This window comes from Solea senegalensis, linkage group LG19 (assembly GCF_019176455.1).
Source record: "Solea senegalensis isolate Sse05_10M linkage group LG19, IFAPA_SoseM_1, whole genome shotgun sequence".
In the NCBI taxonomy this organism is placed as follows: domain Eukaryota; kingdom Metazoa; phylum Chordata; class Actinopteri; order Pleuronectiformes; family Soleidae; genus Solea; species Solea senegalensis.
The window spans coordinates 5,833,064-5,977,242 of NC_058038.1; the positions used below are offsets into that span (position 1 = coordinate 5,833,064).

The window sequence follows — 144,179 nt, forward strand, 5'->3', positions numbered from 1 at the left end:
GATTGTGTTGTGCAACTTTTAAAGGCTCACCATGACCATGGCACCATAATCCAAGTTTTCCACTTTTCAACAGTTTTACTAGTTACTCCCTGCTTGACAGCACTAACTTTAAAGGCTTTCGGACATAAGTTTTAATGACTCTTGTACCCCCCTGACTTTGTTCAATGTTAGATGTACTCTTTCAGAATACAAGGCTGTATAGGGGAAACTGCCTCTCCTTCCAACAGTTTTCCCTAATTTAAACTGTTCACTATCTTCCCGAGCTCAAATTATTCACCAGTGTTCCCTCCAGGGATCCACCTTTTGGCCAATTAATTCCCAAACACACATCAGCGTCTAGTCATAAAATCTAGCAACTCCAAAATAATGTACCTCTTTAAAGACCATATAAAACAAATTGGAGACAATCCCTTTCATCCGCATACAGACACCACTGGATGTCTCTGAGAAATGAAGCGAGTTTGGATCATGATTAAAGCATCAAAGCTGCAATCATTTTAATGTCCATAATATACTGAAATGGCCCTATCGCAGGATGGTTTCGGCTTCTGCTTCATTCGAACGGAAATTAATTTTTTCAATCACACTGCCTTTACTGTAGGTTTGTGGGTAACGGTTACAAAATATGTGTAAATCCATTCTTCCCTTAGCAAGGGAGGAAAAAGCAGTTTCTTTTTTGTTTGAAAAGTACTTCTCTGACCTCTGATTCCCTGTTGTGTTCAGCCTTGGCCAACATCACTGACCTTGCATCGGCGTCGGCACCACAGGGAACGCACTATCGTGGTCCAAGGTCAAGGACAAAAACTATTATCGGCCTTTGCCATCGTGACACAGAGGGTTTCAAATAATCTGCCTGGCAAACACAGACTGTCACAAGCTTTAATTTCACTGTTGGGTTGTTACTGAGTCCTTTTACTCTTATCGTGGTCAAAAGACAGACACTTTATTGCCTCTTTCACTCTGCTGATTATGAGTGAAAACAAGTTTTTCTCCTGTTTCAGGAAGAAAATAATCCTGTCTGTCGTGTGTTTACCGCTGCAGTTACGTTAAAAGATAGTTTAGGTTATTTATATGTATGATTAGGCATCACAGAGATTATTATCTGCCTTTGTAACTGTGTTTATGATCTCATATTGATTTTTTACATGTCTATATAAGATGATTTATACTGTATGTTGATCTGCATGAGAAAAAAGCCTGAACGTCCAGGGTGGACTTGGCCTCTTGTGCAGCTGAGCATGGGATAATGCAGATGAATGGATCTATGGATCTATGGATGGACCTATCCTTGACATTTATATAACTCAGAAAGGGGAATTTTTTTTTATGAGATTTAAATGAACTGGAACAACTTACACACTGACAAAACTTGATAATTATATTGGGAAATGGAATTTGCAAAAGGAATGGTTTGGCGTTTTCTCAAGTTTCTTGTGTTAGAAACACACAAAATGGTTATGGGGTTGTTTGGTCTGAATGTGTCACGGTGCAGTAAGGACGGAAAAATAAGAACACAGAAAGAAGAAAAAAGAAAAGAAGCTGGGTCAAAAGTGAGATAAATATGAAAGCGGCATGGATGATGGAACATAAGTGAAACACATCAGGGTGGGGCAGATGATCGCGGTCACACACACACAGGAAACAGACCAAAGAGAAATCATTAAAATCCAGACTCCACAAAAACACAAGAGAAAGTCCAAATGTCAAAAGTCTGCAGAAAAATAAGATAGGGGCAAAACTCAAGCTAATGAGGCTAAGTTCATGGTGGTTTTTCCATGTTGTAAAATAATCAGCACATTTACTGCATTCTGGTTTTCCCTCACAATGAAGACGACGTTGCAACATGTTTGTTTCTCCAACATGGTTCCCCGTGGATGTGGTTACAGCACATTTAATATCACCACAAAGCAGGAAGCAAATACGCTGTTTGTTTTTCATTTTAGATGGGAAAAGAAAAACTATATTAAATTTTAAAGAGAATTTTAGACTGCCTGCTGCATCGGTGACGTTCACAGTGGATGCGGGATTTGTGTGTCTAATCCGCTTCCTGTCATTAAATATTAATCAGTACAAGCCTCATCCCGGCTCAGACTCTTCCTTTGGTTGCTTCATGAGCAGATTATTTTCTGCCAAGTCCATTTGCGACAAAAAATGGTCAATTACGTGACTCGCTTCGGTCAGAAAATCAGTTTGTATATCTTTGATCTGTTAATATACTTTTTTCAATTTCTTACTCTTCTGTAACTGTCACTTTTTGGTACTTTCTGTGACATTTTAAACTCATTATTATTCTGATTGACTTTCCCTTTTATTTACTTTATTAAAACTCTGGCTCCACTGCAGAAGGAGCACATTTAAAATTAGACTCTTCTGTGTTTCCTTCATACATTGTTCTCATAATATCAGTGGGCACAGCTCTACCTGTCTGTCCGTAGGGAGCCTCCTGGCACTCCCTCATCAATAACTCGGCTTCCTGGCAGAGGCTGCTCGCTGACTACAAAACACAATGGCAACAAATTAAATTTTTAATGAGCACAACCTATCACTAATGACCGCTCAAAGTCAGTGCGGTGTTGCGCATCACTCATATCAGCACATTTAAACCACCAGGCAATCAAAATTCCATAATCTATTTAAGTTAGGGCATTCTGGTCCTTAACTCACCGCCGATGTGTGGTGCACGCCGTCGTAAGTGCCTCGTCTTTGGTTCACCTGTTTTGTCATCATCACCGCGATCACTCTCCATAATGGCATCTGTTTAACGTCTGAAATAACAGCACACACAGAAATCATCATTTAGAAATGGTCGCTTTAGAGACATCCCAGTACAGATTGTAACTTTTGGCCTTTGCTAAGTAAGTTGTTGATTGTTTGTCCCTTAAATCCATATGATTAACCCTCTTATGACCATCATGGTAATGAGACCGCCTGGATTTATTTTATGGCTGTAAAATTGTCACAAAATTAGTGAGTTCTTCTTTCCAAGATAAATGTATTAAACTGAGAAACTGATGTGTGACGGGTTGGTTAATCTCGTCTGTGATTAATTGGACGGTCGTTCCACGGAAGTCCTGAGGGGCTACCGTAATGACATGTACAGTATGTGCGCATAAAGCTCTATTTCTCTACTTTCCTGGTATCCATCCATTACGGAGTAACGTAAATAAGAAGCACGCATGCCAAATCGATCCGTCACATAAGGGTTAATTATGATTTAGTTTAGTCTGTAACTGTACGTGTGCACAGATGGCAAAAAAAAGTCATGAATCTAACGTGTTGCCTACCGCAGCTTTAATAGTCTCAACGTGTTGTCAGAAATGTCTTTAAACTACTACACCAACATTCTACAGGTTCATTATGAGCAGCCTCACATTTTCTGAGCAGGAAAATAACAGCAAAGCAACAATTGTGTCGGCGTACACACCAAATAAACAAACAAGCATATATTGTTTTAATAAAGAACGCCGTTAATAATAAATGCGATGACGCTATGATTTCATGTCGCGTGCTGAACACAACAACAGCGTCTCATTGTGAATTTGACGAGGGTTCAGTTGCCTGGAACTCACTGCTGCTGCTGCTGCTCTCGCTCGTCGTACTCCGACCTGCATAAATAATAAATGATCCACTGACCAAAATAATACTAAAACAAAATACAATGATGTTATTTTTGTCGTAGTTTATTTATTTCTAGTTCAACAGCCATACTGAACCAATTAAGGGCCTGCAAAAGTGCCACAGTGTGTTTCACACATAAAACAGTAGCAGTAATACATTGTATTTACAGAAGCACAGCACAAGCCTTGGAATGGTGTAGAGAGAGAGAGAGAGACGACGACGACGGCGGTGAACAGTGAGGCTGACCGATGACCGATGAGATAAAACTGCACTGGAACGGATTATTTTTTCTGTAAATCCCTCATGCTTTCAAATCTGGATCCAGTGTACGAATACGAGAGAATCTGTGACTAACAATGACGACTCCCACCTAAATAGAGACAACTGAACATACGGAGTGGCTATTACGTTAATGTACCAACCATGAATAGTATGAAAATGTATTTTGAATTGAGGATTACTGGTTGTTCTCTGACACAATCACATGTTCCAACACAGTCTGAAAAACAAAGATACTGAGCTGTAGAGGTGTCAACATTGAGTACGGATGGGTTTCCTTAAGATTTGATCGCTACTGGTTCTATAATCAGTGCCATCATCATCATCATCAGAGGCCAGTTTAAACCAATGGACTCTACTGTTATGAACGACTTTAATAAAGGAAAGAAAGAATCTTTTTGCAGAGAGTTTTGTAACGTCATCTGTTTTACAGTAGCTACATAATGTATTAAGGAAGAGTGGATTCACACATACCCATCACAAAATTTGACAGTAGGCGGTCCTGAGGCTTGATTAGTGTAATAGAAAGTCACTCATATGTATGAATAGATCATAAGACAGTCTTCATGTACCTTTCTAACACGTGCAGCAACATGTGTCTTACGCGTGTCAGTTGACATCTCCATGTGTGAGCCGTAATCATGAAGACTTGCCTGTTGTTGGCAGGTTTGTCATCATTAGGCGACGGCTGGGAAGTGGTAAATGTTTTGACCGCCAACTGCTCTAAAGCAGAATTTGAATAAATGTAAAATAAATATCAATAGCGCGATCATTTGACCAGATTTCGTAGACAAAAAATGTTCACAGATGAATATGTGATATTACGTCACTAGAAAAAAGTTACAATGACAAAATAGATGAGAATGTTAGGGAGGGACGAACTGGGAAGAAGAGCCAATCAGAAGAGAAGAAGAAGAAGAGGTCCGGATGACGATGTCTTTCTGCTGTCCGGCTCGCTCATCCATTTTGGAGCGATATAATAAGACCACATTTGCTGTCTGCTGGACCAGATGCTCATTGATATATTAGTATTGGCCAATGAGGGACTGGTATCAATTCAATTATCATTAGTGAGTAGCAGTGGAATGCACGTTAGTGATTACACTGGGAGATGTTCAATTAAAAACACACTGCTTTTCATCAGAGTGTCCACCTCTCTAACAGATTACATCATGGGCAAAGTGGACATGTGCCCAAGGGCCCGAAGCTAAAAGGAAGGTCCTTGGCCTCAAGATTAATTATTGGTTAATTTCCCTACATACTAATTACATTAAGGCCGACACTTCCTGTCACTAACTGTGAGGGAGAGTGCTCCTTCTCGTAAATGGCCTTGATTAAAAATGAGCTCAGGACCGCGATGATGCAGCAATGACTTTCACTCGTGGCCAGTGAATCAGAGTGTCATCCAAAAGTTGGACTTTGGTGACTCCATCAATTATGTTCAAGTTATTTAGTTGTGTGGGCTTGTATGAGTGTTACAATCAAATTTGATCTGTATCATGGTGGGAATGCACATACTTTGCAGTATATTAAGGATGGCACCATACCAATTTTCCATGTCCTATACCGGTGATACAAGCTCATACTTTTCTGGTGCCGATTACTGTCATTTTAGACTTTTTAGCTGTTTTTGCTAAATATGTTTTTACAGTTGTAAAGCTGCTAACAACACATTTGCGCTGGAGCCACTTTAAGCTATTTCAAGAAAGACACAATTATCCAACTTTGTAACATAAAGAGGAAATAAACAGCTCACAACTTGGACTCGGCTAAAATACTGTTGCTGATTTTTACAATCTGTGCATCGGGAAGCATGCAATGTCGGATTTCATTCAATTTGTATCTGTCCAATATCCACTCCAGTGATTTTCACCAATATCGGACCAATACCCAGTATCGTATTGGCTCGTCCCTACTGTATATGCCAAATTCTGTATCGTTTTTATTTTTGTTGCATTAGGTTGCAAAAAAGTTGTATTTAATTGCCTATGCATACATGCACACATACACTTCAGTAAGATTAAGAAAATCTACTAATCGTTGGCCACATTATAAATTGAGTGATCTTAAAGGGAACCAGACGTCTGCAACTTTAGCCAATCAGGACAGAGGACACCTCCCATTGGCTGATCTCCTCAGCAGCTGTGTGTTGTTTGTGGATTTTAAATGCCTCGTTGTTTTGAGGCTCAGCTTTTAATTTCAGGTCCTGCTCATCTTTTAATGAAGGTTCTTTAACTTGTGTGTCTTTAGGGCAGGCACAATGTTTTTTTTCATATGTGAATTAAATGTCCTTTATAGGCTGTTTGTTGTCGTCTCTGTCATGTATATGGTTTGCAGCTGCTGTAGCGTTATTGCCCGCTGTCCTGTGGGAACAATAAAGTTATTTGATTTGATTTGAACTACACTGCGAAGCCGTTTGATAAAGGAACGAGTATCATATATTCCACAATAAAGCACAATAAAGTGTGTCAGTATGGACAAAAGTGTCTGTCTCGTATGAAGTGTGTGCATATATCCATGCTGATCTGGTGGGAGGGGCTTAGGTCAGACAGACGCCGTCCCAAAAAGTGAGTATTGAATGAGCTGGAGATGAAAATCAATAGTAAACTATTTATGGCGTGATCCTATATACGCCAGCTTTGAGTTATAAGTCAGGGTTACTCATGCATTTGGATGTGGAGCTGCAGTTTTCTGATGAGTGTGGCTCCTACAGATGTCCCTTTCTCTCATAATGTTTTCTTTTGCAACTACAAATTAAGGATGTGTCCCCTGTGTGAGGGCAAACAGACTTCAGGAAAATGATGTGCACTCTACAGAAACGCTGCCAGCCTTGAGATGAGGCATAATCACAGTTGTTGATGCGAGTGCAGCGCTTGCAATTCTTCTGTTCATTAGGACAAAAAAAAAAAAGAAAAAAAAAACCTGAATATACATCAACTTGACACAAACAGAAGTTTTAACAGTCTGGCATAATTAATCACTCCCTGACACGCGCTACATCTAATGAGCTATCCAAATTGTAAACAGTTTATCATAAAAAGCTTTTGAGATCTAAATTCTGCACATGTACACCACATGTCTCTGAGATCATATCAAAGGCCAACAATGTCATAAATAAATAAAAACTCAAGGCATCATCCCTCAGAATTCTGCTCAGAATTAGCATGAAGTTCTCTGGTCATTTTTAGAGAGCGTGCAAGTTGCATTGATGCACTTCAAAAGGCCGTCATATTTAATGTATTAATCAACATTATGTGGAAAAATAAACAGAAAGTCCTTTTCATGAAATCCTTCAAATACATTTGGATATAAGATAAAAAAAAAAAAACTGCTTAACAAAATAAAACAAGAATAACATGCTCTTTGAGTTGCTATTATCTAAAACGAGTGGGAATGATGATTCAAACCTGTGTTCTTTTATTTTAAATGTCTGCCTCCGTTTGGCACAAGTGTTTCTACAGAGTTGTTGTTGTTGTTAATCTGTCGGACTGATGAGAGCGCGTGATGGATGTGTTCGTGTGCCGCGTGATGACACTGTACCAGTGTTTACGGCGGGCTGGTGTCCTGGCATGTCGCATTCTTCAGGGGACACAAATCAAGCTTCCATTGTGGGCTCGTCAGTCATCGCTGTGTTTTGGCACCCTGCGCCGCTCTCACAGTCAGATGCTGGCAACACTACCTCTGCTGTGTCAAAATAATGATGGGACACGGTGGCATTTTATTCTCACTACAAACTTCTGTCGCCCTCTTTCAGAGACACAAAATGGGAGAAAAGGGAAACTACTTAAGACGAGAAGTCTCTTAGCTTTTCGTACAGCGATTACAGTGACATGTTTCTAATTAAGAAATCCATTGTCTAAATGTTTTTGCTCCATGTGTGCCAATATTTCCTCAAAAGAACAACAACAGTATAAAAACATCGTAATGCCTGAGAGTTCATTAAATATTAACAAACCTTGTGACCCAACAGGGAATTCCAGGAGTGTCCAGGTGAACTTGGAGGTGACTATCATGGAGAAAATGAAGCACAGAATCCAAAGTAAAAATCATTTATCACAATGACTAAAGTAACTATTTATAAAGTAGCAAACTTGGGAAAAAAAGAGTCCATAAATCTAGCAGAGTAGACATAAAATTGACATAGGAGCACACTCATTAAAAACTATTTGTCCTTGTCGGTACAAAAGACCAGTCCACATGGAACTTTTAATTTTAAGTTGTAAATGCAGTTGCTTTGCAGTAAAGGAGACGATACAGCCAGTATAGGCATAAAAGACAAAATAATGTGGTAATATGGCTTATCAATGAAATTGTGGGGGTGGGAGATGAAAAACAAACTTTTTCAAACCAGGAGTTCACAGACGTCACCTGACTCAATACCAGCTGTGCTCACTCAACTTTCCAATTGGAACATCATTTACAAAACAAAAATCATTTGCTATTGGGGAAAGACTTGAAACTAGCAATTAATGTTTACTGACATTCTAATTCGAGCAAGAAGCACATTTCCCAAAAGACATATTTGGTTTTGCAGCGACTCACCCTGCAAACTGGAAGATTATGTTAAGTTTGTATATATGGTCTGCACAGTATGGTTTTGAGAGATGACCAAATGGCAGCTGTAGAAGCCTGAAAACCTCGTCCTGGACCAGTTAGTTCACGTATGCAATGAAAATGGTCAGACTCCAAAAAATGAGACACTGCTGAATGTTTAATAAGAATTGAATAAGAAATTGTGCTAATCATCCACATAAAAACATTAAAACCACACTATCCCACTGTCTTTTTTTCCCCCCCCTTGACAATCAAAGCGATGCATTCAGAGCCATCACTGTTCGCTCTGCTAAACCTCAATTACGACTAAGTGACAGTTGTCACCAAGTCGCACAATGAAACTCTGCATCTGATCAGCGCTAATCACAGAGTCCGTGTCTGTGCGGCAGAGAACAAGCAGTCTTTTGTTTCATCACTTGTTTCCTTTGACTAAAATTGTCCAGCGCCTCTTAGAAAGCAAGTAACTGAGAACCTTCTCTGGTGGATTGTTGGTTAAATATTTATTTGTCCCCAATTTGGCAAAACAAGCTCTCTCTTACGCTGTTTATGAGTGGCCAGTGTGTTCTTTAAAGCCCAGTGGATTAGAATAACAAACAGAAGCTAATTAGGGCGCAGTAGTTGCACAGTCCAGTCCTGATGATTGTTTCTCAGCAGGACCCAAACACACTGTTGATATGCAGCATTTATTGAAAAACCATATCGGCAGAGGCCCATGGGCAATGATTCAATTTAGTTGCTTGCAAATGGCGATGTGTGAAGTCCGAGTGCCCCGTTTGTTAAAGCTTGGAGAGCCTCTGCACCTATAAATCACCGGATGGACATACCCCTCTTGGGATACTGAACATTTGACTTTTCAGAGCTTTGACCACTGCTGTTATCTGTCTTCTATCTGTGCTGCTAACAGGGGAAACCTATCTATGGCCACAGGAAAAGGAAATCCTTCTCAGTAGCTACAGAGGATGAGTCCAAACTTCCACTGTCTCCTAACAACAGTGAGAGGGAGCCGTCTACTCAAGTGACGCACGAGCTTCCACTGCCAAAAGATTGTCTTCCCACCACTTCTACTCCCAAGAGAGAAAGTTCACTAACAATGGGTGAAAGTGACGTTGTGTTTTTTTGTTTGTTTTTTTCAATCTATCTGTGTCGGTCCGTGAAGCCTAAATAAAAGCAAGAGGAAGTGCTGAATTCCCACACGCGTGCTTTTTGGAAACACATCCCTCATTGTGTCTTCTAATAACTCTTTCAAATCAAAGAGACTGTGAGTGGGAATAAGTGTTTCTTGGATGGGTCTCACACACGCCGATAAAGAAGAAGAGAGATAAAGGCGCAGATTATGTGCTAACACTGTGACGAGCCAAAAGAAGCATCAGTGAGGCTTGGAGAAGGAAATGGTGATACTTAGCGGCGGGGAAATAAGCATGTTGGATGTGAAGGTACTACCTAGAGCAGGGGTAGGGAACCTATGGCTCGCGAGCCAGGTGTGGCTCTTTTGATGATTGCATCTGGCTCGCAGATTTCGGCTTTTCAGATAAAACATAAAATATTATCACTTGTTTTAATCCATCCATCGATTTTGGAAGTGGAGGAAACGCAAGTGAATGACATAAATGCAGCACCGTTCTATTCCCTGGCTTTGGATGAGTCAACAGACGTAAGTCATTTGTCGCAGTTCAGTGTGATTGCAAGATATGCTGCTGGTGACACACTGCGCGAAGAAAGTCTTGCTGTTCTGCCAATAAAAGGGTCCACAAGAACCAGAAGTCGCATTAATGGTGAGTATTATAACAACATTATTTAAAAGAATAAATTCAGAGGCTTATTATACTCACATTTAGTTAAATTCAGTCTTAAAATATATTATATGGCTCTCACTGAAATAAATTTGCAAATATTTTGCTTTCATGGCTCTCTGAGTCAAAAAGGTTCCCGACCCCTGACCTAGAGGAATGTTTTTATGTTCTCTGTTGAGGATTTTTTTTTGTTTTTGGCATGTCTAAAAACCAACCTGTCCTCCAACTGAAACGTACATATAGGTCGTTTTTTCAACCCCTGAAAATGTACATGTAGGTCGTTTTCTGAAAACGTGCCTGTGGGTCGTTTTTTTCAAACCCCTGGATGCGACGTAAAGGTAGTATTTTCCAACTCGAATATGCACAGATGTTACTGAGGGTAGAGTTAGGGCAAAAAAGACAGGGTAGATAGTAAAAATTTTAAAAAAATATTAAAAAGGTGGTATAGTAAGGGACCGAACCATAGTCGACCGCGCTCTGGCGCAGCGCTCTCGCTACTGAGCCGACTGCCGGTGCCGACGGCGGCGAGGCCACGAGATACAGCGTCTAAGGCGGAAGTGGTTGCTGTTATATATATAACCGCTAGGGGCGCATGTTTTGAAAACGTAAATATAGTGTCCTAAAAACATGGCTCGACGAAGGTTTGAAGCGTAATTTCACGTAATTTTCGCGTAAAACAACTTTTCCATCATTCAGTGTTGTCACGGTGCCTTAGTAACACATTTTCCTGCGGGGTGGCAAAGTCAAAAATGCTTTACACGCAGTTAGGTTTCAGTTAGGCCGTACACATGAATCGAAGTCAATGTCCAGAGTTCTTAGAAGGACAGCTGCGTCTGTGTGTCTTCGGGGACCGCTATTACCCGTTGCCCTGGCGTTTATCACAGTTATCGTTACCATGCATCAATCCGGAGTATCTTATTAAGCCGAGAATCAAAGTTATTGACGAGGTCATGTGTTGTGTTTACTGCCGCAGACGACAAGTAAATCTCACACTCTCCCTAACGCTACCTGCAGTGGCTTCATGCTTTACAGCACAAACCGAGGCTGTAATGTGAACTATTTACACTTTTGTGGAGGGTCAACATATGAAAGAGACCTCAGAGTTCATGTAAACCAGTGCAGTCTTTAGGGAATGCACTTTATTTGAAGTTAATTTGTGTTTTTACAGCAGAGGAAATAATAATTTACAGCAGTGGAGATTCGATTGTCATGCACAAAATAGATCACGCGCTAATGCGTTTGGTATAGCGGTGAAATTTAATTAAATTGTTCTACTAATCATCCTGAGCGATTATCAGGAGGAAGAAACATTATTTTAGAACGTACTTCCTAGGAGGAAACGTACTTTTCAACATAGTGTCAATTTAAAAATGACAATTTGAGATGTACGCCAGTTAACACACACAGATATGTCACACGTGGCAAACGTAGTATTAGAGGACACAGACCCCTCTGCTGCATTAGCTCCTCACTTAAAGATGGTTATCTTCTGTAAATCAATAGGCCCTCCCCGCTATAGGCGTCACCGGGAGCGCTGACTCAGCCTAATTACCCTCTGGTCCGACCTTTAAATCACGCGAATGAGAACAAATAAATAATGACCAGTTAAAGTACCGCTGTCCCACGGCTTCCGTCAAAATCTGCGCACACAAATTAATGGTAAATTTATGGAAATGCGACCAGCGCGAGAGCAGCGCCTTGCGTTTTGGGTGACAAATTGAAAGTGGGGGAACACCCGACAACTGTCTTCCTGTGTGCCAAGTTAGACAGTTAATCTCTACACTGTCCCCGGCCACTTAATTCCTACAGAAATGTAGGAACAGTTTCCTCTTTCCTTCCTGTTCTGCGTTGCGCCTTTTCCCTTATCACTGTAATTTCCTGTGCACTGACAATGGGAAATTTGACAGGAGCTATTCCACAGTGGGCTAATAACTTCCAGATTTCAGACAATGAGAGGAATATTAACAAGGACTATACTGCAGCCGGGAGAGAAAATACAGTCGGACTAATGCTATAGCTTATATTATACCAAATCACCCCAAGAGCTTTCCTTTAATATACATATGACGTATTCATTTATTATTTTATAAACCAATATTAACCCAAGCGTGGAGACCTGTCCTGTAACAAAACTAGCACAAAGGTCGTCTGTGCATGAAGCTTATTACAACCCAGTTAGGTTTTTATTTTTAGGCGACCTCTAACAGCCATACTAATTATGACTGGAGTGAAGGAGGCGGTCAGGTGACCTAATATAAACAGAAACAAAGTCGACATGAGAGGAGGCTGCGTTACAGATGGACCCGCACAGCTTATCCATCAGAATCTATTATGAACTAAATCACCACCTTTTCTAAAATGATCAACTCGGAATGTTCCATGAATTAAACGGTGTCCCAGTTGTGTCCCGACACCTCAACTACATAGAAAGGCTTCTTCAAATGCGTCCACCCATTCTTGAGAAATGAAGGATCCAGAAAAGAGGGAAAGGAGGGGGTGAAGCGGGCGGGGGTTGAAATGAGAAATGGGACTGGGGCCTTGTGGGTCTTTGTTGAAAAGCCTAAAAAAAACCGACATGTCCTTAGGTGATGGGGATCGTGTTTAAATGGGGCTAAAAATTGTGCTGCTAACGTGTAATCTGCATTAGATGCAAAGGTAAAGGTGGCACCAGCTGTGTGACAAAAACAGGAATTCCTGCAAAGAGCAAACTGTCTCCATGTGTTCTTTCTTTGTTTGTGTTTATTCTTGTAACCACACCAGAACAGATGCAGCATAATGTGCCGAGGCGTGTTCTTTGGGCTTTGTTGGAGCGTTTAGGAGTGATGTGCATCATGTTGGGTTGTCATGTTGATAAGTTGGAGACAACAAATAAAGGCTGAAGGCTTTTATATATATATATAGAGAGAGAGAGAGAGAGAGAGAGAGGACTGATAACAAAATGCTGTAAAACAGTCAGTCTCTTTTTAGCGTAAAAGGAAAAGTTTAACACTGTTATTTGAATCTTTGCTGTTTGTTAATTTTTAGCAAATGGGTAGAAAGCTTTTATGAGATGCTTCTATTCTTTATATGCTCATTACAACAGCTCATTACTTGTGAAGGAAACTTCTCAGACAAACCGGGAGCTTTTCCTTGACAACATATATCTGAATATACACATCATAGCTTTTGAGGCTTGTCATGCTTCTTGTTCTTGGAAGATTTAAAGTGCACTCTGCCTGCATGTCCTTTGATGCCTGTGAAGGCCAATCCTGGATTTACATGTTACATGTTACTTCCGGGCTGGTGATAAGGGTCTTTTTCAGGTTGTCCTTGTAACGCTTCTTCTGGGCGTTGGTCTACCCACTCGCCTACCCAATTCCCCACTCTTTGACCACTCTTTGGTGGAGCAACTATTCAGTAAAACATGTCATCATATTTAACAATAATATGACATTATGAGAGGTTTTACACACTGTTGCACTGACTGAACAACTTCAGCTTGGAGGGAGACCGTCGGAATAATTTCCAGACCAAGTGATCTTTCAAAGCAGCGCTGTAACAAATCTGAAATATGACAGCTTTATATAATAATTATAGGATTTTCTTTTTCTCTCTCGTGCTTGTTTTGACATGGCATGTCATGCTTTAAAGCTTCTGCTGTAATAAACATTGATCTGTGAAATGTGAACACTAACAAAGGCCAATCAAAGGCTCTTGTTGTCTGGATGAATTCTGGCTTCTTTGACTCTTGGGGGACAAACAAGGTTTTGGACTGGATAAAAAAAAAAAAAACTTCTGCAAAGAAGTTTCTATTTATTTGTCTTTACGTTCAAAAAACAACTCCTCAAATGTAATATTTGTCATTTATATCATCAACGTAGTTTACACAAAACAAAGGTCCGTGTTTAGCTTTCGTGGGAATAAATTCTAAAGGTGTTAAGACCAGAGAGCAGCAGGAGGAGGAGCTGTGAACTTAGTGCGGTGAGATTACATGTCATTAACACTGCCCGTCTTTCCACATTGTACAACATGATTACAGGTTTCCGTTCTTGTGTTTCTCTGCTACCATTAAAATGTTCCCAGGACAAGCTGATGCTTTAATTCAACTTCATTCATATACTTAGGAAGCAGACGCTCTCGGTTTTGTTAATTCTTTTGTACATTTATTTGACATACTTTCGGAGTTGATATTTCGCTAAAGGTAATTTCTCTAGGTTGTGTCAATGAATGAATGAGTGTTTGGTTCAGTGTCTCAGTCAGTACATTTACATGAAGATAGTGACGCCGAATGCAAGGGCAAGAGAGAGAAGTGGGAGCAGTGTATTTGCATGAGGTTTTGAGATTTCCCCACTCTGGGACCAGGTTTCCAAAAATAGCATTTCAGTGCTCCCAAAAATGTTGGTTCCATATGGATAAAAAGCCAATCCAAAAAACAGAAATACAGACCTTTGAAACAGATGGTGTTGCTCCTCTCATTTCTTCACTGTTGGTTCCAATTGGTTGCAAATCGACTACCATAAGTAAATGAAATTTTCACTGTTTCTGCGTCTTGCTCACTGTCATATGGTCATGTCATGTGAATTTTCTGGTGAGTTATTTCAGCGTTCAGAAACAGAGCTCCAATGCTTTGGAGAACATGTTTTTAAGTGCAAACACAAGCGAATATCAAGCCAGCGAACACAAGCCATGGAGCCATGTCCATGCCATGTCAGCATCCGCTTTGCACGCTTCTGTGTTTTTGAATTCTCGCCATTCGAAAAAAGCCAGTCTTTCTTGTGTGTGGCTCCTCGCTCGGTCAAACCGTCGTTTCCTCTTCCTCCGACGGCGGTTTTCTCTGCTTCTTTTTTCTGCCATAATGGATGTCCAAAATAATGCTATCGCTGCCTTGATCTTATAGCCATTGCCTAGGTTGTGTGTATAGTGCCAATTTGTGTTTCTTCTTTCTTGTGGGAAACTCGGTCGGTGGTCCTGATCTTGCAAGGCTACTGTTCCACAAGATATTTAACCATCACAATGACTCCTAAGATGATAAATTAGAGTAAAAATACTCTATTTTATATAATAGAAAGGAGTCTCAGCTGCTCTCTTTACAAAATAACCATTATATCTACTATTCCTTAAACATGGTTTCTGGTTTGATGAGAAACTCAACACATTATTTACACACTGTGGCGCTCCAAGCCCAGAGTTAGTGTTCATCATTCCCACAGCTAAGGTGTTTGCCGAACGTCACGCTGTGGTGACAAAACGACACGGGCTTGAGCTCTCATCCGTCTGCCCCGTGGATCATTAATAGCTCCCCGGGAAATGTTTCTGTCTTGTTTTCATTTATCCAGTAATCCTCTCTAATTAAATCTCTCCCATTTAGTCTGGTTGGACAAAATCAATAGCGCAGGTTTCACTGAAACTGACAAACATGCTCTTGTTTTACCGTCTTGATTATATGTGTGTGCGTGTATACGGACAGAGATCAGTTTAAAATGATTACATCGAGTCATAAAGACCAGGTGAGAAGGGAGTGACACTGAACTCTAAATAAATCGAAAGATGGAGGATTGTAATGTTAGTAATCTGTAATCTAACACCAGTTTTCCAAACACTCAAGTATCAAAAATGGAATGATGTTTATTATTGAGAGATGAGGCTGCACTTTCACCCCTGACTCACCCACGCCCTAAAACATATTGTGTTTTTTCCAGGGGGGGGGGGCTCTGATCTTAACATTTATATGTTTTTTGAAGGGTTTTTTTTTCCTGAAACTCAAAACTCAGTCCCAGCGGTTTAAATTAGAAAAGCGTGGTGCATCTGAGTGTATTCACTGTAATGGTAGAGAGTGATCTCCTGAGTGTTGAAGGAGGCTACTGCTGGAAGTGTTGCTCTGTCTCTAACTCGGGTTAATTGGGTTTCTTTCGGCTTCAGCCAACGATATTATATTGGGAAGAGAAACAGGAAGAATTGTGCTATTGTGAGCAACACATCTTAACCAAAGTGCAGCCTACATTTTGTGTTCTGTATTTCTGCTCTACCAGTTTACCTCACATTGGTATATTTGAGGCAACCACATGCATTACATATATAAATAGATAAATGTCTTTTTTTTTATTATTTCACAAAACTAATGCATGCTTATTTGAAAAATCACTGGTACTCTTTCAACCAATTATGCTTTCATTTGAGCTTTTAAATAATGCACGTTTCATTCAAAAGCAGAAAAAACATATGGTCACTTTTTAGTCATTCTTTTACTTCTTCTTTTATTTCCTGAGATCCATGAAGCCCCCACCTCAATTATTTACAATATGTGCATTTAACATGTCCAGGTTAGAAGAGGTTAAAGTGCATTCAGGGACACTAACAGCATCTAACTCCATAATTCAGAAAGTATTGTGGGGAAAAGTATATTGAATAATTTAGGTTAGTTAAATTACAGTTCAGATGCAGACGGAACATTTTGACAGTTTTGACACCAGTTTCAAGATAAAAGTACTATCACATCACATAGGCCCAGCGTGATATCTTAAGTTTGAATGAAGTAGAATATATCGGTTTCTATTAGTATTATAGACATTTCCTACAAAGTTATATACTTTCTTTACATATTTGTTAGAATTTAATTAAATTACATAACAAAAAGAAAATGTGTCTTCATTAGTGCAGGGAGATAATGACAAAGATGAATCCATATAAGTGTGTATAAAACTGTGACATCGCCCGTGTTCATTATCAGGCCATGCCGTCCTGCTGATGGAAAATGAATAAGCCATTGGTTCAGTTATGGTCGGGCACCTTCATCAATAGTGGCGAATAAACTGTCCCTTAATGGCTTCTATTTTCCGCGGCCTCCTCCCCTCCTCCATGACGTCCCATATTTCTTGTTGAGGAAGTAGTGAGGGAGGAGAGGAGAAAAATAATATCTGCCTTAATTGCAGTCTCAGGGACAAGAGTAAAGACGTTGTGGTACAGGTGTTAGCTTTTGTGCTGAAGATTGAGTATGGAAACGGGAACAACCCTTTTTTCTAAATTAAAAAAAAAATACAGAACTTATAAGTATAACAGTAATTGTAGTCTATTTTGGTTTATGCTTTGACTATGTGTTGTCCTTCAACAGCTCATTTGTGGAGAGCATATTATTTTACCCTCAATTTGAAGTGAATTTGAACCGATGGAGGAAGTGTAATTAAGAGTATATATATATATATATATATATATATATATATATATATATACAGTATATATATGTAACAGAGGGAGTGCTGTGCTCACAGTAAATGTCCTCCATTTGATCCTTAGGTTAACCCCTGTCTTCACTAAAGGTTATTGCTCCCCAGACACAGATGTGAGCTGCCCACTGCTCCTGCACATGTTCTGTGTGTTCACCACTGTGAAACAACGACGGGTTGAATGCGGGAGTTAAATCTCTATACCATTGATTTATATACATTCTAAATTTGAAATACAGACACAATTTGTACAACACCATTAATTGTTTGCTTCTGTGTTTGGTTGTGCTTCTACTGTGTGGAGGACTCCATGTATGCAGATTGCTGTGTGTCATCCCTCCTTCCCTATTGGTGCTCCTGCCTTCCCGCCTCTCGTCTTGACCCGCCTTTCTGCCACCGTGATTGGTTTGCCCCAGTTCCACCTCACCTGCCCAGTCCTCCTCGTCAGCCACACCTGTGTATATATACCAGCAGTTGAGACTCCACCAGTGGGAAGTGGGGTTTCATGTGAAGTGTGAGTCACTGTGTTGCTCTGATCATGGTTATTGTTGTGGTGTGCATTTTGACTGCCTTAGATGAAGACTTTAGTATTGGGGGATCAGTGCAGTGTTTTGTATTTTAGTTTGGTTTCCTGTACCCCTTTTATTTTGAAAAACATCCTCCTCCTCTTAGTTTCTCCTGTTCTGTAGCGTTGTGTTAAATCCAGATTAACCTACCTGCATTAAAATAATCATTAAAAAAACTTTTACATCCGGTTATTTATGTTGCTTCCCCCTCCCTAACGAGCCGGGGTCGTAACACTTTGTTTGTGTGTTTTATTAGATGAACCAAATAGTTTACTGTAATCAGAAATGTATAGCACGGTGTCATCTGCATATACTGAAACATGACTATTTGGTAGCATGCGGTATGGAGTTAAAAGCAGGACATTTAAAAAACAAACAAAAAAAACACGGGACTAAGAAGTTAATGTTTCCGTGTCTGGCAGACATCTCACCCACTGTCATGTTTGTTTGATTGCGTTCCCCACCCTGATGACTTGCACCTGTGTCTCATTATCTCATCCCTTCTCTGTGTGTATATATAGACGTGCCATCCTAACCTTTAGTGCCAGATCGTCCAGCTATTCTTTGTGTTTTTCCCCCTTGTGTGTTTTTAATCCTTGTCTGTTTTTGACCTGCGAGTTCTGCCTTGTATTTTTTTTTTCTGCCTGTGTCAGATTGATCTCCCTTGCACTGAACCAGTTTTTGTATTAACAACGCTGAACTTCTCCTCTGTGTCCGGGTCTGTTTTTGAAAGTCATTCTGTCTGTGTTGCCTCATAAAGAACAGACCGCATATTGTTATGTTCTCGCAATTCGTCGATGCAGCCAATGACCCAGTGGCTTCCCCCGAAAGGTGGGGAGAAGGAAACGAGCATGACTAAACAAATATCCTGAAACATTCATTTCAAGGTCACTCTCAGAACTGGGCCTGAAGGCTTGTTTTATATCTTATACCATTTTACTGATGGAGTTTCTGCTCTGTGTTGAGCTCTCAAATGATTGAATGAAATTTGAAATCTTCTAAAATTGCTTACCTGGGGAAAATCCATGTTTGTGTCTCAGTAATTGCTAAATAAAGACTTTGTGGTGAACAGTGCAAGTGCAAACATCCTTCACTGGAGGTAAAACAGGACATGTGATCATGTAAATGTAATTTTTCATGTGAGTGTGAGTGACAAAAGCACTAAATAAAGGCAGAGCTTTTGCCATGTACCCGTTTAAGAGTGGTAAACAATGCCTCAGCATTTACAGAATATGGTAATTGTGGGGGTTAAGCCTGGTCATATAAGGTTTTAACACTGTGGCCACCTTTCTAATCACTTCTCCATCCACCAGAGTGAGAATGCAAAGTATATTGAAAGTGTTTGAACCTTACACAACCCTGACTGGTTAATATTCATTCAAAGTGCTTAGTTTCCAAAACCTTACACGATCTTGTGTGATTAATATTCATTCTCATTGTTGTTATCTCTGAAGCAGGCAGGACATTTTCTTCACTTAGTCTTTGAGACAGAAACCATAACTTATAACGGGACTAATTTAAAAAAAAAAAACATTAAAGCATTAAAGTTTTGTTGAGTCTCGGATAAAAACATAAAACCAAGGTGGCGCAGCACAGTTTGGTTGATGACCGGGAAGGTTTTGTTTTTGACGGGAATCTGCGGTTTCAGTGGTTTATTCTGCTGCGCACAACGTTTTAATGGAATAATCCTGTTATTTGACATAAATGGTCTAAGCAGTATGACATTTTTATTTTAAGCTTTGCTACAGGAAATAGTGACTCTGACTGAAATGTCTATCAGTGTGGGAGTTGGGGTGTGTTGTAGTCAAATAGTACAGTAAAAAAAACAGAATAAGGAGTGTGCAGATAGGAATATAAATGGCAAAACGGAGACTGTGGGGGAAGCTCTCATGGGAAATGGTGTGTGGAGGATGTGACGTCAAAGAGGCAGATGTTCAACACTTCTTTAAAAAGGTACATCAATATTTAAAATGGTAAAGGACAAGAAGTTTGATTGAAACTGCAGAAACTAAAAGGCAATAGTACATTTTGTCCAGTTGATAGTCCAGTATCGTCCCGGGGACTCGTTTGATTGGGCGTCAAGCAGCTGCTTGTTTGGGGTGTTGTACTGTAGCCCCAAATGAGCACTGATCTGTAAGAAAACGAAAGAAAAAACAATGGAGCAACACCAAATGTATGCAGTCTTGGGGTTTCTGTTTTTACCTTGGTGTTCAAACCTAATTAATTTAGTACAAGAAGCTGCCCAGTACGAGCAGCAGGCGAGGCAGCGAGCTATCCTCGCTTCCTCTCTTTGGGTCATTTCCTCTCTTTGGTTGGACGGATAGTCCATTTGCATTTCCCCACTGTAAGCGAACCACGCCAGGGTTCGCGCGCAAGCGAACCGAGACCCACGTTTTCAGGCCGACCAAACGAAGCGGGCTATCCGAGGAAATGAACTCTGGTCTGTTTTAAAGTGGACCAAACAGCTCTTCGCCAGTGTGCAGACATTTCTTTTATTCTGGTTTTTCTGTCTCTTCTACACAGCATGTAGTATTGTTCTTGCCTTTCTATTCCACTGGTGCAGTATCCGTTCAATTCAATACTTTGTCTGTCAAGCAACCCATTGGGGAGTTATTTGATTTACAGACAGAGAGACATTCCTTGCATTTATAGGTATAGATATATATAGACAGAGCTTTGTTAGATAGCGTCACACAAGCGTCACTCCATGCAGCATTCAGAAACAAACAATGGCATTTTTACAGGAAGCTGCATTGTTCAAATCCATTAACCAGGCCACAAATATAGCAGGCAATATGTCGGGCAGCTCCTCTCTTCGCTGACTGTATTCATAAAAAAGCCTGGCTGTGAAAAGTACAGAAGCACGGGAGAAGTGTAAGAGTCAGTCTGTTGAATTCTGTGATATATTGTTCGATTTCCATGGATTTGAAGAGTGCAGTGAACTCTGATGGCATGAAACCGACGCCGGAGCCGTTCATTTCTGCAGCAGCTTTTTTCTTGCCAACATAGCAGTGTGACTAACGGAGTCACGTGACATCCAGAGCTCTATAACCAATACAATGGAACCTTGGCCTGGTTTTGGATCATCAAGTGATGTCGGGGTGACCAATAGCAACACGGCTGTGTTAGTCACTGCCTTGAATAGTTGTAAACTATGCAAAAAGACAAGAGGGATGTGGAGTTTTTGTGCTGGAACTGATTCGTGGTGGTAACGACTGTGGAAAAGTGGGTAAAAAAAGAATATATGGTAAAGAATCAGACATTCTTAAGTTCAGGAACGCTGTATATCACCATCATTAAATCACTTTTTACTGATTTTCTTGTTTCAAGTCGTCCTATCAGCTGAGATTGGCACAGCACCCCCCGTGACCGTCCGGTGGAGACTAAAGTAGTAGATAATGGATGGATGGACTTTCAAGCTCTGGTAGCATGTGCGGAGTGTGTGGCATGCTTTACCAAACGAGGCTGTGTTTGCTGTGAACTACATCCCTGCAGTAAGACAGTAGTTACAGTGCTGGAATCGACAGCTTCCCACACAGAACAGGAGTTGAGGAACAATAGACGGCTGAGCAGTGCCAGAGACCTCCCATGGTGCAATAAAAACCACATGAGCAGAACTGAACACTGACAATAAAAATTAGAATCGATGGGAGTGCTTCATGTTTCCTATCCCATTGACAGATTATTTCATGGATCACAGCAAACAAAACTGGGGCTCACTCAACAGAGGGAGTGTCTCAGCTCCTATTCTCCAATATGGTCTTTTGATTACTTTTTAAAGCTGGGGCTGTTTAAGCTTTTTTCGTCAGGAGGAGAATTAGAGAGACAGCGAGGGCATGGGAATGTTCCACTTTGACATATTGCAGATGCCAAAAAAGAGACAGGCAGACGGGGAGATTCACATAATCTAAGTCATTATCAGACGTAAATGAACAGAAAGTGCAACCATCTCAAACGAACAAAGTGATTTCACAGACCACTGATGCCCTTTTCTGGAGATGGCAAATTAATGGCTGCACTATATATTTTTTTTCTCCCCATGCTGTGCAAGTCCTCCCGAGTGCAATAACACTGAGTGTAAGGGCTTTGCCATCAAAGAGGTGAGATCGTTTTCTGCCCTGGACATAGAGTAAAGTGAATGAGGGGGGAATTGATAATGGGATTCACTTAATTGTAAATTAAAAGAACCTTGTTAATAGGATTCTGTTAATTTAAGATTTATTTCATTATCGATTCATTTGCACCCGCCCTTTTTTTTTTTGCAACGTGTGTAAAATGGTGTTAGGGGATAATTACAAGCAACCTTAAATTACCAAGAATTGAATTTGTAGCCTGCCATTAATCAAACTGATGATCATGAATAAGGATGCAGATTTACTATCACAGCAAGTTGCTTGCAGCAGTCTGAAAAATCTAGTTATGCCAAATTGGTATCGACGCGGCAATGTTAATGTAAGGTGCGTGGTGTAAATTCTCCCCCGGCGTGCTTTATGTGCATTTCACATATTGTATAATGGGCCTTACAAAGTGACAAAGGATGTGTAGGAGGCCCTTTAATTAGAAATCGGTTGGATTTGTTTGAATCCAGTTTTGTTGAGTCAATACAACAACGCGTTTTGAAAACATGTTATCGAACAAGCGATTTAAATCCGCAGAAGGCAGCTCTGTGAATCTGTGTCGGTGCAGCCGTCGCTTTACAGTTTACATTCTGTAAAAAGTGTCTTTGTACCAGCCCACCCTCCAGACTCTTTTCTTTTCTATGCTGCCAGACTGCCACTGTGAATCATGCCTTTGTTTTTATTTGCCTGTTCTGGCACATAATCTCGAGGTGTTAGTTCTGGAGGTTTGGGTAACAGGTACCAGAAAGTTAGACTAGAGGAGAAAATATTTGTGCTGTGGCACGGAATCAGAAAATATTGGCACGGCACCTTTTGAGCAGGACGTCTTTCCCCTAAAAATAGGAGCAGCAGGAACCAACTTTATATCATAATAACAATACTAATAATAATATTAACAACCTGGATTCATATGTGACCCTTCTTGAGACCATATGGGTGTCCAAGCACTGTAGGCTCCAGGAGGGGGGAATAGAAGTTGGGCAGATAACAGGCAGCTACGAGAGGTTAGCGCAGGTGAGGAGGACGATGATTTGGAAAAAGGATGTAGCATTTGACTGGAAGCCAGGGAAGCCGGATTAGAGTGATGTGCTGCCATGCAGGGCTTGTGTGGGTGAGAGCCCTGGCAGCTGCACGTGTGTACTGTATGTGGAGGAGGGTGTCAAAGTGTGAACATACGTGTAGACGTGTAGACAGGGCCCACTACTGGAAGGCAACCATTTACTAGCCGTTTTATTAGGTACACCGAACATAACAGGAGTGTCTTCTTCTGCTGCTGTAGCCCAACTGCTTCAGGGTTTTATGTGTTATGAGATGGTCCTCTTCTCGTTATTTGAGCCAGTCTCAATCCTCCCCACAGACTGGATATTTTCTTTATTTGAACTACAGTATTCTCTGTACACCCTACAGATGTGTGTGTGTGTGACAGTCCCAGTAAATCATCAACCATGTCATGTTTAAAGTGAGTAAATCCCCAGTTTGAAATTCACAAAGTCATCCTATTCAACCGGATAACAGTTGAACAGGCGTACCTAATAAAGTGGTCAGTGAAAGTACTCTGCAGTAACTACGTTGGGCAATGTGTTTTTGACTTTACTGTTCAGTTCAAACAAAGAAAACCTTAGAGCATAATTTAAAGCATTATTTTTGGGTTGGGGTTCAAGTCCTGGTTAAATCTGGCCCACAACAAGAGACTGACCAATCACAGGGTAATTCCAAGGGGGAGACAGTGTGCCTATTGATGCTTTTCCAGCAGTGATAACAACAACAACAACAGCATAAAAAGGGGAAAGAATGGAGAGGTTGCCTTAGATCATCTGTCACGTATAAGACATGTGCATGTGGCAGGGGGCTCACGTCAGAGATCCTCCATCCAAAAACATTTTTCAGTATTTAACAACCTGAATGACCAAATACACTTCCATAAAGTTTCAAAGTGACCTAGATATTCTTTTTTTTCTTTTATGCTTCAGAGCCAACACAAAATGGGAGGGGAAATAAAAAAAACTATAAATCTCACATTTTCAATAATGATATCAGACACTTTCATATGTGATCCTGAATCTAATATCTGATATATGGCAAAGTGACCTCAGGCTGAACAGTCATATCATATTTCATGCTTCTTTTCCCGCTAACAGTGGCTGTTAGTCGTCTTTGACACCCTTAAATTCTGCCAGCTTTTCTCCCTCTGTGAAACCATCCATGTAACTGCTCCACCACTCTGCAAATAAAAAAATCCTCACCGTGTTTTTTTGTCTTCCCAACGTTTTTATTGGGTCTGTTCACATTTACAGCTCACACATTATTCAAAGCTGTTTTGACTTCTTTGTGCGGGCTCTCACAGCCACCGTGCTGCCAGCAGGTGGCCCTGTGCCCTTGACTCAGTTGTCATGCTCTGATGTTTCTTACCTCACGTAATGTGCAAAGTTACAGGCCACATCCTGTTTAGTGACGAAATGGCGGCTAAATTTCAAAATGTTCTTTGTGGTCGAGTTCATGTCCGTTGACGTTTTCAGGGTCCGATCTGTCAATTTATGGCAACGTTAAAGGGCACTTCCTGTTGCAGTGACCACACACTTTTGGATCTGCGAGACCTTTTGATAACTTTTCATCTTTGATGTGTCGAGTACAAATTGACGCATTTCTTATGCTGGTATGATTAACGTGCTCTGGCGAGTTTGTTAATTTTAAGAAATGTGCAAATATTTCGTCTTGGGCTGTGACATGTTTCCACCAAGTTTCGTCAAATTTGGTGCAACTTAGTTTTGGCTATGTCCTACTGGGTTTCATCTTTAGGGGCACTAATGAGCTATTTTGCACCACTTTCCCACATTTTTTTTACAAAATTATTCCACAGTTCTGATTTGCGTGCTGATTTTTCTCCATTTTCACCAAAAAATGCAATCTTGAGAGTACTCAGGCCTTAATCATTGTGTGTACAAATAGTAATAAAGCAGTAAAAGCTGTCAAAGTTATCAGTAGACCAGTGTTGTGCCATCACGTCATGTCCACCATAGAGTCAATCCAAAACCAAATCTCACCTTTAATTGGTGAAGTTGCATGTCGCAGCTGATTATCCCTCACCTCATCCTTCCCTTCCATGTGTGTTGAGTTGAATTGAATTGAATTGAATTGAATGACTTTATTCCTCCCCCAGGGGGGAAACACACATTCAACAGCTCAGTTAAGAGATGAAAATAAAATGCAGGTGCAGTGGGTGGAGTGTGTTCTCCATGACGGAGGACAGTCTGGATAACGTCCTCCCCTGTCCTACCTCCTCCACCGATTCCAGCGAGCGGCCCAGGACAGAGCCGGCCCTCCTGACCAGCCTGTTCAGTTTCTTTCTGTCAGTCAGTCTCCTCAGGAGGTGGAGGCGACTTTGACCCTTTTTGTACAGGGCGTCGATGTGAGTGGTCCTGTTCAGTTTATTATTAGTTTGTCCATTGAGAGCTATTTTAAAACACAAGTGGCCTCTGTAGAACTGAACCATCTCATGATTTATATAAAAAGGACTCAAAAATTCACATGTACACTTTCAATTTCAGTTTTACACACTGGACCTTTAAAAGAGCATATTCTGTAAACAAGACTTGCAAAAAGAATATCACAGACATTTAATTGATCACTCACTGCCCATGCATATTATCTATACGACGACATCTGTACAAACATAATTGATATGAATCCAAGCTGCCAATAAGCTTTAAATAGAGGATTTCATTTTAATAGTTGATCAATGTGCGAAAAGTAATGCAGATGTCATTACAGTCGGCGATTGATCTGATCTGACTGAAGAGACAAAAAAAAAACAACCCACTCGTCCTCTGGTCTATTTAAAGGGTAGAGCTGAACCGAATGGTGTCAGATGTGGTGTGTGTGTCAGTTAATGGGTGTGAATGACAAATCTCTAAAGTGCTTTTAAGGAAGACGGCGGAGGAGAAAGTCCCATTTAAACCAGCACAATGCTCGCCGTCTCACACATGCGAGGATATCATTAAGCCTGCGTAATTGATAGATGAGATACTTTTGATCACTACAGCTGAATGTCATCGACGACAGCTTGAAGAACACGACGAGGGTCGAGGAGAACACACACACACACACACACACACACTCTGCTGTGGAAACAGCCGAGAGTTAGACCAGTTTGAAATATCTCTCAATACAGATATATAGGCATGTATTGTTAGTGGAGTCAGCGAGCTGGTCGACTGTACGTTTGAGAAAACTTTTAATCCACTGGGATTTACAGAGCCATGTCTCTTCTTTACTAAGAATGGTCCAAAAAGGAGAAAATATCCACATAGCAGCTTGATATGTAAGCGGCTATGGGTGTAAATAATAGACATACTGCAAAGTGAAGCCAGGTGCCCGAAACCTGGATACCATCCAATGACTATCAGGAGGCAGTCTATAAGGAAATAACTCTGACTTCTCATCAATAAACATTTGACAATGGTATCGTCGCCCTTCCTCGTGCAATATGAGAATCGAACAGTGGAAATTACTTGGCCGAAGAAGAGAGTTTTTCAATGCATGGACTTTATGCACTTTGTTCTCTATGTTGTGCATAAATAGAGAAATCCTGCTCTTTTGACTTTTTACAGACGCTTTGTTTTCTTCAGCTCGACAGATATCGTGAGGTATCCCCATATGATTGTCTTGCAGTATTATCACAGAATTCCTTCCTCTCTTCTCCTCATCTGTGCAGATTATCATAGTTCCCTAAATATCATTGAATCCTTTGAAGATTATTTTCTTGGATTGGAAATAACATCCTTAAGAAATCTACCAATTCAGTTGCTACTGTTTCTGAGTCCTGCTGCTGCTGCTGCTGCTGCTGGCCTCACTGCACACTCAGGACTCATTCACAGTCAACACCTGCTGTATATATAGCCAGCACTTTCAGCCAGTTCATCAGCTTATATTTTTATGGTACTCTAACTATAGTCGGATCAGTACTTTTACTCTTTTTCTTGTTCAATCTTGTATGCTTCACTGACCACACTTTCCTTGTCTTCTGGGTTTTTGCCGCTTCAGCCTCTTCAGCCCCTTCAGCTGCCTACTCCCCTTTGGACTCATGCTTCAAGATACATTATTCCTCCTTACTTTTGAGTTAAAACCAGATATTCTGAGTTCTGTGGTTTGTATTCTGTATCCGGGCTGAATTAAAACATCATATTTTCCAAAGTTGTTGCTGTCTTTTAGCAAAAAAAAAAAAAAATAATTATCTGAACCTTGCTTGAGAGATTTTTGCTCCCAATGACGTTGAAATGACTTTAATTCTCTTTCCTTTAGTCAGTTTGAAAGCCAGAACAAAGGGACTGATTTGCAGCCTTTGAGATGTGATTCTCCCAATCAGCGACAGAGTCCAATAAATATCCTGTTTTTGATGGTGTTCATTAGTGGCAGCAGACGCTGCAGAGAAAAAAAAACAAGAAAGTGCTCCAGTTGTTAGATGAAAATAATTGCTCCAAACACACGCACACACCCACAATTATTCAGGTCAAGGTTAACATCATAGTAACAGGAAGAGCATGGAAACGTCTGTGAGCGGCCTCCATTCAAACGCTCGGCACTCTCCGCACTCCCCGTTTTGTTTTAGTAGTCGTCAAAAAGAACCGTCATTTCCACACTCCGCTGGAAATGATCGGATTAGACGCACACACTTTATCTTTGTTCTGCCCAAATTTCAAAGTAATGAGTTCAGACGGGGGAGACAATCTAGGAAATAAAGCCGACATGTCGCCGCCATCGAAGGAATCCACATCGAATCCATATCGTCCTCATTCAACGCGGCTCGAGCTGCTGAACCAGGACCTTTTGTGAGTGTCGCCCTCAATGAAATGATTTTTTTTTTTTTTTGCCGTCCTCACAATTAGAAGGAGACACTGAGCCTGGGTTTGGCTTGATTGCCTGAAGTTATTAGCTCATGGTAATTGAGTTTGCATTATTCTACCCCAGCACTTAAATAATCCTTTGCAGCTTCCCCGTCATCATGGCAGGACGTCGGGTGATCTGACCTGCGGTGATGCCGACCCTGTGAGGGTATCGTCCAATAGCGGGCTTTCCTTCTTTAAAGGTGACATCGAATGCTCGTATCGCACATATATGTTAGTTATGGAGGTCTAATTACATATATTAACTTGTTTTCATGGTGAAAAACCTCACCGATCGAAATATCTCCTCACTGACGCTCTCACCAGACCAAAACCACACCCCCAGAACGCGGACTGTGTTGTGATTGGCCAGCCAACGAGAGCTTTCCCACAGTCCTGTGACTGGCCAGGTACCTGGAAGTGACTTAATTAGCACGTCAGCTCTCAGATACACAGCTCCCCCCTCTGGCACGGTGGATGCTCTGCATCTCAGCAGCTACAATGAGAGTAGTTCTTCTTCTTCTGCGGTTGAATGTACAGAACTGGATGTGCCCGGACTAGTGCCCGCACCAGGAGGAGCTATGGTGGTGAGAGGAGTGGTGAGGTTTACTGATGACATCATCAACAAACGGAAGTGCCTTTCCGCTTCGCAGAGCCCAGGAAAACAACAAATTTTCTATTTTCTCAGCATTGGCTGAACTTTTTGTTCTGAAACTTCAGGGTTTCATAAACGAGGTTATGACGCAGATACACACACACAAGCAGCGTTAATTGGAGCTTCCAGTGTATGTCGCCTTTAAATAAAAACAGGTGGTGATATAATGGTGCAGAAAGAGACACAAGGCTTGTATAGACCAAAGAGAACTTTATTGTTGCTAGCCAGACCCTGCAGGTGCCTGACAGTGAAAATCCAAATCCTCGTATCCCATGTACATGTTATTTGTCGCTCCTGGTCTTCACATACTCGGCTGATGTTCTCATGCTCTTTTTACCCTTTGAACATACATTTCCAATGCATGACAACAAATGTGCCAATAGCAACATGTCTGTCGTCTCTAGCATACTCCAGACAACGGGGTTCTCTCCCATCAGATCGACGCCTCCCCTTGTTAACTCCCTTTTGGGTTTTATTTGGATTCTAGTTCATTTCATATATGTGTATGTGATGGCCTCCAAACTCAGCTCCTTTGGTCCTAACGTGTTCATCCAAGTCAGATACTTCAGTATGAAGACACAGGTTTTCAGGATTTTAAGACTTTTTAACTCATTGACAGTTCGGCATTGTTAGCTTTGTTTCCTGTTTCGGATGCCGCGCTCATGACTCTTCCAGTGACGACAGTCTGTTGACGTCACATTTTAGTTTTGACTCAGCTCGCTTCGAACCTCGTCAGAGCCGGTACCAGATACCATGTCCAAAAATCCCAATAGAGTTGGGTCGAGTCGAGCCGAGTCGAAGTAGAAAAGCATCATTGAAATGTTTACATTTATAGCTTTTATAGCCACTACCATCTCACATAAGCATGACACAATTCTGCTCTGATCTGTGTAGATGTTAATTGTTTTATAAATTGCTGCCAAATCAATAATCCATCAAATTCAGAGTGTCTGATCCTGCATCCACATAACCTCCTTGGCTACGGTAACAAGGTATTGTTGATAATAAGTTGTTCTTTAAACTAGATAAACACTCTATTATTCATAGGGAATATTGATGTCCTGGGGCTAAAACCATCATAAAATGAAAATATCTATATATCGCAAACCCTCTATAATTCAGTGCTCCACTCAAAAAAAATTTTCGGACAGCGACAAAAGTAAGAAATGCATATGTCTCACGAAAACAAACAAGCGCAGCACGGGAACATATGTACTGTAAAATGCAGCGGGGAGCCGCCGTGGGACTGTGCAGGCTCTACTTGTTCTGTCAGAGCGGCAGTGAGTCGGCTGAGAAGACAGCTAAAATAAACACAACCTTCTCCCCTCACAGCTCTGGTAAAAGCTCACAGCCTTTTATTAATTCAGAGGCCGTAACAGTGTTTTTTTTTTCTTTCGGATGACTCTGGCTTTGCGCTGTCAGTGCATCTCGCAGAATAAATAAATTAAATGCAGTTGCAACCAGACCTGCAGATGCCGACGACTATAGCAACACGGCCACAAAATTCTGTTTCATCCCTTTGACAAAAGCTCTTAGTTAGAAATGAATATTTATGGTGAAAAAACAGCCGATGGACATGTGTGTGTGTTTGCAGGTGTGTTTTACGCCTCAGATGTTTGTCTTTACCACTAATGTAGAGGTGACCTAAGTTCGACGTGCTTTAAATCTCCAGGGAGCCTCCAAACTGTTTCAGGAGGAGGCCAGCTTTGAGAGAGATCAGAGATTCCCCTCTTTCCCAAATTTAGAAAGTGGAAAAACTACCTCAGGACTTTCAAAAAAACCCCTGCTGTAATGGATTGAAGCTTGAGTCAGAGTGTATGCAGTCGGGCTTTTTTATATTAATGCAGGTGGAACCAAATGGAACTGTCTACCATATATATCACTTTGAGCCTGTCAGCATCACAAACAAGCCTTCAACTTGCCCGGTGCCCATTATGTGCCACTCTCACTTCCTGTTGTGCTAAAAGCCACAGTGGAAGGAGCTGGAACGAGATGTCAGATTTGTGACTGAGGTTAAGTTTTCATTTGAAAACGACATTTTCAGACTAAAAGATCTGCCTTCAGATGAGTGTTTGAGCTCCGTACAAGAACATGCCTGGAACTTCAATTTAATTAAGAGGACATTGTAATTTCAGAGGGTTCGTTTTTATTTGAAAGTTGGGTAACACTATATAATACAGTGTACACTGTAGTGCATCGCTCACCAAAACTAAACGGTTGTTTTTCCCCTTATGAGCTGCTGTACAGCTGGACGACAGGAAGACCCTTTTCTCACACAACAATAAACATGGATGTATGTATGTTCACAATGTTTAACCCTTTAAAGAGGACATAGCATGGTCCTATCTCACTTATATGTGAGATATGGAGGTGTACTTACAAACATGAAGTCGTTTTTATGGTCAAAAACGTCCTACTCGCTACAAACGAGCCGGTGTGAACGTCTCATCACTGACGCTCTCGTCAGCCGCGCTGTTTCAGACCAAAGCCACACCCGCAGAACACGGAGTGTCTTGTGATTGGCCAGTTACCTGGAAGTGACGTAATTGGCACGTCAGCTCTCAGACCCGCAGCCCCCCCCCTCTGGAAAGGCGGATGCACCGCTAGAAATGATCAAAACATTGAGTAATGCCGTAATCCCTAACGCGTTTGATCCGGAGTCTGACCCAGAGTCAGGACGCCTGTAGCTTGGATAACGTTGTGGTCACCGAGATGATAAACACACATGCAAATGAAACACGAGTGTAGCGTGTAGCTTAGCCTGTAGCCGGCTATCGCTAATGCTAAACGACAAAACAAGCACACAAAGACAGTTTTACAGTTTCTAAAAATTGTAATATACGTATTGTTGGCACTGCTCCTTCCTTTAGGTGAAGTTTGGTGCCGTGTCCTGCTTTATATTGCTACTTTCAAGAAGAAGAAGAAGAACTACTCTCGGCAACAACAAGAGTAGTTCTTCTTCTTCTCCTACGGTTGAAAGTACGTCACCGGATGTGCCTGGACTAGGAGGCGCTGCTGTTTAGAGGAGTGGTGAAATTCGCCAGTGACGTAACTAGTCAACGGAAGTGTCGTACTGCTTCGTAGAGCTCAGGAAAACATTCAAACCCTGCGCTCTCAGCAGTGGCTCAATTGATTGTTATGGACTATAAGGGTAACAAGGTAATGACGCAGATACACAAAAAAACACAGCGTTAATTGGTACTTCCGGGCTATGTCCTCTTTAACTCCAATGCCTCAAAATGTCTCTTTATTTTAGCTTATTTTAACCATAAAAGGGCCAGAAAATGTCCTGTGAGTGAGTGCTTTTGCTTGCACAAACGTGTCGTCTGCGATACATTCGGTGTTAAGGGGTTTGGGGATAACAAACATTTTTCCACATGTACAAAATTCCATGACATATAAGATGATGATACATAAAATAGTAAATACTTGTAAAATTACAAACACTTTACCTCATCCAGAGATTTTGCAGAGATTTCACCGTGTTGTTCCCGAGGTAAAACCGCAGATATCAATCTGCTAATGTGCGACTGTGTTCTTGTATTCTTGTGTTCTTAGTTTAGTTTTGCAACAGCAACTGATAAGAGAGAGGCGACAGATAACGACAACAAGGATCAACTCTTAATCTGTTCAAATTCTTCGAGCAGACTTACAAAGGAAAGTCTGTGGCTCTTTAACGTCACCATTCATTTGATATTATTCGCCTCCAGCGCTCAAAGCTGACAACGTGAACTTTTAACACCACAATCATTTCGCAGTCAGAGTACGAGGAGGACGAGGCCAAAAAAGCAGAGTGTGCATGACTTTGCACATGTTTCCCTGAATCCTTGCAGTTTTTCTTTCATTTTTCCACCAAGGATATAAAAGGAGCCTGTGTCAGTAACGGCCATTGTTCCTCCTCTCAAGGACAAAATAAATGTATTTATTAGTGGTCTCCGTCGTGCCACCCTCTGAAGACTATTGTTTAGTTTTAAGCTGTGCTGCAGGTTGGAGAGAATTCTTGTGTTTTATTGTAAAAGCTCCAGGTGGCAGCATGAAATGTGAAGTGAAGCTCAAAAGATTGACCTTCCTGTTTGCACTCCATTCACTCCTGAATGTATAGTTGTGTCTTTGAGGGCTTATTGACATAATGTGTGTATATTACGATGTATGTTATGGGAAAAATAATTAGATTTTTCTTTGATCAAACAAGGAGAATACTTTTAGGTGCAATTTAATGTGTGAATGAAACACAATTTTTCAGAATGTGTTAATGTTTAATGATATATTTTGACCACAAATTCATTTAAAATCTATTTAGATTTTTTACTTATGTAAAAGTAACAGTTCTACGTTGTAACAGTACTGTTATGTATGCATTCACTTTTACCAAGATAATAATTAATGCATAATATTCATTATTATGGATGTCATTGAGTTTTAATAAATAATTGTGATATTGTTATGAATAAATACTGTGTATTTTCATTAAATATGACAGGCAAGGCAAGGCAGCTTTATATTTATAGCACATTCTATACGCAAGGGCAACTGCACAAAACAACAACTTTATTTATAGGACTTACTTATACATACATGGGAATAAATTATCAGAAAAAAATTAAATGGATGAACAATGTCATTATACAGTATACCGTATGTATATGTATGTAAATTCAAAGGAACAAACATCTTGTGTCAAATGACAAAAACATTATCATACATTCATTCACTATACTTTGCTCAAGTAGTAAAATCTCAAGGCTTATTTTTGCTTCTCACTCTACAATCCATTCAATATTACAGAACATCAGCTCTAAATTGTTGGCTGTTTTTGATCCAACAAGGTTTTGATGTGTATATGTAAGTAAAGTGCCCAGTTGTTGATTTATGAAATATTTACCTCTCAGTGCACAGTTCATCTACTCATCCAGTTTAGTGCATAATTCATGTGCTACGAGGATTAGTATGTTTATATGTATGTATATGTATATATCTATAGATATAGATATATAGATATATATATATATATATATATATATACAGTATATACATATGCTCTTTTTAAAATCACTCAGTCTCAGAAAGCAAAGGGGGGGATTGATCAGGCCTTTAAAGGCAACATGTATCACTGTACTTCATTCCCAATGTCACATAGGATGTGTTGCATGTCTGCGACACCAACCCCGCCCGGGAGACTCTAACAAACGATGCAGCTCCAGATCCCTGAGCTCCTGCTCCCATGTATACCTGCCATCCTCCTGGTGGCCCACCTCCCCACGGAGAGGTGCCCCCGCACCCTCGCTCATTTAATCCGGACCTGCCAGGAGACCGCAGCGTTTTTCTATGAAGAGACATCTGCTTGACCTTCCTTGATGAGTGCATGTTCTGTGTACATCACTCCTAGCTGTGCCGTCAAGAACCCTGATACTCTGTCATCTTCTCATCATTGGGTTCTCCTCTGGCCGCGTCTCCCGGGACGAACTCTGCTCACTGCTGCAACCTGTACCTCGGCTGATAGTTTCGACAGCCGCCGCCGCAGCAGCCACCTTGTTTTGGACTGTATGCATTATCACAGAGAGGTGGATTTCAGCTGAAAACACTGCCACATTTTGACACATCTGCCTTAAAGTGCTCGGTTGGCCCTCACGGCTGCGACTCCTCTCCCGCTTTGATGAAAGTGGAGCCATGTTGGTTGGAGTATCTCGCCTTCAGCACCTGACTGACACTCCAGCCACGACTCTCTCCTCCCAGCACTTATGGAGCTTAAGATGTGTTACAGTGTTTCTCTCTCTGCGGACATAAGGCATAATAGTCACCCAGCATAAGACTTTAGAGAGGCAGAGGAAGGGAAGGCAAAGTGACAGAGGGCCTATCAGTGCAGAGAACAAGTACCCCACCCCTGCTCCTATCCTGTCCATGCACCTCCCTGCTTTGTAATTGCTGTGTGACTCCTGCACGGCTGCCTCCGCTCGGACCAGTTGTCACTTGTTGTTTTCTGGTTCAGCAAATTTAACTAAATGTGTTCAGATTCCTCCTGCCTGGCTGGACTCATCTCTGTGCACTGTAGAGGCCTCCTCCTCCACCACACTGACACAGAATGCAGCTTTGTCTTGTTCTTGTCATCATGTTCAATCTTCCCCCTGAGAGCCCTCGAGAGAGAAGACTGCCGGTCTTCTTCTTTTTTTCTTCCCTTTTTTGCGAACAAATCCAGCTCTTGAAGTTTGCTCAAAGGCCTGGATTTTGCTTCACTGCCAAACAAATGCGGTTTCAAGAGCAAAATAATTGTACCGATGGATGTGGCGTCCATCAAAATGGACGGGAATTTTCATTTCCCTGCAGGAGTTAATGGTCTCAATCACTATAGTTTCAGGTCCTCCATGATGTCACTTTTTGTAAACAAAGAAAAATGTAATGATGATGCCTTCAAAAACATTCAAAGTGGGAGTTTGCGTTGCTACTGGAAGACTGTGTCCATTTGTTCTGGAGTCTATGGCATGAAAACACTTCAACAGAAGAGGTGAGGTTCATCGTTAACACGAGAGTGTGAATCTCGAGGTGCTAAAACCTCCATTATGTGTTCTTTACTCCTCATACACACATGTATAATGTCGCATTCTGAGGTGATATTTCCAAAGCCATCGCCATTATCGTCAATTACATTTGCACAGTGCTGTAGTGTTTACACATAAAGTCATCTCTCTTCATTGAAAGAAAGAGAGAGAGAGAAGGGGGGGTAAAATAAAATAAAAAAATACACGCACATAAATAATGCACTGTTTTTGAGTAGTTGCAGAGCACTCAGCGAGACCAGAGAAGAGCAAATGCGACATGTGAGAAACATTCCTGTTTGTTCTTGTTCTTGCTTCGCCTTGCTCACGACATAGAGACTATTCTCACACATCTGCTGCCACACAGGAGGCTTATTGTGTCAGAGTTATGACACCGGCGGACTCCAGGAAGAAGCCTCTGTGAGATACAGCGGGATAAATTATGTCCAAATGTGAGAGTCAGTGCTCCCAAACAGAGATCCCTCTCTTCCATGCCTCATCTCCATGCACATTCTTGATCTCAACCAATACACAGTACACCAGGCAGCCAGGGACAGTGTGCAGAAGGTACATTTAAGAGAAAAATGACACTTCGGTATCATAGTTAGAGCCTGCTACTTTTTGGATTTGACTTTAGTCAGTTTAAATCCGGGGCGACGTGCAGCAGGAATTCAAAGAGAGGGGAATCTTTTAGGAAATTTACAATATGCGACACATTGACATCAATACCGATAATATCACGATACAGTGATTCTGTAATTAGTAATATATTGCAAGACAATCATATAGCGAAGGAAACAAAACATCCGTGAAAAGTGCAGGACTTCTCTATTTATTCACAATATAGAGAACAAATGTTTGCCCTGGTTATTATTATATTAGACGAAATATCATCAAATCCATATTTTGACCCCAGCCCTACTTAATATACTGGTTGATACTGATAATAAACTGCACACCTAAGCCTCAAAATGTCTATTTGGACTATTTTGAAGCAATTGCACTCTCGTGCAAATACATATAAACCCTCCTTACACGTAAAGGTTTGATAGGTACCTTTACTCATTGTAGTACAAATAATGGCATCAAAAAACATCGGCATTGACGTAATATAAGTTAAAATGTTCTCTTAGACCACACTCCTCCACTAACGTCTGCTAATAATAGCCTTATTGTGAGGACAGAGTGTACATCATAGGCGTATGCGCTCTATATGAGTCACTGGGCCGCTTATATTCTCACAGCCACAAATGTGCAGTAACACACACACACACACACACTTACTCTCAGTCACAAACTCTATATGCATACAGACCATTATACATTTTTAATGATTTCTGTACCACTGGTGAAGAAAATTATAAAATATCCAAAGACGATTTATCTTTTTATTTGAGACAAAGTGAAAATATGCACCTCCTTAATTGAATTCGCTTCTAAACGTAATGGGTTCTTTCGAAAACCCCACTTCTCGACAAAACTTTAGGGACATTGAGTCCAGTTGATTTTTGACTAATCCTGCTGTAAAGACAGACGGCAGCGCTGGAAACATAACCTCCTTAACAGAGCCAATGAAGCTGCTATTCATAACTAACTCATAACAAATTGTGAGAGACAACATCCTTGAGCAAAATGATGTGAACGCACCACACACAACAAGAGCTTGTCACCTAAATTATAGCTTTGAAGGAATAAAAGTCAGTGTCCTAATGTGGTCCTGTTACACTCCCTTTCAAACAAAAAAGGAAAAAAGACAACAATCAGTCAAATATGAGTGCAAAAGCGTACACATTTCATGTATAATCAAAGTAAATGTACTGTACAGTTTCCTTGAATGTGAGGCAGACGGAGCTAAAAGACTATATCCATTAAACGCTATACAGTTCTGGCACTACTCGGTTCAACTCGACTCATTTTTCCATTAACGATAGTACCTGGTATCTGATGTATTTTTTTTTTTATACCTGCTCTGGCGAGGTTCCAAGTGAGCTAAGCCGATACTAAAATGTGACGTTGACAGACTGTCGGCCACTGATTGGTCAGAGAGTGTCGTCACTGGAAGAGTCATGAGCGCGACTTCTGACACAAGAATCAAAGCGAACAGTGCTGAACTGTAGTTAAACGTGTGTGAATCTCAACATTTACCGAAGGACATGTCTAAAATCTCAACATATAAGGAGTCACGACCCGTTCAGTTGTATTTCAGTTCAGTGACTAGGGCTGAACGATTCTATGAACAAATCTCTGAGTCTAATGATTCACAACAACTGCTTTACGAGTCACTAGTTTGTGCATTTGTGTCGCGTATAAAACAACGGCACGGCAGTTTCGTGCAGCTGTGGTATGACGACTCCGCCCACCTTGAGGAGGTACCATAATAATGGAAAACGGGGATAACAAACCGAGTGGAGTCGAGCCGTGCCATGGCGTGCTGAGTCATGCTGGAACTGTATAGTGGAAAAGCGCCATTATCAGTATCAAGAGTATCTGTTGACACGATAGTGACTACCTGTTGGTAACTAATAACAATGGACTATCAAAATAAAGTGCTACCAAAAATAATCACAGCAAGAGTTAAAAACGGGCGTGGCTTGTCAGGTTGTGTTGCGAGCAGTTTATGATCCGACCCAGAGACGCTGTGTTCATAATGGACGCAGGTTTCGCCCTCGGTTCACTGCAGCGTTTTTGCTGCTTACGATTGAGCGAACACACACTGTGTGACAGAGATTTGCTCAGTGACCCTCTGCACAGCACTAATGTTCATTACTGGCTTATGTGGGACTTTGAAGATCCCCAGATGGTGTCGCTTGTTATTATTCATGCTCGTTGTTCAGGCTTCATGACCTGTAAATAATAACGGAGTTGTTTTCATGGCGTGAGACCACATACGGGAGGAAATGTACACGTGTCATTTTCACAAATCATTTTATCGCGAATATATATATATATATATATATATATATATAATTTTATTTTGTTTGTGTTGAAGCAGTGACGGCGTCAGAAATTCACAAAGTCACAAAACAAGAGCAAGAGGTCTTTATACATAAATAAACCATCAGGCCCACATTATAATAAAGAAAGCTGGTAATAATAAAAACAGAAACAATAACGTTTCAAAACACCGTCAAGAGATAAATGTGTATATATATATATATATATATATATATATATATATTTGGTCTCACTGAATGTTTGTGGTCTCATAATTCCACAGGTTTTGTTATGCAAGCTCACACCAAGATACATTTACACCTTCTATAAACACAGTAATGCGTTTTTTTACGGTTAAACTGCGAAGCGAACCGCTCTGAAATACAGCAAGAAAACGAGCAGCAACAAATAACATCTAATTTCATTTTAATTGCTTGTGTATTTGGCTGCTGTAGGCAACTAAATTAGAGAATTTAAGTTACATGTAAAGTTTTTTGTGACATCCGTCTTCGGCTTTATTTGCTTCATATAAAAAAAAGCTTTTAAGCAGATTGTAAAACCCGCCCTTTTAAAAAAGCCAAATACACCAAACCTTTATATTATGGCTTCTCTGAGGAGGATAAAGGTCGGAATTCAGGAGTTATTCCTTATCGTGGTGCGACTTGGTCCTGTCTCCTCTGTTCAATGAAATACCGATGAATCAGTTTTGTTTTGGGGCGACGCATTCAGTCATACCCCTCTTCACAGTCTTTTGGATGAATACAGCAGAGTCTCTTTAGTATGCAGGTGAGGACGCGGTGACTATTAGAGCAGCTTTACACCTCAGGAATCCGAGAGAGTGCTCCTGATCCTGACTGATCCTGTGCTCAGCTCACCCTTCTGCTATCAGCTCAGTGATTCATCCTTTAAGATACATTTATGTACAGGACAGTATTGGAGGGGATAAATCCACTTTTACAGTCTCTTAAATTGCTGTATATTCCCGCAAAAGGCCAGTCCTCTCTGCTTTATCTTCAGATAACATAAGTTTTACCCACTTTTTTTTATGGACGTTCACATTGTTTCACACAAATTCTCGGCTTTTACTAGGGAAACGTACGCATGACAGCACGCGGTCGGTAAATCAGGCAAGCCTGTGGTTTATAGAATTGTACAAGCAAGCAGATTCCTGTTTTGGGGGCAAAAATAATCAACTTTCTTCTCCTTGCTTTCGGGTTTTTGACGGACGTGTTGTAAAACTCCCTGCAACTGCACCGTATAAAAACAGAAAAATAGAACCGCATGGGGAAATTGTCAATAAACATGGAGGTTAAATGGGCAAGCAATGATACAAAAAGACATAATTGCATTATTGCGTTGTGTGGATTGTCTAACAATGCCTTCACACAGTAAAAACATTAGTTTGTCGTGGTATTGCTCCCATTATTTGTTTCTCCTACTTCTTCTTCTGCCATTAACTTGTTCCACATTCAAACTTCAGAACATTCAGCTCAATGAGGACATTATTGCTTGTATTTTTCTTATTGGAATATATAACAATGTACAAAATATCCAAGGTTATGTGCACATTCTTCCCTATAGAAGTACATTTAAAACATTCAGACATTCACAATTGAAATTTCAAGGCCGCAATCCCCACTGCCGTTTCCTCAGAAATTACAATTAAAGACGCAGCACACATATGACAGTGTTGCAAACGGAAATAACACAGATTAGTATTGTATGAAGACAAAAAATACCATTTAAAGTACAGACAAAATACAAACAGTTACACTTAAAGCCAAACATTTGACAGCATACAGTGATAAAATCGAGAGAGAAGAATTGAGTTTAAACATGTACAGATATTGCAGATTCATGGAAAGTTCTGTGAGACCACCAGCCGGTTTTAGTGCAGACCTTTGGGACATTTAATAACAAAGAAGTCCGGTCATAATTTCCACCATTTTGGAAATAATGTAGGAACTTAATAGTGGAGGTAATACACCAAGAATTGTCTTATAGATAAAAGTCAAGTAAAAAGAATTTTATTATGGCTTCTGGGAGAATTCTAAAAGAGGAAACACTACATTATTTGAGAGATCCATTTTACAATTGCATATTTAATACTGGTGAGGCAAATAAAAATTTATGTAAAGCTGTATTTTATTTTTCTGAATATTACTTTGGTGCCAGCGGTTGAATGATGGTGCAGTCTTATATAGCCTGCATCTTCTCTCGCTCTTCCATTTTTGACAATTCTGGTGATGTAATTCTTCCTCATATTTTGTAAGGGTAAATATCAAGCAGACGTTGTCAGCAGAGTGTCAGCGAAACTGACTGGTTGGTCTAACGCCTGACAGAGGACGGATTCAAAACAGAGAAGAAAAGACGGAATAAGTATCTGCAGCCGTCACAGTGGGAGCTGTGGGACTGACAAATTTGGGCGCTTTGAGACGTTTTGGTCACAAACCAGAGCATTTGACAAAGTGAAATATTGATCATGTGACAATGACGGTGCTCGATGGGAAGATATTATGAATTGTTCTGCTGGGGATTTCAAATGTGTGTGCTAAATTTCCACGCAGTACATGGAAAAAAACAATGATTCCTCCTCTGGGGACCATGAATATCTGTCAATCAAATAGTTGTAGAACTGAACACTGAGATCCATGTAACCTCGCCATGGCTCCAAAATGCCCCCGTGTTATACAAGAACGAAAGTAAGAAAAAAACATGACACATGACAATTTTAGCATGTGCCTTGTTTTTCTTTGTTTGTTTGGTTTTTATTTGCAGGAAGCTTAGAAAGTGCAGGACAGCTTGTTTATACCCTGACAGGCCAATTTGAACTGGTCAGCAGAATAAAAAACAGTGATAATGAAAAAGGCACAGTCTTATTCTGTCCCCGTCAAACTAGGACTATGACAGCGGGACGCAAAACAAACAAGAGAGAGGGACTTGGAATGGATTTTCATCATGTGTTGTTGTGATCTCCATAAGAAAAGAACTCACAAGAACCCAAGAAGTTTCTTATGGAACGATGTGTTCCCAAAAGAAAACTATAGTGAAATAATTAAGTAGCAGCAAGCCACCAGGGGGCGACGCTACTCATTGTAAAAAGAGCTTCTCATCTACTTGACAATATGTCAGTAAAACTTTTCCTGAGGAGTTAATGGTCTTAATCGCTAGTTTAAGGACTTCATCAACAGAATCTATTATCACTTTTGTAAATTATTTTCCCATTTTGAGGAAAACAGATGATCAAAGACAGCATATATTCAGTATATGACACTGTTTTAAGAGAAGAACCTACAATTTGGCCTTCTTTAAATTAACAACTTACATTCCTAAGCACAAACCAACCAATGTAGTAAAGACCGGCTGAAACAAAATCACAAAGGCCTCTGTGTAATCCTGGCACCCATCATTTGTCCACAGACTGTGCCTCATTATATCTTTTTTGCACATAACCCAACTGGGACAAAGGTTGACGCTAGATATCAGCAGAGGAAGGCGCCGTCTCTCCCCTCTCCCTCTTTTCCCCAAAACCCTTTAAATACCATAACTCTGGGATTCCCAGGCAGAATGACAGAGGATGCCCAACTGTTAACATACGTGTTGACGTTTGGCGTTGTCACAGTTCTCCTCAGATCTGAGCCGCTTCCAATAAAGCTTTTCAACTTAACTCATCTCTGACTCCGAAAACTCCATCCTCGTGTCGCCTCACCAGATAATCAAATCTCCTGTGATTGACAGCTTGTATCGTCCAGTGCTACAGATTATGTGTGAATTCCAAAAACTGACACGATGTCACATCATAGACCTTGGGGATTTTGTTTTCCAAATGGATGATGATGACCATTGTTCACACCCAGTCTATGGTGAGCAGAGGTGCCTCAAAGCACCAAGAAGGTGCCTGGTTTGAATCCCAGACTTTCTAAATGGATTTTCATGTTTTTCCCATCTGCATGCAGCAACTACTTGTTTAGCTTTTTCCCCTTAAAACTTTTTTCAATTTTTCTTGCTATTTTAGTGTGTGTTCTTACTTTATATATTATGGAAACTATCTATAATGTACATTCTATTTTATCTTTTTACAGTCTCATTGTTAATATCTGCCTATATTGTACTTTCTTGGAATTATATGTTTATTAAAGGGCTATCTTATCTTATCTTACTGCACACATGTGCAACGTGAGCGGTTTGTGTAAAAAACCTTTTTCAGACCTAAAATATGGAAAAATGCCTATACAATTGAGACCATTGCCACAGTTTGCTGCTGTTAACATGTGATAAATGCAGCATGTCAGGTCAGACACATTGACAACAACAGTATATCTGGAACATTCAGACAAAAACACATGCTACCTGCCTTAAGCATGCAGAGGGCAGGACACTGGCTCGCTGTGAATTATCCAAAAGCTTTTCCCTCGCTCTATCAATCGAGGCTGTCAGAGTGTCAAGAAGTTGGCAGAAGTTCCAGAATGTCGAGCGCAACGTCCGTGGACATTTGTGTTCTCACATACTCTTTCAGGGACGTGTCTCCAGCTCCTTCTAAAAACGAATAACCATGCACAGGACATTGTTTTTCCATTTTTTCTTTAAATGGGAACCTAGTTTTTTGAAAACATGACAAACTATGGTGACACAATTTGCAAAAATAAAGCCTGCGAATCTGCATCTTTGTTACCAGAGAGGAGAGAGTTGGAAAAATGTCTGTGCATAGTTTCCACTTTTTGGCCTGTTTTTGGACATAGAGTCAAAAACTCTATTTTCTATAGGTTTTACACTGTTTTCTTCATTCTAAATTGTTAATACTTAACACACTGTTTTAACATGTAGGAAATTGTAAATAACTGCCAGATATTGAAAGTTATTCTGGGAAAAATGGGCAAAAACACTACTGATATGACATGTTCTGGTCATTTTATGGTTAAACTAAGCACAGCAAAATGTCCACATGGATATTTTGTCACTTAGGTGTGAAAGGGTTAAATCAATGTAAAACCATTGATGATCCCACCAGCGAGTAACCCAGCCCTGAGAGTGTGTCGTATAGTGTTGACTCGTGATTTAAATTATAAACAAACAAACAAAAATAAATAAAATGCCAGCGTGGCCGCTGGACGTGACCCTGACAAATCGCCTGTGTAAACTGTGCAACAAGGCAAAAAACAACAACAGTGAAATATGCTTTTAAAAACACACACACACACAAAGCTCGGTTAAGGCCCAATTCTGAAACAAAACCAGTGAGCTGGTGAGTCCAATGAGTTCAGTCGTTCTCATCGTGACACAAATGAGTCTGTTTTGCTTTCCAGCCCAGAGATTATTCATTCATTCATTGCACTTGGCCATCTGCTGTGAGGCTGATTTCAATCTCTCCAGGTTTCGGAACGCGAACAGTAACCATCGTACCCCCGAATCCGTCCATCCATCCATCCATCCACCCATCCATCCATCCATCCATCGTCTGAACCTGCTGTCTTCTGTTCAGGCTGCAGAGCTTCCCAGCATATGCTGCATAACAGGAGGCAGTCAAACACTAAATGCAGGTCTTTTAGAGAATAACACACTTTCACACTCATATCAACACTCACGGGGAGGAGGGGGGTAGATGGAGGCTGCGGTCAAGCTGACCTGCATTCTTTGTGCTGCACACAGAAGCTGGAGCACCCTGAGGAGAAGCCTTGTGGAGTAAAGTCAAGTGTGTTTGTACGGCCCCAATATCACACTTCCCAACCCAGGCTGAACTCCTCGCCAAAACAAAAAAATATACAACCCAGAGGATGGAAAGAAAGGGAAAAAAAAAACAGTACAAGGTCGCAACGTGTGTTTTGTCAGTATCTGTTTCCCCACTGATAAGTGAAGCTGAACTTATTAGGGAGAATGACATACACAACCGCACAATATACTAACACAATGATGTTTGTTTGGCCTTCAGGATTTCGAAATGCTCCCGGCAGTCTGTGCGAATTTGTATGGAAATAGATTTGTGTCAATACAACACAACTTTTCACACAGTAAGCAACACTTTTTAAGAAGCAAATTAAATGTCAATTTATAATCATTCAAAAATATTGTGTTTTATTGTTTGAAAAGGCGCTTTCTGGCCGGAAGTAGTCATAGGGCTTGGAGTCGCTGTCTGTCTGGAACTCGTTCCCCAAGTTTTCCCCCAATAATTGTAAGTATCTAATGTTTATAATCTGACCGACATTAGATATTTACAATTATAAGTTCCAGGCGGATAGCCATTTCAAGCCTGTCGCTCCAAAACTCAGTAGCCAATCAGCAGGAAGCTTCCTAAGTCCCGCCCATGGTAAGAATTGCAAACAAAAAACTATGGCACAGAGAACAAGTATATTTTCAACCAATAAAATACAATATTTTTGAATGATTAAAATTGATATTTTATTTGTTGTTTGACAATATTGACACAAATCTAATTCCATAAATTTGTACCGCAAAGAGAATACTAAGTGTCAGACGTGTTAAGGGAATACTCCAAGGCCAGTCTATTCAAATGTGCCCCATAAACAACTTTGTAGTGGCCCACCCTGTGGTTTCACCAGAAACAACTAGAGAAACACACTTTTCACTGCCCCTCAAAGACTCCCACATCAATTTCAACAAAATTGTTCGTTAGTTATTGGTCGTATACGACCATATTTTTGTAATATTGATTTTATGCACTTTGAGATGCACCTGGGATGACAAAACTTTTTTTTTTATTATTATTATTTAAAATAGTTACAGCTACTACTGTGTAACTTTTGTATATGCACTTTGAGGCATGGGAAGGACAGGTACGACCAAAATAATTGCATTGCTATAGTTCTTTTATTATTTATATTATTTTCAATGCACTTTTTGAAGTACTATTTTAAAGTTGTCCTCACCTGCTGCTCACTGGCTGCGGAAAACATCCGACCCAGCTTAATTTCTTGGTCTGAAAATGTGGAAATGAATAGTCCACCACTCGTCACCTCTTGACACAGTAACATTCTCAGCTTTAAACTGTATTTCCACTGTATTTGTTTTGTATTTCTCATGTGTTTAGTTGTATATTAATCATTTCTGTATTTTATTGTTCTTATAGTTTTGTATGGTGACCTTAACTGTCTTGAAAGGTGACGTAGAAATAAAAAGTATTATTGTTCTTTTCCCAAACTCTAAGTTAAGATTTATGTGTATATGGCAAATAACTTTGCCATCTTTAAAAACGTCCCATATAGACAGTTTTGGTAAACTATGGCCTAAAAATGTGTTTTCAGCATCTGTAATAACAAAACAAAAGTCATTAAATATTCATTTGGACACACACTTCGACACAGTGCTCATTGTGGAGGCGCATGTATAAGACAAAAATATAAAATAAGGACAAAGCATTGTGTGTATAACATTATTTTCTCATTCCCTGGAGCTTATTTGACATCCTTCCTTAGGATATTTGCTATATCATCTGATTATAAATATATATTTTAAATAGCAGCCTATTGAGATTTAAATACATTCCTTATCTTTAGGGGGGTTTGCAGTGATTTCTGCAACATTTTGTTATTTTTCTCTGTATCATTTCTCTTTGTCCCACAGGACGTGTTATTTTAGGATGATTATTTTATGTTTTTGTCTCCACATACATTGATTCACCTGCTTTGCTATTAGGTCATGGGACGACTTTTGCATTTTGTCGACTGAGGTGGTCGATGAGATGTGATTTCTTTGTAACTCAAGTCCGTTCTTGTCCTTGTTTTTTTCGCCTTTATTCTTGTTTTGACAATTCTTGTTATTGTCTTACTTGCTGATGTTTCTTTATCTTATCTCATAAAAGGTCAGTGTTTTAACAGATTCCACACACGCATGTGAAGCCAGAGAATATAGCTGGAATTATGTTGATTAGATTATACTTCTATACCTATTTCTTTCAGATGACATCCATTAATGCTTCTAAATCTGGACTTCGGGACATTAGTGGTTTGCATTGGTGCATTGATTTATTTTTGAGAGCACCCTAAGGGTAAGACTATAAGCAGTGGTGTGCTAATTATATTTAATTATTCTCATCACACCTATAATTTTCTGTTTTCATTTTTTTTCCCACCTAAAACTGCAGGTACTGAAAAGCCTTTCCTTGCCTTTATCCGGGCCCACAGGACGCCTGAAATTATGCAGGCTGTCAAGAACAATTCAGGCCACGTGGGGGACAAATGTATGAAATGACTGAGATGGATTCACAAGGAGAGCTAAGGATAATATCAGGAGGAGGTAGAGTTTCCATCTGCAACAGCAGCATAACTGACTATAAATTGAACGTGTAAGAGCCAAACATTTTGATGCAATTAGTGAATTTAATTGATTTGCTCGAGCACCCTATGGATCACTGCAGCTGCAGGTGAGAGGGAGACAAGACGGATGTCTCGAGATGAGATTATTTTCGCTTGTTTATGTGACGGGGGGAAGAACGAGGGCGCTGGATTTGGCCAACCACCTGAAATCACGTCCACGGGGGCAGATGCAGCCTTGTGTTATCAGTCCATTTGGAGGGGAAAAAAAGAGGAAGAAAAAAAACTATCTCTCCGTCGAGGAAGACACTCCTCCAACAAAGCATGTCTAATTTGAAAAAGACCAAAGAGAGGGAAAGTCGATTTCAATGAGGCAGGAAATGTAATGCAGCTGGCCCAGCAGCTTTGATGGGAGTCCATCAACCTTCAATATTAATGCGAGGATTTTCGTGGCCATTCGTGCGCCCATGCTGTCTCCAGTCCCGTGAGAGAGAGAACACAGTTGTTCTATTACATGGCCTGGCACTTCTGCTGGCGAACACCTGAAACCCACTGGACATTTTCCCCTCCATATCCTCTGTGAAGTGAAATCCAACAAACACAGTACAGTATGCAGATGGAGAGAAGCCTCGGACACGGGCCGACGCACCGTTTGTTATTTGATTGATGTAAGAGAGATTTCTTGATGACATCACGAGGCAAATGATGCCGCTCTCTCACGGTCAGTGAATAGGTGACTGATATGTAGACATGATAAGAAGTACTCGCGGGATATTTTCTGGTTCATAGCAGTACAATAAAATCAGGCAAATTAGGCTCATTTATATTTAAAAGAGAAAGGGGTTAACGTGTTCTCTTCATGTGTGTGTGTGTTTCCTCCCACAGTCTAAAAACATTCAGAGGTTTATTAAACACTGTGTGTTGTACCCCGCCTTTCGCCCTTGCGGCAGCTGGTCCATGGGGCCTCAAACTCAAAATGACCTGGGGGAGAGTGAACTTCTAGTCTGGTCAGGCCAAAAAATTAACTGTTTAGTCATTATAAATTAAAACTATGTCTTGATAATCCATCGTGGTGTGTAATCCAGGACGATATTACAAAACCATTTCAAAATAAAAGTGTATACAGTTCACAACAACAACAAAAAAATATAATGAATCTGTAAATAACACAGAATAGAATCAAAACATTAAATCAAAATAACATGTAGACAATTGTAATTAAAACGTTGTAATTGTAGTATTATTAGTAATATTAGTATTATTGCAAAAAATTGTTTGAGACCACTGTGGTAGACAATGAATGAATGAAAGAGAGAACAAAAATGTGTATACAGCTGTTTAACTGTGTCTATTTGTGGGATTTCTGATTGGATTGTGGCATGAATTCTGTGTTAATTTCATCCAAAAAATTGAGTTAATTGTAGTACTCGGAAACGTGAGGAAGTAAAAATGTGGAAAGAGTAGCGGGGACTTAAGTTAACTTGACGTAATGTGTTGCAATGACGGAAACAGCTGACAGAAAGCTTCTTATTTTATTGTGCAGCAAAAATTACATAAAAAATTTGATTTAGAGGTGTTGGTACACAGTGCACTGGTCCAAACAATGCTAACTAGCTACTTCTTATGCACATACTGTAAGTGTAATTTTATCAGTATGAACTGTTATTGTTTTCTTGAATATGATTGACATAAAATAGACTCAGTCTGCAGTTTTAATTCAATTCAGTTCAACAAACTTATTTGCTCCCAGGGGGAAGTTCAAAGGTACACAGAGCAGTTGTTAACAAACACAAAACAGGTCAACAAGGTTCTAAGAAGTTTTCAAATATAAGTTAAAAATAAAATCAAAGTTAAAAAAAAGAAAAAAGAAGATGAAATAAGGGCAGGCAGCATTGAAATGAGGTGTAAATGAGAGATGTACAAGGTCTGTGTATCAGCGTGGCAGCGCGGTCAGTGCAATCTTCAGCAACAGAGTAAAATGGAAATGTGCTGTCAGTATTAAGACGAGGTGTAAATTGAGATATAGGAGGAATGTCTTTGAGTGTTGCAGCATTGTTACTTCAGTGTCCATCAGCAAGTTTTGTTTATGGAAGAAAAAGATCTCCGTTTGAAACTCCATCCATCCCCCGCAACAGGTGGACATAGAGTTTGCAAAAGTTGTACATATATATATATGTATATATATATATATATATATATATATATATATGTATCTATACCTACTTTTGCCATGAGTGTATTGAATGTTGTGTAACTCATACAACATGTGCATGTTTGTTTTTTTTCACAGCAGATATTCTTCAACTTCACCAACAACATTAATTATTGGATTGTCCACTTCAGGTTTAAGAGTGCCAAGGTCGTATTGTTATAACAACATCTCGCCATGGAGGTCTTAACCCTTTAACACCAAGCATATCGCAAACAAGCGCAAGCGCACTTTGCATTACCGTATTTACGGGAAGGTTTGTGCTATCGGAAAAATTCCAATGGTTTCTGAAAGCTGAGAAGTTGCAACAAAAAAAAAGGCCAGACAGACTTTTTCAGGCTTAGGTGTCCTCCATCTGATGCACGGCAACCGCCAAAGTCACCGTTCGAAAGATAAACCTGCATTTTCTAGACATTATCTTCCTCATTTCGAACACAGTTATTGGGATAAACCAACCGGATGACACATTATGGGGGAACGTGTCTGAGTGTTTGGTTTTGGTGAAGAGAAAACTGAGATTGATACTTCTCGAGCAAACACTAGAGGTGGAGAGTGGTGGACATCTTGCCAGGATTACTACTTCAAACATGTAACAGCCTCAGCAGCTCCAAACCAAGGGAGCAGATTGCTAAAATTACAGCAAGCCTCACGTTCCACAGTCCCCTTGACACATGCTGTGGTCTATTGGAGTGGACTTGGGGTAGTTGCATGTTGCTCTGGAACACTGGGGGCTCACACATCCCACTGCCAATCTGAATTCTGGTCAGACCGCAGACATCTCCTTTTAGCCCAGGCTTTTGTTTTTACATTCTGGTCATACTGGGTGTTTTGGCTACCAGCACAGGTGATTGGCACCTTCTCTCTAAATTTATAAGAAAATCAATTCTCTAACAGCATCCCTGTGCACATCAATCTGAGAGCGATGCTCGCCTCCCCCTCATTTTCAGCTTTGCCGGCAGAGTTATAGATGAAATCCTTCAGTATACTTACCTGTATCAGCTCTCTGAGATGCTGTGGCAGAGCTCCGCTTTAATTGGCAGTGTCAAGTGATGCACAACATGTTTGGAGCCAGCAGCATTGGGGGAATCACCATGTTAATTGAGGGCCGCATTTGAGAGATTGACTAATTGATCAAGGCCTTTACAGAGGTGGATAATTCATGACGGCAACACCACGGCAGTGGGGAGGAGGAGGAGGAGGAGGAGCCTTGTCAGTGATGATTCATGCGTCCCAAGGAGGACAGTTGGTCTCCACGGCCTCTTTTGTTTGGCAGAAGACGACTCATCAGCACCTCCACGCAACAACTCACCCTCTCCCGTGAAATTAGAATTAAAAAGGTGAGGCAGGCGGTTGTAGGTTGCCACGATTGATGCAGTGTTGTATGTCTGTGTACTTCCCAAGATGACTACTGCGCTCCCCAAACACCTTCAAGATGCAGGGAAGACGTATGGCTGTGCTGTAATGAAAGCACGCGGGAACCCCGAGACACGCAGGGAATGCCTCCATCACACAGGTAGAGAGGTAATCACGCCCCGGCGTACTGTAGCCGGGGAAGAAAAAAAAAAAAAATGAAATGTGTGGCAACAATGCAAAGCTTATAAATTGAAGGAGAGGCTGAAATACCTGTGATCGGATCTGTGGACTGAGGTTGGTGGAAGTTCATTTCTCTCTGCCAGAATGTCCAGGGTATGGACGTGCACGGAGCGGAGAGAATCACAGGTAGGATTTTTTTGGAATGTGTGGGCTAAATGTCGGTGTAATGGAAGAAAATGATGAGTGGCAGTTTTAGTTTGGATGGATGATGAAGTGGAAATAAATGATATAACAGTAGATTAAACGTAGCCTTCATTTCAAATCAATCCCATGAATCTTTGATGTTGTTCAAAATTATTTAAAAAATTGCTTTAATCACATTCAGCTTCACTGGTGTAGCATATTGTTAAAAGTGTGGCCATCAGTCCCCTTGTGGGCCATACAGGTACTGCAGGCAGGTCAGGTTATTGTTTTTTTTTTTTTTTTCTGTATCATCACTTTCAAATAACCATAATCTTGTTCATAATTATGAATAATCTATGGAGTTTTGTGTCCCATACAAACAAAAGGCTCCAATTTCACGGGTTATTTTACTGTTATTGTCTATCTTGTGGTGATCGTAGTTGAAGAGCATTTCTGTGCCAAATGTTTAAAGAAACACAGTTTTGTTTTTGCCTTAGTTTTTAATGAAATTGTAGGACATGTTTTTCCCTCACATTAGTGAGGGCTCCACTTGAAGAGAGCCAGGATTGTGCTATAATTCAAGTGGGGAAGGTCACAGTTTTGTTTAGTTTTTTCCTTTAAAACTGCATTCATGTTCCCTGTATTTTCTGCATGTGTTCTAATGAAGTGATAAAGAAAAGGGTAAACTGTGTGGTAATTATACTGTATTCTAATGGGGACCTAAGACTGTAGCCTGTAAAGATATTTCAGTTCAATAAAAAAGTTTAGACTCTCTACTTCTTCTGCTTTGGATGATGACTCACTGGTGAGCAGCTTGAATTGTTGTCATGACTTCACTTCCAGCTCCAATGTCCCTTTATTGAATCCCAGGATTTCTATGTTTCACTTAGCATTATAGCATAAAGATCAGCGGGGCGACATCGGGGGAGAGACTTGACTTTGAGTCTACTGTATACTCGAGCTGCAACACAAGTGAGGCCTGCCAAGTCAGTGAACTGCCAAATCTCTCACATCCTACGAGCAAAGGATTCATCTCAGCGCTTCGACAGCAAAGAATGTGGCAACTGGAAATGTTTTCCGTGGCCAGACAAAGAATCAAAGGGTCTCGTCTTCCCACTCACATTTGAACTGTTTCCGTGGATTAAGTCCACAAAGTACAATATTGATTACTTCAGAAGCAGCCAAATCCTCTTTCCTCTGCCGCAAATAAAGGTGGGTTGTGATTTCTGTTGGTAAAAGTCATTCTACCAATAAAGACAAACCATGGATACTCCTTTTTTTAGGTTTATTTTTCATTTCTCAAAGAAAGTAAGTCAAACCAGGACACATGTTATCTTCTCTCACTGAGACAGAGGAAGCTAATGCATTTGATTTATGGAAGACAGCAATCCCTCATCTAAATATTTTATTAATTCACCTTATAAAGGGAATGGAAGATCTTTGTTAAAGGTGTTTATGCGCTTTCTTTTCTAGCACCAAAGCTGTTGCTTCAGCTCCCAAGGTTAGCAGCATTTTTGTTAGGAAATATATCACAATCACAAATTGGAGAAGAGAAATTTGTCATCGTAAACCTGTGAAACCTGTGTGTCTGCCGTGATGGGTGAAAATGACAAGCTATACTTAGTCTACGCCTTGTTAAATTGTACGTGAATAAGCCAACGGGACACTTTACCAAAAAAAGATGTGTTCTTCTTTTTACGCCATCCATCCATTATCTATATAATTATCCTGTGAGGAACGTCACGGCAGCAGGGGAAGTTAATCCCCACTGCCCGGGGATCACCCGCACAGATCACCAGCCTATCACCAGGGCTAACAAACACACTAACAACCATTCATGCTCATGTTCACGGTCAATTTAAAGTCTCCAATTAAACCAAACCCCATTTGCATGTATTTGTAGTGAAGGAGGAAGCGTTGAGTACCTGGAGAAAATCCACGCTCCCACACCGAGAACGACCCAGGTCAAACCAGGACTTACCAGCGTTTACCTCCCACGATAGACGTTGCTGCTGTATTTAATTTAGTGGAAGGTTGCATTTTTAGATGCTGTACACAAAAATGAACATTTCAATGTTACATTTTGTTTTTACTCTCCTCCTTTTAAAATAGATGCTTGTATTTGGAATTTATCTTGTGCTTTCATTTGGGGTCCAAAGAAAGCACAAATATTATGTTAACATTAATGATGTTTAGTGTTTAGTTCATGTTGGTCCTTTAGTGTCGTTTAGTTAAAGTCACTCATGTTCGGCCCTGTTTTATTTTGTACCCGTCCTTCCCCTCTGTTTTCAGATCCTGACTTCCTCCCTTTGTGTGATTTTTTTCCCCTCCGTTGAGATTGCCAGCCCCGCCCCTCATTGGTTTCACCTGTGTTCCCCTACCTTCATGTATAAATAGTCCTCGTCTCCAATCTCTTGTGTCAGTTTGTTTTTGTCTGCCTCGCTTCTCAGTCCTGTCGTCCAAGAACCGCGTCATCAAGTCTCAGTGAAGAGTATAGATTTTCTCCATGTGAGCGTTTTTGTTACCCTACTTTAGAGTTGTGCATGAGGCCGCCTTGCTGTGTTTGAAGTCGTTACAATATTCCACCAGGATCATGGTGAGTGTTAACCCTACAATGTTTTGTGTTGTTTTTTTTATGAAAAAGATGCTATAGAGGAAAAACCATGAGGAGGGCAAGGAAAATAACCTAACCACAGGTTACTCGCAGAAGGCTTTAACGGGAACAGTATGATTATGATGCAGTATGATTCTGGAGAATGAGCTGAAGAGACAAACCTTGCAGGAAGTAAAATAGACAAAACAACAGAGAAGAAGAAGAAGCCACAGTAATGTCATATTATGAATCCTAACTGTCTTAAAACACTTGGAACGTGTCAAAACAATGGCGCCTATACAATGAAAATTCCTTACTGTAAATGTCAAGCACGTGAGCTGTGGATAGGCAACTCATTCTGAGGAGATGAATGATTTATTCAAAGAGGTGAGCGTGTCAAAGTGTGAACATAGAAACTCGGATGATGGATCAGCACCCGCTTGACAGCCGGATGTCGTAAGAGAGCCTTTGGGCATGTTCACGGATGTGCCTGTGTGTATTCGTTCACAGGTGGTTGAGGCCGAACGGAATGCTTTGTTTACGTTTTGTCTTTTCATTTAAAATCAGAAAAATGCGCTGAATGAAAATAGATACTCACTGCAAAATAAATAACGGGTGTTAAGGGAGTTTACATTAAAAGTAGGGCTGGTAGAGCTGATGCGTAAATAGTGATTAATTATCTGCCATAACACGTTGTGTTTTTTTTTTATCCCGACTGCGGAAAAAAGGGAAGTCCATTCATTTTCTTTCTTTTTTTTTCTTCACATAAGGGGGGTGGACTTGAGCCAATCGCAACTGACATAGTGTGAAAGGGCACTTGGAAGTGAAATAAATAATAAATGTCCAACACTAGTACATTATCTGTACAAAACGGACAAGGCAACTAAGCTGGATCAGACTGCTGTTGTTGCATTAACATTTCTGAAGTAGCTATTGTGTGCAACCTCAGAACTGTTACGCATAAGAAAGATAAGATAATCCTAAATTAAATGGTCTGCAGCACGTTTTTTTTCTATCACACATCTTTTATACCTATATCTTTCACACGCTGCCAACACAACCACCAGGAGCAACTTGGGGTTTAGTGGAGCAACCGGGAATCCAACCCTCAACCTTCCAGTTGAAAGATGACTCACTCTACCCCTGAGCTACCGTATAATGGAGAAATGTACGTTGTTAGAGCAGCAAAAACCGTCAAGGCAAAGGTAATAAATAACAAACACGCATTCTATGAATCTTCTATGATAATTGCAGCAGAATATACAGTATAAACATTACATAATTAAAATATATACATCATGAACTGGCCAGGGAATGGCATGTGGTCTACTGAGAGCAATAATTGAGTAAATCTAAAAGTCAAGTCTATCAAATTTCTTTGCATTCATTTGATTCCCAATCAAGACTCGCTGTACATTGTTCACGAGGACTTAAACATTGCGGAATAATAATCACAATTAGCTGTTGAACATAATGCGGTCGATTGCGATTAGGTTTGATAGCCATAATTAAAATGATTAGAGTTCAAAGCGAAGGGCGACACAGAGACTTGACATCGAGCGTCTCGGTTCCACATGCGACACTAAAGACGGACTGAAAGTGGAGCTCATTGTTCTGAGAGAGAGCAAAGAGTGGAAATCATCAATTATCTCCTCAGGTTTCTTCAATCAATACCATGCAGTGGCATTTTGACATCCCTCTGCATACATCTGCACAACACTGTTGGGACGGGGGGGGCAGGCCCCCGCCTCCGCCTCTAAATCTGCCTCAGTACATCTCGTCTTCTCCATCCTTATTCACCGAGGCAGTTGTTTTTGCGACAGAAGCAGTGGCAGGTCACAGGTGCCGTGGAAATTATCCGTCTTCTTCCTTCCACTGCAACACAAGAGCACACATTTATTTCTCCCATACACTGACATGCAAGTGCATGCATCCACCCAGGGCATTAGTTTAGAACTCACACACAAATGAAAAATAGACTCTTTTTCTCACAAGTAGAGGTGACTGCTGACCCACTTTGATGCCCGTATAACATGCAGCAAGGTCACCCACCCACAGCTTTTATTTATTCATGGTTGATGGTGTTTTTCTGTGTGTGCTAGAGTGTGTGCGGATTTTATTATTACTTTCATTCTGTTGGCGTCATCCAAGTCTGTGCAATAAAGAGGAAGATTATCACCTTTCAATGAAAATGCTTTCTGTCCAAAGAATAACAATCAACAAAGAGGACAAAGAGAAAATAAAATAAAATTGTGATTTGCATCATGCGTCAATCAGCGTGTGTTTGGCCGAGTTCATTGTGATGGAGTTTGACTTTGACATGTTCTAATTCCAGCCCGAACACGCCTTTACATTTACAAGCAAAACAAAAGTCGTCACACCACAAATTTAAAACAAAAAAACGGCACATTTTGTGTGTTTTTCATTCTAGCAAATTATTTTCTGACAGCGGTTTTATAGTTTCAATCTCTATCCTTTGCTCCAGCGTCTCTTTTTCAAACCATTGGATGCCATTCATGACTCTTTGTCAACAAAGACGACAACACGCACATACAGACTGTCCCTTGCACATTTCTGTTTCCTGTTTGGCATGATGAGCGATTACGGCCGTGAAGAATGAGGCCTTTGCTGCCACAACACTGCTCTCTGCTGGTAAATATAACGTCTCCTTCTGTCCGACTGACCTTTGCACACTTCCAGGACAACATTTGTGGAGAGAATGAGCCTTCGGGTTCCCAAACAGGCAGAAAGAAAGCTCATCTCCACAGCAAGAGCAGGGAGGACTGTACACAAACGATTCAAAATGCAAATACTCTACATGTGTGTTTGTGTGAAGAAAGATCAATCACCTGACTGTACAGAAGGAGAAGCGTTCAGACTTCCCCTCCTTCCAGCAGCATTACAGTGCAGATCCTTCATCTTGACTCTGTGTGTAACTCGAACATTTGGACTAATATTACTCACTTCACTCAGTCACTTTCACATTCACACCTTGTCAAGGAGTTTAGAACTTCCCGTCGAGCACCCAGAGCTGACCACCTACCTCTACTTAGCCTTAACAACCGAGGTGAAATCCCATTTCAAGATGGATGCCCTCTCTCTTCATCGGCACCATATGCTTATTAGTGCTTGCAAGAAAGATCAAAGCTACCTAAACTACCCTAAGAGCTCGCAGCCCTTCTAAAGATTCGGCACAGTGCAGGAATAACGAGGTATAGACTGCCTCCACTTTTATCTTTGCCTTCCTTACAGAGTGAGTCATATTTGTCAGAAGTGAGTCTTCCTGGCCAGAAGTGCCACATACTCCTCTCACACATGCACTGAGGGAGAACTGCAAACAGGGGATTACTCAGTGTCATCATTCCCTTTTTTTTATAAACATCGGGCACTCTTGCGGGGAGCTGGAGCACTGGAAATACTTTGATATAGACTTAAATCAAACATGACTACTTAAAAGGCAATAAAACACCAACTGGTTTTGGTTGTTGGTCTTTGTTGGGGTTCAACAAAGCAGTCTTCTAAACTTGACCCAGTCGGAAGGTGACACCTCCAAGGGTTAAAAATGATTCCAAATTCATACCGATTTTTTAAAGCCACAAGTAAATATGTAATTACAACTATCACAAATGTAGAACCACCACTTATATTAATGCACTGTTCCTTTATTCCTTTTCAATTTATTAAATGAAATCAAGTTAAAATATCCAGGACAAACCCGAATGAGTTTCTAATTTGAATATAATATAATAACTTTATATTAAGTGGGCCTTAAAGCCTTTATTTTTCTTTAGAAATGTCTGAAAATCTTACTCTGAAAGTCTATCCTTCTGCCGTCTTTCATGTTACAGCTAATGAAATCCCTCTGACGGATGAAACCAAACATTCCTCCACCTCCACATATTGATTCATGTATCATCATTACCCAAAGCTTGCAGCAATAATCATGTGTGACCAGTGTCAAGCGGTGAGTGGGGCGGCCGCAGTCTAACGTGGGAAAACCCTCTCCCTCTCTCTGTCTGTGCTGAAACAGCTGTTTGAGCTCTAATTAAAGAGAAGTAGCAGGTGTCACCTGAGCCCCCAAATGCAGGGGCACACCTGGTTGCATTAATTTGATCTAAAGTGGCTTTGACGGACTGCCTGCACTCTGGCGTCCCACATTAAGCCACTGGAACTGAGCACCTGCATGGAGTGAGCAGACAAGAGCGTCCCACTAACACTGCTCCGTGGAGACTCGCCAAGCTGGCGGGGCCTTACGGCTTTTTTTCACAGTTGACCCAGCAGACGCCACTGTCATCCCCGCCTCTGACTTACCAGCAACATCTGTGAGGGAACAGTGCCACTGCGACACTGGCCCTGCAGCCACACTGTGAGCTTAGAGCAGCGTGCATGTGCCCTGTAGATAACAGTCTGTGAAAACCTCCCCGAAGCTGTAAAAGCAGCTTGTTTCAGGTCCCCTGATGATTTCACAGGACATTGAACTTTACACCTATCATTTGTTACCTCTTCAGGGCATTTCCAAATATCCATTACCATGTTTCCGAGGAATGTAACAACCTTTAACCTCCACCGGCTTTTATGTATGCATAATTTATCTCGGGAATAAATGTGACACTGCATTTTGTGGGCTGTTGGCATGATGTGTGTTTGCGCACACTTAAGAAAAGCTGGGTGACCTTCCGGGATGCAGATGCAAAAAAAAAAAAAATGAAGTTGCTGCACTTGAATGGGCGCAGCCTTGGGTCACGCTGCACACTCTGTTGCAACAGTTTCTTTGTGCCATGACAATACATTAATTTCATGAGTCATCAGGCTACGAGTGGCAGTTTATGTCGCTCTAAACATTGTTTAATTGGATTCTGATCCATGACAACACCACCGGAGGGGTTGTTTCCTTCTATTATTTCTGCGGCACCTGAAGCATAATGGTGGTGATTACATCCCTCCTGTGGTGTCCTGGTGTCTCAGCTGTTGCACGGCCCGTGAGAATAAACACACTGACAGTCATGGTTCACGCTGCCCGGCTGCCCTGTTTGGCTACTGGTGAAGCCCGAGCAGCAACATGCTGCTGAGACAAGCCTTGGTTCAGAAGGAATTATAAAAAAAAAAAAAGGGAAAAGACTTTAAAATAACAGAGGAAGAAGAAACAAATTAATTGTTGACTAAACAAACTCAGGCACTGTAAAGATCCTAAAGGTGTTTGAAAAGTGTAGAAAAATACAAACCAAATCACTTTTTTAATTTTTAACATAATATAATATAGACAAAGCTTTACAACAAAATTAAATGTAGTATTACTGGTTGTAGTAATTAGTTAGCTAGTTTGCCTGAAGATTAAGGTTGGATTATAGGAATTAGAAAACATCATCCCTTTTAGACTCTCTTGTGATGACATTATAAAGAACATTCTCATTATTTTCATTCATATTATCATTATGTCTGGGCTAGCACATTCAATTCTGAATTGGAAACTCCAAAGCTCATTTCAAAAACCTTTCTTAGCCTTAAAAGGTCTAAGTACAATTATTTGTTGTCATGATAAACATTTAAATGATTGAACATGAACTATCGGGTTTAAAAAAAGAGACAATCCTGGGTTCAAAAACTGGAAAAATATGATATACTTAAAACAAAAATCCAATTTTCCTGTGAGTGACACTGGCTAACGAGGCCGTGGGAGGAACAGAAAGTACAATCACCTCCTCCTCCCAGGAAACACGGGAGAGGTCACTGACCCCTGCCGAGGTAGATTTCAGAGGACGGCCTGCACATGAAGTCAGCAGTGACAGCACAGCAAGGAATAACATTGCTGGGCCTTTGACCTTCAGTGTAGCCCCACACTGTCTCACAACGAGATGCATCTGAATAATACATAGGCCTCTCCTGCTGGGACCACAAGCAGAGGAGCACAAACTGCATTCACATCATGGTGTGAGGTTTTCTCCCACAGCATCCCATACAATAAAGAACACACTGTGTTTTGACCAGCTGGGGTCGACTTCCTGATTTGTCTGCATTATAATTCTCTTTATTCTTCTACATTCAAATGTGTAGCTCACAGTTTCTATGTTTCAAAAGCTTGAAAGAGAGCGAGAGAGAGAGAGAGAGGAGAAAAAGCAAGATGCTGCAGTTGTGGCCACACATTAATTTCACCCCTCCGTGAAGAATAGATTGAGCCATGAGAATTCTGCTGTTTACACAGTGGGAATGTATGAAACATTTCATTTTTAAATCACATCAGTGATTTCTGACAAGGCATGTTCTGGCTCTCTCTCTCTCTTTCTCTCTCCTTTTCTTGTTTGCATCTGCATTTACATACAGGGGCAGATCTGTGGCTCGCACCAGGATTATTTGAATTTCATAGTGTTTGACATTTGATAATGGTGCTATGTGTTTATAGATTCTACACTCCTCTGCCATAGGATTCCTATCATGTTTGTTCAGCGCACGTCGCCCTCCCTTTTCCCCCTGCAAAAGCAATTGAATCCCGGGAAAACTCAAATATCACTATATGTGACATCAAAAAGATAAACCCAATTATTGTTTTAGCTTTGCGTGAGTAGACACACATCAATCAATCCTGTAGGGATATCTTTATTTACATACGGGCGGCAGAAGCGATGGGAAGCAGAGGAGAAGAAGGTTTGCATAACAATTGTATAATTTATTATGATGGAAGAACCGTATCACTGCCACATAATGATTGTCCTCACCTGTCCATACAGATTTAATAATTTATTGTGTCTCTCTGTGTTTGTAAATCAGGCTGTGTTGTCACAGGAGCATGTGTCTTTTTTTTCTTTTTTTTTGTTTTTAACCAAGCCATCTGAGCTGTACAACACAACAGTTACTCGATAATGTGAAGAACAGGAAGAATAAAGTAATCAGATGAAAAGAGAACAGATTTTCTTGCAGCTTCGGGGATCGAGGGGTTGTGGACAGATGTGACTGTCTAGGAGCAGAGAGTGGGAGGGAGTGTGCACAGTGGGAAACTGGCAACATATGATTAACAGGTGTTTGTACAGTGTGTGTGTGTGTGCATGCTTGTATTTCCTACCTTTTAAGGATTTTCTTCTGGCATAACTGACCTTGTCAGGACCATGGAGACCAAAAACCTGGTCCTAATGAGGCATAACCTCATTTCTGAGGAGCTAGTTAAGGGCTGAACTTAGTAAGTTAAGGTTAGGGTTTGGTAGTAATTGGTTGTAGTCAGGCCTAACGCCTTGTTTAGGCTTACCAAATGTCCTGAGAAGAATAGCACTGCAAACTTGTGTGTGTGTGCTTGTATTTATATTTTTGTGGGGTCCAAAGAAATGTACAAACCTATCTTTGTGGAGACATTTTGTCTGGGCCCCACAATTTTAAAGGGCTTTTTAAGGGTTAAGACCTGGTTTTAGGCTTAGGGTTAGAATTGGGGTTTAGTTCAGGGTAAGGGATTAGGGGATGCATTAGTCTACATCAATCGAGTGTGTGTGTGCTTGTATTTATTACCTTTAATGACCTTTTCTGGCATAAACATTGACCTTGTCAGGACCAGTAGTCCAAACCAAAACCTGGAGAAGAATAGCTGCATGTGTCATCACTAAAATGTAAAAACTCTCTAAAATATTAAAACAAGTGTGAGTGTATGTGGTGTGTGTGGTCTCTGTCATTCAATCCAGTCTCATGCATGCAGGTTAGAGTGACAGCAGATTACCACCCTCTGCTGGACCAGATAGTGAATAAAAATCAGTTTCTTCTTCACAAATACACTCCACTACAAAAATATCACTGACAGCCCTGTTGTCGCTTCAACTCTATTACTGCTGAATTTGTGTGTATTTAAAAACATTTGTTACAAAGCTTTTTGTCTTGCTTTCAAGTCCTCGAACGCAACATGGAACTGGAGTCTTCTTGTGTCCTCGTTTCCTCCCGGTCTGTTTTTGTTGCGCCACCCGCAGTAGCATTAGCGGCACCACTGATTCTCAGCGTGTCTTATCATTTTAGTGACATTAATGTTACTAAAATTGTGTTATTGTTACATTAAAATGTTATTATACCATTTAGGTGATTAAATTCAGCTTCAACTCGCTGCTTTTAAACATGTGTCGGCTTCCTGGACTCCGTGTTTGTGTAAGTAACAGCGAACAAATCAACACTTGTTACTCTGGCTTATGGCGTGGGTTTTAGTTTTATGACGTATTTAAATGGTTCTTCTTGTTATTTGATATTATAGATGTCATTTGCACGCCAGGGTTGTGTCAGTATCTAATAACAAAGCTTAATATAAAGCCTTTGTCAATTAATATGTACAGACGTTTTCTTTCTTAGTTAATGTATTAAGTTATTGAGAGTTAAATATTATTTAATGTCATCATGACTCACTTTTGGAGGAACAACTACTTGGTGCCTGTGTTTTTTTTTATGGACAAATTCCTGTGGATAACTTGTGTACTGAGTCTCAATTCTTTCTTCAGTCACATGTTTGTGTAATTTTAATTTATGCACACAGCCTCAAAGACTCTGTTGTGTGCTTTGCAGTAAAAACAAAACGATTGTACTTCCAGCTGATGTGACTGTGCAGTCAGGCTGCAACTTGCAGACCATACAGTTATACAGAAAATTGTATAAAAATATTGTGCCCAACCTTTAAAATGTAAACGTAATCTAATATATTGTCCAAAAATCTAATATGGTATTATTAGTATGGATTCTTTGTAATGAGAAACAAAAAACTCACATAATTATACTCATTTTATTTTAAAAAAGACATTCAAAGTGACTAATAAATTATCAAAATAGTTGGCAGTCGTAATAATGATAAGAAGAAGAAAAATAGTAACGTCTAATTGTAAGACTACATTGATATATATGTTTGTATAAGTGTAATCACTTTAAAATCAAAATCTTTTTACCTCAATCATGGAGACAAGTCAACCGGATAGTGCGTTTTGCATTTTGAAGCGCAAGCTTACCATGCAAACAAAAAGAACAACATATCTTATAGAATATGAAGGCCACCATAGTTCCTTAATGTGCTAGGGAATTTGGATTTTGGTCAGCACATAAATCCTGTCTTTGTTTTATTCTTGCTGTCTCACCACTAGACATCACTAATTCTTAAACATTGGACCCATAATTGCACCGGCCTCAGACTTCACAAGGCTGTGTTCATGTACAAATCAATCGGGGGCTTTAAAACCAGCCGTACTTTGCCAACATGCAGCTTCACAGAGGATCCAAACATGGGACAGTGTCACAACTGGAGCCAGTAGTTGGCAGCGTCGATGTTGTGCATGTGTCACACTCACATATCTCTGGCTCAGGATGCCCTCACCTGTGTTTTGTAGATGCCAGTTTGGAAATTAGGTGTTTACATCTGTTTCACTGCAGCAAAGAGGCTGTAGGCGATGGGGGGGAAAACAAGTGTCCTTGTGTTTTTGTATAACTGTGGTGGGCACTTTTATCTTGCGGCATTCCATCATGTGTCACTGAAGATAGAGTGCGACGAATGTCAGTTCACTTTGTTTAGATGGCATCAATATGGAGATGGAGACTTTCAAGAAGAGGTGGCAGGATGTTTCAAGATTGCTTTTTTTTTCTTTTTCTTTTTTTGTTAGAAAAACATTTTAAGGTCCAGTGTATAACATTTAGGAGGGTTTGTTAGCAGAAATTGAATAAACTACCCACATGTACAAGTGTATAAGTAGTAATTCGGTTTAACTGGTTTGGTTCAACTTAAAGTAAGCCTTTTATGTGCACTGAGTGCAACCAATCAGAGTGTGAGTTAGTGTTTTGAAGAGGAAGCTTACTGCACAAATGAAAAATGACATCTTTCACTGATGCACTTGGAAAATGGAGGATTGAGTAACCTACAGTGCAGCCTCCTTTCACTATTATGGCCCCTGTCTATGGAACAGCCTCATTGAAGACCTGAGGGCAGAAGAGAATATCAGTATTTTTAAAAGCAAATTAAAGACCTGGCTTTTAACTGAACTCCATATAATTTTTGTAACTTTTTACTGTATTTTTTTTTCTTTTAGTTTATAGTCCATTTTACCTCAGTATTCCCTTTTTACAAGCCTTTGTCCACAGTTTTACTGTTATTTATTTATTCAATTTTTATTTGTTATTATTTACATATTTATTTTTCTTTTGTTTTTGCTGGGTTCTGGTAATTCATGAGTATTGTAGTTGTATTTTTGATATTATCCCCCATTTTATGTGTTGCTGTGATGGTTAATAGGTGGGGTTTTTTTTTGGCATATTTTCTTGTTTTGTTTTATCCTGTGAATCACTTTGACTTGCATTGCTTTGTATGAAAGATGCTTGTAAATAAAGCAAAATTGATGATAACGATGTGGGCAGTTTCACCAAACTGTGACACTGATGATCTCTGAAAGAGCTGAGCACAGAATGAGTGTTTCAGGTTCAAAATTTTACTTTTGAAAAGTCACACAGTGCACATGGAAGTGTAGCTGAAAATGAGAAACGCTTCATCATCATCTCAAGTGCTCTCCTGACTCACCACTCTCTGCCCCACAGCATAAGTGAAGACCTCCTCATCAATGGCTCAGCTGTGGTCGAAAATCTTTGCCGTTCTGCCTCCTAATGAGGACCAGTTTCCCCTGCACTTCAGTGACACAGTGGAGTCAAGTGTGCTGGATGTGCTGAAACGCTCCAGGCAGCAGCTGTACAGCGACACTTCCAGGGCCACCCGTGTGCTAAACGCTCAGATCGTTTTGGATTTTTCGTGGGAGAAGCTCAACACGGGAACGTGGCGCCATGTGGACAAAGAGTGGAGACGTGTCTATTCTTACGGTTGCCTTTTCAAAGTGGCCGCCCTGTGTCGTGACGGTCCATCGGAGGACGAGGTGCGGCAGGCCGTCAGGACTTGTGACATGGGTTTACTCATGGGTGCGGCCGTCATGGACAATATACTCCAGGTCATTGTTGGGATTCTCCAAAATGAGGTCAGAAAATCCTCTAAGGAAGACGATGAAGTTGAACAAGTGGAGGTGAAGGTTTGTGGGCCTTTTAATTAATTAAAACACTGATAGAAATGCATGCAAGATTTCTGAAAACTGATATTAATCCAAAATGATCTTATCATTGCTCCCACCTCTCTTTCTCCTCTCTTCTACCCCAACCCGTCACAGCAGATGACACTTTGGTTCTGAGATATCCAGAATGTTTTTTTCTCTCCACTTTTGCCAAATGCTTCCTCATTGTGTTCCTGTCGGGTCTATAAAGTTTCTTGAGATAACGTAACATTATCAATTGGTGCTATGCAAATAAATACATTTCATCAACTGAAATGATCTAAATAGTATTCTATCTTGATGTCACTTCCAAGTGAGTCATAATTAAGAATGAATGTTTTACATGTACATTATGTTTATCTAAGCTCTATATAGATAAACATATGCAGTATATATAACCTGTAAGGCTGTAGACATGATTTATAGCTTATTCTGTGTATTAAGGTTGGTGATAAATTGGTTGGTTTTTTCATACATCATGATGCGGCCATTCTGCATTGATGTAGTGACGGCACATAATCACATCTATCCACGAGTTAATAGCAGACGCAGCTTGACTTGTTTTTTTAGTGATGGAACATTTCGTCCCTGTATGCTCCAACCATGACCCTCGAAAGGAATAAGAATTGACAAACCCTTTGTCGTCTCATTAACAGAGAATAAAGATCGAGCGCCCACATGTTCCTGTGATCAGAGAGGAGTCGGCTCTTCCCAGGGTAAAACGTCCATCACTGGAGAGCTTCAACACAAACTATCTGCTGCCTCGCAAACCAGTGGTTTTGGAAGGAATCATTGATCACTGGCCGGCACTCAACACACACCCATGGAGGTCTGATGATTACGCAACATTTATTCTTATTCTTTCAAAAAACATATTGTGTGGTTTGTAGGTTTTTATTCTGTATGGCAAACACATTTCAGATGAACACAAATACCATTTAATTTGTAGGAAAAGCCCTCTTTTTATTAAACGAAACATGCTGGAATATTAGGATTTAGTAGTTTACAATACAAGCAATGTACAGACACAATGTTTGCAGAGGTTGTTTAAAATGAGGACAGTTAATCGACTCTAAGAGGAACATTCCTATTTGGAAACTGAGCAAATCACATGAAAAGACATGTTCTGGAAAATGTTCAAACATTTACACAAGTAGTTAACTGTTGTATAGTTTCAAAAATGGTGTAAAAATGTTTTAATCTTGCAGAATATGATTCAATATTTAAGTTAATGTAAATGTGTCAAAATTAGTGCTGACACAATCTGACATTTCAGGTGTTCTGTTGTTTTTGTAGGATTAAAATGAAAGGAAATATCAATCAATCAGCATGTCTCTTATTAACCACGAGGCAGGGTCATGTGGTTTTGTGTTTAATTCTGGATTGATAATAATAACAACAGTGGAAATAATCATATCAAACGTCTGTATGCGTTGCGAGGCGAGGCGTACACCTGTAGTCATCCACTCCACTTGTGCCTCACCATGTAATTAGACTGATTTGCTCGAATCCAGCTGAGAGGGAGAAAACCTCCTCAAGTGCTCACTTCCTGCATGCGGCATACATTTAACATCAGTTTGACAAAAAGCAGCGACGTGCACGGAGTACGTTTCTGCCTTTAAAATGTCAAACAGCATAAGCAGCTTAGTTGTTTTTTCCCCACTATCATCCTTATTCCTCACTCGACAGTCTGATATAACTGCATCTCTGTTTAAGACATGTGCCTTACAGTCTTTTATTCCCCTCCTCCTGCGAAGCATAGAGTATTTGAGGTCCGTGGCCGGTTGTCGAACTGTTCCCGTTGAGGTGGGATCCAGGTACACGGACGAGGAATGGTCACAGTCGCTGCTCACGGTCAATGAATTCATCGATCGATATATCTGCAATAAAGTAAGTGCATCCACAGCCTGAACACAAAGGTAACAAACAGCACAATTTTAGTTTCTAACAGGGGGGGGTATTTTCGTGTTATATTTCCCCAGGATGGAGGGAAAGGTTTGGGCTATCTGGCTCAGCACCAGCTTTTCGATCAGGTACGGTTTGATATTTCACTTTTCAACTAATTTAAACATAATGATGAAAATGTTTATGAGTCTGTCAGTCGTCTAATTGTTCATTCAGCTAACGTTTCCAGCAGCACAGTGAAATGTGTTGCACCACATTGCTTCGAAACAGTATTGACTCCTCGGAGCTAATTTTACCATGGAAGTCAATAACATTGTCAGGGTTGAACTTTACAAAATGGCCTCCCCGTCGAGCTAAAAGCTGCTTTTTGGGCCACTGATCATTTAGAATGAGGCAAAACGAGGAGTCATCACACAACCAGGAATCAGCAGCAACGTCTTATACAGTATGTAGTGTTCAGCATCTGCCTTCATCCTTCATGATTATTACAGTGAGTGAGTGAAATGAGTGAAAGAAGACAATATACATGGCTGTGTTTTAAATAACACATGCAAGGGTTAACATTTAACTCATGCTTTTCTAGTACACTGTATTCTTGCTGTGCACCTGTTCACACTTGTTCATACTGCGCATCTATATAAAGCACATTGTTCTCTCACTTAATTAGGCCTTATCCACACAGAAACAACAACTTTGCCCAATACCATCCTTCTCTTTTCCAGCGTTTTCGGAAGTTGTGTAGTGGTTGTGTACAGTACATGAAAACTCAAGGGTGGTGTTTTGAGACGGCCTTGTTTTCTAAAAATAGATACCATACAGATTCTTCTAAACTCATTGTCATGTGTACGAGCACTTGTCATTCACACACTCCCAGATGCTATTTTCGAGTTTATTGTCTTGCCCAAGGACACTTCGGCACATGGACTGGAGTATAGTCTTCTGAGCCACAGCTGTTCACAACCTTAGCAGACATTAGGGCCGCGATGGTTAATCAATTACTAAATTAACCGCCAGCTGTGATAGTGTGATAATCAACTTGTTGATTTTAGTGTTTTATTTATAATTAAAAACAAGCTCTTTGATTTCACAGTTTCATAAATGTGAATGTTTTCGGTTTGTTTTTGCTCAATGTCACAAAGAAATCATTAAAAGTAATTAATCTTAGTTTGTGGACAAAAAAAAGACATTTGAAATATTTTTAGGTTTGGGAATCGAGAAAATAATCAACATTTAAATTGATTATTTAATTAATCAGGATAAATCCACCAGTTGAATTATTATACACTGGAACAAAATTGGTGGAAAGACCAAACCAAGAGAAAAGCCAGAGTGCAAACTTGATTTTACGTCATTATTCAGGAAAGGTAATCTTGATAATCTTAGGAGTTTGTGGGTCTTTTCTAATTGAATCATTCTCTGCAACGTTGCCTTAGATACCAGAGCTGAAGGAAGACATCCGCCTCCCTGATTACTGCTGTCTCGGTGAAGACGACGAAGATAACATCACCATAAACGCGTGGTTTGGACCCGGCGGTACAGTCTCTCCTCTTCACCAGGACCCTCAGCAAAACTTCTTGGCTCAGGTGACGACGACACAACAGCACCACTTAAAGCTCCAGTGCGTAACTTATATACCGACCAAATACCAAAAAATAGGGATGGGTTAGAAAAACAATCTCCTTCCTATCAATCTTAATTTGAAATCGTTTCCCAAAACCTTCATATCGATCTTTTAATATATTTTATTTCCTGTATCGTGAGAGTATCACAGTTCACAAGAAAAACGTCCGCATGCAGCTTTTCTGTTGGTCTTTCATTGTTACTACAAAACAACATAACCCTCACAGCATCCTCTGCTGGATAACTGGGTAATTGCAAATGGTCTTATGTGCTTCTAGGCTGAATATTATTGAATTTGGCCATGTTTCTACAGTTTGAGCTTGAATGATCACAGAGTTGCATTATGTGGTCATATTAACTATAAAGTGTGTTAGTGTAGCTACTTTGGGGTACATTTTTTAATGTAACATAAATAGTTAGACGTTAGAGAGATCCAAATTGAAAGAAAATTGAAAAAAACACCAAGCAAAATTAGGTGTGGGATAACTGAAATATCTCCAAATGAATCAATATCAAATTAGTGAAATCTAATGAAATTGGGACTGAATCAATTCAGGATGTGAGTAGTGAAACTCTTGTCCAGTTTTTTTTTGTTATTACTATTAACAGGATCCACTTTTGAAATGTTTGCGTCTTTTCTTGTTCGTGTTTTTCAGCCATACGCCAACCTTTCGCAGGAATGTTGCTTTACAATTGAGAGGTAGCTTCTCTCTCCTTACCTTAGTCAGTCATGATGTAAAATAAAAAAAACTCCTCTGCACAGCACTGGAATGTTGTGGTGTTACATCACAAACAAAACACTGCAGTATTGAAGAACAGAGAGAGAGAAAGAGTCGTGTGGAGCTGTAATTGAACAAATTTGGAAATGGCTTGACTGCAACAGATATTCGTTAAGATTGAAAAAGCCACGCACTACAGCTTTAACAGATCCAGTGAATGTTAGGGATGACTTACGTGATCGCAGCTTGTTTACAACATGGCGTTCCCCCCCCCTCTGTATATGATGTGTTAGGTTGTGGGAAGCAAATACATTCGCCTTTATTCCCCAGAGGACACAGACAAGCTGTACCCTCATCAGTCACAGCTGCTTCACAATACCAGTCAGGTAGGATTGACAGCCCCGTCGAGATAGAACACGTTGAGATTGCAAATATGCAGCGTTTCCCAGTTCTGACTCCCTCCGTGCAGGTGGAGGTGGAGAATCCAGACACGGAGCTTTTCCCGGCGTTTGCCAAAGCTCCGTTTCTCGAGTGTGTCCTGCACCCCGGAGACGTGCTGTTCATCCCTGTCCAGCACTGGCATTACGTCCGATCCTTGGAGCTCAGCTTCTCCGTCAGCTTCTGGTGGTCCTGAATTCTGGATTTGTAATAATAAAAAATATATTTTGCTACCAGAATTTAAGTTAAGCTTGTTTTCTCAACCCGGTCGCTGGATAGTTGCCTCCGTGTGCTTCTGTAACGCAGAGAGCAGCTTTAAACACGTGAGCTTGTGTTTTTGCGACCTTCTGTCGACACTTTTTTGAGATGGGTGAGTAATCACCCAAGTATGTTCGCATAGCATTTTGGTAAGAATCTACCAAATTCTACTTTGTGGTTCGCAGCGTTGCCTCACAGCATGAAGGTGCTGGGTTCAATTCCCAGTCTCGAACCGTTCTGTGTGGAGAACAGAACGCTTCAGTACTTCTTCTTGTACTTAAGTAAAATGTTGTCAAGACAGTGGTACTTTTGCTTGAGTAGAATATCTCAGTACTCTTTCCACCGCCAGACTACATTTCATCTTGATCTAATCCAGATTACATACTTTGGCCATTTAACACGTTCAGACGAGTATAATCTCATCTGAACATCTGAACATATCACAATGAATTTCGTCATGCTTGTGTAAGATGGTGACAGCTACACTATACGCAGTTCTATATAGTTCTTCTGGATCCAGTGGATCTCTCCGTGTGCTCTTGTTTACATAAGCGAGCTGTGGCTCTTTGGGCTGAAATGATGAAAACATTTCCCGCTTACAAACAAGGTTTTGGCACGAAAAACATCTGGTTAAGGTTAAAAAAAGAGACCATGGAGCTGTCACTTTTTCCAAAAAATCTATGAATTTTGCATGATATGCTATTCTTTCATTTCTGATTGTACTGTCTGTTCCTGTGAGACCATTTTAATATGAAAAAGTCTCTCTGTGCTCAGGGAATTGATAAATAATTTATTCATTTGCATCTGTGACCTGCGTGATTGTCAGACTGCCACTTAAACCAGTTTCCACGTTTGTTATTTTTTTTCTCTACCTGTTGCTCAGTCACTCATTAAATCCGAGGACCTGCCTCATTCGCGTGAATTATGGAAATCGCCCGTTTGAAGGTATTTTGTAAAATAAAATAAAAAAAGGTCGAGAACACAATTAAATGAGCCCGTTTTGAAAAGAGAAGCACATCCCATCAAATTAGACGACAGCCCTCTGAAAATAATATGGGAGATGAATCGAGCACAAACGACTTTAACTGCTCATTTGTTTTGGTTTGGGTGTTTTTTTTGTGTGCGTGTGTGTGTTTGTTTTTCTTTCCTCTGCTGTTAGCTTTCTGCACAATGGATGTTGCTGCAGTCATCAGCGGCATAATTAGACTAATCATTCTGCAGTGTGTGTGTGAGTGTGTGAGCGTTCACTGTTCATGGATCAAAGGTTTGTGTGATCAGCATTTGTCCTGATATTCAGGAGAATTTAGCCTCACTTTACACTAGACTGATTTGCATCCACAGCAGAAGGAAACACAGGGAAATGTTGCTATTTTACTTTTATGAAAGCCATTTTCTTTTGTCTAAATGGATCAGTGGTTCCTAATCTTGCTTTTGTCCAAGACAAACCAGGCCTCCTCAACCCGAACCCCTGTCCACGCACACTCATTAAAAGTGAATAATTACAAACGTTGATATGCAAAAATAAACAGCAGTTGTAGGTTAGTGTTCCTGTGCTCGCAGTGTATATGGATAAAAACTGTCCCGTGCTTCCCTGAAGTCTAAACCCCGACTCACAGACTTCTGCGACCGCGTCAGACCTGGTGAAAATTTACCTCTGAAAGTGGTTCGGGTGGGAGGGGCTAAAAACGGACCTGGGGCCAGGTTTAACGTGGATGAACGAAACTTGGTACGCACGTTCATTAGGTATGGACGGTCAAAAAAGTCGGTGGCGACTTTCCCGTGAATCCTACAGGAAGGCCGCCATTTTGGATCGAATGCCAACTCAGAGCCGATTTGGGCAATTTCGCACCAATGGTATTTGAACAAACTTGTTAGTTTTTTTGTAAATGCCTAGTTTAAGTTTAGTTTGTATTAGTTTTAGTGTCAAAAAAGGTCTTAATAAGTATTGCGTGTCATAAAAACCCAGCAAAAGATGCCATTTTAAAAAAAATGTATTAATGTATTGTATGAACAACCATCCCTGAATCAAATACTGTATAACGGTCTTCAAGAATTTCGGCTATAATTGAGCGTCACACTGCTGAGGTTGGATTCAGTTGCATAAAAACATGAATAATAATAAATAACCTGCATGAGACTAACATCTACTAACAGCATAAAGAATGTTATGTTTAACTTAGCATAGACATAAACATTTTATTCTAAATGAAAATACAACAAAATTGCCTGCAGAGAAAAAATAAATACAAAAGGATTATGTATGAAATTAATTTACAAAGACGAAAACGAAGCACATTTTCTCCACAATTTTAGTTAGAGTTAGTTTTACAAACACAGTTCAGTTCCAGTTAGTTATCATTTTTTCTTTTTCTTTATTTTGTAAACTATAATAACTTCCATACTTGTATTTCTCACGTGTGATATTTTGTCGCACAGATGCCGACAACAAGAACACGATCAGGTATCGCCACTAACTGACCTGATAAGACTTTGTTTAAAGAAAGCAATAAAGGTCACAGAAGTTCAGAAGTCACTCAAATTTAAAGGTGGTCCAAAAAGTGATACTGAGTTCTGATGATCCAAATAGTGTGCGATTGGGATTTTCTAAAATTTAAAATGCACAAATGATAGTTTTAATAACCTCACAACCTCAGAGCAGAGAAAGCCCTCTCATGTAATCTCTTGGATCCCCAGGTTGGGAACCCTGGCTCTACACCCATTTCATTTCAATTAAGTATGTTAATTACAATACAGACGTACACGATGTGTGGCGATGTGGAGGAGATTCAGGCGGCTCAGCAGTGATGTTCAAATTTTATCTGCTTTTCAACAAAATTCACCATCAAATAAAAGTTGTGTTTGGGGAAATCAAGGCTGCAAAAGAGACTCTCTCCCTCTAAAGAGCAACGTGGGTAGAATTTTAATAAAATTTTGAATAAAAACAGCAGAAGCAAAACGAATGAAACGCGACATCATACCTTCACAGAGGCAGTAATGATTTTACTGTTGTGTTTGTTCAAAAACTGCCCAAATGATTTCCATTACACTCTGTGAAGTGTGGAGTATTTTTTACTCGAAGGAGGTGTCGTCGTCAAATTATAGAAAAAAATTATGTAATTATGGATTCATGGTGAAAATGTGTTTCTTTGGGAGCTGAAATGTTTATTATTTTAACGCGTCTTTTAAAACGACAAAGACACAGTTAAACTTAACACTGATACATGATAATATTTCCCCAATATTATTTCAGCACAATAAACCGTCATCATGGCAAATGGTTTGTGACAATGAGAAGCCGTCTTCGTCAACTTTTGTTGGAATGGAAATGGTAGAATCATGCAGAGAGTGCCATCTGGCTTTAGTCAGCCTTATTGACAGAGAGTGTCTCTGTGTTTGCGGAAAATCAGTCAGTGCTGATGTCGTAAAATCTCTTTAAAATACACTATAATATTGCAGATGATGAAACGGAGAAGCAGCTGCTCTTTGAAAATCACATGATCTCACGTTTCCAGGTTCATTTTAGGATTATTTTCATGACCGATTAATCTGTCGGTGGTTTTCTCGATTCATTTGAGTAGTTTTTGATACGCAAAATGTCTGAAAATGTTCATTGTAGTTTGCCAAACCTGGAAATAATCATGTGCTCAAATGTAACGGAAATACTTGGTTTTATTAGTGGAAAAATACTCAATATAGTTGATGATTCATTTAGTAATTGCAAAATACTTGCATAATTGTTGCATTATTAACAATTGTTGTTAATTGTTGGTTAATTTACAAATGGAAAAGAGAGTTGAGGGAGAAGGAAACATTACTTCTTCTCTCTGCCTCCTTTAGTTTGTCAACATAACAATAACTGCAACAACTAATTGATTAATCCATAACTGAATTAATGCAAAATCCACGTATTGTTTAATCAGATCAGATTTTTCCTGCTTTGTTTTTGGTTAGTGGATAAAACAAGACATTTGAGAACATCATTTTTTTCTGGACCAAACAACTAATCGATTAATCGATTATGAAAATGAAATGTTTTGGTTCCAGTAGCCACCCTAAAAATAAAAGTGTCTTCAAAATGATTATAAAATAAATAGTAAAAACAGTGAATAGATTTAAATCTCAGTTGAGCAAATGAAACCAGCAGCTTATGTATTAAACATGGCAACGTGCAGGTAATAGACTTCTCCAAACCTGGTTACTTTACTCACAAGGTTATCGCTCGACCGATATGAACACAGTCCGTCTTTAATTCCGCGCGTAAACGCTGTCCGCTCCACTTAGACATCAGTGCATCGCCACTGTCAAGTAAGTGGCACAATTGACTTAAGATCACACAAAACTGCTTACGCTCATTATAATGTAATCAATAGTTAATTACCAGCGGAGTAATGGCGGACGCCCGGGGCCCGGTAACCCTTTCTCTTCAACCCAAGCCCTCGTCTCCTGCTCCTCTTTGTGATTAATGACCTCATGGATTTTGGCAAATAAGGTCCAGTCCATTAGATTTACTGTGTCTTGTCTTGTTATACGACACAGTGAGGGTCTGGGTTTAATCTGGGAATGTGAATAAAGGGAGGGTGAATAAAGTCGAGAATCCGAGTAAAATCTGGCAACTTTCTGGACAAAATGAGTAGTTAACCCTTTAATACCTAAGCCTCTATATGTCTGCCTGGACTTTTTTTTTTGCTTATTTTAACCATAAAAGGGCCAGAAAATGCCCTGTGAGTTAATTTTTCCAGAATAACTTTCAATATCTGGAATTATTATTTATTATATTATTGTTATATTATTTACAATTTTCAGCATGTTAAAATAGTGTATTAACAGTTTAAAATGAAGAATAAAAACCAAAAAACACTGTAGTTGTATATGAGCACCAGGTTTTGTGTGTTGCATTTGAAATTTGCACAATATAAAACACATTCAAGATAAAAGAAAGTTTGAGTTTTCGTGCCAACGTCCAAAAACTGGCAAAAAAATGGAAACTATGTACAGGCTTTTTCCCCCACTTTTTCCCTTTCTTGTGACAAAGACGCTGATTCGCTGGCTTCCTGCAACAGCACAAGTAAAATGACCATAATAACCACACATTGGCTTTGACGTGCAACTTCTCAGCTTTCGGAAACCGTCGGAATCTTTCTGATAGAACAAACTGTCGCGTAATTACGCTAATGCACTAGTGCACTAGTGCGAAGGTGTCGTCCGCAATACGCTCGGCGTTAAAGGGTCAAGAAACTCAAAATTCACACTTTCCTCTTCTTTTGTTTCCTTTCTCTTTCTCCAAATATAACCAACCTTATATAATGTAATTAATTCCATCTGAATTTGAGCTTCAAATTAATTAGAAAAGTAAATAATACCCTTGATTATTTTACTTTTGCTCACTATAGGTTCAGTTAAAGTCGGACCAGAAGTGCAAAATGCATAGAACTTTATTCCACAAAACTGAGGCAAAACACTGACATTAATATGCAAAATTGTACAAAAAACATTAAGAAAGAGTGATTGTCAGGCGTTAATTAGTGACCATTATTTCTGACACGCGATGACAAGGAACAATGTTGTGCTTTATTTTCAAACCTGTCAATCATTCTGATACAATATAAACAACAGAAAATATCTTCATCGGCGACACTGACAAACAAACCTGAGCTGGAAGCGATGCAAGTAAAAAGTACTGTAAATCCTTCAGGAAGTAAACGAACACGTAAAAGAGAAAGAAAACAGTCAGCAGTCATATTGTTTAGTGTAATTAAAAAGAGTGAAATGTGCAAGGACTGTGCAATACTCGTCAACGCTTCTCTTAAGGCAGCTTAGTTCCAGTCGTGACATCAATTTGAACTTTTCAAGTCGTTATTTTCCAAACGTGTGAAACCTTCTGTCAATTAAAGTAAAAAAAAAGAAGAAAAAAAACAGGTTCCCATGGTGAATAAAAGAACTTATCAGTCAACTAATTTCTTTTTAACCACATCACAAATACCATAATATTTATCTTCCTTCAGTATCTTCACTCTCTTTAAAAAAAACAAGCTTGTTTACATGAGACAACCGATTTTCATATTACGAAAACAACAAAAATGATTTGTCTTGAAAATACTATATGATAACGACATTATGGCTTCATTATTTTGTGTCAAATAAACAAACTGGTCGGAGTAAAATATCCTTATTGCTTTTTGTATTATGTGATTATTATACTTGGACTCGTATTACTCCTTCATATTTGGTATTTACCTTATTTTGCATGTGCTGTATATGTCATATAGAGCAAAATGTACAGGTTGTGTACTCAATGGCCGTTTAAATCAGTTTCAATTGGATTTATCGGGAGCACTAAGGCACTGAGTGGTCATTATTTAAAAAAACAAAAAAAACAACTGGTTCACAATTTAAAATTTACCAAAAAAAATACACACCTATAGCAAAATCCATGCCATACACATGAATACACACAAAATTATCAAAAACTAAAAAAGCTAGAAAAACATAAAATGTCTTGTCTCTAATTAAATATCCATATTGCTTTTTGTATTATGCATTTATTTATCTTATTTTGCTCGCAGTTATGGCTCATTTATAGAGGAAAATGTATAGGTATTTGTGTTTTTTAATAAAAACTAACATAATATTTTGAAGCCTTGACCTGAGATTAAAATCATAAATGACATAGAATACATGATTGTATGTTCTAATGGCAATTTAATTCAGTTGAACATTTTTTAATTTGAAGCACTAAGGCACTGAGTGGTCATATTTTAGAGAAACCTGGTTCACAATTTAAAATGTACCCAAAAAATATGCACCTTTGGCAAAGTCCATGCCATACACATTAACATACATTTATCAAAAATTAAGAAAAGCTAGAAAACCACAGAATATCTCATCTCTAATATTCCTGCAAATCCCCCGAGACGTTCTGCATCCTCTCCACCACGAAGAAGCACAGCGTCCCAGCGAAGCCCAGGATGACCATCAGCAGGAGCTGCCACATCAATAGGACGTAACCGCTGTAGAAAAACGCCACGGCTGCAAAAACAGACTGTCGAGGGAAAAGTAACTTAGTTTCTGCTCCGTCATTTAATAGACAGGGTTACTCTCGCGAGCCTGAACGAGTTACGGCACCCCGGCTGACAGCGGGAAGTAACACTCGCGCTTCTTTTGTCAAACTAACACATCCCTGTGGTGCATTTACTGTTGGCTGACTGTTCAATAATCCCTGCTCCCAAACAGCAATTGCCCAGTCACAGCTTATCAACCGTAACTAAACACGGCAGCTCTCAGGGAAGCAGCGCTCGCTATGTTAAATAGTTAGTTCAGTAGTCTTCACAGCGTACACAAGGTAAACTGTGTTCATCTGCTTATAATCCTTATGTTCATACTGTCCCTCGTCATTGTATTTATATTTTTAATGATGCTTCAACTGTGCTATCCTCCTTAGCTTATCATATCTTATTTTATCTTGTCGTATTGAATCATATCTTATCATTTCACATCTTATATTGTATGTATCGCATTTTATGGTATCATTTTTAATGACATCTTAGCGTATCCTAGCTTATCACATTGTATCATCTCTTATAGTATCACAATTTATCGTGTATCTTGTATCTTATCATAACACATCTTATGGTATCGTATGGTTTGTATCGTATCTTATCATATTGCATTTTGTCGTACATGTCATATTGTGTCAAATCACGTTTTATCTGTTGTTCGTTTTTGTAACTAATCTTATCATATAGCATCTTATCGTATTGTATGTATTATACTGTACCTTATATCGCATTTTATCGTACGTATCGTATTGTATCATTAGGCATCTTAATGTTTTGTAACATATCTCATCGTATCTTATATCGAATTTTAAATATCACATTTATTATATCTCATCGTACGTATCGCATCTTATAATTATGTCATTTTATTTTAACATATTTTATTGTATCATATCTAGGCTGCAAATGTTGCTGCATGTCAAAAAATCTGTTTGAGATTAGAAGAAACACCATGTGATTCAGATTATCATCATATTTTACGTACCAACAGTGACTCTGTCCTGCTGTATATTTTGAGAAAAAATATTCTGGGCCAATCACCTTGCACCAGCTATTTACCATAGTTTACTGCAGTTAAGATTGAATAATTTTCATAATTGAACTTTAATTGTTTCGTGCATTTACAATAACATAAGGCATAAACTGAAAATCCTGTTTATTAGGCCCATGTAGCAGTAAGCTTTTTATTTAACAAGTGTTCATTTTAAATATTTATAAAAAACACTGCAACTTCGAGGGTTTATGTTTGGTTAGACGCCAATTTTGCAGGAAGGAAAAAGGGAGGGATTAAGCTCCGCGTGTGGGTCTCCGACTTTTCCTATTTTAATGAGGCTTCAGGTGAATTTATTTCACACTTGACGGGACAACACTTTAACCCGGCTTTGCTGGGCTCTGCTAACAGTGTCTGAGAACAGGAGACTTGGGATTACCTGGATGAATTTGAAGATGGCAAAAGCAGATGTGCTGTGTTCAGCATAAACACAGCCTAATATGCTGTAGAGCTGTGTGTTGAAACAGCTGTCCCCGAGTCCAAGCAAGAAGCTGCACAGCAGGGCAATGGAGACGCTGAGGGGGAATATATTGTCTTTTTTATTAAAGACGAAACAGAAAGGTGACATTGGCATTTCAGATGTCTGTATACTTTTATGGTGAAATCATCACAGAAATGAAATACCTTGGAGTGAGATACGGGTTCTCTTGCGTGACGGTTTTAAAGACGACAGGAGCGTCGCCGGGGATGCTGAGGAAGATCAAATAGAAGGCAACAAAGTGGACAACCATTGCCAGGAAAACCACGGACGTCCGTCTGAAGCGGTTGTTCTTGAACAGCAAACCAAACAAGCCTCCACCTGATGAGGAAGAACAAAGTCGACATGAGCCCAGTGATGTTCAGTGACTGTAAACAAGCTCTGATGACAGAGAAATATTAACATACCCACTATTTCTCCAATGCCTACCACGATCCCAGAGATGCCAATCAAGCCTTTGGCTGCCGGTCCGAAGTGCGCCGTTGCTCCGATGCATGTCCCATATACTCCGCTGTAGAAAGATAGCTCCAGGCCTGGAAAACAAAGGATTTATTTGATTTCGTGCCCACAAATACAAGGAAAATAACTTGAAAATGGATTTGAATTAGTCTTTTTTGGCATTGATTTGTCACTCTGTGGGTACATGAGCACATTTATCTTCAATGTTGATATCTTAGAACGTCTTGCTTTTATTCAGCGCGCCGCTGAGAGTGTGTACGTGTGTATGCTCTGTACTTTATTGTGTTTGTTCACCTGCCCGGGGAACTACAGATGGCAATTAGCTAGTTGCTAAATCTGGCACAAAGCGTCTTTCCTCTTAATTGATATATATTTTGTCAACACTACGAATAATATAATAAAATATACTGAAATTAAAAAGCATGAGCGAGGGCGTGGTAGAAATCTGGAGGCGCTTATATGAAAACACCCAGACAATATACATTGGATGAGCTAAAAATAGACGTTAAATGTTGAAATAAATACATAATAGGTTTCCCCAGAGAGTTAATTAATATAAAAACATATTTTTTTAAAAAGCAGGAATATATTCAGTGACTCCCACTTTTGCATGACGATACTGCTAAATACTGCGATATTAAAAAGCCCATGACATAAAATACATTCTGCTTTACACTTACCACTGTATGCCATGCAGGGACTCAGGAGCAGTATAGTTTTAGTCTTCAGAAGTTGCAGGATAGTTTCTTAACAAGGGGAGACACAAAAATACTGATTTGAATTGCTAAGCACTATATTTGAGCAGTAATGGCCTGCTCATCTTTTATTTTGAGCTCACATAAAAGATGAGTATGTCAAGGCCCCGTTTTCCTTTGACGATTTAAGTTTAGTGCTGGTTCAAAATGAGAAAATATAATGTCTCAATAACCCAAAAAGCCACATTTGGTTAGAGAAACACTCATGAGAGATAAATCTTATTTTACATGAAGAAATCCCACCAGATGCCCTTTCTCGACTTGCATCGGTGCTGCACTGACAGCAGGTGCAAGTTCCCAGTCAGGTAACAGAGATATAATCTGAAATAAAACTCTCGCACAAGCAGCTTCTGTGTTCTGTGTTGTAATGCTCGAAGATTCATATCAACGTGGAAGCAATTTTCACTCAAGGAAAAACAAAAGGTGCCGGCGACTGCCTGTGAGATGCAATCCAACAGCGGTGGAACAGAGAACTCGAGGTTACCTGCAGTATGGAAGGAGAACAGAACACAACAGAAAGCAAAAACAACACACACATATTTACGTCTGCTGAGAAAAATATGAAACTTTTTCCTCTGCCAGGATGCAAGGTAAAGAAGTTGTTTGCCTGCATGTTCATTCTGATCCATGCTAGTGGCTCAGTGGGAGGTGATGATTATCACTCACTCACTCACTCACAGGGTCTAAATTTGATAAATGAATTCAAAGGTTCCCAAACAGTTCAGCCCCTGATCCCAAAATAATAGGGCCAGGAAATCGGAACACCACTTTCCCAAGGGACAGAAAACATGTTGCAGTGTTTCCTGTGTTGTGGTGCTGTATACTGCTGCTGTTCCATGACCTGTTAGCTGCAACCACAGACTCTGTACAAGAACTGGACTTTGGTATTCCAGTTTGAAAAGTGAAGCAAAAGTGGACTTAGTGGGTGTGTCAAGCCCAATTTTGACTTGATTTATGATGTCGGTAAACATTTTCCTGAGGAGTTGATGTTTTCATTTGTTAGTTTCATGTCTTTTTTCAAAAGAACATGATGCAAATTTTGGAAATTATGTTTCTATTTAGGCCCTGTGATGGACTGGCGACCTGTCCAGGATATATTCCCCCGGCTTTCGCCCTATATGTCATCAACTGGGATTGGCACCAGTGCCCTCCGAGACCTTTGGGTGGAGGATAAATAGTGAGTAATAGTGTGTTGTCTGAACATGGGACACACTGTAGAGTTTGTTCTATGCATATGAATAAAAAGACATTGAAGATAATAAATACATGCAGGAATTGGGTGTAAATGAGTAACACGTCAGGTGATAAACACTCAGATGTAGAATAGAACTTACTGAATTCCGACTTTGCGTCCTGCGCGGCAGTGTTTGCTCGTTGTTTATACCTAACCAAGAGAAAAGGAAACACGTTTTAACTTCCCCAAAGCTGGAACTTAATCATCTCCACACACAAACAACAACATAACGTCCTTTGAGTGTAAACCTGGCAAAGTTATTTACAAATCTAAGAAACTTTAGCTGCAGAGTGAGATCACAAGACTTCCTCAAAATCCCAACAGAGTGCACACAACAGCACTTCCACAGATAACAACTGCTCCCACAAGAATTCCTTGTTATGCTGCGAGAATCATGCACAGACTCCGGTGGAAAGCAAATACCTGCATCTGGCAGATTCTCACAACACTGTCTCAAAAACAATCTGCTGCCATAAGAGACAAACACAGCCTCGGAGAACAAACGGGATTTCTATGTGATCGTCCAATTTCAATTTTAGCATGTTTTTCTTCTTCCCCAAAGCCGATTTCCTGTCCTACACTTCACAGTTTGAGTCCAACTTTGTCCACATTCAAGTCACAGAAATGTAAAGTTGACGTCTAATGTGAAGGGCGGCGTCTGAAGTGGTTCACGGTGTTTAACCGCTATCAACACGTCCGTCCCTTTGTCAAGTCTCCGTCCCAGTCGTCCTGAATCTGCATGATTGCACCCTGCTTGAAGAGGGCTATGATTAGACTTGTCAAAATTGCAATGATCTAGAGAGAAATGGCTGCTGTCATTTATGTGAAGGACAAGTGTTCCATCAGAGCTGCGGCGGTAAGTCATCCTGAAAAAGAAAAATTATTAAGGTTGCTTGAAAAATTATTTGTTGCGTGGTTTTGTTATGAACACTGGACGAAAGGTAAATTAAAACCTTTTTTTTTGGGCCATGTTTACAGTAATATATCTCATCATGGCACTCACTAATTTACATTCATAGCCAGCGTGTCCTTTTAGAAGTGATTGTCGTACATCCTCGGTCGTTTTGTGAGAGCACGGTGAGGAAAGGTGTAATTATCAGAAGGATTTACATTGTGCGAGTTGAGAGCAGCGCCTGCCCTTCGTCTTCAGAGAGCATCTCCTCTTCATGATGGCTCTTCTTCAGCACCAGGAAGCTGAGTGTACCGAGTACAGAGGCCACCAACAAGGACATGAAGTTGTTTTTCCTAGTGTTGTCTGAGAGGAAAAATTTAGATGTATAACACAAAATGCATTCAGAGTTATCTTTGGTAAAGCTATTGATATTTTCCATTATATTCGACGGACGGTACCGTACCTGATATCTCTGTTCTCCCATTCCAGTCAAAGTAAATGTAAAGATTTCCAAATAACATGCTGTAAAAGAGGCAACAATGATTTTTGAGTCATAAACATACATGACAAAAAACACATTTAATCACTACTAGTCACAGTTTCTCTTCGCCTCATTCAATGTTTACAAATACGACCTCAATGTTTTTGGTGTTTTTCAGTCATATCACTTACTTGATCTTCATCTTGTAGTGGAGTCACTGATTTGAATCACTCAGAAACAAATAGAAATACACAATAAGAGGCAAAAAAAGTGTTTTAAATAATAAGTAGGGTTTGGATTTTTGCATTTTGATGTGACACTGACTTTGGCAATTGTCAAAATGACTGGGAAAATGGGACAAACAACCAAAACAATAATAATGTCTCCTGCCTTAAAGGTCCAGTGTGTAAATGTAGGTGAAATGGGCCAGGTCAGCTCCATGGATGCCATCATTTTGGACCACAGTGTTTTTACAATAGCCAGCAATGAAGAAACTAAATATCTTTTGAGTTTTAATGATAAATATTCAGCTGCAACAAATACAACTTCACCAATAAATGTGGCTACATCTTACACACTGTATTCTGTATATACTATGTTGCTCTGTTACCCAAAATGTGTAAAAATAAACAACTAAATTTACAATGAATTAGGTAATTGTTGTCATAGGTTTTTCCTGCAGCCCCCCAAAATAGCTAAAAATATCAGTAAGTGGAGGTTTGTAGATGAAAATCATGTGATTTGACTCGACGCCCAAAACAGCAACTACATGAACTCGGACAGAGTCTTGGTGTCTTAAAACAATATGACATTTTGGAGACACATGGTTTTCACCTGATAAGAACACAATCCACCATTGGCTCATCCATCAAATCGGAACTAAAGTGTATAGAAGCAGTAACTGGAACACAGTTGCATCCAGTTGCCCATAAATGATACAGATGCCGCTGGAACCAACCAAACAAGGAGGCAATAAATTATCCCTCCAAAGTTCATCATAATCTGATTTTTTTTTTACACACTTGAACATTTAATTACAACACCCTCAATACCGTTTCCTGTGGATGGCAAGTTTTACAACAATCAGACCTCTTGGGCGCTTAACATTTTGTGCAATTATTCTTTCCCAAAGCCTCAATGAGGGATAACGGGATATTCATAATAGATAACACTGACTGAGTATGGTGTGTGTGTGTGTGGGCTGTGAGGAATAGATTCATAAGTTTACTGTGGCAGGAATCGCCACTGCAGACTCGGATTAGCGTTGCCCTGTTGTGAGCTCTGGCGCAGGTGACAGCCAAAGTAATTATTATACTAATTCAATTTTTCAATTTGCATATTTTAGCAAATACAAATTAGATGTCCGCGCTTGTGTGCAAGAGCTGTGGACCACATAAAAGACATGAAACGACCCAAACTCTCACCTGCAAATCTCACTGGATTAAAGGGCTTTTGGCTGTTTTCTGTTGTCGTTTTAATATTATATTTTGCAGCGACTCTAGCGACTTGCAGGCGAATATGAGAAGAGGTAGCACAATTTATGAAATAACCAACACATGACACCATCACAAATATTTGCTTTATAGTTTATACTTGTATGAGATGTTTTTCCATTCATTTTGCAAATTTTGTAAAACACCTATTAAATTCCTATTAAATTAAATTGCAGCCTTTGCGATTTGACAATTGCGTTGTTTTAAAGTGTAACTATCTGCTGATCCAGGTGCAACTCTTCACAGTTTAGTGTAAAGCCATGGTTTTCAAACTGTGGTACGTGTACCAGCAGCGGTACGTGAGTTTCCTCTGGTGGTACGAGTGAGTAGAAAATAAAACAGATAACAAAAAAATAATAATAATGATTACAGTTAGGGCTGCAACTAATGAATCTGTCTATTATTTTCCTCGATGAATCGAGTACTTGTTTGGTGTGTGAAATGTCAAAAGAAAATTTTAAAAATGTTGATCAGTGTTTCTCAAACCTGGAAATTATGTCTTGTTTTGACCACAACCCAAAGTGATTCATTCTTAATGATTTTCTTTGTTATATGGAGCAAAGAACCCAGAAAATATTCACATTTAAGAAGCTGAAATATCAGAAAACTTGTTTTAATCAAACCTAATAGTTCATTATCAAAATGGTTGACGTCTCATTTTGCAACTCAATGTCAGATTTCACGACTAGACCACGCCCCCTGCAATGCTCCCCATTCTCCCTCACTTAGCTCTCAGCCCACTTCTTGGCATTTTTCACAATCAGGAATTGGGCAAAGTTAGCTTCAGAAGAGGGGGTTTAGTTTCCCTTTAAATTGCCATTTCAATTTGATAATGATGTATTGTTTAGCCCTAAAAGAGAGAGTCAGTCATTAGTGTAAACAGCAGCATACCTGCATTGTAGAAGAGCCCAAAACATCCCTGTGTTCCTGTTGATAGTCAACGCCTCTGAGTTTTCCACCAGAAAGTGTCCTTGAGCCGTCCACAGCACTGTGGGTCAGTGAGGGTCATTTCAAGAAGAAAAAGAAACATTATCTGGTCAGTTAATTACTCACATGCAGGGAAACGTGATCCATCTGTGTTGGTGGATAATGTGTTTAAGCACGTCGTAGCATGTCAGGCACATGATGAAAATTCATCGCACTGCAGCAGTTTCAGGCTGCATTTACAAACCGACCCCCACCAAATCATTTCTCTTCATTTTTTTCCCCCCCAGTAAACACTCAGCAAAGAGCCGATTTCACTTTATTTTCATTAACAGATTTGAGCGAGCTCAAGGTGCTGTGCACTATTTACAGAAACGGCGCCTAACCCATTTAAAGGCTAATTTGGGATATACTGTTTGTATGCGTCATCACATTTCCAGTCATGATAATCCCTGCATGCATTATTAAACACCGTTTGGATTTTAACACAAATTAGTTTGCAAAGGTTGCAAAAAAACAACAACAAAAACAACAGGGGCCATGGTGAAGTATTTAAAGACGTGCCTCCGTGTTTTAACCAATTTTAACAGAAAAACTTGCAAAAAGACTCATATATAGATATAATATGGTAAATTTTCTTCTAAATAGGAACAGAATTCACAACATCATGTGCTATTGAAGAAGACATGAAACTCCCGACTGAGTGACACACTCCTGCATGTTTACGCCCCCTGGTACAATACATTCTTATGTCTCCAGGAAGTAACCAGAAGATGATGTAACAATGTATATACAGTCTATGATTATAACTCCTTAACTTCCTTAGTTCATAACTGCGAGGAGTCAAACTGGTGTGTAATCTGTTATAAACGCTGTATATTTGTATTATATATATGTTAAATGTGATGGACCAACCTTTTTTAATCATATCATTCCTAGTTTCAGCTTCTTAAAAATAATGATTTATGTACTTTTCTTTGTTCTGCACAACAATCTTTGGCCACTGGAAGTCATCATAAGTTGTGGACAATTTTACAAATAGGCAAAAAAATAACCATTATATGATCATCACTTAATGAATTAGTGTAAATGCAACTCATACTAATACAAATAAAAGACAGTAATTAACATTATAGTCCATGATTCTTCTTCCTTTGTCACAGATAAAGCTCCATGTATTTGAGATAACCGATACCAAATGTTATTCGTCATTAGTCATATCTGGGGATCTTGGCATGTTTGCCAATATCCAATAATGTGTTTTGAGGCCTAAATTGTGCATCCCTATCAATAAAAAGGTCTCTGTGTGCATGCATGCAGTATATGTGAAGGACTTCGGACAGTTTACTCACATGCTGCTCCGACGCCAATGAGCACAGAGGTCAAGTAAAAGGACCATGTTGAAGGGATGATGAACACAGCGATGTAACCACTGGACACAGAACATGGGAAAGGACATTAGAAACGTGTGTCGTTCTTCATCCGTGTCAACAATTATTTCCATGCTTACCTGTAAAGCAGGCCACTTAAAAACATAGAAAACTTCGGTCCAATGACTGTGACGATCATTGGTGCAAGTAAATTTGAGACAGAGAAGACACCGTAGATGATTCCGAGACTGTGAAGGAGGCAGACGATGTTATAACAAATTACTTTAACAGGTTTATAACACACATCAGCAAGAATGTTCCTGTGAGCTTACCTGTGGTAGCCACTGCCAGTGAAGGTATCATTGTTTAGGCTTTTCACCACAGTTTGCTGGAAGGAGGATTTTAAAAAAAAAGGACCATGAACAAATGAATAAAAACAAATTTAATTTTCCTGATAAAAATCATTCATGTGCTTTGACCAATTCACTGGCCAGTGAAGAAAATTGGAAACACGAGGTGCACATGACACACAGCTCTGACTGACCAATTTTCTACTGCCCATGATACATCTGCTGCTGCTGTGCTGGCTTTATTTAGATTAACATTTTTGTCAAAGCAAAAGAATAAAAAAGTTCAAATACTACAAGGCACAGGTACCAAAGCTATAGGATAAAGAAAGGTATTAAATACAGAAACCTGGGAGTGCAGTAACCAATAATATGTAAGAAAATGTGTGTGAGGTGTAGTATAAATGTAATAATATATGCTAATACATTGTAGTAATAATAATAATAATAATTTTGTACATTTTCAGCTTGTGCGGTGTTTAACTGCGTTGTAAAAACGAGTTTTTGAGGGAAAAGGGACCAAAACAAAGTTGACTACAGGAGTTTGTGATGCATTCAAAGGCAGGATTAAAGCTGTGTTTTGTTTTTCAAACTTACTTCAACGTTTGCACAGGTGTTGAAGGCGGTGAAAACGAGCAAAAACCCCACACCCAAAATCACAACGTTGAAGGTCCTTGTGTCTGCCATGGTGTGTTTGTGTCTCCGCCGGTTTACGAAGAAGGAACAAAAAGTCGTTAGGCAGATGTATAGTCACTGGTAATGTTGTGCTGTCGACTGGTATGAACTACAAATCTAATAAAGACTCCCGTGCGGACTCGTAAAAAGTCTCCGATAAATCCATTTTAACAAAGCAGCACCACTACAGTTACAGCCTTTACTCTCACTTTATGTTAAAGTTTAATGCGCAGACAGCAGGGATGAGAGGAGCAGAGCCCAGAGAAACACACTCTCCACACTGGAATAAACGCAACTTCCCGCCTCTCATACCAATCAGCGCTCGCATGACAACTTGTGACTTAAATTAAAAAAAACACTTTCTTTGCGGTCTTCCCCTTTTTCCCACCTCGACGTCTCCGTCATAACTTTCGTCAACATGAATATTCATCGCCCACTGTAAGAATCTTCTTCTTCTGATTGTTTGTGCTATTTTCCAGACGTTTACACTCGTTTATCTTTGCTGCCCTCCAGAGGCGGTCAGGAGAATGACATCGAGAATAAGACGGCACCAGGGGTCTCCAAACTTTCTTGACATAGAGAGCTGCCTGAAAGTCATAAACCGTCAATATAGAGGGCTCCAGATTAATTGTATTCACCCATAATGTGGCAAAAATATGTGACTGGAATTGTCTCATAAGGTTTCAAAAGTTGGCGATAAAGCGCCCTTGTGACACCACAACGTCAAAACAATGCAAAAGAAGAAGAAAAACAGTGTCCAATAGCCTTTGAGTGATGTGCCACCTCTCGGTTGTCTTGTGCATGGTCTTGTGCCGCCACAACAACAAAGAATCGCAGTGGAGCAAGAGAAGTATCTCCTTAATACTTCCGGGTTTGCAAACAGTTCCGTCTGTGGCTAAACTGCGCCGTGTGTATTTGCTGTTGTTCGTTTTAAGTGTTTCCGAGTTTATTTTATTTTTTATACTTTAATTACTATGCGTTTCGTCAAAAATTCAATTGCTTTTATCGTTACACAACTTTATGTGAGGGGTGTTTTCCGACTGCGCATGCGCGATCTCTTCCTGCCTTTCTGCTCGCCGGCTAGGTGCTGAAACTACAAATGTTTTAACGTTGTCCGGGTAAGTAAAGTCATTTTAAAATGCAGTCATATTTTTGTCTTTGTGTGTCGTTTCTCGCGTTAAAACACCTAAATGTAACGGGGTTATAAAACTCCGGTGGACTTTCCCATTCACGACACCGGAGCTCATCCTGCTCGCTGTAATCTCTTTGCCTCAACCTAACAAATTGTACACAATCATCATGGCGACGCAGGATGGTGGGTATTGAGGAGAAATACAGCTGCATTCTCCTCATGTCTTTACTCTGACTTTTATCCCGTTAGTGAAACTCCGCGTGCTTTAAGCTGACACGTTAATACACGACACTATTAAGTCGCTGTGATGTAAAACTACGCGTAACCGCAACGGTATTCCGTAAATGTTTAACGAGTGTTGTAGCTAGCTACCGCTGACGCTTGCTAACATCAGTCAAATTTAACTACACCTGGGTGCTGACTAAGTCTAATGTTAACATTTAGTCAGCCAATAACTTAAATGGGTTAACTTTAGCAGGTCGTTTGCTAAATGACCCGGGCTACGTTATGAATGGTAACGACTGTGTACTAACGTACTACACTCGTAACCAGTTTGGTGCAGTTTGGTCACCAGTAAGGCCATTCGTGTTTTTTTAGGAGCTACTGAGTAGCGAGTACTTGTTTACAGGAAGAAAAAAACAAAATAAAGCAATGTTCACTTATAGTTGGCGCCGTCACACAATATAAAAGTAAAATGATTATCACAGAGGGAAACAAAATAAGAAATACAAGTAAATAGAAAGACAAGAGTGAGTGAATAGAAAAGCGAAACCAGACTTCACTGTTGACTGTGTTTCACTTTAGCTTTAAGTTGTGCTAAATCATAAGTAAATGTACGATTAAACAATTATGATCGTCATGAATTTAACCACTATTCTACAGTACATTAACCGGATTAAAACATTCAGTAGGTCCGAAGAAGATACGTTAGGTAAACAGTATTTTCAATAACCAGATCAAAACAGGGGTCTGATTACGCCACTGTCATGTAAACATGATTGTCTGATTAACCCGACTGGGGGTAGTGCTGAGCAATGAGATCCTTTACAATCTAATTCACAATTCGAAATTACCGTATACAATTGGCAAACCACACAGGCTGGAATGTAATTGTTTAAGTCTTATTCAGTTTGTCTAATTAACAGTGTAGTAGTTATTATTTTTGACATTATTATGGTATTACTATTAGGACTGCAACTAACGATTATTTTAATAATTGATTGTTTGAATAATTTCCCGATTAATCCTTGTTTGGTGCGTACAGTGTCAGAAAATGTTGATCCTTGATTCAGTTTCAGTGATTTTGTTGTTATATGGAGCAAAGAAACTAGACAGCTTGTTTTAATTATTGAAAAATGTTTATCAAAAGAGTTGACGATTCATTTAATAATCAAATAATCATTGCACGCCTAATTATTATTGTGTGGTACTACTGCGTTACAATTTTAGCCACAATATGCTTATGTTATAATCAGATTATAATGTTTTTAACGTCAGTGTGGGTAGCGCAAACATGAGTCATAATCAACTATGCTCTGTAATTTGAAAACAGGAATATGAAATTATGAACGGAATATTCTAGTTGCTATATCTTCTATATTTCTTGTTTAAAAACAATGCTATAATAAAAATAATGCTTCTGGACACACATGCCAGGGCATCTTTTGTAAATAAAATTTATCTTGAAGGATCTAAATCTGTGTATATTTTTCTACATTTGTCCAGGAAGTGGAGAAGTCGTAATGGAGACCGAGGCGAAGCCAAACGAAGCTGAACCACTGGGTGAATATGCTGAAAAAAATGAAGCAGAAACATCTCATGCAAGCGCAGGAGATGCCACAACTCAGGACTCTAGTATTAGCAATGGGGACGATGCGGACAGCGAGCAGGAGACGGTGGATTTGAAGATTATCTGGAACAAAAATAAATATGATCTGAAAATTCCTGTCGATAGCACCGGAGCCAAACTAAAAGAGAGGATTCATTCACTCACTGGTAGGAGCACACAGTATTATTTTACCAGAGATTAAATCTTACAATAGGCAGTAAATGTTTAATGAGTCTTCACATTTATCAACGTAGGTCTTCCCCCGGCAATGCAGAAAGTGATGTACAAAGGATTGCTTCCAGAGGACAAGACGCTACGTGACATAAAGGTTACAAATGGTGCAAAAATAATGGTGGTAGGATCTACAATAAATGATGTATTAGCAGTGAATACACCCAAAGAGGTCATTCAGCAGGAAGTCAAAGCGGAAGAAAACAAGAAAGAGCCTTTATGCAGGCAAAAGGTAAAGACTGGTGAATGACACGGTTTTGTTATTATTACTTATTTTTTATTTTAACAAAATCTGCTCTGTTATTTCAGCAACATAGGAAGGTTTTGGACAAAGGTAAACCAGAGGATGTGATGACATCTATTAAAGGAACAAAGGTGAGAGGAAATTAAAGCAGATTACACTCAAAAATGGCACTTTTTGTGTGTTGACCCTTTTCATGTATTTTGCATTGAAAAAACTGCATATAATTACACTGCAGTACAGAGATAAAATTTAGATTGGGGACAGATCATTCGTGTTGCTGAAATAGGAAAAAAAGAAAATTAACTAAATAAATATGGGGGAAAATGCATCAATTATCTGTCATTAGATGCCCAGACTTCTAAAAAACTGGCATCAGCATCAGAAAAAATACATTTTGTTTGACCTCTAATTACCACGGTCACTCATTGTTTTCCCTATTTACAGACACACACAGGATGCACAAACATAGTAAATCAAGTCTGCAGCCAACGTGACCAAACCTGAGCTAAACGTGATTATAATTGGTTATAATCCTAACCCAGTCACCGCGAGTAACTGCTTTGTCCCGCTAACAGGAACGATTACCAACAGTGCCTTTATCCGGAATGTACAACAAGTCCGGAGGAAAAGTTAGACTCACCTTCAAACTGGAGCAGGATCAGTTGTGGATCGGAACAAAGGGTGAGTTTTTACTCCTATGCGGTTCTTGTATTTTACTACATTTCCATGCAACACAAAGATTCTGATGATAAACTTTTGCCATCTCCAGAGAGAACAGAGAAAGTCCCCATGGGCTCCATTAAAAACGTAGTGTCTGAACCCATCGAAGGCCACGATGACTATCACATGATGGTAAGTGTTCTTGCTGTCGAATGCATGTCAGATTCACGTAAACAACATTCGGGAGTCACGTGTTTATGCAGCTGACTCTGCCGCCACTTCAGCAAAACTTTTTAAATCACTACGAAACGCTACATTTGTTAGTTGATGTGGAAGTGGTGTCTTGTGTAAGTAAACAGTGCAGGCGGTGGAGCATTTTGCTGAAGTCACTGCAGTATGTGTACATCAGAGTGACAGGGTCATCATTTGCTGTTATGGGCTCTGCAGTGGGGCGGTAAATGTCAGTGCCTTCTCCAGATTAACCTTTATGTCTAAAGGCACTCCTGTTCTTCAATGTCAGAGAAATACAGTGTGTGGTGTAATGTCGGAGGCCGTTGTAGCGGTCGCGAGAGAAGTGGCTTTGGTTTATCACTTAATGTCAAAGCGTTTTTGTTTGTTTTTTTCAAGAGAAGAAGAAGTGTGCTTCATAACAGGGCTTTTATCAAGATTATAAAGTTTTTGGGAAGTGTTTACTCGATACTTCACTCACCTGAGTAACTGATGTCTTTTTAACCTGGAAGGAGGTCGTATAACTGCACTTTATACTGGCATTTTAAGACTCATATAAAATAAATACACCAGAAAATTAACTGTTGCCCAACATGGAATTAAATCTGAAATATGTCGTTCTAGGCGAGGCAAATGTATTTGTACGGCACGTTACAACCACGAGGCATAAAGTGCTTACATAAAATATAAAAGGCGTCTTGACTTGAGTGCAAGAGTGACATAGATTTAAAAATACAATAAAGAAAATATATAGCGTGTGTAAATTGTAGTTTCAGTAACTAAATGATTGTAAAAGTAGACATTTAAGGGAATTTCCACACATTCCTACTTTCTTATTAAAGTTGAGCACCAGCTCCCACTGACTGACTGTGCCAACTAATAAAAACAGGTGAATGCAATCAGTGTGCTGTTGCACCTGTAGTGTAGATATGTGACATCCCGATGCGTGACCAGTGTAATCACAGGGATACACACGTCTCGGGTTTTTTAAATGTTTGTGGCTAAAAATGAAACACGCTGTCAGCCACCCGCTCCGAGTCTGCTCCTGCATCTGCAAGGAGCTGAAAATGTATGAGGAGAAGATAAGGATGATTTAAAATGTCACTGCACACAGGAAGCTTTTATTCCAGTCACCGGTATCAGTGATCCACCCTGACTTGAAGCAGAGCATGAGTGAATGTGCAAGTCAGCCATTGTGTTGCTGAATGGTTGCTGGGAGTGTTAAATGGGTTGTTGCGTAAGGCAAACCAAAGGAATTTTTCATTGTACTATCTATTGTTCACAGTATACATAGCAATCACACGTCCTTTTTGCATGATTTGCTATTGTTTACGGACTTGTGTTGCTGTCTTTAGTCGTTCAACAGATGTCAATCCTTCTCATGCACTGACTCCGGTTTTCTCACGTTTGCAGGCTTTTCAGTTGGGTCCAACAGAAGCGTCTCAATATTGGGTCTACTGGGTGCCTGCACAGTTTGTTGATGCAATCAAAGACACAGTCCTTGGAAAATGGCAGTATTTCTAATGTGCCTCTGTTTATTTTTTGACAATGAACTGGGATTTAGAGGTGAAGCCAACGACAAATGAAACTGGAGTAAATAATGAAGCATAAGGAATTTTTTTCAGAACATATTCGAAGGAGACGGACGCCTGTGGACTAAACATGTTCTTTTTAGGTTAAAAATGCACTATGTGGCAGCAAAACATTTCTCAGCCCTGTTGATCTTTCAAGGTTTGCAGCAAATCCAAGGGAAAACAGTGAAACAATTGTACAGAAATTGCTAACACTTTTCTTCAGTTATTCTTAAAGAAATAAAACTTATTTAATAAAATGGAACCACTGAGAAATGGTTGTTTGTTCCGTCTGTTCTCGGGTGTTAAATCAAGCCAAACCTTGTAGACAGTTGTGATCCATTTTGTTAGGTTTTTGCACACGGCCTGTGTAGTTTCACAGCAAAGTAGTTGCTGGTCCTGCCACACATTGTAGTATGAGATTGAAGTCTTTACTTGTTCTTATCCACCCCAGGACTTTGGCTGCTATTATATGGCCATTGTCTTGCTGAAAAACAAATCTCCCAGCTGACTGTTATTTGCAGGCCACAGCATAGTTTTTTCTGTTATCACATTTCAGTACAGCATGACAGACAAAACAAAACAGCCCTCTATTTTACCACATGGAAATAATAGCCCCTTCATCACATCACATATTTATTTCTGTAGCAATGTTTTTCATTCATCAAAGTGAATTGCGGGTTTGTCTTATTATTCATCAATGTAATTTGCAAGGCCTGCAGAGACTGAATAACACTTTTAAATCTGGTGCCAGTTTCTTCCTTTTTTTCTTTTTTAACAGTCCAAAAACATGCAGATTTGGTGGATTAGGGAAACCGGACACTCTAAATTGACCATAGGTGTGAGTGTGGATGGTGGTTTGTCTCTATGTGGCCCAGTGATGGACTGGACCCCACCTTTGGTACCCCACCTCGGAGCTCATGAGGAGGATAAAGTGGTAGAAGATGAATGAATGATTCCAGAAACACTTGCCTTAAATTTAAAACTAATATGAAATATGGATTGTTTTGTCGTAACTGTCGTTAAGTATTTAAAAAGACCGAAGGACAAATCTAACATTTATGTTATAATTATGATATAATATATTGTATTCTCAAATGGGAAATATACCCTGACTGGGCTGGGTTATTGGCAACATATCATGTGGTATGGTACTACATAATTTACATAATTAACTTCACATTTGTTACAAATCCAGGCTCCTATAAAACGCATGATTATGTATAAAACCTGTGCTTATTGCTTAGTTTATATTGACTTTAGGAGTCGTAAAATTAAACTCTATGAAATTGCTTTTATTTTGGCGAGACCACACGGTCAGCGCTTAAAAACGTTGCCTTTACTTTGTAAAGGTACTTGAGGAAGTGAAACGTGCCACATCCGGAGTAATTCTCCCACTTCTTCCGGGTAAACAAACGCCAGGCGGAGACGCGGGTAATGCAAACTTTTCCTGCGCGTGAACCACCGTGTAAACACGGTAAAAGACTGTCATGTATCAACTGGATAAAACGACCGTAGCGAAGAAACGCTCTCCGCCCGTGAAAGTGCTCTCCTCCCAGCTAAGGACGGCACAGAACCAGGGAGCAGCCGGCAGCGGGGATTGCTGGGTGATCAGACCGGGCAGAGGTCGCTCTCTCCCGGTGTCACTGGTGTGGATGCAGGGCACCGTAATGGAGGCGCCGCTGGACACGAACACCGTTCTGCTCATGGACGAGACGGGGACGTTTGCTGTCCAGGGCGTTAACAACGTCCCTAAAGGGAAACCATGTTTGTCCCAAGGTGAGAAAAAGACACTGAGAAGTTGGTCTCTGTTTCGCTTATAGTTCAGATGTTTGTTATAGGCAGGGGCGCTGCTAGGAAATGCGGTTTCCTATGATTCCTCTCGGTACCCTTAATAAAGCACTATCCCTAACCTTAACCAGTTAATACCTAGCCCTAAACCTAACCTAACCACATTTAAAATCTTAACCCTAAACCTTTAAGATGTTGGCCTCCATGAGGACTACTGGTCCTGACAAGGTCAGTGTTTAAGATCCTAACAAATCCAAGTACTTACACATACACACACAAACAAGCAAACGTACAAGGGCTGCAACTAATGTTTATTTTCCCAATTAATTGGGAAAGTACTTGTTTGGCCCATAAATTAATGCAAAATGTTGATCAGTACTTACCAAAACTGGAAAATGGTGACATTCTTGAATGTCTTGCTTTGTTCAGAAACCCAAAGTAATCAGTTGAATTATTTGTTATATGGAACAAAAACAAAATCTACAAAATAATATAATATATTCACATTTAAGAAGATAAAAAAAATCGGAAAGCTTGTTTTAATTTATTGTTTTTGCTCTTTCAGCTTCTTTAATGTGAATATTTTCATGCATTCGTTTCTTTGATCCATGCAACCAAGAAATCATGTAACTGAATAATTTAGGTGAATGTACAAAACACGACATTTGAGAACAATATAATTTTTGAGTTCTGGGAAACTGACCAACATTTTTCATTTCTGATTCTAATAAGTGGCTTATTGAGAGAAAAAAAAGATTATGAAAAATAATTGTTAGTTGCAGCCCTCGTCAGGTTAAAAAATAAATTAAAATACAATTTGTGGAATTATACATGTTGCTACATATTACAAAATAAAAATGGAAATATTTACATTTACACACCCCTAGTTTCTGTTACCTAAAGTCTTCTGTCAGCCCTGGTGAATTAAACGCCTCCTTCTATTTCAGGCAAGTACGTGATGGTGATGGGTGTCATCCAGGCCGTCTCTCCGGAGCCAGTCATCCGAGCCGTGAAGATGGCAGATCTGTCGGCGCTCGCCGCGCTTCACAGGCGGATGTGGAAGCTAGAGGTGGAGGAGCTGCAGCAGGTACTGACCTGACAGCAGGGACACTTTGCACAAGTCGTTGTTGTCACATAAACTCCCTCATTGGACTGAGGAGAAGATGCCGGGTTCATCTGGGAGGCTTTAGATTATAGGCTTTTATTTTGAAGGTGAAACATGGGACAGAACTTACGCTGAATCAGTGCATATCCCGGTTTGCTGTTAAAATGAATCTGATTAAGATGAAAACATCAAAAAACCTCATGTATTAATTTGATTATCACTTATTCCTCTGTATGACTATTCAGGTTGAGGTCTGTTTACATGGTAGAGTTTTATTCAGGCTATTGTTTCAATCTGGTTAATATTGGAATATTATCGTACATGTGAACAGCTCCAGTAGTTCCTGTCAGGCAGAAAAAAATGGAACCAAAACCTTATAAAGGACCAATGGGAACACAAGATTTAAAGGTACAGTGTGTAAAAATTGCCAATATTTATTGGTGGAGATGCACATTTTAGCCTCTGTTTGCACCAAAACTCAAAATATGTTTAGTTTCTCCAGTGAGGGCTATTGTAATAACAAGGTGTTCCAAAATAGTGACCTCGGTTGAGCTGACCCTGCTTCTAATACAAAACGTAAAGGCTCATTTTGAATGTAAACCTTTAAAAATGTTTTATTTCATTATTTATCTTCAATTTCTGCCAAATTCAAAAGAATAAATTCACCCTGAATTTTTCACTCTGGACCTTTTATAACGGTGTGGCTGGGAGGAGAAAGTCATTGGGAAATCAAAAGATATTTATGGAAACCTTAACTAATAATGTCTGTTTTATCTTTATGATATGTTAATTCTGCAGGAAATGTAACAGGTCGGGTGCTTCCAAAAGTATTTTTAGATTCAGAAATAAAACTTATTAATGAAATAATGTAAGCTACATTTACATTGACAAATTGGGATTAAAATTGCATCTTGACTGCTGTAAATAAATAAATGTAAATAAATTATCCAAGTTCATTCACCCTAATACTGTACGTAACGGGCCAGTGTGTAACATTTAGGATTAAAGGACATAATTTATATCTGCTTCCCATTAATGTTTATATATATGTAATGGCATTAAAATAAAATGTTTTTTCATAGAATCAGCTTTTATGTATACTTCATGGATTTGCATTACAGAGTAGGATGAAGGAAAGTGTATCAAAAAGTAGAGTAGGGGAATAATATCTGGCTGTCACTTCTATTCAGTCAGTCAAATTCTTGGGTGCATTTCTTGAGCTCCGTGGATTTTAAGTGCAAAGTGAACTCCGCCACGGCTTTTCCTGCCAACATGAACAATATAGCATAACAAAAATAACAAAGTGGGACACACAACTTCTAGGGCAAACACAATAAAATCCTTAACCACTTAAAAACTCAAACACCTGCCAAAGTAATAATCGTACACCATTATATAATCAAGACGCCGGAGCTTAAACGCAGGTTAAAAAAGTTTTATTTGGTGTGGTTCCCAATACACTGGTAACACTATTTTGATGGATTAAAACAACAGAATGTGAACTGAACTGAGTTTAAGTATTGCATACTTATAACTTGAAGGATCGTTAACATATAGAAACTGCTTATGGAAAATTAAATGTATTTTTAGGTCAAACTGTTTTTAAAGTATGTGAACACATCTCTGATCAAGGTTTACACATGCTATTTTCATCACCGCTTTCAGATATTCTCCAGAAAGGTGCATAGCAAAGCTTCAAGTGTTTTAAACTCAGGCATATTTGCTGTTAACGACAACACTCCTGTAGTTCTGACCAGAGAAAACCAACCACCAGCCAGAAGGCTGGGCCTGAACACCCTCTCTTTAAAAATCATACTGTTGTCAGGCTACTTCCTGTGCACCTCAGAGGCCCTCAGGGGTCACCAGACTCTAGACTTGTTTTGAATACTGCATCATTATCATGTGAGCGTGAATATTGTCATCATGTCATTATTTAATGTCTTTAAGCAGAAAACTGTATTTCCCAAAGTCATTGTCATTTGGTGCTATAAGATGGTCTTTTTTGGCTTTGGCAAGTTTCATCAAAAGGAATTCCCTGCGCTCCATCCACTCCTTTAGCTCCAGCTCCCCGTGTGCTAGCTTACAGAAGTCATCCTCTGTGCATGTGTCTTTGAGGAACCTGTCAAAAACATCAAATGTTAACCACCCAAAAAAAAAGGACACTGAAAGTAGAGAGGAGGCGTTGCGTCAGGCGATCTCTTACCTCTCACAAACTTTGAAAGTGCCTGTGGGAAATCGGTACTGCCAGCAGTTCTGATCGTCTTCAGAGTTGAAAACTCGGTCTTTGTGTTTCTCTGACGTGATGTGCTGCTGCCACTGTTTCTCACTGTTGCAGTTTTTACCACACAGCCAACAGTGATTGCCAGCCTGTGGACAAACAAAACACAGCACAGTCTCATTCACACGAACGACCATCTGTTACTTTAACAGGCAAATATATTGTGGTTTGTTTGCAACAGGCCTCCCCTCCAAATCACTATGGCAACGTCCACAGTAGTTAGTTTTACAAGTCCAGTGTAGGGTCACAATATCGATTTGATGATACATCGTCATCCGTAACTTCAAGGCGTTTGGTTTTCTTCAGTTAGATGGATATCGTGATGCATCGCTATATGATGGTCTAGCAATTGATTGTCAAAGAATCGCTGTGAGGTGTCCTGTGATTCCCACCCTGAGTTCAGTGTAACATTTAAGATTTCTCCATTAAAAAAAGCCTTATATGTACTTTTAGATGAAAAAAAAAACCACACACTTAAGTCAGTTGAGATTATCGGCCAAAGCACTCCCGATGTATCGGATATCGGCAAAAAATCCAATATCGTTGAATGGCTCATGCAGCAATTAAGGCATTTACCACACTTTACAAATCTATCGCCTAATGATTAAACCATATCCTGTCCGCTGCTGCTAATGTCTGTTTCATAAACAGGATAATGTAAAAAGTTTAAGACACTTAACTCATAAAACCAAAATGGAGCTGCAGCTGGCTCATGGTTAATAAACTGAGTAGTTTACACTCACACATTTTGAATACATTACCGGACAAACACACTGCAATATCTGGGCCTTTTAAACTCACCACTTCCTCAGCGTAGTCTGTGGGCATGTGGATCTGTTTGCCGTTCTCCCTGATGGAGTTACTGGAGCTCTCCTCGCCCCAGCCTGGCTTCTGAGACTGCAGCCACTGCTCATAAAGCTGATCCAGATCTGGAACTAAATGAGGGGATAAAATCAGATTACCATGCATAACACAATCAATTACATTCCACAGGTGGTCAAGACTCACTGTTATTTTCCTTCATATAGGTCCAAAGGTCTCTTTCTTCTACGCTGTGAGCAAATGTGCAATTCCCAATGTACTGACACTTCTTTCCGGCTGTCACGTGCATGCAAATCTGAGGGAGAAAAATGACACCGGTGACCCTTGCTGCATTTTGTTTTCATAACAAATGAGCCCACGTCAGGGTAGAGAAACTTGTGACACACCTCAAACTGAGACGGGATTGGCTTTTTAGTTGGAAGTGGTCTGACGGCTGTCCACTTTTTCCTTTCGTGGGAACTTACAAGCACCACCCTTCTGTCCTTTGCCCACCTGAAACACCCAGAGAACAAATTAATGATGGAGTAAATTCATCATTTTAAAAACACACTAAGACCCGAGTATACTCACGTGTGTCTTGCCTTGGCCGAGCAATACTTCTTGTTTTTGTCAGATTCACTGAGTTGGCCATTTCTCCAACACTGGCCACACACAAACAGCATCTTCAGATTTGGAGGCCCAAACCTCCTCTTTGCACTGGAATGCTGCTGGTGAGACGTGAAGACAGGGTTTTAAACTTATGGAGTCAACACGATATAAACATTACACTAATCAGTGTGGGAATGTTGCCGAGCGACACAAGGTCTTTAAACCTCGACAATGAGAAATAGAGGCAGTTGTTTTAGCTGATGCGTGAACTCGCATAACAATAGTTCATAAATTAAATATCAACAAATGTCTGGTATATTGAAACTATTGTTCAGTTTTAATATATAAATAAAATCTAACAGGCGACAAGAAAGAAATAATTAGTGTGAAAAGAAACCCAAACTTTTTGGCTTACCTGAACTCCCTGCAATGAAGCTGTTGCATTCCAAAACTTCTTTGCCTCTTGAACAATACTTTCATGAGTAATACCTTAATGTAGTAAGTAAATGAAACAAAATTAACAGACATAAAATGAAAACATGACATTTAGCAGCAACAAATATTAAAAAGGAGTTTATTTGCTTGTATGTCAGGTTTAAAAATCAACCCGAGATCAATTATCATAGATCAATTTGAATGTACCCTGAAAAAAACAGGTTCTCTGCTTCAACATTTTTTTTTTTTTTTAAATTTGTGCAACAAAGAAATTATTAAAACAAAGTAATTTTGGTTTGTAGACAAAACAAGACATTTGAGATCATTTTGAGGTATTGGGAACAATACTAATAATATTAATCAAGAAATGAAAATAATGTACATCCAGGCATTTCAAAATCTTACCAAGCTCATGCTGCATCATCCAGACCTTCAGCTCAATGAGGCTGTGTGCATAAAAGCAGTCGTCCTCTCTTACGCAGCCGTAGCGGACTTCATGGCGACAGAGATCCAGCTGGCAGTGGGGATTCAGGGGTCGGATTTTGGAATAACGAACTGTATTCTCTTTCAAGATGTGGACCAGGCACCTGGAAGACAAACGGAAGCAAACTTATTAAATCCTGATGTAGAGGCTCAAACCCGTTTGAGTTTAAAATATGCAGCCTAGAAGTGCGTCACGCAGTCTGAAGTAATTATCACGAGGTCCAACAGAGGGCAGAGTTTGACGTACGTTTGACTGTACAAATGGACGACACAAGCAAACCATCAGAAAAGCGGTGTGTCAAAGTCTTTCTGGTGCTTCAACGTAAATGAAAGTAGGGAACAAATATGCAGATTCGCTTGTTAGCTTAGCTGTTAGCTCCGAGTACAGTGCCAGGCAACGCAACAAGTGATTGAAAATGTTGCCAATAACACATACAGTATGTACATGTTTTTCCCCGTAACCAACTGCAGAGTATCTTCTGTAGAGAAAATATTTAGCATAAATTTCTTCATTGTGAAAAATAAATAAATAGCCAAGGAGGTAGCAGCCTATTCAGCCTACTGTTTTTAGTCAGTCATATGTTGGAGAATCAATCATTTTAGAGCCAATTTCGACCAATGCGGAATATTGTGTCATTAAGTAGGCGGGCAGTGAATCTGAATGACTTTAAAATGGGAAAACATGTCACGCAATATCCCTTTGAAACTCAATAATGAATGCCAATTAAACACATCACCACTGGTCAAAAACCCCATTTAAATCCACGTTTTAACAGTTTTGTTTTGACGAATCTTTAAGTTTACATTCAATAAATACTATGAAACATTAATATATGACGGGTTAGATTCATGAAGTGTGAAACAACTTACTTATGGTCCTCAAACACGTGCTTTGTTACTGGATGGGAGCAAAGTGAAGGTTCGTCTTTGTTGGTTTTGCTGATTATTCTGGGTTTGTGGTCAAAGCACACCTGCGGATCACATTCGATTTAAGGTTAAGGTTTATGGTGATGAGTCACATGACAGAGGCGTGTTTGTTTTAATGTGCATTTACTTCTTACACTGAAATGAACAGTACAGCCAACAGTGTCAAGCTCTAACATCACTAGACTTCTGTAAGTACCAGTTCTAATAAACTCACCCCACAAAGAAACATGAATATCCCATGATGCTCCTGTAAAATCTTGGGAACCGTCAACCTGATGTTAGAGTTATGTCCAAACGGATCAAAGAGTAGTTCTCTAGAAATGAACCCTTTCCGCTCTAGAGTCCAAACGTCAATCTCTTCTTGGCAGTATGCAAACGTGCAGTGGCCGGGGTATAGGCAGTCTTTTCCAACAGCCACCTCTGAAACGACACGTCATGGTTTTAGTTCCCATCCACATAGTGAAAGCAAATGCAGTGATTTCTAACTAGAACAGATTGCATATATGGAAATGTTACCTTTGCAAATGTAATACGGTCCAACATATTGAGTTTTTGTCGGTCTGGGCCGAATGAGCTTCCACGTTTTGTCTGGTGAGTGTTTGATTCTGCCGAGTAAAGCGTCTTTTTTGCATTTATGCTCTTCAGTATGAAATGTGTAGTCCAACACACCGGGACCTGTGGACATAAACGATGACAAGACGACAAAAAACACTTAGACCAAAACACCACTTCACCAGGTCTGAGAAGAGAAACAACAAAAGGGACATTTGCTCACCAGTTTTGACGTAGCATACTGAGCAGGCTTGTTTGAATTCATGTGTTTCTGCTAATGGGTTCTTCGCTAAATCGACAGCAGGAGGAAGACCCTTCACTTCAGGCATTCCCACAGCCATTCCCATTGGGGATTCCGTCGTGTTTATCTGTATTTTTAAAAATGACCAAATATAACTAATAATATCAGAATGCCGACACGAAAATTGACAAGTAGTTACTTATGGCGCTTTTCCATTATACAGTTCCAGCACAGCTTAGCTCAATTCGTTTCTTTTTGCTTTTCCATTAGGGATCATCGTACTGCTCTGGCAAGGTTAATCGAGCCGAGTCTATCATAAAGCGCAACGTCAAAAGACAGCTGATTGACTGGAACGCGACATCCGACACAGGAATTAAACTTAACACAGCCAAACTGTAGATCATTTAAAACACTTAAAAATCCTGAAAGTGTGTTAATTTCCAACACTTAGCAAGAAAATGTCTAAAAATCTCAACATTTAACTAAGAAATCTGGTGTATTTAGTGACGGCACTTATGAAAACCAGCGATCGCGAGCCGAGTCACAACCCGTTCAGCCGTATTTCAATTTAGTGTTGCGCTCTCAGTTCTTTTTTAAGAACTGATTCCAATGATTCAGTACACCGTAAGCACTGTATAATGGTAAGGCACAATTGGTAACATATGGAATAATAAATTACCTGTGGAATGAACGGACCAGGAACATAATCTGTAAGTTTGACAAGAAAAAAGAAAATATCAGTTAAACACCACAAAATTCAATGTCATCACTAAAACAGAAAGGTACTCAATAAATGTATATAAAATACCTGAATTAAAGTCAGACATAGTGAGACTATCCAGGGAGTCCAGCGGTGGAGGCAGGGAGTCAAAAGTGTCCATGCCAAAATATGTGCTTGACCCTGATTTGTGATACAATGGGGGCAGAGTCACAGTGCACTGCTGTGTACTAATGTGGTGATATGGGCTGATATGAGATGGCATTAGGAATGGACTTGACATGGAACTGCCCGAGGCAATACTGGTAGGCAAAGGAAGAGGCCCTTTTACTGTGGGTATGTCCTAACAAAAGAAACACACAATTAAACATTAGTAGATCACACTTTTTTTTAACCTGAAATCTGTTCACATCTGTTCACTAACCATGTTGGATTCGGGGCCAGCTTGGTCCAGTAGATCGTCTAGGTCATCCCCGATGATGTCCGCATCAAAATCTTGACTAGTTTCAAGTATGGGGCAAGGCTGCGTGTTCCTGCACCCGTTAACAAATGTAAGTGCAGGGAGAGCAGCTGATGTGGACACGGGCAGGGGAATAGACTCGAAGCCAGGAGGTTCAGACGGGGTCACAGATGAGTGACTGTTGTTGTGAGGAAATTCGTCCAGCACTGTTTCATTCAGAGGCGCGTGAACGGCGGCCACCGGGGCTTGGATGGGAGCTAGGGTTGGAGCCAGAACACTGCCATCCTGGGCCGACTGAGGCACTTCTAAAAACACGACAGGGAGAGATGAGATGAGTTGCTTTTGGTGCTGCTGTGATTTGATAATCAAATTAAACCTGTATTAAGTTTTAAACTTACCAATTTCTATGTCTTCAACTGAAAGTGAGCTATGGGAAAACTAAAAAAAGGAAAAGAGAGGACTTGACTGAATTAAATATGTGCTTGTAGTGCCCCAACAAAAACATTAGACTAGGTGTTATGAAAATGTTGCTTACCTTATCAAATGATGCATCTTGATAATTTGATCCTCGCATAACATTTAAGGCAGGCTGTAGAAACAATGAAAATGCCCAGTCAGACTCAAAGCTCCAGGAACTGACGTTTGGGCTCATAGCCAAAACGCCATTTTGGCAGGAAACGGCTCTGTTCTCATCTATAAACATGTTTGCCCAGCCTTGTTGCAGACTAAAATGCTAATTATTTTGTTTCTTCTACATGCTTTTATTATGGTTTGTATATTTGTGCTGTGGAGTAGAATGAGGGAGTAACGCTTTACATTCTAGCACAAAAACTGAACCTTGATCCGCAAGTTTGCCTTAAAGAGAGGGACGTACCTTGCTTCTCACATAAGCTTTACGGATTTTCAACCCCAATATTTTGGCAAGGTCCTGAGTCAGCTGTGTGACACTGGGATCCTAGCAAAACAACATATTTAAGACAATTATTCAAACACCATCATGAACATTATACAATTTTCTGCACAAATACTGACGATAATTATGCATGTTACCTGGGGCACTACTAGAGAGCATTTGGCAACGGTCTCATAGGCCTCCTGGTGTCTCCCCAGCTCCTTCAAGGATTTTGCTTTCCTATACAGCGCTTTGAAGTTTCCCTCATTTAAGTGAAGAGCCTTTTCACAGTCTTCTAATGCTTGGTCATATAGTCCCTAAAAGGGGAAAGACAAGACAGACAAAACTGAAAAACTGCTGCATTCTGAAATTACTGTAATTAAGATTTATTCATGAATTAACAATGAGCAATCACAACACCTGGGTGGAAAACTATTACAAAACAAAAAAGTGTTACAGCAAATATTTGTAAAAATCAATATGTGGTTCCAAGAATTATTCCATTACAACATTTTGTAAGAATAAATGGATGCAAGAATAAAAATTGGGACTGACTGTTCCTGTGAAAAAACATTGGGGGGCAGAAGGTAATTTAGTTGCATGGGAATAAAACAGATGTCATGGAGTTAAGGAAAGCTACAGTGACTGCACTAGATACTGTTTCTAAATCAAGGACGACTGAAAGCGGGGAGTACTGTACTGTACTTTTTGTAATGCAAAAAGTTTTTTCCCAGGAAAAAGAGTGGGTGGATCACGTTTGTTTTGCTCGGTGTCTGACACTGCAAAACCAAACCAGTTCTTTACTAATGTGGAAACTGAGCCCTTTTAGGAACATGCCAGGTGGGAAATGCCACAGTGCTGCACCACTATGAACTACATAAACCCAAGGGGAGCTAATTCATTAAATCGATTCATTGCCCAGCCCTAAATAAATACTGAGGAAGTTAAATCCACAAACAAGGAGGCCACCGCACTGTAAGAACTTAGTTGTTTGAAGCATAAAATAGTTAATATAGTTTTCGGTTATTGACGTTAATGCTGCAGCCGCACTGTTCCTGTCACTGAAAATAAGCAGACGGTGTAAAATAGTGATATATGTAACTTTATAGCTGGAAAAAAAGATCATTTATTTTGTGTGGCGGGGATTGATGTTACTGTGTAATGACATAAACATCACTGAATGCCTGACAAGCTTGATCTGACAGACAAAGCTCACTCTAGAATCGTTCTAATCTTGAATATTGAATATATCCCTGCAGCCACGGACAACCAAAAACATGTCCACACACTCAAAGTTGATAAGAGCAGGAAAAAGATTATGCAACGTGACTGAAGATCAACGAGAGAACCCTGGCCGATTAAAGTTCAAATTCCTGAACACAATATGTTCTGTTATTTATGGACTACGGCTGAACACTAACCTAAACATGTTTAGGTCAAACAAAACTGACTAATGCAGAGGAAGTCGGAGTAAAACTGAACATGCCTACTTACCGGAACAACATTTAGATAAGCCGCAGCTCGATTTGCATACAGCTTTTCCAATAAAGCAATAGGAACACAGATGTCCTCAGAGTCTGCGTACTCCGCTATGCTCAAGGACTCAGTGTACATCTCGATGGATTTTGTCCATTCCCCTTCTTTAAACACGTCGTTTCCTTCTCCAAAAAGATTCCACACAAGTTCCTTAATGAACACCTGGACATTAAAATAGAAATGAATCAATGAAAGAAAAATGGAAAAAGTGTGTTTGGTGTTCTTTGCTTCAGAGTTACTATACAAATGTAAATAACTTGCCTCATACTTGTCTTGGCTTCCAGGAAATGGAAGCGTTGATCTGAAAGGAAACAAGAGTCAAATGACAACTTTTCAAAGGGTCAGCTGTACAAAGAGTATGAATGTCACAGAGAGATGACTGGAGTTCTGTCAAATTGGATTTGATTTTGACTGTAAATAACTGAAATCATATATATCCTTACTATATATAACCTTTACTCATTTGGTTTGAATTACTAGATTTAACGGTAAATATTCTATGTATTTTCAGTTTTTATTCGCAACACTGCCTTTTATTTTGTAAATGATACAAAAAGACATGTCGAAACACAGGGAGTCAGAACAGGAAGGTTGTGATATAAGCATTACTCGTGAGGAACAAAATTTGTAACACGTATTCATTGTGAGGACTAATTTCCTTAAATAAGCAGTCAGCATAATGTAAATACTAAAGGCTAAAGTTGAGGACTAAGTTAAATGTAGGCCACTTCATATCCCTGTAGTGGAAAGGATCACTATTCCAGTATTATAAACAAATCCTTTCATTGTAAAGCAACCAAAAAAGGCAACCAGATGGGTTTCAAAAAGTGGGACAGTTCCGTTTATTTAATTCATTTGGTACAAATGTTGACAAGTGAAATGCAAAATAACTGAATAGTATCACTTGGTGTAAAACATAGGCATCTATTTGTCACCATTCATTTGCATCATGCATCTTGAGCCAAACGGGCAACTAAAATAGCACAACATTTGCACCTGCGTGCTGAATTTACAGCCAAGAAAAAATTCAGCAATTGTTGTCACTTATTTTATAAATAGCTAATCATGATTTGATAATTTGACTGCGTATGGAATTAAATGTCATGATGGAAACTTCTGAGACAGTCACAGTGTACCAGCAATTATAGGTCAAATTGATAAAGTTGGGTATTTTAAGTCCTCTTTTGCACAAGTTGTAGTTTAGATCATCACCCAAATGGTGCACAAAATCTACTTAAATTATCTTTAAAAAATGCTAAAATGTTGTTCTTAACCCCAGGTAATATTTTTTCTTGTTTTAAATCACTTTTGTTTCTCTTCTAAACAGCTTTTTAAAATCAGGTACAGATGGCATTTTGTTTTGTGCGCACGTCATAAACCTTATGACATCAGTTCACTTTTCAAGCTGACCGCACAATGGTGAGATACATCGCTGTGTTTTAGTATCACTTTTGTTTTGAGAATAAAAGGTCTGCATCAGATTAGAAGAAATGAAACGCACTGTTCTTTTGCTTCTGTGGAAATACTGCATGTTCACTGCACACACAAAGACAACGTCCGCTGATTCGCTGACACCCAGCTGATCTGAACAGCAATAAATGATGCCAGCATGACACTCTATAAGAACCGGCAGCAGATAAAACTCTTAATCTTAAGAACTAAATTAATATTTTAGCTAAATTATCCTGTTATGATCTATGAGCTATGATTATTTGACAATGACATCCCAAAATATTATCTACCACCAGGCTAAAAATAGTACAAGTAAGTGCCCATAATGCTACATAGAAGAAAAATCTAGGCAGAAATGCAACATTAGAAATGCCAACCACCAATAAACACTGGAGTAATATCAATCAGTCACACAGATTAATCAAGCCATTTTTAATCAACCTCTTCAAAAATAATTTTGGAAATAAAATCATTTTATTTCCAAAGAGGAATATTTCTTCTTTCACATAATTGGAAGAGACCGAGGATCCCGGAAATCTTTTTTTCCCCCACTTCGTTCTCTGACCCAAAATGTCAACAAAGACATGGCAGACACAAACTGGATCTGACTAATGACACACTGTGACACTTACTGGATGAACTGCAAGCCTTTCTGGATCTCCTGCCAGCGACGACTTCTGTCCTGACACGCTCCGGACATGTTTCCGTGTTGATATATCCAGTCAGCACCTGAAATGAGGACACACATTGGTGGTTGGTTGGTTGCAGTTTTAAAAGGAAGTTGGCATCCGTCATGTCGCGTTACTGCTTTGTACACATCATTATTAGGGCATACTTTGATTGAAGATCAAAGCAATTAGTGCCTGCTGTGATTACTTCTATTACAGTCCAACATGTGTATTCTGCTTCCATCCATCCATCTTCTACCATTTTATCCTCCACATGAGGGTCGCTGTGCTTCTTCCATCTAATATTCTCCCCACAATTAGAGCTGTGTTATTAAATCATTTTATGCAACATATATATATATATATATATACATATATATATATACACACATATATACATATATATATACATATATACATATATATATATATATATATATATATATATATATATATACATACATATATATATATACACATATATACCTTATTATTTGTATTTTTATATAAAGAGTATTAAAGAGGCTGATCCCGTGCTGTTGTAACACATACATGAAGTGGTATCCCCCCCTCCATTCATTTTCAAAAGGGCACAAAAAGGTAAATATTTGGAAAACTCTTAAGAATTTCAAAAGGCTGTATAATGGGATGCAACGATTATTTGAGTATGATTGATTAGGTCTGAGTTTTTTTAATAATCAAAACAAGCTTCTTGGGACAATACACAATATTATCACTTGTAGTGATACAAAGCACAACGGAGAAAAACATTCATGTTTAACTCAAAAGTTCTGTCTAACTCACCAGCATACAGTAATTGTGATTTATTTAATGTGTCAATATAGGGAGCTGCATCTTTCCTCATGACTTCGATCGAATGTATTATTTTTCACACACAAAAATATGTATCCTATCCTATATGCCTGTTTAGGTTTAAAATCAAGGAAATGATAACATTTAAACATATTTTTTAGTTATTGCAATAATATAGAGAATTATTACTATATTCTTTGGTCAGGATAAGCATAGTGGGGACTTTTAATATCATCCACAAGCAGGAGATGCCTTTGATAAGCCAGACATGTTTATTTGAATGATTTTTTTTTTTTTTAAATGTTGGATCTTTTTGGGAATCTTATAATGGGTGTGTTTTGCACAGAAGGCTCTGGGCTAGAATACAAGTCATGCAACTGACAACATATTGCTGTGCATCAAAATGTCAACAGGAAGCATCATTATCACCATATTATTTCATCATCATATTCAGTTCAGAGTTAATTCCCCCAAACAGTAATAACACAATAGCACAACACTTCCTTGTGATTAATCACTATCTGCAGCCTGTCCAACTGGTTCACAGGGAGTTCACTCACTCGATGCTAACAATTCAGCTCCATGACACTGGCCCATCAGCTACATTCTACTTCCGCGTTTAGCAATAACGTAGATAGAGAGCGCGGATCCGGAAATTTGCATTGAGGAGGTAATGGTGTCAATAACAAGACATGTATGCCCCGTTTAATTTCAGGAAGTTGGTCTGAAAGACTCTTTATGTGATGCTGTCTGGGTGTGAAGGGCTGACCTCTCTGGCCCAAAGGAAACACTTTGAAACAGCATTGAAGAATGAAGAAGGATTTCAATTATTGGCATTTATTAACGACTTCTGAGACGACGAGCGTTTCACCACCTAATACAAAACGTGTATAAAAGTGTATCGCAGTCCATAAAGGTTATTGTCAGCAGTGTGTCCTGTTCGAACGCTGTGGGTTCCAATAACAAACATCCAATCCCGCCAAATAGTTGTCCTGTCCTAACCTACTAGTTGGTTCGCCTCTGAGATTGTGCATCATATTATTTTAGTGTTGTTTAAACCAAACAGCGAATCACGACTGCATATTATTCTGCTGTCATAAACTCTGTGAGAGGCAGAAAAGATTTGTCATAACTTCAGGTTAGCATGCAACTTGTGCGTGCCCGGCTTTGCTCCGCACTTACAACACTTTAAAACATTTAGAAATAAAAACAGGACTGTCACCAGAAGCAAAACAGTTGTGATTACATTGTTACTACGAGGAAATATGGATTAGGTGGACGTTTACAGGGGCAATACAGATGTGTCCGATAATGGATACACGGTAGTTAGCGCACGTGTGTTACCGAACGGCTGGGGACATTTAGCAAAGGTTTAACTGCCCGTCACGCATAGTTTGAGCAGTAACAAGACAGAAAATTAGATAAACACTGTTTTGTTTCGTTGCTAGACACGCGGACTTACGCAGCTACTTAACAGTGAACTCCAGTTTGAAGTAGCCCGAGCCTAACAAAGCGAAGGCACGTCTTAAGTTAAACTAGTTCTCCCCCAACGCAAACAATAGCGACCCCGCAATTACCACATACGCTAGGAGACAGCGGTCGCCGCACATACTCACATGAATGAATCTTTATTCCAAGCAACCGTAGGGCGGTTTTCAGACGGGAGGAGAATTGATTTGTCGTTTTAGCTCAAATAACTTAGCTATAGATGGCTGTATTACTGAAGGCCGCCCTTTGCTTTTTTTCTTGTTCTTCTGCTGTGAGCGGCGGCAGAGCGTACAGCGCCTACACCGCACTGCTGCCCCCCGCAGGCAGTGGGTGCACTTGACAACCTCTCACATACAAAAATGAACAAGCAGATTTTAGATTACAGTGGAGCTCAGATGCACAAATAAAGACGGAGATATCAAACACACACACACATTTGCATGCATTATATTACAGACAATGCATTTATAACAGTTCACTGCACTTTATATGATTTATATGATCAATCCCAACAGAAGCAATTCATCTGGAAATGCTTGTTCACTACAATATAAACAGACAGATACTAGATACATGGGATTCCTTCTTTGTCATCTCCTTCCTCTTATAATATTTAGAATAATAATAATTATAATGATGATGATAATTTCACTGAGAGGTGTAATGCTGCCCTCCATAGGACAAAAATGTAGTGACAAAAACGTTTCTGTCACTATATTCTTGTATGGAGAAAATGCTAAAACTGACTGCTCTAATGGCAAGATGATGACTCTTCTCAATTTTAAGGAAAAAGCACGACAGGCCAGCACATGAAAATAAAGCACGTTTTAGTGTCTATGGATGTCCACACTGGAACAGACCATTTGGATTGCTGGTTAATCCACAATGACCTAATCTCTAGTCCCTATGGAAGCCCATTCTCTCATTATTATGAAATACTTTCTCATAATAGTGAAGTGCTTTCTTATAATTGTGACTTGCCATCTCATAATCATGAGATACTGTCGCATAATTATGACTTATTATCTCATAATCTTTCATGATGACTTATCATCTCATAATTATGACTAACTGTCTCATTATTTTGACTTATTACCTCATAATTATGACTTGCTATCTCATAATTGTCACTTACCATCTCATAATAATGAGATATTATCTTATTATTATGACTTACTATCTCATTATTATAACTTAACATCTCATAATAATGAGAAACTTTCTCATAATCATGACTTACTAATATTATATGTTCTTATTTTTCAAGTGGCAGAAATGGGCTTCCATAAGAAAAGAAAAAAAGCAAAGCAAAGTTAATTTTAAAAAAAAAAGCAAAATGCAAAGTTGAGGTCATCAGCCTCTTTTCAGAGTTTACCACCAAGAAGACCAATAAATATATAAATAAATAAATAAAAACTTTCTGAATTACTCTGAATAAAAATGCCTAAGCGGCTCGGTCCATCGCTCATTTGTAGCTCTTTCAGGCTTCAAGTTGACATTACAATTTTCTGTCAGCCCTGTTTCCGCCTTGATTCCATCTGAACGCTGGCCGTTTGCTTTGTGACAGTGGACTGGCTGAGCTGAGAGTAATCAGATGTCAACCCCTCATGTGGCGCAGGCGTCCTGGCAGCTTTAATAACAGCCAGGAGGAGGCGCTTATCTCACACTCCGCAGAAGCATCACTGAGGAACTGAACCACATACAAAATAAAAGAAAAACACTGACTATATTCCCCTGTTATTACAACTTAAACCCATGTGTCTTCTATGATTCCGCCGCCCTGACATTACCACAGTATGGAGGACAGTATGAAGGAGCAGCGTGACAGAGCAGAGAAGAAAAAAACAAACAATACTTTCAGAAACCATAATAAAAAAGACGGAAAGCAAAGATATGGGACGATTTATGCTGTTTCCAGATCTCCGCTGCAATTTGTCAAATAAACAACCTCGGCTGTAACGTGTAGATGAATGTAGGGCAGCTCAGTAAATCATGCTGACAATGATGATAGCGACAGTCTGTCCTGAGTGTTTGGTTTATGGGGGACATGCGGCGTTCTGTTCACCGCCCCTGACACGTTTATTTACAAGAGAGGCAGATTAGTGGGAGTCGATTTCTTTGTGATTACCGAGAAATAAACTGTTATTAGTCCGTGATCACCGTCATTATCACGGGTCTGGCTGCGTTTGTTTTGAGGAACTGAAATTAAAGTGTGCATGTGTTGATTAAAGTAACTGGTTCTGTTCTCCGTAAGAAGCAATTACAGCTGACGTTTGTTTAAATTGTCCGCAGCTTAACTCATGTGGATCTTTTTATATTGTACTACTCCAGGGGTAGGTCACAGGGTCGTCGCGGGGGATTGAGTGGGGGTTCACTGGCCTCTGCTGAAGTCTTGTCTCCTTACTGTTACTGCCTGACACGCCTCGTCCATAGTTTGAAGTTCTACCTGCAGTGTCCTCTCTGGTCAGATTTCCAACTAGGAAAGTCGAGGCAACCTCATAATTTAACCCCAACATGGGATTACAAGATGGCTGCCACTTGTGTCAATAGTAAAACACTCTTTTACTGAAGAAGTTTTATCTCTGTCTAATTAGGACCATGCATGAATAAAATGTTGTCTGTGGTTGCCATGACAAGATTAACCGCAAATTTAGAGAATAAAGTTAGAATATAAATTGACATGTCGAGATTTAAATCAACATGTCGTCATTATACTTGAGATTTCGAGAATAAAGTTGGAATAACGTTTGAGATTTAAACCGACTTTAATCTCGACAATTTGTCTCGACATGTCGAGATTACACTTGAAATCTCGAGAATAAAGTTGGAATATCATGTTGAGATTTAAGACAACAGATTTAAACCGACATGTTCGAGATTACACTTGAAATTTCGAGAATAAAGTTGAAATATCAATCGACATGTTGAGATCATATTATTATAAATTGGAATGTCATGTCGAGATTAAAACTGACATGTCAAGATTACACTTGAATTTATATTGGAATGTCAGATTGAAAGATTGAAACCGAGATGTCGAGATGACATTTTGAGAATAAAGTTGGAATATCATGTCTTCGTCTCGACATGTCTATCAGCGAGAGCGACATGACAGAATTGTGAACATACATTTTTGTATTTCTTCTGACACAACAGATGATGTGACAGCCAACAAAGATACAGTAATCCGTCTATAATCCCACAGTCTGTGAATGTAAAAGCACACAACAAACACACAAAATACACTAAACCTTCCATAATCCCACTGTCAGTGATTTTAAGAGGACATGAGAAACACAAAAAGATACAATAAACCTTCCATAATCCCACTGTCAAAGACTTTAAGAAGACAGAGCAAACACAACAAGATAATAATACAGGTGAGGAATTTCTTACTGAATGAGCTTTTTATTTATTTATTTTTTTTTTTTAAACTCTCGGCTGTTCCCTGTAGGGGGCGTTGATTCCCACAAACAGTGGCTTAGCCTCTGGCCAATAGTGATGTTCAGGAGATTATTGAGACGGTGTCTAAAAAAGGCTTCTCACTCAACGCCCTTCTCAGTGGAGTGGAAGTGAGCTTACACTTGCCGTGGAGCTGAGCGAGCTGCCTGTTGCATGCCATGTCTGCGTTTTACCGGATTGTCCTCCTGCTCTCAGGTAAAGTCTTTTATTTACACAGACTCACAGAGGGAACAATGAAGGGAGACTGTGAAGCCTGTGAAGACTGTGAAGTGCATGTTGGTTCATGTTGTTTTGTCTATCACTGTCTTGTTTCTCATCATTTAAAGGCTGATGGTGTTGTTTTATTTACAATTAAAGTGCACGTATGGGTGTCAGAGAGATTGTTTGATGGATTTGTTTTGGTGTGTATATACTGTTGCTGGGTTCATTTAATATTGTTGTATTACTTTTTTCTGTTTGTGCTTTGCATGTTTCCACACTTTAAATTTGTTTTTTAACGATTTATACAACTCGCAGTATTAGGTCCTTTGCTATTACACTGTTATTATAATAATATGTGAACAAACATTGAATCTCAACATGTTGATTTATATTTCAAGTTTATACTCGAAATTTCAAGTGTAATCTCGACATGACAGCTTAAAGTTGCTTTTTAATGATTTATACAACTTGCAGTAGGTCATTTCCTGTTACATCATTATTATAATTATTATTATTATTATAGTAATATGTGAGCGAACATTGAATTTTAGACTCTTTTAGGTGTTAAATATGGAGCTTAAAATGCAGCAGAGGAAACGGCAAGACACAGAAAAACACTCTTTGTGATACATCTTTTTGACAGCAAGAGAGGGAAAATAAGTGTCAGGTTAATGCAAAACAACTGAAACAGAAACTTGTTTCTAAGGAGAGAACTGAGTTTGTTCTTCCTCTTCTGCTGTTTATTGTTTGATGCAGTGGCCGTGGCCGCCGTGGCCGCCGTGGGCTCTGTGGCAGCACACGGGTCCCAGCGGGAGAGGAGAAGCTTGCTGGATCTCGCAGGGGCAATCAAGTGCAACACGGGCAGAATTGCCTTGAGTTATATGATGTACGGATGCTACTGTGGAGTGGGTGGTCAGGGCTGGCCCAGAGACAAGACGGACTGGTAAAGCAGCATCTTCAACTCATCTGAAGGAGTGTCTGTATTTTGTATATGCATTCAAACAGAAAGTAAACGTAAAGCAAGATCGTTTAACACAAATATGCCATTAATGTGGCTTATTTTTGCCTATATCCTGTAAAAAAAACAAGAAACTACTAACTTTCACTGTTAGCTGTAATTATTTTACATTTCATTTCAACATTTTTTGAACCCCAAAAGAGTTTTTACAATTTAACATGAACATTCAAAATGAAAGATCCTATATGATAAACTGATTAGTGGATTCCAGGTATCCAACTTTATTAGGGCCTGAGCACGAACACTAGGGGCCGAAATGGCTCCTGGTGCGAATTTGTGCGATGACGTCCATTATGGCGATTTGCACCCTCTTGTAAATGAGCGAACTCGTCCATGCGTGGCGTACCAACATAAGAAACCTGACAATTTCTACAGGAAGTCAGCTGTTTTGAATTTAGCCACCATTTTGCCACGAAACAGGAAGTGCTGTAGAACTTCGCCATACATTGACCAATCACCTCGAAACATCATACGTGGCACAAGAGACTGACCCACAACACATATACATTATTATTATCATTATTATTCTGTGCCTTGGGGCCATTAATGAATACAAGTGAAGACTGTTGAGTGAGGGAGATAGTGAGCTCAGGGAACTGCTGAACTCCCCGATTTGCGTGGGAGACACTTGCGTGGGGACGCGAGGATTTGTGGTAATTTTTGAGGGGGCTAACATGCCTAAATGTGTTATTGCTCTTTTCTGAAGTTTAATTATAGGCTCTAAATCCAATTTAATCTGAAGAAACTCTGATGGTAGCATATGGAAACCAGAATGTAAACAAGTTGACGCTCTATTTATGGTCCACCTTTACATTATGTCGTGCGTAAGGTGCAATTTGGCATGTTTTGGTGGCGTTCAAATCACTTCCTTCCCCTGGATTCCTCTCGGTCTCCCGACGTCCTGGTTTGCACACACATGTTTCCGTTTGGTTAATGAGTCGAAACCAACCACACATGGGATAGAGAGACGGCATCCAGCGGACTCACTTCAGTCCAGTGGTTGCTTCAAAATAGGGCCAAAAATTCCACACCCAAGTCCTAATTGCCAGGTCTTTCTTTCCCCCCTTTTTGCCACGAGACCTTGAACCCCCCACACGAACTGCTAACTATCTGTTGAGGAAACTGGTGGCGACCTTGCCCTGCCTTTAAAATAGCACTGGTGTGACTCAAACCACAGTGCACTCACTGTACCCACCCACCTTCAAAATGTAACATTGATTGTGTTGCTGCTGACTGTTTTTCTGGAATTTTCAGGTGTTGCTTCAAGCATGACTGTTGTTACGGCGACGCAGAAAAACGTGGCTGCGAAACCAAAACGAAAAGTTACCGATGGACTTGTGAGGACAATGCAGTGGAGTGTGGTATTTCATCTTTTTCTTTTTTATGCTTATGCAACATTCAATAAAAAGTATAGCTGCAACTAACGATTAATTTAATAATCGATTAATCAAGTAATCGTTTCATCGAAAAGAAATAAAGAAAATGTTCACATTTAAAACGCTAAAAAGATCAGATATCTTGTTTTGGTCATGAAAAAAGCTTCAAATCAATTATCAAAATATTTAGTGATCGATTAATCGAGTAACTGTTTCAGTGCCAATAAAAATCATAATAGCTATTTAAAAAAACACATCATAAAGCATTGTTACTTATGATTGCTTACTAAATGAATTGTGAACTATTTTGGTAATCGATTAATCAGTTTTTGTGGGGATTTTTTTCAATAATTAAAACAAGCATTCAGATTTAGATTTTTCTGCTTCTTAAATGGAAATATTGTCTGGTTTCTTTGCTCCATATAACAAAATAAATCATTCCAACTGATATTTTATGGGGCCAAGTGCTCAAGTACTTAACCAATGTACAATTAGGTAGAGTTGTTTGTAGTTGACCGGCCTGAAAAACTTCACAAAGCTCAACATGATGACACATATTTGTGACACAGAGGGTCAAATTGTTTTGCTGCCGATAATTTGCAGTTGAAACCTGCTCGTCGAGAAAGTGTATATGCTTACAGGTGACTTAAAGATTAGAATATTCTTCTTAGAATATTCTTAAAAATAGATTCTAGCTATTCTTCTAGCTACTGATTCCAAGTTTGCCAGTCGTCTTAACACCACAGTGAATCAACACAACTAGATGCTAGACCAACCGATATCGCCGGCAATTCTTGTCCAAACAACGTCAGAGTTGGCACTGCACACGGCCGTGCCCTTTTTACTGCAAGTCACCTGACAAGTTTGAAGCCTGTCAGTAAACGATTCCAGAGATATCTGTTAGTGCATGTGTGATAAATACAGACGGACATTTCTTGCATAGGTAAAAAAAGAAATTGCTTTTCTGCTTCTGAGTTATCTGTGGATTACGTGCACCACACGTCATTATCATATCCCGCTTTATCGTAATTATCTTGGCTTTTAAACCTCAAACCTTTCAGTTTTACGAGTTACTCGAATGTTACACCTCATGAGCCCCTTTTCTACCTATGGTCCCAGCTCGCCTCTGCACGGCAAGGCATGGTTTAGGTTGCGTTTCCACTGCAAAAATAGTACCTGCTCAACGTGGGCGGAGTCGTCATTGCACGACTGCATGAAACTGCTGTGACTTTGTTTTACCTGTGACACAGTGTAACTGAATCATTAGAACCAGTTAATTAGTTAGCTATTTGTTCAGTACTTCCTCCATACACCAGACTCCTCTGTTAATTATTGTGATTTTAGACATTTCCCTGGTAAGTGTTGGAGATTAACCCACGTTTTTTAGGATTGTTAAGTCTTTTTAACTGATCTACAGTTCGGCACTGTTCGGCTTGATTCTTGTGTCGGCACTCTGACCAATCAGTGGCCGGCAGTCTGGCGACGTCACGCATAGTATCGCCCCAACTCGCTTGGAACAAGTACCTGGTACTATAGGGGAAACACAACGTAGCCGCGCTGAGGCGAGTAGAGCCAGTGGAAACATGCCAATAGACAGAATTCCTGTGAACTGTGAGTTTGAGTGTTGAAAACGTCAGTCAGTCAGTCATCATCTACCGCTTTATCGTCCACCAGAGGGTCGCGGGGGGTGCTGTGCCAATCTCAGCTACATCGAGCGATAGGCGGGGTACACCCTGGACAGTTCGCCAATCCATCGCAGGGCCACACACAGATAGAGACAAACAACCATTCACTCTCACACTCACTCCTATGGTCAATTTAGAGCAGGGGTGTCAAACTCATTTCTGTTCAGGGGCCACATACAGCACAATTTGATCTCAAGTGGGCCGGACCAGTGAAATAATAGCATAATAACCTATGACCAACAAGAACTTAATTTTTACAAAACATGACATTTCTTGAGAAATATAAGTGCAATTTCAATATCTAAATTTACTATTTACACATCACACTGGATCTATAAAGGCACAAACATTTAGTCACAGGTATCTGGAAGTGAAAAATATTGCATTTGACATAATGTTTAGATTGTAATTGTAGTGTGAAATTTTAACAAATTCATCCTGTGGGCCGGATTGGACCCTCTGGCAGGCCGGTTCTGGCCCCCGGGCCGTATGTTTGACACCCCTGATTTAGAGTGTCAAATTTACCTAATCCCCACATTGCATGTTTTTGGACTGTGGGAGGAAGCTGGAGAACCCGGAGAGAACCCTCTCACACACGGGGAGAACATGCAAACTCCATGCAGAAAGGCCTTTGTTAGTGTTAAAAACGTATTTACCATAAATAAAGGTCTCACAACAGTTTGGGAAAATCACAAAATGTGTAATTCAAATCAAATCAATACAAACTTTAGTTCTACAGCACCAAATCACAGAGAGAGGAGAAGAGAAGAAGCACTTCAGACTTCAGTGGAGAAAAAAACAAAATCTCTGGCTGATTCAAGCTCAAGGATGTGCCTCAGCCAGTATTTCCTGAACATCATTGTTCCAGTTTTGTCACTGACACAAGTCTCTGTACTCTGTGTTCTTCTCCTTTGCAGATGATTTGGACGACATGTGTGACGAGCGGGTGTGCGAGTGTGACAGAGACTTTGCCAAATGCCTGAAAAGGGCTGCATACATTTTGAAGAACACCTTTTGGCCAGATATGCTTTGCAAAGAGCCAAAGCCGACGTGCAATATTTTACAGAGATAACATCTGCATGTGCCTTTTTTTGTCAATCCAAGATGAAACAGCGAGAGGAATAAACACACACTCTTTAAGACTGATATAATATTCCACTAAGGAGAACATTGTTTTAATAAAAAGGACATTTAGAGCGGGATGTGTGATTTCGGAAAACGCTACACGATACCCGCCTCCCCCGAAAAGTGATGAGGGACTACAGCTGCAGTTGACTCACATAATGAGAAGGTAACTTTAGCATTTCTCTGCCAAAGCGTGGGAAAGATCAGATAACTGCTCCTCACAACACTCCACTGTTATGTATGGAAACACGATGTGACTCTGACTGCGCTCGTGACATTTTGCCACATTCGCCAAAGTCTTACAGGAAAATCTATATTTGTTAACTGATATTTTTCTACTTTGAAGCAACAGTATGTGATCAATCAGCTTACATTTACAGTGTAAGACACATCTACATCTTAGATTCTAAGAGGGTCTCAAACTCAAATGACCTGGGGGCCAAGAGGGGGAAAGAAACCCCAGATATGACTTTCATGTCACGGCAATTTCAAAATAAAAGTGCTTCTTTTCAAGTGGAACGACAGATGGTTCAGAATAAAATTATAACTTGGCATTAAACCCTTAACACCTAACCGTCAAAATGTCTGTCTGGCCTTTTTTTTTTGCCCATTTTTCCAGAATAACTTCCAATATTGGGAATATATGTAAAAAGCGCTTGTGCCAACGTCGGTGTTAAAGGGTTAAAGTGTCAGGGCATGGAATCGACCGCGGAGACGGGGGCGCTTGTAGCCTGTGAGCCCTGAGTTTGAGACCTCTTGTCTTAGAATGTTACAAATGTACACCAAGTCTTTTAAAACCCATCTACTCAAAAGGGGAATACAATAGATGTAAAAGTATTAAAAATAATGTCCTTATTCTAATGGAATGAGCCCTTTTATTGTATTATTATTCTCCTTATTTTGTATTACTGAGAGCAAATGTAATGCACACCATTTTCCTGCGGGGATTAATAAAGTATTATTATTGTTATGTAAAGAAGAAAATAACTTGTTTGAATTTTCTTTGTGTGTTATTTAAGCTATTTGTTCAATTACAGATGGCCAGACGTCCACTTTCAGATCCAAGGTTCTCAAACTGTGGTGCGTGTACCACCAGTGGAACGCGCGCTTCCTCTGTGGCGATCGGAGTGGCGCTGAGGGATTTTGCCGTGGGTGCTTACAAAGCGAAAAACAAATGATAATAATTAGAATCGCCTTGTCTTTTGCTCCACTTCAATCGAATTTCACTGCACCAGTGTGTGAAGTATACGTGAGGAAGAGGTCACATTGGTGATAATGGTGTTACTTCGAGAGCTCAACATTTTCTCAAATGGTTCTTGGTAAAAAAAAAAACAACAACAAAAAAAATAGTGTAAATGACATTCAGTCGTGTCCCATTTCTTCAATCCAGTCTTTTAAAGGTAGAAACGGGGGAGGAACCCACGCCATAATACAAAAAATTGTGAGTTGGGTGTATCATATTTCTTCAGGGTATTGTCAAAAGAGATAAGGCTATTGTTTTGAAAAGAGATCTCTTACTCGTCCTAAACCTCAACTGAAAAGCAGAATCCACTAGGGAGGGTGGGAATAGTCCATTACACCCAAAAGGTAACAAAACAGTGCGACCTAAATTGAGACCATACTCATTGCTGGTCTGGTTATTTTACTTAACCTACTTAACTTTCATTCATTTTCAAAACAAACTGAGCTGACTGAGTTTGACTGTAAATATTAAGAATAGTACCAAAAAAAAAAAGCATCCCCGAGATGTCAAGCTTTGTTTAAGAATACACTGTGGTGTGTTGAAGAAACACCGGTCACGAGGGAGTGAGACCATCACTCCAAGGGAAGGAAGGGTACCAAAACGAACACATGTTTGGGGCTGGTCATTTTGGTGCTACTCTTAACGGAAACTCCTCTGCACCTCTGTATTTAACCCTTCTTCTTTACACACCAGTAGTGAACACACACGCAGGAGCAGTGGGCAGCACTCCTGGCCTGGGCCTCCTGGCGCACAGAGGAAGGGAGGAAGGGTAAGCAGAGGAGACTTGCATTTGCTAGTCTGCAGTTTCACTATTTGATGTCACTCATTCTCATACACTGGACCTTTCAAGCCTATAATGTGATATATATGTCTAATTCTATGAACTCAAACTCTTTTACGAGCTACTCTTAACTACTGTTAACAGACTTTCCCCAGGCTCTTACAAGACCGGTGGAAATCGGTGTTGTGGATTTTGCACAGTCCTGCTCGCAAACTAACTAACAAATTATTAAAACACTAACCACATGGGTGGAGGGAAATGTTTTCTTTCTTTCCTTAGAAAGTGAGAACATGGAACATACATTTTCCATTACTCATAAACAGAGGCTTTAAGAATGTGTAACATAGAGCGTCTTGTATCCTTTCTTTCAGCCCAACCTATTCTAGACTTTTTTAAAATTGGATTGAATTTGTGAAATTTGGAATCTTGGCTCGATTCTACGAACAAAAATAAAAGAAAAACTGTCTAAAAACTCCCGTTATTTAGTATTAAATACGCAAAACTTTGACTACACATAACAAGGCAAAGAATTCATTTTGTAAAGCCTAAACACACATCTCAGGATGTCCCTATAAAGAGTTGTGTGTTATTCCTGCAGCAATTTACCAAGGGTGTGCCGCCTGTGGCTCAGATCTGCGCCACGTGAGCATTGAGGGTTAAATGCTGATTTTAAGATTACATATTTTGTTCCTTTTAAGGTTTCCCCCAGTGTTGCACCATGGTCCCACGCCAAAGCCAACTTTCCCCACTGGCGTCTACAGAGTAAGTCAGAGGAAAACTATGAAGTGACCTCTAATGTTATTTTCACCAGGGTGTGAGGAAACCTCTCACGTCCACGTTCGACTTTCTCAACCTTTACACTGTGTGTAAGTGTCATCTTTGTCAGTTCTAAATATTCCCTGTAGATGGCGCCACACTGACACGACACGGGCTCAACTCCCAGTGAACTGTCGCTAAACATTTTCATTTTCATTTAGATTCCTGAAAAGGAAAAACAGATTTCAGCCAATAACTGGTGGCAAGAAATGAGCCACCAGTTATTGGCTGTGGGCTTTGAAACTTCCACTTGCACTAAATCTCTTCTATTTTCGTCGACCACAGTGGGGTTTTTGGTTTTGGCTTGGCAACCTCTTACAGTTTCCTGTTAAGTCAAAAAAAAACAAAAACAACAACCTTAACTTCCTCCCTCTCTGACACCCAGTAAACACTATCTCCATAATCACAGTAAACAAAAGCCCTCACAGATGTGTTTACACTCGTCTGCTGGTTCACTCTGCAGGAGTTGATGATGCTGTTTAGTGCCGTGTCCAAAAAAACCCAGGACTGGAAATAAGTATCTGGGTCATGACCCACAAACACTTCAGCCTTCACTGCGTATGAGCTCTGAAGTCATGCCGACAGTAAAGTTAAAGTCCAATGTATTCTTTATTTAGTAGGTTTGTCCTTTGCCTCAGACCTCTGCAAAGGAAGTTGTTCATGGAAAAAAAAACATTTGTTTCTTCTGTTTTTGTAGTCACATCACCTGTCCTATGTATATTCTCATCTCACCTAACCTTTACTAACTTTATTACCATATTAAGTACATTTTAGTGCTTGTGTGACTTGTTTTTGCAGACGTTTTTCACATTGTTTGATGTCTATGTCCCAATGCCTTTACAACCCTTAACCTAAACCTAAAAAATGTCCTCACAAAGAGACTTACATATTTACTTAGGACACTCGTACACATAATGCATTCCTTACCCTTACCTTAAGTGAATGCCTAAACCTGCTAACCAGGTCTCAACTTCTTTAGTGCATTTAAATAGAATAAAATAAAATAAAATAGTATGTAGATATAAAAATTTTTTACAGAGTAACACAAACAAAGTTAAAGTTAAAAGGAATTAAAATCATTCTTTTTTAATATGGTTTGCGTTAATATGACGCTTAAATCTGCATTTATTGACGTTAATAATGCATTCCATAACCCAGAGGTCTCAAACCCGCGGCCCACATGCAGCCCTCCAATCGATGTCATGTGGCCCGCCGCTTCATATCAAGTTATTTCTGTATGGAATCTTTTTTGTATTATTATTTATTATTTATTCTACATATCTTTCCATAGCAAAACAAAGACTTACATTTTAAATTCAGTGAAATATTGTCACAATTGTTCACATTGTTTAAAAGCTCATGTTGCTTTTTCCCAAAAAGTTGCCAAAACATCCCGCAGTCCATTTGAGTTTGAGACCCCTGCGCCGAGCCCCTTACCTTAACCATCACAACTAAGAGCTTAACCCTAAAACCAGCTCTTAACCCTGAAAAAAAACCTTTAAAGTTGTGGAGCACAGAGAAAATGTCCCCACAAGGTCAAAATGTTGCCACAAAAATAGGTTTGTATGCCACAAAGAAATATTTTTTTACACTTAACCAAACCCTAACCTTAGCCCCACCCTCTCTCTAGTGAGGACAGACATAAACATAAGGCCTTTCTCTGCATCTTACCTCAACCAGTATGAATAAATCAGTTTTGCCTTCATGGGTGGCAGCAGAAATACTGGTATTACTGTCAACTGCATGGCTTTCCCTCTTGAAGACGTCCTGCATTTTGAGAAAGTCCTCCGGTTGCCTGTCCTACATATACGTGACAGTGTGGTTGTCATGGTGACTGAGCGCAGTCTTTGATCTCTGCCGCCGTTTGGAGCTGACAGAACCTGTTCCACACTGACTGCATTGTTTTATCAACTGTTTTGGAGCCGGGAGACACACAAATTAAGTCTTGGCAGAACATGAATGATTAAATGTGCTATATATTTTTTTTAAATTGCAGACTAATTTCTGAATAATAAGCAATAAATATGGGTCGAGGTTACAATTCCTTCCACATAATGTGTAAAGAATCTTCAGCCCACTGCTGCCCACACAAAAGAAACGAGTGCATGTGCAGCCCACGGCAGACCTGAACCTGCTGCCAATGCACTGCGTGTTTCACACTGTTTTTCTTTTTTACCTCCTACTTTACTGTGTCCTCATTATGTTCAAAATAAAAGAGCTTGCGGTATAAATACACAATGTTGAAGGTCTGGTGGTAAATACCGTGTGGTTGTAACCTATTTTTTTCACATCCTTATTTTTAAAACTGTAAAACATACTGTGAATGATATCTTTTTTTTACATTTTTAGTCTTTTGGCTGCAGTTTTTTAAAGATTTATTCTGTTTTTCCTGAGACCAGCATGAAGTATTAAATGGTCCAGGTTCATAATCTGAAGGACAGCTCTTATTTAGATTATTTCAGCCAGTTTGGATTCTGTAATTTAAAATAGAATATAGCAATATAGTATAGAAAAACATAGGACCATTAAAACATAAGGAATGCAGACACGTATGCTGTCGCTATGTATAGATTTAAGCAGGCGTGAAAGTGACAACTATTTAGACGACGACTCATAATTACTTTTCTATCTTATGTGACACAGTCATCTCCACTACAGTGACATTATGCTTAAAAGTGTACATATATATAGTGTAAATAGTTCACAAAAAAGAACATATTTATGACACAAAATTATCTGTAAATGACAAAAACAGACAGAAATACAAGCATAATCAATAATAACATGTAGACTATTGTAATTAAAACACTAGACACACTTATGTATACTTTAATTTTGAATTTAATTGTGTGATAAACATAACCTAGTGTATTATTATCAAATTATTAAAAAAACAAGACTGGTCATTGACTTGGACTTGGGTCCGGCCACAGGTTTGAGAACCCTGATGTAAGCCGTTATTTAGTGCTGGTATCAAACATAATATTAATGTTAATCTGAATGCAAATCTTGACATTAACAGCTCACCTTACACCTTTACTAATGTGGAAAAATGTGGACACTTGTACTGTATGACTAATGATTATTGTGCTTAAAGAGGTGGACATTGTCCTCCACTGATGTTCTGTGGATGTTGCTGACTAAGGTTTTGCAAAAGCAGCAGCGAATGTTGAATGATTCACGCATTCAGTTTGTATGTAATGACGCTACACTGCAGCACGAGCCGGATATGAATGATGCTGCAAGTTGCCATGGAAACTGTACGGGCGCTGGATTTGCATAATTATGGTGGGAAAACATTCTCCGGGAAGACTTATGACTGAAAATGACGTGTACAGTACAGACAGACATGATCAAAGACAAAAGTATTGATTCACCCTTGATAGTCCAGTCACTGCCCTGCTGTGCCACGTTACTTACTCATTTCTACCCCCTATTCTGGTTTATTTAAAATGACTCCTGATGACATCATCTTTTTGTTTTACATTAATGTTACACATAGAATATTAACAAGTGAGTGCAAACGCCAGAGGGATGAGGTGTTGAGTGTGTCACTGCCTAAAATAGTGATAAACACCATTAATCAGATTACTAGACTTTATTCTGTATTAGGTGTTAATGATTGAAGACGTGATCTACATTTTCTAACAATTGAGTGTTCGATTTATGTGATATACATACAGAGAACAGGATCTGTTAACAAAAGGCACGGACGGGGATCGAACCCGCGATCTTCGGTTTACGAGACCGACGCCTTACCACTTGGCCACCGCGCCTGCGCCAACTCCCAAGCACTGGCGCTTTTAGTAGGTCTTCCGATTCCACCATTTTCATGTAGATTGTGAAGAATAGAACCCTGTTGAGTTCTACTACAATGCCGGTAGATGTGTTGTTATAGTTTGGCCACAAGGAGGGGCTGTAATCTACCATTCCGATAGTCAGGTTTGTGTTCACAGATTTGTGACGTGCCAATGAGTAACTTATAAAGCTGTATATACATAATAATTATTAATATGAAGACGTGAAATCCCTAAACTCTCGCATTGATTTATTTCGGTCCAGTGAATTCACGCATGAGCTTTGTAAAGACATGAACTCATGTATGGTTATTAACATTAATGTTTTCTCCAACTTAAACTTGGCTTTATTTGTTTATTTATGTTAATTTTCTACGTTTGCACTGTAAGTGATTTTCTTCCTTTGCCAATGTTTCTGGAGTGTTTGAAATAAAGTTAAGAAAAAAAAAAAGGCTACAGCCCACCTTTTCTATCAATTACAAGCCCCGCCCGCACAAAGTTCACACCCCCACTTTCTGATTGGTTGATGCCATCCGCGGCAAAATAAAACTTCCTTACTAAAGCCACTACTTCCGTGTTGTCTTTCGTCAGTGAGTGCAGCAGAGGAGAGAGAAGCGCGAGATTTCACCGCAAACGTAAGTTCTACTTTCAATTCTTTGTTTTTCTACTTTATGTGTTTCACTACTAACAACAGTTGCCAGCTTAGCGCTCACATTTGCTGGTTTTACTGGGTATTTTCTGCTCTCATTTGTTGTCATTTGTTTGTGGAACAGGCTTCACTCGCTACAAACCTGATGCAAATCCCGGACCGGATTCCATGGACAGATTGGACTGGATGTGGTTTTCTGTTGTAAGTACAACAGAAACCCAGTTGTAGGTTTGTTTAAGTGTATAAAAATCGCTACAGTCACAAAACATGTCATAAGGTTTAAACACAAGGGGGACATTTTTACACCTTAAGTGGTGTTATATGAGTTTGAGGGTAAAAATGACAAATCACATGACTCCTCAAGCTGTCACATGAAAGTATTTAAGTGAAGGTTCAACAGGCTCAGGGTTCGGGTGGTTGCCTGTGGTACGCTGTGGATTGTGGGAAATATGCTGTTGTAAAGGTTCAAACGGGTTTTACCCTAAACCTCCAAAAAAGCCAAAACAAAACAACAACTGCCAAGGTTTGGGGTTTGACTGTGGTGTTTCACTTTGTAACATTTGGGTTGCCTTTGAGCTGTCCCAAATGGGACCAACTGAGGACTACCACTGTGCAATAAGTACGGTTGGTAACATTTGAGATGTGGTGTGTTTCTGTTGTGCTTAAAAAGGTTAAAAATCTACTTTGGAATCAAGGGCCACCATGGCCTTGATCTCCTATTAGAAGTCTGTGCTTCCAAAAAAGCAAACCAGAGGGACACCTATAAAATCACTGATTAATCTAAATGGGCTCAGGTTTTGGTCCGGTAAATTTTTAAGTGATTATTTTCATTTTCAATTTTAAAGGTTGCAAAGTTTATTTAAGAACAAAAAGGTTCCGGGTTTTGTGTATGCCCAACTCAATTGCATGATTTATTTATTTTTGTGGGGGGAAAGCAACAAGGTTGTGTGATATAAGCATCCAATTACTTGGATAAAATATTCCATCATGATATTGCAGTAACAATACTTTTGAGAATAGTTTGTTGGATGGAGGTGGATGGATGCAGCGTGTGACATGACCAACGTGACCTGTACGTGGAAGTATACCAGGGCCTTTTCCACTTGGGTTAGGGAGATGATGAAATTATTAAAGAAGAATTTAACAACTTAACTGAAATGTTTTATCTCAATAAGGATCAATATTACACCTTTAAATCTTTCTTATGTATTTTTCCCCGTATTTCTTTCTCATTTATAACATTATACTGTGTCTGTTATTTACGTAACTATGCTGAACTAAAAACAACATCTGACGTTTCCACAAGCAAGTTTTATTCAAGCAAGAGTAGACCACTTCACACTTCAGGGTCGCTCTCACAAAATATCAGGCCATTCTGATGTGGTATTTCAAAATAAAGGCCCTCTGAAATTGCACAATTGACAACTATTCCACCAAAATTTCAATTAATATTAAAAGGAAACCACCTGCCCTATTATTATATTTTCCACAGCAGTGAGTTCACTGCTAATCACAATAACACATACATGAATAAAATCAATTCTGTAATCGGAATAAGACCTCATTCATTGTCCATATAAATGTAGTCACCTGTAATAAGGAATTTTGAAACCATGAATATGTAAACTGAATTTAATGACAAACTGGTGCTGAGATGTTGTTCCACATCAGAAGTGGACAGACTGAGACTCCTGCCTGTAATTCTTCTTCTCTCTTTATACAATATGCATGAAGCCAGACTCCAGCTTTTCACTGTCTTTCTTTTCAGAACATCAAACAGGACCGACTGCCTGAGGGGCTTTATTTTTTTCCTCCCTCTCTTTCTTTTCTGGATCAGATATACCAGAGGCTGTCTGAAAAATGAATAAGACTCATTTCCATTGGGAGTGAGTTAGTGGTGGAAATCACAGATGTGGAGAAGTGCTCACCTTGACCTGCACAGACACGCACAACAAACGATGAGCTTCTCTTGAAAAAGGAGCGAGGCAGATTTGATTTAGAGACCCCTTGATATGTGGCAGCGCTCAGAGTCCAGTCTTACTCGAGAAGACCAAAGCAAACCGTAAGTTAAAATTATAATATCACAGCCACAGTCATATAGTTTTTTTGGGGGTTAGATGCTGATACTCGTATTAGAGAGTATTAAAAAATCCACTACCAAAATACCTGTCATTGAGAATTACTAATTGCAACAAAATGAATTTACAAATTCAACATTGATTTAATATAAAATGTAAAGATAAATCCCTGAAATGTGAAATATGAGACTGGGTTAGGGTTAGACTTATTTAACTGCAAAAATCTTTTAATTTTACTAATGCAATTACTATTTTAATTGCATTTTGAAAAATTTGGGGGTGTTCAAAATTGCATTGTTTATCTTTTCTTTTAAAAAATGATTCACTACAAACCGTGAATGTGTGTTTTCCCCCTTTGTTATTTGGCATTATACTTTTCATGCAGCTAAGGTGAAGCTCAAAAGCAAGTTTGATTTTCCACCAAGATGAACACCTGAGAGATAATATGACAGGTGTCAGTCAGTCTGAGATCACATGGCTCTGTGGTGTTTCTGCTCATGTGGAGAACACAAACCTGCTCACTCCCACACAGAAGGACTGGACTCACTGTAGCGTTCTACTTAATTATTTATTGTTTTTGAAAAATCATCTTGTGTTGCTTGTGTTTGTGCAGGAACACTCCTGCCTTCTTCCTCTTCTGTACTTGTCCTGTACACTTGTTTTGTTATGCAAACAGGAGTGAGACTCTGAATTCTGATAACTGGCCTAGAAAATCTTGCACTGTTGTATTCTAGCAAATAAGGGTGGGAATCACAGGGCACCTCGCGATACTATACATGGTCCATGATACCAATAATTTCACGATGCAATGATTTTGTGATATGGCGATACATCACGATATCCGTCTACCTGAAGAAAACAAAACTTCAACAAGGGCAGGATTTCTCTGTTTATTCATCTTATATATAATATAAGGACGCCACAAGTTTAAACCAATTCTATTTAATTTTATTAACTTTATTAATTATTCAAAAACAAAGTAGACAAAAGTAAAAAGGTTGGTGATCCTGGCAAAAAGGAACAAAAAGGTGTGTAGCGTCTGGACCAACCCAGCAATGGGCTGTCGGACCCAGAATGTCCCTAAAAGAATACATATATGAAATAAACAAAACCCGATAACTGGACTGCCGGTAACCTCCATCAAAAGGTACTAAATTAAGAAAACTGAAAAAAACAGTGCCATCACTAAGCAATAAGAAACTATCAGCAGTTTTCGCTGCCATTATCTTGTCGTAAACTCCCTCTTCTTCAGCCAGGTAACCTCTCCCCAAGTTTCCCTCATTCATTTGAGCAGCGCCACCGCGAGGAGACATCAAGTAGTGACACCTGGCAGAGACTTTACTTTAGAGCACCTTAGTTTATTAGTTAAAATATCGATGTTTGGCCTGGCGTATTGAAGACAGCATTGTATGAGGACGGAAAAAACGCACCCTTCTGCTGCTGCTGTATACACACAAACACTCCCACAGTCAGGTCTGATGGTGTTGCCTGACACAGCATACAAATAATGTTACATTAAGTCTTTTCAGAAAGGCCAAACAGAGACAGAATAATTACATCAACAACGAAATTGTCACTCTGCAGCTTTAACTAAACACTTACTCAAACATTTGAGGAGATAATCTCTTAAGCGTCTTGCTAGTTATCTTCTTATCTCTTCTGCAGCATTTGTAATTTCCCAAAAAATTCACCGAAACTTCTTTTATTCCACAGATCAACCACGTAAATGTCTGGGTCTAAAATGTGCCTGAATGAATCACAGTCTGGGCAAATGCAAGTGGCAGCCGACAGAGCCGGACTCTGCTGGTGCAGTGTGAGGAGAGAATTGAGTCATTGTGATCAGGGTGTGCTGGATCTGACCCTGGCCACAACACGGACACGCGAGTGTGAAATCCAGTTGAAAGGTAAGCAGCTGATGAGGCTGCACAACAAAAGCAATATCATCTCTCCCCCTTTACTCTAAAATGTCTTTTCATCCATCTCTCTCCTCCATTCTTTACATTTACTGGACTGTTTTCACAACTTCATACAATAGGTGGATGTACAAAGTTTAAGTTAATCGTCATTTTGTGATGTAGTTCGTAGAAAAAGAGTATAATGTTCGTTGAACACAACACAGTATGCTCAGCTGCTCTGTGTGTAACACGGGTGCATATCACTCATGCCTGTTGGGTTTGTTGCCATAGCTACGACACGACTGTGCAGACAATCATCTGGTCCCTGGTTCCTCCAATAGGGTCGCATGGCTGAAGCTGCAATATAAAGTAAAGATGCTCATCATTCAGCGCTCGACTAGCAAGAATCAGAAACAGGTTCATGAGTGTGGAAAAGTATAGCAGAGTGGCAGGCAGGGGGGGGGGACTGACTGCATCCAGGCATGGTGGACCACAGAAGACGAGATCCGAGGAGCCACACAGCAGGAGAGGAAGGTGAGGATCGGAGCATCTGCCATTTTGAAAGGCGACCCGTCTTATTGTTCGCCGACAGAGTTTGGCGGAACAAAACAGTGACAGTAAACAAGAAACGCCCTTTGCATTCGGCGTGTTGAATAGCCAAAAAGGGGACCAGAAGCAACAGAAAAGGAAGTGTCACTTTACATGAAATGCATCAGTTGGATGAAAGCAGAGTCTGCTTGTAGTTTGTAAACGTAGTCGGACGCCGCTCAAGTGGAAATTAGTTTCATTTGGTAAGATCAAAGAAATGCAGCTCATCTTTTTTTCGAGATACAGCTGGAAATTCAAAACGTCAAAGATGATTCTTCAAAGTTTTTAGAATGTATTGTGAAAAAAATTGAAAGTAGTGGTGTAAATCAAGCAGAGATCCATTAATGAATGGAAAAGATTCATGGTGGAGCTTTGAAGCCTTGGCTTGTTGAAATCAAAGGCCTGAGAGCTAAAAATTATTATTAGTTTTTGTTTTTTGTGTGCTCTCCATATCTCTGAGAGAAACAAATTTGGTCAGTTAAGCTCCGGCTTGGAAAAGGACAACAGCCAATGCAGCTTGTTCAAGCTGCCCCCCTACTGGGCGGCCCATGAGCCTGTCGATATGGTGCTTTTTTGATGTTGGATGGGAAATAAGAACCCCCCACAACAAACACAGAGAGGGGCTGGAAGAGAAAAAGAGAGGGCAGAAAGGGAAGAACCATCGACAGATGGACTTTGTTGTGATTAAAGATGGCGGCACTCTTGACTGCAGACTGCGAAGGACTACAGACGATCCATAGAAAAGCGGCGGGAGCTGTCTGCGATCCAGCACAACAAAACCGAGAAGAACACAGCGAGGTGAACAAGCAGGTACGTCTGCTTTTGAATCTCCGAGGACGGGAACTGCGATTAGCAGTAGCTTCCATTTTGTGTTGTTTATCGTCCTATTATGTCCCCAATCGTTTTTCATATCAATGCCATATCCCGGCGTTGTGTCCTCCCTGCCGTCAAAACCAAAGCATATCATTTGATCTGACCAGTGAATGCTCATCCCATGACCAGATGACCGAAGACCCCCAGTAGACCGAATGCTTAAATTAATCCGAATGTTGTGAAACCGGCAGATGTCTGACAATGTACTTTCGCCATTTGGTACGCGTTTACGGGTGTCTGTGTGGTATTGTGTCGCCGTAGGAAATATGGGCCCGAATATGATTTTTCCCTTTCATGCAGAATATGCTGCAAAGGAATAATCCTGCAAAAATAAACTAAAATCTGCAAATTGCTCAATCCTCTGTGCCTAATCCACTCCAAGGCTTGTTAGTCATGATATATTCAGGCAGGACAAAGAACAACAGCAGGACTCCAGACTACATTCTCCAACAGTCTTTTCAAATTACTCTTTGGATGATTTTTAGAATTCAAAACAAACATTCGGTGGCTTTAATATTCCTGTCACACGTGTATGTAAAATTGTTGTCGTTAAATAACTTGGTTAATCACATCAGTGGTTTCAAATTGTCGCGATTTTAGCCAGTCAGCCCCGTGTAGGTTTTCTCTTTCTAGTTTTAGGGCTTTCTAAGATGTCTTGTTTTCTGTCGCTCCGCTGAACTTTTTTTCAGTGAACACTGCCAATTTGAGAAAAGAGAAATCTGTATTGTGTGGTGTCAGAATGGGAGCATTCATTTAAAAGTCTTAATGGGCTTTTGTTCATCACAGAGTCTTCAGCAGAGATAAGCCTATTTCAGTCCAGGCCTACAAGGGGAATTTAAATCCACACTGACAGGTGGAACAAAGGACGACTGAAAGGACCAAACGTTGGAAACATGAAGTTGTCCACTGTTAACACTTAACTACAATGGGGGCACTCAAGATTTTGGACAATTTTATAGAAACGTCTGAATGCTTTGAAATCGTCTGTGCTTTTGAATGAATGTTTCTTCAGCCAAAATTTCACTCAAGAACAAACAAAATAGTGAATTCTGTGTCATTCATTTATTTAAAGGAAAAAACAACACAGAAATGAACAACAAAATGTGAAACTTTTAGATTAGCTGCTGTGTTACAGGAAAAAGGATAAATGCATAAACGCACAACGTATTTCATAAATAACTTCTGGTTCATATGGTTACAGTGCAGAGCTGAGCAGGGAAATGTCTTCCATTGTTCCTCTGTCTGCTGAGCAGCTCCACTGGGCCACTCGCTCCAGGGCTTGTTGTTTGTAGTCACTGAGGAAGAGGTGGATATTTTTCATTCGCTTCCCTCACTGGCTGTTCAATAGATTTAACTTTCTAACCTTCTGGTCACAGGTCTCCCTGCTCTTGCATTGCCCATTCTTCAACCTACTGAAACCTAAAAATACATGTAAATGTTGTTATTTATGAAGGTGGATGCCAATGTTAATATACTGTATGTTATCTTGATATTGATATATTGGGTAAAAGGTCCAACAATACATTTGAATTATAATGTTCAATTTCACAGTGTTAGAGAAAAGATTAACATCAAGTGTTTCAGCTTTTATTGTTTTATACGATTTGGTAGAGTTAGGTTGGGAATGGTACAGCCCTGGGTCAGTCTTGCATTTGGTTGAGAACAGTACCTTTACTTGGTAGGGGAGGTGTGGGCTGTGCACGATGGCTGCTTCAGCGAGATATGCAGTGTGATGTCATACCAGTGCAACGACAAAGGAACGACACACTCGAACACGACACAGCATGTGTTTTTTTTAGCCCTAACCCCGGTTATAAGTTGTTTCACCTGAGCTGAGGTGTTGGAATTCTGTTTCCTTGTTCTGTGTGCTTTGTGTGTTGATGATGTTTTGGAACCATCAGTCTTCCCAGACAGAGGACTGAAAAAAGCCATCTATGTTAACCCATCAGAGATGAAACCATGAGAGGTGAAACCTCTTCTGCTTTACTCAAGCAAGTCCAGTTGCCTACAGATAGCTCCTAAAGAAGAGAAGGCAACCAGAGAATGCAGGTTACCATCCTGATTATGCTTCAGTAGAGAACACACAAACCAGGTGTGGGAAGCAAACAACCGTGCCCAGGGAGCAATGGGGGCTCGGTACCTTGCCTTGGCCCCAGTTTTGAAACGAGAACACAATTACCTTAACCCTCCTTGAACCAAAACCTACGTCGGCAACAGATTTCATCCAAATTTGTCCTTTACTTTTTAAGTTATACTGCTCAATAACAGACATACAAACATGGCTGAAAATAACCTCTTTGCTGTTGGTAATAAGTATAACTCAGGCTTGATATTTTATCTAAATAAAAAATAGAACAAATAAATACAACCAAATAATTTTTTTCATGTAGAATCTAGAAAATCACACAGTTTTCTTGTTTCTTGGTTTACTCAGAAAATATTTTCGTACCTGCAAGCATAACTATCAATATTAATATATCTGTGAAAGGCTCATATTGGCCAACCGATTATTCAGTTAGGCTCCAGCATTTATGTTTCATGACTCTACTGGTCTGCTGACATTTCCATAGGTTTTTGCATAGGAACAATATTTTTTGCTGTTAATCCAATGTCAATCATCCAGCTCTTTGAACAGCCTCACCATTGTTCATGCTCCTGCTTCATTAAAGTGCTGAGACACCTGCCAGTTAATACATTATTCTGTCAAGGCTGTAAACTGCAAACAATGGAACTTCTTGTGTTATTTGTCATCAGATAAAGAATAAAACCATTGGTTTGAAGGAGTCCTCCTCTGCAGTGATAAGTCCTTGTACTTGTCGTCAAACAGAACATATTCTCTTATCTTGATCCTGCTCCAGCTTTGATTCCATTTTCGATTTAAGTGCGTCTTGAACAGCGACATCGTCACATGCAGACGCTGAAATAGTGAGAGTAAATTTCGAGCACTTCATTCAATAATGTACTGAAAGCCACTTAGCCCCTGGTACCACACTTATAATACTTTCACCACATATTATAAATAAAGCTTTGAAATGTTGCTTTAATTGAACAATTTAGAGGAAAATATTTGTCACACTGAGCAGAACATAAAACCACACGGCAGTGAAAGCTTTTCCCGCTGTTTTTAAAATAAACATAACAAATGTTTCCCTCTTTCCAGGAACAAATGGAGAGCACTGGTGGTCTATCATGGTGCCACAGGAACTTCCATTTCATGGACATGACAGGGACATTATCTATCCTGCAGACCAATGTTTTTAATGACTGCAAAATGGAAACTACAATAAATGGACTTACAGCAGGAGGGTGCATGAGGAGGACAATCACACTCAAGGTAAAAACATGTTTGTCTTATGTCATTAACAAATAGAGGCTGTGCTTTGAAAAATAGCAATTTTCCTCGTCATGATTATATAAACTATTTGTAACAGCACAACAATTACAAATAGGCAGAGGATTGTGGACAATGTTCAGCATCTTCCTCCAGTGCTTTCCTAATGAATAATACACTTTGAATTTCCACCTTCTGGATTGGAAAGTGGGTCACACAGTTGGTGTAGTGGTTGCAGCAAGAAGAATCGGGTTTGCGACCCGGTCAGAACATTTCCACGGTGCTCTGCACGGGTCTTAAACCGGCGAATGCAAGCACCCACCTCAGTGAATGAAGAAGACACATTGGAAATACCAATGATGGCAAACTCACGGAGAGAAATCCCCTCAACTAAATGAAATGTAAGTTTGAGTATGCATATATGGAACTCAAGACAGACAAGATCCTTAGGTCGTTTTCAGACCTAATAGTCCGCTACACTCTGTACGATTCAAGAAGACACATTAGGACATGAGGTGGGAATGAATTTGCATTCTCTCTAAAACCTGGTCAGCCCAAACATTAAAAACACACAATTTAAACTTCAATTCAAATTAAACCTCTGGGGGTAAGGTGCTGTGTGTGGCTATGAAAGATTAAAATGAATAGAATAAGAACAAAATTTAGCTTATTAAATTTGAAAAACAGAATACAACAAAAAAAAAGATGACGGCACTGAGGTAGTGTATAAATAAATTAGTGCAAAAGATTTACAGTTACAGGGAACCTTTTCAATAACGTATTCCCATCCTCGACTGCGGCGGGGCTGTATCAAGAATTACTGAGGGAGGAGATGAGACAAACACTGAATAAGAAAACTCGCTCATCTATTGGTTAATGCTTACGAGCCGTTGTGATATATTTTCATCTGACCATGTTTCTATCAGAGCTTTTACCTCGTTCTTACTTCACGTTCTACACGCGTGTATGTTTTGGTTGTGTTTACCCACAATGCCCTGTGTTGTAGTCGGCTTTCTGCATATGACCTACGATTTTAATCGGACCAGAGCTCACTTCTTTGATGTGTATAAAGGTTCATTTACGAATTCAAACCTCCCCGAAAAAAACGGACTTTCCGAACAAACAAAGTAGGGTTCGATTAAGAAGGACTGGTCCCCCAGCTCTTAAAGAGAGATAAAAGCAATAAAACATACGTTATAAATCAGTGGAGAGTTTCAGAGATGGAGAGTTCAGGACAGAACTTCCATCACAAACTCTTTGTATTTACTGAGCTGGGAATGAGACTCAATAATAATAATAATAATAATTGTCGGATTTTATTTTTTAGTGATCCTACTTACTACACCTTTAATCAATGGATTGTTTTCCTGATCAGAGGTTTCAGTTGATTTTCAGTTAAGTGTCAAGAAGCAGTAGAAACTGTCTGTCACAGCCTGTTTTCACAGCAACGGCTGTCTTCAAGGTGATTTTGTCTGGTCCAATACACCAACATAATCCTTTGACAATCATAAAAGACAAACCAAAAAAAGTACTTCTGAGAAAATGACAATCAAATTCAGTTTCTTTCAAAGTGATTAAAAAACACTATCAAGAAATATACAAGGCTTTGATGTGACATGTTGTTTGGTTAGTTTCTGAAAGACTTGGAAGAAATTTTAGACCTTTTGACTTAAGCGTTGGAAGTAAAACCAAACTCCTACTGGAAATAGCAACAACAAATAAACAACCACAAAATATGTGGAGAAAATAACTGACACTATGAAAGTGTATTTGAGTATTAGGATGTTTACACTGCTGTGGCACAAAATCAATATTCGCCCTGAGGATGCTGGAATGTGGCTCTGTCTTTTTCATCTTTAATGTTGCTGGCATGAATATTGTAAACACTCTGTATAGTTCACACCTAAACATCTTGATGTGAGAGTGTGAGATTCAGGTGATGTGGTGAGCTGTAGTGTGAAATATGTCTCCATTTTTTTCATTCTGAAATGGCTTAGTGTAATTACATAATCATAATATGCATTTTATGCCTTTCATCTTCTCAGACTCAGTCAAATCACATCCCTGCTCAGCAATTGCGTGGTATGAAAGCACAGAAACAGTCATTACTGCTGCCGCATTTGGTCTCATTTTAGTCTTTGTACTGCAAACTCATAAAGTAATGACCCAGTCAAGTGTGTGTAAAAGAGCTGGTAAAATGTCCAGCTCGACTGAAACAGTGCTGTAATAAATATCTTCCTTCACAGCCTCAGTGCTGGTTGTGGATTTATTGCTCTTTCTAATTTTGCAAATTGGCATTTTTTTACGTTTTATGCCTTGTGGTGTTGATACAGCGGGGGTGTTTCACTGCTAAGTATGGTTTTATTCATAAACGCACCAAAACATAGCTTAGTCTTAGTCTATTGCCTTGGTATAAATGTGTATGTTAAGCTGAGTTGCAGATGTCCCACTTTCCATTGTGTGTTGTTAGTATAATATAGTAAGTTCTGGGAAAGTTCCCCCTAAGTGTATCACTTGTATTCCATTCTTTTGTGAGCTTTTAGGGTGAGACTTACTGGTGCCACATGTTATGACAAAAGCCTCTTGAATGCACCATCTACCAGGAAGAGAAGAACCTGTGCAATGCTAATCTGATTCATCTGATCAAAGCACTGCCACCATGTGTAAAATCACCATTGAAGTCATTCAATGTGGTCTGTTTGGAATGAAAACATAACAGCCTTTGTTGTCGAACCTGCTCCATAAACACTTTCTGCCTACAAGTAGTGTTGCGACACTCGAATGGGAAATGTGCACATTCTGTGATTAATTGAAATGTCTCAAAAATATGGGGGTAATAAGATCTTAGATGATCTAAAACTGAAAAAAATGGCATTAGCAACACATTTAAATGTTGAAATATATCAAGAATTCACTGACACATACACCAAAGCAGCTTTTTACTGGTGTGGAATTCTGTTTATTTAACAAAGCTTATTTAATAAACTGGCCAACATGCCTTCCTTATAAAATACTCATCTGTTAAATAGAAATGGAAATAGTCAGTTTACACAGTGAAAACTGTGAAAAGTTTTGCAAGTAGAGCACAATCACATCGCAGTGATCATAGTCCTAATGTCATAGTGTTATGTACTCATACCTTCTATGATGAAAACCATACATTTATGATCTAATTTTCCTTTGAAAGACATGGAAAATTCTCAAGTCAAGAGAAATCCAATGAAAGATGCTGCTGAACTGAATTATGGGAAATGTGTGATTGGACTTTACCTCTGCTCCACAGGTTTTGTCATATAAATCTACATAGTAGATGGAAGAGTCATAGCCTAAGAAGACATTTAAGTGTATTATGTGACATCCAAATATAGCACAATATGTTATATGTGTAAAGGGTTAGATAGGACTGAGCAATGTGTCTTAAAATGTTACAATAATGAAAGGCTATTTATATCAGTTGCTGAATAATCACAAATAATATCAGATAATGAAAATATTTTTTTCTCTTCTGAGTTAATTGTGGTTTTGTATGTCTTTAAGGGTGGAAAAACCCATTTACAGTACTTATGTGTTGTGTTTTAAGTAAACGTAAGTAACACCTAGTATATAATGAATATTATTTTGATGATTGTTTTTATTTTGAGATCTAAAAATTGACCATTTCTTGCACTTATATTTAGTATAGGGCTGCAACTAAGTGTTGTTCTCATAATCAAATAATCTGCAGATTATTTGGTCCATAACATGTCAAATGTTTTTAAAACTTGGAAAACAATTTAGTTTTGTACACAAAACCCCCCAAAAAGCAAAGAAACCAGAAAATGTTCATTCATTACTTTAATTCATTATTCGTCATTGTTTCAGCTCTAATATTCAGGAGCTCAATGCTAAATTATTGATTAAAAGGAGCATATCAAATAGTATGTCAGGACACAGTGACCTCTTTTTCCAGTGTATTAATAATCACTCTGTGGCACTGGCACACATGTACCTGGAGTAAACAGTGGTAATGGTGGGTAGTGAACGGGCGCGGCGCTGTGCATCCTCTCGCCGTGAAGCCTTGGCTTCAGTCCGCACACAGACAGACAGACAGTGAGAGACAGCCATGGAGGGAGAACCGGAGACCCGGCTGTCTTCTTTGTTGCTTTTAAAGTCCGCCACTTCGCGGCTGTGACACCGCTGGCCGCCGAGTCGCGTCGCCGAAAATGTCCGATGCAATTGATATCAGGAAGAAGATTCTCACCGGTGAAGTATATGTCACTTTTCCCTCTCATCCCCTCTCTCCTCTCCTCTCCTCTCCCTCTCACGGCTCAGCTCCGCTCGGAGATTGCGGTAGTCGGGAGATAGAAAGCAGCAAAAGCGATGGTACATTTAAGTGTCATGGGGATTGTTGTTGGGGTTCCCTGCTGTGTGTCGTCTCTGGCGGTCAGCGGGCTGCGTTTACGGTCGCCGTGGTAGGAAAGTCGGCGAGTTTTTTGCGGCTGCGGCGCGTCATTTAATAGGCGAATCAGTGTGACAAAGTTGTGCACTTGTCGGTCCGCTACGGAGAGGCCAGTGTGTGTGTGTGTGTGTGTGTGTGTACAGAGTTTGTTTACCCCTCCCCCACACTCGCCGCTGCTGTTTTCTGGAGGCCAAATACATGAATGTGATGATACTGGCTCACTTCAAAACGGATAAAAAAGAACAATTGATTGGACATTCTTTGAACGCAACACCGAACCACTTAACCTTGCGTTTCATATCCCTACTCCTCCATTACACACACACAAGCACCTGTGACCGCATAACTGTTAATTTAAATATTCATGCGCGAGCAATCGTTGCTAATTGCGAACAATTTCACCTCCTTGTACGCGTCACCGGTGCTCTGCGTTTTTTTGCGCTCAGGTAGCAAAGGGTCTACTTTACGCATTAGCATTCCTCAGCGTTTTAACTCCGCCATTGTTTTTGGCACGGACTGTGTTAAACATTTTTATCGTCACATTCCCCCCCTCTCTCTCTACACTATGCACACGTGCCGCTCACACTTAAGGGTTGTGCGGAAAAATAACACTGTTGGCAATTTCGCTTCTTCGAGCTGCGTTAAAGATTAATGTGCGTTTGAGTGTGTAAATTGGACAAGACAGAGAGTGGGTGTGCCCTAAAGGGAACATGATGGCAACCCTTAAAAACAACATTTGTGTGTGTGTGTGAGAGAGAGAGAGAAAAATCACACAGCTGTCAGCCTTTCATTTTTTTAAATTATGGACCTACTTTTTGGGGAGATCTATTTATTTTTAATCCCTGAACCATTAGACTCGTGTGTGCAGAGCTGTGAATAAAGAAGGAATTTAGATGTCTAATGTGACCATACATCCATAGTAATAAATGGTTATTAACCATTTCTTTAACCTTTTTGTATTGATTTATTAACAGCTGGACACCTAACAAAGTGTCTGCATCTTTCGACCATTGTGTATAGATGGTCTTCTCTAGGGCTGAACAAGTGTAGGGAGACAGTAGCTTAGTGGTCATGGTGGTGTTGTCTTTCAACTTCAAGGTTGTGGGTTTGATTCCTGGCTCTGCGTCTACATGCTGGGTGTCCTTGGGCAATACACTTGACCCCATGTCGGTCCTGATGCTGCTGTGCCGACAGTAAATGGTTATGAATGGCAAAACTAGTATAGCAGCTTTGAGTGGTCATCAAGACTAGAAACGTGGTGTATAAATGCAGACCATTTACAATTAATGTTTCTCATATGGAAATTGAAACAAACAGCAATGGCTACGGTTAATTTATTTTATGATATTTATTTGTGCTATGTATTTGTGCTCCATGATTGTAATCTTTAACACAGTGACTATTGTAGGCATGCAATATCAGCATAATATCGGTATTGTGCTGAATGTCTACTTCAAGGACATATTTAAAAATGTATAAATAAGATGTGTACATTCGCAGCAATATGAGTATGAAAAATGTTCATTTCACCTCTGCTGTTGGGCACAGGGAAAAAGCATATATATATATCGGTATATAGCACTCCTGATATAAGAGATATTGACAAAAGTGCAGTATTGTGCGTCCCTTGAATATTGGACTGGAGATTATGTTTTCCAAATTGTTCTGCCCCAGTTTCCTGCATACTTTTGTTGCAACGAGTGGTTACCTGAGTTACTCCTGTAAGACGTTGCCTAGTTGTCATCATTTTGAACCCGTCTGGCCACTCTCTTCTGATCTCGAGGCATTTTGGTCCAGAGAACTGCCACTCACTGGATATTTTCTCTGTTAAAGACTGTTCTCTGCTTAAAAGCTAGAGATAGTTGTGTGTGAAAAATCCCAGTAGATCAGCATTTTCTGAAATACTGTGTCTCTGCTCAGAGAGACAGCTCGGGGATGATAGATGTGTCCTTGAAGTAGACATTCACCCCTTAAAACCACTACACACACACACATACAGTGCTTATTCCTCAGATGATGTTTCCTTGTGAGGGTGGTGTGGGGCTATGCAGTGAAATATAAGCCGATCATATGATACAAGGATCAGTATCTTTTTGCAGTACTGCCCAGTTAATGTGAGGGTCACTATATGAGGCTGTTTCGTTAATGAGTTCTTACTGTAAACCACAAGTGAGTTAATCACTGGAGACACTACTACTACTACTACTACTAATCTGGATGTAACTGGAGTAGCGCTGTAAAGTAATGATATGCTTATGCATATAAATCAGGGTACAGCTTTAACTCTGCACCATATTCATCCTACTGCCTGAGAGACAATCAAACCACAATAAAATGACTGCACTTTCTTATTTCTGCTCAGGTTTGCAGATGCTGTGTGTGTGAATGTGTGAATGTTTTACTCAAGTTAAATCATGTAACCATTGCTTTTTTTGGGTCATTATGAGGATGAAATGACATACATTTTTAGAGCTTTACAGTAGCTAGTGTCATATTTTTCAATCATCTTAATTTGTGCAGTGTTTGCATTATACAGTACATTGCAGTGGTGATTTGACTTGTGAGATAACCTTTAAGTTGGAAATGAGTCTTGGTGAATCTGCCAACATTTTTTTATCATATCGGTGTTTTATCCACATGGAAATGGCGTTTTTGAGAGTATTTTTTGTAAATGCGTCCCAGTGTGGGAAAATCCACCCTTCTATTTTATTGTATACAATCTATACAGTATGCTACTTCAGGAAAACAGTGATGTCAAAGTCTCACCTCTCTCTTGCTCAGGCATGCGCTGTTGCCTCTTGTGTTTGTAGATCATTAAGTCTATTTGCTTCATTAGCTGCTCTGGCTTGGTCCATTCTCTCTCACTTTCTGTGATTGTATAAATTGTTATTTACAATTTTTGTTGTTTTATTAAAAACAAATTGGATGCTTTATGTGCCTGTTCTCAGTTATGCAGGCCTGGCATATGTACTACAGTGTTTTTTACAGTGTTAGTCATTTTGGGCGTTTCGTGTCCTGAAACAATGCTGTTTTTACAGAACACATTTTCAATTAGTCAAATTGAGAAGATTGTTTAAGTTTTGTTCAATTTCCGTGTGGAGAGGGCCTTAGTTAAATATCTATTGTGTATAGATTTAAAACAAGACGGAGCATTATCACATGAGATCTGACCAATGCTAATGCAGGAAAGATAACTTTAAGGTACAAGTTGTTTTTTTTACAAATTTTTATGGTATATAGTCAATCAAAAAATAAGATGATTTAAATAGCAGCCTTTTTGCTAATTCGCTAAATTGAAAAATTTCAAAATTATTCATTGTTGAGCATGAAAATGTACTCTGCGCAGTGTTTGTTCTCTTCTAGCCTGGACACATAGCAGATAATCGATGAGTGTATTGTTTGAAGTAAATTACATCTGCCTTTCAGTGATGTGATGAAACTGTGTCTCATTGTATATTTGTCCTCCTTGCAGGAGATTTTTGGTACTGGCGTACATAGAGGTCTGGATCTAATCGTTGTGTGGTGTGTGCTCCACGAGGACGTGGTCTGCGGATGCTGGGACTATGAGCGTCAGCGACAAAAGGGGCTGCCTATCAGACCTGGCAGGCAGCTTCAATGAGGATGCTCCAAGACCTCCAGTACCAGGGGAGGAAGGTGAGCTGGTGTTTAGTGATGGACGCCAGTGCTGTAACTTCTCCTCAAAGAATGAGAGCCTTAAATGTGAGGCTTCGGTGGCTATGCCAAGGAGACCAGACTTGGACCTGGGTTATGAGCCCGAGGGCAGCGCCTCTCCGACCCCACCCTACTTAAAGTGGGCCGAATCTCTTCACTCCCTCCTGGATGATGAGGATGGTATCCATCTGTTTAGGATGTTCCTCAAGCAGGAGGAGTGCGTGGACATGCTGAACTTCTGGTTTGCGTGCAGTGGCTTCCGCAAACAAGAAGCTAATGAGGGTTACGAGGAGAAGAAGGTGAAGCTGGCGAAGGTCATCTATAAGAAGTTCATCTTGGACAACAATGGGATTGTCTCCAGACAGATCAAACCAGCTACTAAGTCCTTCATCAAAGACTGTGTGATGAAGCTTCACATTGACCCTGCGATGTTTGACCAGGCTCAGACCGAGATACAGACTATCATGGAGGACAACACCTACCCTTTATTCCTTAAGTCTGACATCTATTTGGAATATACAGGTGGTGAGAGCCCCAAGCTGCACAGCAATCAGAGCTCTGGTTCTGGCAATGGAAAAGGGATGTCGGGGTACTTGTCGACCGTGATTGAAGGTGAGGAGTGGAGATGTGACCACGAGTCAGAGGAGCAGCCCCCGTGTGACCCCACACCGAGCAGCCGGCTTACCCAGGAGCTGCTCATGGAGACGGCACCACAGCGAGTTGCCAGCAGTGCAAGATTCCAGGACAACCACGAGTACAGGTAAATCCCCCCAGCCATCAAAAAAAATCTTTTCTTCAGTTCTAACTGCTTCTAACGGCTTTTCTCTGCAAACTGCTGAATTAGAAATAAACCTGAAACCCCACACCACCCTGCACACACCGCCTCAAGTTTGGAAAAGAAAAACAGAGTCAGAGAGTAGCACAAAGAGACAGCTGAGATGAGAGGAGGATGGCGCTTGAAGTGAATCCGAGTTAACTTGCTGTTGGAAGGTTGAAGTTCTTTGTTTTATTCTTTTGCACAGGCATTCTGAAATAGCTTTTCCCCCTGGGTGGCATTTTGTAGTGTAAGAGCTCAACAGCATTTTGTTTGAAGAGGAGCTTTTCTGAAAGCACAGTAATCTTTGCCCTCTTCAACCTCTCTTATCAAAAGATGTAATGTAACCTTTCTCCATTTAAATAATCTGAGAAATGTGTATACAACATGTATTTACACTGGACAAAACATTCCCAACTCTCTATAGAATATATAGAAATCTATAGTTGTATCCAACAACCTTTTAATTATGTCAGCCAGCTTTAAGCCCCTACAAGTTTGGCAGTGTGTTGTCTCCTTAACCTCGTAATGATAATGTTCTCAAATGTTGTTTTATCCACAAACCCACATTTTCAATGATTTCTTTGTCTAATGGAGCAAGGAAACCAGAAAATATTCACATTCAAGTAGCTGAACAATCTTAATTCCCACTATCCCATGCAGCTCTCTGACATCACCACACTTGGGCTTCTGTTATTGTTCAGCTTGAGAGCTGCGGCGAGCAGCAGAAATGTCTTTCTGTTCATTTAGAAAAAAACATTCTGTGACTCGCTTTCACTCCTTTTTAATATATCTGTCTAATCGCAGACACCGTAAGTGATACTGATTCAAAATCAATAAGGCAGCAAGTGTTGCTTTTTTTCCATGAATTGATGTTTCCTGATATTGATTGTGATTGATGTCGGACACACGGCTGGCAAATGACTCAAATACTGGTAGTTTTGGACATTTATTGTTGACCGTGTTGGGCTTTAATGTTATGTAATGCAGTCAACTGTATCTGTGGCATCTGTGCTTCCTCATGCTGTTCATTTTCCATTGAAAGCATCAAAGTAGATTCAATAATCCTTTGTTAATCTTGGTTAATTCCCTCTCCTCGACAAAGCTGATATTACAGC

The 144,179-nt window shown here is 39.7% G+C and overlaps 7 protein-coding genes and 1 non-coding gene across 13 annotated transcripts in view; 5 read left to right on the forward strand and 3 right to left on the reverse strand.

The window, feature by feature from the left end:
• The first annotated feature begins 60,836 nt into the window (after nucleotides 1-60,836).
• kdm8 (lysine (K)-specific demethylase 8) lies at nucleotides 60,837-68,843 on the forward strand. Of its 2 annotated transcripts, XM_044051924.1 has the most exons (8): nucleotides 60,837-61,013; nucleotides 63,426-63,904; nucleotides 64,579-64,751; nucleotides 65,680-65,812; nucleotides 65,905-65,955; nucleotides 67,261-67,410; nucleotides 68,460-68,552; nucleotides 68,636-68,843. In XM_044051924.1, the coding sequence occupies exons 2-8, from the start codon at nucleotides 63,449-63,451 to the stop codon at nucleotides 68,798-68,800; spliced, it is 1,221 nt and encodes a 406-aa protein (XP_043907859.1). In that variant the 5' UTR covers nucleotides 60,837-61,013; nucleotides 63,426-63,448; the 3' UTR covers nucleotides 68,801-68,843. The 2 variants fall into 2 exon arrangements, with proteins under 2 accessions (XP_043907859.1, XP_043907860.1); XM_044051925.1 differs by lacking the exons at nucleotides 68,460-68,552; nucleotides 68,636-68,843 and adding an exon at nucleotides 68,104-68,188.
• A 5,433-nt stretch (nucleotides 68,844-74,276) lies between these two features.
• On the reverse strand, nucleotides 74,277-86,802 carry LOC122785024 (UNC93-like protein MFSD11). The gene is made up of 13 exons (XM_044050577.1): nucleotides 85,999-86,802; nucleotides 85,387-85,442; nucleotides 85,195-85,302; nucleotides 85,037-85,116; nucleotides 83,652-83,748; nucleotides 81,250-81,308; nucleotides 81,005-81,149; nucleotides 79,995-80,044; nucleotides 78,586-78,651; nucleotides 77,854-77,979; nucleotides 77,593-77,767; nucleotides 77,348-77,483; nucleotides 74,277-75,901 (listed from the first exon to the last, which is right to left on the reverse strand). Exons 1-13 carry the CDS (start codon nucleotides 86,086-86,088, stop codon nucleotides 75,749-75,751), a joined length of 1,341 nt encoding a protein of 446 aa, XP_043906512.1. The 5' UTR covers nucleotides 86,089-86,802; the 3' UTR covers nucleotides 74,277-75,748.
• Nucleotides 86,803-87,119: 317 nt separating this feature from the next.
• Nucleotides 87,120-92,235, forward strand: ubfd1 (ubiquitin family domain containing 1). 2 transcript variants are annotated; one of them, XM_044050579.1, is made up of 7 exons: nucleotides 87,120-87,194; nucleotides 88,934-89,203; nucleotides 89,291-89,499; nucleotides 89,577-89,642; nucleotides 90,087-90,192; nucleotides 90,281-90,363; nucleotides 91,813-92,235. In XM_044050579.1, the coding sequence occupies exons 2-7, from the start codon at nucleotides 88,951-88,953 to the stop codon at nucleotides 91,921-91,923; spliced, it is 828 nt and encodes a 275-aa protein (XP_043906514.1). In that variant the 5' UTR covers nucleotides 87,120-87,194; nucleotides 88,934-88,950; the 3' UTR covers nucleotides 91,924-92,235. The 2 variants fall into 2 exon arrangements, with proteins under 2 accessions (XP_043906514.1, XP_043906513.1); XM_044050578.1 differs by lacking the exon at nucleotides 87,120-87,194 and adding an exon at nucleotides 87,324-87,391.
• Nucleotides 92,236-93,346: 1,111 nt separating this feature from the next.
• On the forward strand, nucleotides 93,347-95,950 carry rmi2 (RecQ mediated genome instability 2). The gene is made up of 2 exons (XM_044050967.1): nucleotides 93,347-93,749; nucleotides 94,709-95,950. The coding sequence occupies exons 1-2, from the start codon at nucleotides 93,461-93,463 to the stop codon at nucleotides 94,858-94,860; spliced, it is 441 nt and encodes a 146-aa protein (XP_043906902.1). The 5' UTR covers nucleotides 93,347-93,460; the 3' UTR covers nucleotides 94,861-95,950.
• A 336-nt stretch (nucleotides 95,951-96,286) lies between these two features.
• zc3h7a (zinc finger CCCH-type containing 7A) lies at nucleotides 96,287-109,495 on the reverse strand. Of its 2 annotated transcripts, none has more exons than XM_044050965.1 (23): nucleotides 109,348-109,495; nucleotides 106,883-106,979; nucleotides 105,060-105,099; nucleotides 104,757-104,960; nucleotides 103,421-103,579; nucleotides 103,245-103,325; nucleotides 102,906-102,959; nucleotides 102,769-102,808; nucleotides 102,335-102,675; nucleotides 102,001-102,253; nucleotides 101,872-101,900; nucleotides 101,175-101,319; nucleotides 100,916-101,074; nucleotides 100,614-100,819; nucleotides 100,343-100,443; nucleotides 99,395-99,576; nucleotides 98,970-99,043; nucleotides 98,537-98,670; nucleotides 98,353-98,458; nucleotides 98,153-98,261; nucleotides 97,946-98,079; nucleotides 97,070-97,233; nucleotides 96,287-96,985 (listed from the first exon to the last, which is right to left on the reverse strand). In XM_044050965.1, the coding sequence occupies exons 2-23, from the start codon at nucleotides 106,948-106,950 to the stop codon at nucleotides 96,796-96,798; spliced, it is 2,973 nt and encodes a 990-aa protein (XP_043906900.1). In that variant the 5' UTR covers nucleotides 106,951-106,979; nucleotides 109,348-109,495; the 3' UTR covers nucleotides 96,287-96,795. The 2 variants fall into 2 exon arrangements, with proteins under 2 accessions (XP_043906900.1, XP_043906899.1); XM_044050964.1 differs by having other exon boundaries at nucleotides 98,537-98,673.
• Nucleotides 109,496-112,758: 3,263 nt separating this feature from the next.
• Nucleotides 112,759-119,064, forward strand: pla2g10 (phospholipase A2 group X). Its single transcript, XM_044050075.1, has 4 exons — nucleotides 112,759-112,876; nucleotides 113,639-113,825; nucleotides 115,155-115,261; nucleotides 117,879-119,064. Exons 1-4 carry the CDS (start codon nucleotides 112,840-112,842, stop codon nucleotides 118,031-118,033), a joined length of 486 nt encoding a protein of 161 aa, XP_043906010.1. The 5' UTR covers nucleotides 112,759-112,839; the 3' UTR covers nucleotides 118,034-119,064.
• Nucleotides 119,065-124,630: 5,566 nt separating this feature from the next.
• Nucleotides 124,631-124,702, reverse strand: trnat-cgu. Its single transcript has one exon. It is a non-coding gene; the product is annotated as a tRNA-Thr (tRNA).
• A 590-nt stretch (nucleotides 124,703-125,292) lies between these two features.
• The window catches only part of axin1 (axin 1), a 44,143-nt gene continuing 25,256 nt past the window's right edge, over nucleotides 125,293-144,179 (forward strand). The window contains exons 1-7 of one of the 3 annotated variants that reach the window (XM_044051075.1): nucleotides 125,293-125,358; nucleotides 125,497-125,573; nucleotides 129,164-129,354; nucleotides 129,637-129,879; nucleotides 130,624-130,743; nucleotides 133,967-134,140; nucleotides 142,048-143,007. In XM_044051075.1, coding sequence (XP_043907010.1) covers nucleotides 142,139-143,007 — 869 coding nt within the window. In that variant the 5' untranslated portion in view covers nucleotides 125,293-125,358; nucleotides 125,497-125,573; nucleotides 129,164-129,354; ... (2 more) ...; nucleotides 133,967-134,140; nucleotides 142,048-142,138. Of the gene's footprint in view, nucleotides 125,359-125,496; nucleotides 125,574-129,163; nucleotides 129,355-129,401; nucleotides 130,744-133,966; nucleotides 134,141-138,067; nucleotides 138,380-142,047; nucleotides 143,008-144,179 lie in introns of those variants that run through there. The other 2 variants (XM_044051074.1, XM_044051076.1) reach the window with 2 other exon arrangements.

What these genes read in the sequence shown, in the direction of transcription:
- kdm8 (XM_044051924.1), top strand. Translation starts at nt 63,449, where the DNA reads ATGGCTCAGCTGTGGTCGAAAATCTTTGCCGTTCTGCCTCCTAATGAG. An exon ending in ATCGATATATCTGCAATAAA is followed by an intron (nt 65,813 to 65,904) that starts GTAAGTGCATCC and finishes ATATTTCCCCAG; the next exon opens with GATGGAGGGAAAGGTTTGGG. An exon ending in AGCACCAGCTTTTCGATCAG is followed by an intron (nt 65,956 to 67,260) that starts GTACGGTTTGAT and finishes ACGTTGCCTTAG; the next exon opens with ATACCAGAGCTGAAGGAAGA.
- LOC122785024 (XM_044050577.1), bottom strand. Translation starts at nt 86,088, where the DNA reads ATGGCAGACACAAGGACCTTCAACGTTGTGATTTTGGGTGTGGGGTTT. An exon ending in TGGGAGAACAGAGATATCAG is followed by an intron (nt 81,150 to 81,249) that starts GTACGGTACCGT and finishes TTTTCCTCTCAG; the next exon opens with ACAACACTAGGAAAAACAAC. An exon ending in AGGCATTGGAGAAATAGTGG is followed by an intron (nt 77,768 to 77,853) that starts GTATGTTAATAT and finishes CTTCCTCATCAG; the next exon opens with GTGGAGGCTTGTTTGGTTTG.
- ubfd1 (XM_044050578.1), top strand. An exon ending in AGCCTTTATGCAGGCAAAAG is followed by an intron (nt 89,500 to 89,576) that starts GTAAAGACTGGT and finishes CTGTTATTTCAG; the next exon opens with CAACATAGGAAGGTTTTGGA. An exon ending in GTTGTGGATCGGAACAAAGG is followed by an intron (nt 90,193 to 90,280) that starts GTGAGTTTTTAC and finishes TGCCATCTCCAG; the next exon opens with AGAGAACAGAGAAAGTCCCC.
- rmi2 (XM_044050967.1), top strand. Translation starts at nt 93,461, where the DNA reads ATGTATCAACTGGATAAAACGACCGTAGCGAAGAAACGCTCTCCGCCC. An exon ending in GAAACCATGTTTGTCCCAAG is followed by an intron (nt 93,750 to 94,708) that starts GTGAGAAAAAGA and finishes CTTCTATTTCAG; the next exon opens with GCAAGTACGTGATGGTGATG.
- zc3h7a (XM_044050964.1), bottom strand. Translation starts at nt 106,950, where the DNA reads ATGTCCGGAGCGTGTCAGGACAGAAGTCGTCGCTGGCAGGAGATCCAG. An exon ending in CTGGCCCCGAATCCAACATG is followed by an intron (nt 102,254 to 102,334) that starts GTTAGTGAACAG and finishes TTCTTTTGTTAG; the next exon opens with GACATACCCACAGTAAAAGG. An exon ending in CTATATGAAGGAAAATAACA is followed by an intron (nt 98,080 to 98,152) that starts GTGAGTCTTGAC and finishes CCCCTCATTTAG; the next exon opens with TTCCAGATCTGGATCAGCTT.
- pla2g10 (XM_044050075.1), top strand. Translation starts at nt 112,840, where the DNA reads ATGTCTGCGTTTTACCGGATTGTCCTCCTGCTCTCAG. An exon ending in GATTGTCCTCCTGCTCTCAG is followed by an intron (nt 112,877 to 113,638) that starts GTAAAGTCTTTT and finishes TGTTTGATGCAG; the next exon opens with TGGCCGTGGCCGCCGTGGCC. An exon ending in CCCAGAGACAAGACGGACTG is followed by an intron (nt 113,826 to 115,154) that starts GTAAAGCAGCAT and finishes TGGAATTTTCAG; the next exon opens with GTGTTGCTTCAAGCATGACT.